Raw genomic sequence first — 144,179 nt, forward strand, 5'->3', positions numbered from 1 at the left:
TTCTGCACAGATGGCTGGGAGGCTCCCAGGTTGCCCCACTGCCATTTGGAAGTCTCATGTCTGATATACAGACACCTGTAGGGACTTCCAAGTGATTTCTCATGCCAAAGTGTCTTCTTTCACTTGGGGGCCCTGCTAAGAGTCTGGGTGGGCTCAAAGGAGATAGAAGGTCTACTGTCCTCTTTGGGGATTAGAGCTCTAAGCTTTTCTGAGGATCTGGGTAATCTAGAAGTTTAAGATGAGTCCAGGTGAACTGCATATCTGTAATCCAGTGTTGGGAGGCAGAGGCAAGAGGACTGTCAGGAGTTCAAGACCTGTATGGGCGACACAGTAAGTTCCAGGCCAGCCTAGGTGTATATGAAAGTACAGGCCAGTTAGGACTACACGGCAAGATCCTGTCTTGAAAGAAAAGTAGAACATTAGGATGAAGCACAGGAAGTCAGCCATTAATCACAGAATCTCAGGCCACATTCGTGAGACTGTGACACAAATGTCCCAGCAATAAGAGCTGTGTTCATGTGTGTGCGCACACGTGTGCCTGCACGGTCCTGCTACCCCCAGACATTAGGCAGCAGTCAATATAAATCCAATTGGGCATAATGACCGGCTTTCTCTCCCACTCAGAGATGGTGACAGTGATTTCTCAGACGCCTTTTAGTTACAGACAAGTTTCTGAACAACATAATTGGGTTTGGTCGTGCAGCCTGCCATGCCGGACTATTGATTGTTTGTAACCATCTCCTGCCCTGAAGATGTCTGGTGTGTGGTCGGCATAGCAAGCGGGTGGTGAAGACAGGCAGCTCCGGGCGAGGAGCCGTGGGAGCTGCTCTGGGCACGGGGAAGGGGGGGGGTAATAAGGGGGGAGTTGCTCTAAGCAGGGGGGTGGGGGGTGGGGGTGGGGTGGAAGCTTCTCTGGGCATGAGGGGTGGGGTGGGGTGGGAGCTGCTCTGAGCAGGGGGGTGGGGGATGGGGGTGGGGTGGGAGCTGCTCTGAGGGGGGCAGGGGGTGATGTGGGAGCCGCTCTGAGCTGGGAGAATGTGGGGGAGAGGGTGCGTGAGAGCCCCTCTGAGCGGGTTTTAGGGGTATGGGAGATGCTCTGAGCAGAGCAGGGGCGAAGTGGGAGCCTCTCTGGGGGGTGGGGGGTGGGGACTTGGGAGTCTAGGCCTAGGAGAGACGGGAGGCTGACATCTACGTTCCAGAGGCACCAATGGTGAAAGAGTGGTTAGGCCATTTGGGGCCCAGGAGTCAGAGCACTGTGTTCACTGGGACCCAGAACTCTTCTTTCTGGATCTGCATTTCTGTGGTCAAAAATAACGATGGAAACTTATAACTTTGTCTAGTGGAAGTTTACTGTGAATCACAAAAACAAGCCGTGGGGAACTTTCTAGAATCCACATCTTAAAAAAAAAAAATTAAAAAGAGCACAAAGTGTGGTTCAGTTGTAGAGCATTTGCCCAACACGGGCGAAGTAGTAGGTTCAAACCTGAGCATTTTGAGGAAAAAAAAACAAAAACCAAGACCAAAAAACAAAAAGAAGCTGCTGAAACTAGTTTTAATAATATTTTGCTTAACTCAACATTGTTTAAGCACGAGTAACATAAAAAAAGTTGAATTGTTTTACAATTCTTTTACTAAGTTATTGAAGTCTGGCATGTCATTCTTATTCCTGGTGCACCTCGAGCTACCCTCTTGTATGTCAAGGGCTTCTTGGTCACAGGGCCAAGCTGTTCCTGTTCTGGCCTGAGCAGGTATGCCAAGCCTATACACAGGTTCTCCGTGTCTCAGGGTTTCACCAGCTTGCCCAAGCTGAATCTGTGTGTGTCTGCTCTGTGGGCACCACAGCCTGCAATCTCAGGAGAGGCTCAGCAAGTAGGCCCCGTTTCCTCTGCCTTCAGGGAACAAGGCTGGTCTGGTGGAGGTTGGCGAAGATAGGAAAAGTGTGTCCAGATGCCCTATGGTAAGCCGTGCCAGCTGCCGCCTGCTTTAGTGCAACAGACCCAGGCAGGACTGTGATGTTGTTGAGTTTTGCAGTTGAGCTGGACTCTAGAGTCAGGAATAGGATTTGTAAGGGGGGAGGGGAGGAAGAAAATCACAAGAATGAGGATTGTTCCTGGGTGTCAGGGGTCCAGTCTAATAGAGCCCAGATTATGTATCAGGATTGGGTGCACACAGGTAATATCAAAATCCAGCTAGACGAATTTACATGGGATATCAGGAAGCCGTACCGGGCTCTCAAACTGGAGTCCACTGTAGGAAATGTACAGGGTTCCTGCATCTCCAATGGGTTAGAGACAGCAGCTGTGTTTAGGCTGGTGGTACAGGAAGAGGTGACCTAGATGGAGGAAAAGGAGGAGCCATACAGTATGGCAGACACTGGGGTGGCTGCTGTTACCCTTTCTTTGACAAGGAAACTATGAACAGGAGATGGCATCCAGGACCTTGCCTCAGGCAGTGCTCCTGTGACCAAGGGCAGGAAGACATCCTGGGAAGGCAGTCAGCTCATCCCTGACCCAGAGTCAGGAAGCATGAGGTGGGCAGGGCAAGGCTGCCGGCACCTGCGACCAGCAGAAAGAGGGTTGGTAGGCTGCTCCACTGTGCAGGATCGTAATAAACACAACTGGCAATTCTGGGAGCCTCAGCTGCTGATGGGGGTTCTTGTCCACAGCAGCAGGGTAGGAGATGTTTTCTAAGACCAAACAAAGCCAAGTGAGGGTGGAAAGCAGGAGATGGAGTAGATTTGGCAGCCTCTGAGAGAGGAGGGGCCAGTGGGGCCAGCAATCCAGTGAGTCAGCCTCAAATGGCAAATGCCCTGCCTAAGCGAATAGAGAACTTGAGTCATGAGTGACATTTAGAATTCTTACTCTGTCCCTGGTACCCTATGGCCCTGGGAACAGAGCTGTGAACAGGACAAGGGAGATCAGGACCCCACTGAGCGGGGTGAAGGGTGGGGAACCTGAACATTACGTTGGCTTAGTAGTTTTTGGATGTGTCAACACAGCTTAGGACACATGCAGAGAGGGCAGGGAACATTTCACAGGGAATAAATACATGTCCACCATTTTCTTTCGACCTATCTGTGTCTTAATCTAGGGCAGAAGTGATAAGGGTGGGTTCGTTTGGCAAGGAGGAAATAAGACTGACACCACCGGAAGCCACAATGGCGTGAAAAAAGGTCCAGGAGTGGAGAAAAGCACAGGGTGCAGAAATAGATGCCCAGGAGTGAGAACACCGTAAGCAGAGAACAAGAGCCTGCAAGCCTAAGGCGTAGGTGGGGAGTGGGGCGTGGGGTGAGGTGGAGGGTAGGGGGTGGATGCAGGAAGTGACAGAGGCTGGCAGGCCGGAGTTCCTCATGCTAGGATTCTGGGGTTTGTACAGACACCTGAAGCTTTGTGAGAACCCAAGGAGCTTATCAGAGTTGAGCAGGGACAGGTGACAGATTAAGATGGGCAGTGGACAGGCCTGGAGTTCTAACACTGTCCCAAGTGAAGCCATTGAGAGGGTTTAGGCAGTGATGTCACCACCAGAGGTCGTGCTGTTCTTTGACTGGGTAAGCATGGGTGGTTGACACAGGGAGGACTGTGGCAGCTTCTGGAGAGCAGAGGAGAGAGCAAACAGCCCAAGGGATGTTGTGTGGCCCCTCACAGATCTCAATTCCAGCAAATATCCTCAGACAGGTTAGCGATGCTATAAAAGTCACCGAACCTGGAGACCTGGGTTTGCAGATAATGCTGCACGAAGCGGGTGGATTCAGTGATTGGATTATTAAGTTACAGCATCTGTGACTTAATTTCATTGGCCGTCAGCGAGGCATCTGTCAAGCAAATTGACATTTGCTTTGCCAGTCTCTCTTAAAGTCAGAACAATTGATTTGGTTACATTTTATACACAAGATTTGCTTTCCCTGGGTAAAGGCCTCAGAAAAGCAAAAGGACATGAATACACTCTTTAACGTTTTAAGTCTCCTTATTTGTACTAAACAGCTGTTACAGAGTTGGTATCATAAAACAAAGCAAGAAACAACAAAATATCCTCTTATTAAATGGAACAGAACCTGGCTGAGACCGGCTGGTACCTTGGAAGAAAAGTGAAGTTGGCTATTGTCAGAAGTAAATAAACTCTTCTAAGCTAAGGAAGTTGATGCTATTGTTTCTTTTGACATCTGTGGATCTTTTGTTCGGATATTCTATGGTTGTTGAGAACCAATTCCTAGAAGGGGTTCTATGAGCTCCACACATGCTTCATACATGCAAGATAAATAAAATATAAAGAAATTATTAAAAGAATGTCTCCTGGAGTCAGCATACCATTGACATACTTTTAAAAGTAGTTTCTATTGTTAAGTTATATGGCGACTGAGTTACATAAGATATTTTCACACAAGTATTTAATGTGTTTTGAACAGTTTTTTCCCCACAATATATATTTCCTTTCCATTCCTTTCCTCTCATTAGTGGAGGAGGAATCCCTTTGTCTTCCTAGACAGTTTGACCTCTACCTGGGCCCAGGTGGCTTCTATACTCAGGGAGATGCTATCTGTAACCATAACTGCATGGTGGAAGGCTGGGGAAAGCCTACAATCCTTAGAGCATCTAGCATAACCAAATTGTACAGCCAGGGAGTTTGATGTGCTGGTCAGAAAGCACTTGCCACACAAGAGTGAACACTTGAATTTGGATCTTTAGAACCCATGTAACCAGCAGCATACAATGGCTAATACCTGTAAACTCAGCATGCAACAGCAAGAGACAGCTGGATCCTGGAGGCTCATGAACCAGCTAGGCTGGCCTCTGGTCAAAACTCCAGGCTTGTAAGGGACTTTGTCCCAAATGAGAGTAGAAGGTCCCTGATGACTGGTTGACACTTTAGGTTGTTTTCTTGTCTCCTCAAATGTGCTATCTACACATTTCCCCATACCTACACATGTACCCATACACACACATGTACCCATACCCATGCCTACACATGTGCCCATATCCACACATGTACTCATACCCACACATGTACTCATACCCACACATGTACCCATACCCACACATGTGCCCATGCCCATTCATACACTCTCACTTACACATATACCCATATCTGCACCCATACCTACATGTGCACCTGTACACAGACATATACCTATGTATACACACATACATTCATACCTATACATGTACCCATATCCACACAGTAACCCACATCTACACATGCACACGCCAGAGAAACATAGCCACCTCCCAGTCCATAATATTCTCCTTTAATTTTTATTCTTCTCTCATATACTATATTCCAACTGCAGTTCCCCCTCCTTCCCCAGCCCCCCTCTCCCCCTCCTATCTTCCCCAGACCCACCCTTCTGCCTCCTCTTAGAAAAGAGCAGGCCTCCCAGAGATATCAACCAAACATGGCCTATTAAGCTGCAGTAAGACTAGGGACCTACTATCACATCAAGAGGAGGCAACCCAGTAGGAGGAACAGGGTCCCACAAGCATATCAGGGAGAGAGAGAGAGAGAGAAAGAGAGAGAGAGAGAGAGAGAGAGAGAGAGAGAGAGAGAGAGAGAGAGAGAGAATGAGAGAGAGAATGAGAGAGAGAGAGAGCCCCTACTTGAACTATTAGGAATCCCACAAGAACACTAGGTTACTCAGCCATAACATATTTGGCGAGGACCTAGGTCAGACCCCTACAGGCTCTCTGTTGCCTGCAAGCTCCCATGAGAGTCCTAGCCAGTTTGATTGTCTCTTTCTTCAGATTGTCCTTTCTCTCTTCAGACAGCTGCCTAGTGTAGAACTTTCCAGATAATGACAGAATATCTATTCTAAACCGTGAAGGTTTATAAAGGAAAGAAAGAAAAGAAAAAACTCTACCCGAGTCGTTTGCCTTTGGAGGTACAGACCTGATTTAGCATGTGGTCCTTCTCACTGGTCTGGCTTGACCCCTCGAGGCCTGTCTGCCCCTTCCAGATTTCCCCCTCTGTTTCCTGTGCTTAGCACCTCCCACTCCAACATAACACCCTTCAGGGTATCCAGAGTCAGCGGATACTCTGAATGCTTTTGGTGGAAGCATTGTGGGCCGTCTTCACAGACAGACAGCTGAGTGCACCACCTGCCTCAGTTCCAAGCCCACCATGACCAAGGCCTGCTTCTTCATTTGCGTTCATTCCTTCTCACACTCAAGGCTCTTACCCTGCTGCCCCTCCTACACAGACAGGCTCCTGTGAGCTTGATCCATCTGTGCAATGGTACCTGGTGTGTGTCACAAGTGCCCGCCTGCCCGGAGACTCTGGGGGCGGCTCCCACTGGCCTCCTCTGCCCAACAGGTAAGAACTTGCTACTTCCTCTTCCTCCATACTCAAGAATAAACTGCAGCAGAGATGTGTGAGTCCAGCACATCATTTCTCCTGGCTTCTCAGTGAGAAGAGTTCCCAAGAGTTCCCTCTTTTGCAAAGGCCACATCCCCAAATCTATGCCTTTCCCTCAAACTGACCCAGAATAAATTCTCCCTCCCTTAAGCTATCAGTGCTTGGTCACGAGGATAAGAAAAGAAGTGAATAGGAAAGCAATATGCTCTGTGTACAGTCTTTTCTTCTCCATGTGTGCCTATGGTAAAGTTTAATTTTTCTATAAATTAATCATAGTAAGATATTAACAACATTAACTCATGAGAAATAGATCCATTAAGACAAATAACATCATACACCATCTCGAAAACATCCTATTACAGGTTCGCGTCCTTCTTATGACGATGGTAGATGCTGCTGCAGGGGACAGGCTGGTGGCTTCTCTGTGGCATATTTGAAACCCCAGAAACTCTGCTCTTGGGGGCCATTAAATGCACACACTATGAGGCTGCTTCTGTCCATTTGATGGCTGACATGCCTATTATGTGACTGACCATCTGGTGGACAGTGTACGCACATAAACACGCTGGGCAAAAGATGACTCAGACCTCTGGCTAGATGAGACTCCACCAACCTGCGGGAAATGGTGGACAGTTGAAAACTTATGAGTTGCTTATTTCTGGAAATTTCCACGGAACTTTTCTTATCAGACCACAGTTGGGTGCTGATAATTAAAACCCCACAGAAGAGGCTTGCATTTGGAGGGATCCCTGCATGTAAATTAAAATGAGCTCAGCTCTCCATTCACACACACACACACACACACACACACACACACACACACCACAATGTCCCCTGTGGTAGCCTGAACATAAAATGCTCCCCTGGCCCCCAGGCTCATGCATGTGAACCCTTGGTCTTTAGGTGGTAACATTGTTTTGGGAAGTTGTGAAACTTTGAGGAGCTAGAGCCTGTCTGGTATATAGTGGGTCCATGGGAGCCTGCCTTGAGGTTTTGTGGTGCTGTGCCCTGAGTTCACAGGAAACCCAGAGGAGCCCAAGAATTGCAAAGCCCGCTGCAACTCACAAAACAGTCTTTTATTTTCAAGTTCTAACTCAGTTCACCCACCTAGCACTCACTGCGTGGATGCTGGCAAGCTACCCTGAGTCCAGAAAACATGGGGTTTATTTACAGTATAGTTAGGAATAGTGTGAATGTTCACAGAAAAGGGGAGTAGAGGGTGGAATAGTACTGACGTGGGAGTGTGGGGTAATGGGTAAGGACTAATTTTATGGCCAGTCATAACTGTCTGTGACCTGACCTCTGTTTACCTTTTTTTCCAAGGTTTCCCTTGAGCTTATTTCTCTAAGGTCTCAAGGACAGGCACCTGGAGTTTGGCTGCTTCTCAGCAGGAGTATTGAGTGCCATGCTAACTCGGGGGAGGGGGAGGGAGGATGGGAGCCTCTGGCAGGGGAACGCAGGCGCAAACTGTCTGTACAACACTGAAGTCTCTCTAGTATTAGTAATTCAGGGGCTACAACATTCCCCTCTTCTTTTGGTGACTCTAGAGGCCAATCTTGGACTCTTTACATTCCTGTGTTAACTGGTATTGGGATATTATCAATATCAGTGACAGTGACAATAGCAGAAAAACAATTAGGGGTCTTAAGGTGGATATGAGGGTGGATAATCAAGAGGAGAAGTTAAACTAAGACTTGAACCAGCCTTGACTCTGTTCTCTCTCTCTCTTGTTTGGTTAACCCTTCTCTCACCTTGGCCACTAAATCTTTACTCCCAGAATGGTCTCCAGTATGTGTTTCCCAATGTTCCACACCCCCAGGCAGCATAGAAGAAATGGTTGGCCCCCTAACACTGATGGGCCTGTTGCTGGCTTTTCTAATCTTGGGGGTTTTTTGAAGGACACTTTTTAACTTTGGGTGTCTGCACCCTAAGCCCCACCCTCCAAGGCCACTTCTGGGTCTCGGTTTAGATTTATAAGTCCCTTGTCCCCCACATTCAGGCAATCCTTCCCCCTGTGTCTCCAGGCAGTGACGCCCCAGAAGTCAAGGCACACTAAATCACAGAGATCAAAGTCAGGGTCCAGCTACCAGATACAACTTGGGTAGGTACTTCTGGGGTACCTACATTATATAGGGCACTAAGTTTAGGCCAAAATTCCAGGTGGGGAACCATAAGATTGTGAAAAGTCACTCTGGGGGGATTGAGAGTCAGGGTCAAGCAAATAAATGGGTGTCCCATGCAGGATCTCAAAAGGGGTCAGGTTAAAATGGTAGGGGGTGTTTAGGGTCAAGGGGAGGGGCACCAACCAGTCCGAGCCAGTTTCTAAGATCAATTTAGTCAAGGTCTCTTGTAGGGGTTCTGTTTATTTCTTTTACCAGCCCTGAGTTCTGGGGACGGTATGCACAATGGGGCTTTTAATTAATCCCCAATATCTGCCAATACCTGACTTACCTTAAGAGACAAAAGCAGGACCATTGTTTAATCTAATTACCTTGGGCACTCTGAACCCCTGGAAAAAAATTTTCTAATATCTTCTTAGCTACCACTGTAGCTGTTTTTTGTTTGGTAGGGAATGTCTCAACTCATCTTCCCTTTCACAGATGACCATTGTTGGGGAGTTGGACTACAGACTGTAAGTTATCATAACAAATTCCCTTACTAGATAGAGACTATCCTAAGTTCTCTGACTCTAGAGAACCCTGACTAATACAGAATGAAAAGGGTTATTTTTGGATCTCTGTCCAGAGGAACGGAGTCCAACATGATAGGGAAGGTGGTAGGAGCATGGGGTGTCTATTCACATTGCATCCATAGACGGGAAGACAAGAGATGACCATTGACATTTGCCTTCTACTTACTCAGGATGTCATTGTCATTGACAGTACCATCCAAGCTCAGGGTAGGGCTTTCTGGGGGTGAAATGTCTCTAAACGCCCTTCTCGACTCTCTCAGAGGTGTGCTTCCCAGGCGACACTAAGTTCATCAAGGTTCACAATGAAGCTTTGTCTTTGCCATCATAGCTCGACTTCTTGTCACCTTGATACCAGATCCATCAATTTTAAAATCATGACACCCTACCTCTTGTCTTCTGAGGTTCATATGCATATAATAATAATAATAATAACAACACATTTGGTTCTTCTGCAAATCTCTAAATTGTGTTGGTTTGAATACACTTGGCCCAGGGAATGCACTATTAAAAGGTGTTATCTTATTTGAGTAGGAATGGCCTTGTTGGAGTAGGTGTGGTCTTGTTGGAGGAAGTGTGTCACTATGGGGGTGGGCTTTGAGACCTTCCTCCTGTCTGCCTGGAAGCCAGTCTTCCCCTAGCAGCCTTCAGACGAAGATGTAGAACTCTCAGCTCCTCCTGCACCATGTCAGTCTGGACATTGCCATGCTCCTGCCTTGATGATAGTGGACTGAACCTCTGAACCTGTTAGCCAGCCCCAATTACATGTTGTCCTTATTAGAGTTGCCTTGGTCATGGTGTCTCTTCATGGCAATGGTAACCCTGACTAACACAAAAGTCTTAACAGTCCTAGCATTGTTCAAAAGCCCAAACCCCAAATCTCTTTTAAAACTCAAGGAAAATATTGGGGGCCCTACAAAATTACAAACAAGATGAGATGACTTAGTGTGTAAACACACTTGCTGCCAAGCCTAATGACCTATCTCCAGAACACACATGGAAGAAGGAGAAAACAGAATTCCACAAATTGGCCTCTGTCCTTCACATGTACACTGTGGCTGCATGTGTATCTCTACATATACACTAACTAACTAACTAACTAACTAACTAACCAAATAAATAAATAAACAAACAAATAACTGACTAAATGCAATGTGAAAAAAAATTCTGGGCATGGTGGTACATGCCTTTAATACCAGCACTTGGGAGGCAGAAACAAATAGATCTTTAGGCCAGATTTGTCTATGTAATAAGTTCCAGGCCAGACAGAGCTAGAGGAAGACCCTGCCTGCCTTAGAAAAAAATTATAAAAACAAGTTACATACTTCCAATCTACAATGGCACAGAATAAGCATTTCTATCCCACCAGAGATGAATGGGACATGGGAAGGAAATATTGGCCTTTTCACCCAAAGCAGGACAAGTTGTCTGATGTAGTTGCCACCATGCCTTCCCCACCACGGTGAACTGAATCCTTCTGAACTGTGAGCCAAAAGTGTCCAGTTGTCTCTAAAGCAAACACTAAACCCCATGGCTCCATGAACAATATCCTGGGCACTTGTTGACATCATCTGGGCTCTGATAGCCTTGGGCAGTCCCTCCTTTCTATCTCTGTCTCCTGCAGCACATGAAACTTCTGTCTTAAGCCAGATCAACTCCATGTTTGCAGTTTTCCTTGGTGGACATTGTCTGGACATCTTCAACATCCAGCAATCCCCATCACAACTTAGACTTTGTGTCCTTTCAAGGGCTCCTTGCAGGCTACACATTGCCTTCCACAATGCTACCTTGTATGACACTGTTAGATTATGCTGCTGGTTCAGGGTGCTACCTGGCCCTTCTATCACAGCCATATAGACTCTGTGTGCCTGAAGAAGCCATTTTGCAATGGCTAAAGATGGGAAAGCACCCACCTAAGTGGTCATTTTGGAACTGGAAACTCTTTGGTCTTGGCCCTTTCTTTTGAAATTAACTCCCTTGTTTATAAGTTGGAGCTTTGGTGGGGGTTCCTGCCTTCAAGGTACCTCTCCTGTTATCCCAGTGAGGAACTCTGGGTCAATCTCTAACTTAGAGCTATTTCTCTGAGCCCTCATCACCAGTGACTTCAAATTCAGTCACACTCCTTTCCTTGTTAGGCTTCACATTTCTGGGTCTTTCTGTTCCATTTGCCCTCCTCTCCCAGTGAAATCTAGATAAAAGCAAGGAGTAGTAACCATAAAAACTTAGCCCATTATGATAGAATTTGGCCTCAGTCAATTCCTTAGGACATGGGAAGAATATCTTCATATTCTTTGCCAGAATATAACATGAATGTTCCCTAGTCTCTTGTCTAATAGAATCATTGTTCTCTCAAAAAGCTCCCGAGTCTCACCATCACTTTTCTGCATTTCTTTCAGTGTTCTGGTCTTCTGGGCTCCCACCAGAATGGACCCTTAAGTTCTGCTTACAGGATTCTAGGACTTTACTGGTCTGAAATTCCAAACTCTTTCCTGTTCTTCCTGCAAAGGGTTTCAAAAGCTTACCACATCATCCTTGTTTAGAACAGAAATAACCCCACTTCTGATACCAATTTGCTGATACCAATCAGCATTTGCTTTCCCAAGACTGTGGTAAAACACCTGACAAAAGCGACTTCAGGAAGGAAGGGTTGTCTAGGCTCACAGTTAAAAAGTCACACATACAGGCCATCATGGTGAAAAGGTGTGGTGGCAGGAGCAAGTAGCGACTGGTCTAGGTCATGGTGTGTCCACAGACAGGGAATAGAAACAGATGAATGCTGATGTTTTGTTCACTTTCCTTTTTAAATTTAGCTTATGGCTCCAACCTGTGGGTTAGCATCAATCACACTGAGGCCAGATCATCCCTTCTTAGTTAAAAATCCCCTGGAAACCTCACTTACACATCAAAATGTGCCATGGATATACCTAAGTAATTGATGATGAGGATTAACCACAAGAAGGGAAAGCAGACCCTGACTAGAACAGGAAGAGGCCATGGAGACTTGATGAATCAGACAAGTCAGGGCTTCCCCAGCTCCTCAGCTTCCAATGCCTGGCCTCTGATATATGAAGAGTCTCCACACCACCTTACATTTCCATGTGTTCTCTGTTTTAAAATTTGTCTGAGATCAGCTTTACTCAATTGAGAACATAGGGTGCTCCTTTGCCATCTTTCCTCTCAACTTTCCACTGTCTCCCCTGGATAAAATAGAGTTACTCCCCCCTCAATCTAACTTTGACAATCTTACTATCAATGTGCTCTAAGTCATAAAAGAACTATGGACATTAAACAAAAAAGGACAATCTTGGTGTCTTGTTAATCAAGACAGTGCATGTTATTTATTTAATTATTGCCATGGCTTTATTTTGTTTTGTTTTTGAGGTAGAATCTCACAAATTGGCATGGGTTGTCATTGAACTCTTGATCCTCTGTGTCAGTATCCCAAAGTCCTGGGAGTTCAGAGGTGCACCACCACACATGCCTAAATTCATATTATATACAGGCTGTCACTGATAATCAATAACCACTAATAATTATAATAACACCTTTCTGAAGGGAACTGATATGTTTACACCCTTATGGCCATAAGAATAAAAATTAAAGTTACTGCACTATTCATATATTTCAGTTCACATAATAGATGAGGAGGTAAACAAAGGAATTAAATTTCAGAAACATCAAAGTAGGATACAATTTTGTTGGGAGCTAAGCAAGACTGCTTTGAAGTTGTAAAGCATCTACTACCTTAGATTCCCTTGTTACTGTGACAAAGCACTCTCACAAAGGCAACTTAAGGCTTACCCTCACACTGTGGGGAAGTCAAGACAGACGTTGAATCAACTGTCACATGACATCCTCAGTTAAAAAAGAGCAATGGATCCAGGATCCCCAACATAGGGAATGGTGCCACCCACATTGGGTGAATATTCTCACCTCAGTTAACATAATCAAGACAATCCTTACACACATGCCAATAAGGCCAGCCTAATTTACATCTTTTATTGTGATTCCTTTTGGAGTAATTTTACATTTTCTCAAGCTTACAAAAGTAACCAGCACAGGATACAATGTAAAATGTTTAACTGCTAAAGAGAAACATGTTTGCTTTTCTAAAACCTTTTGAGTGGGTTTTGCACTTTTGTAATATTTATATTCCACTGGATACATTTAAAAATCAGCATGATAGTTTTATATATACATGCTAATATTTATAATATATCTTGAAATATTTTTATTTGTGATTACAGAAACCATTTAAGATACTGTTTTTAGAATGGATAAAACAACTTTATTTTTAAAAGGATTTACTTGGGGTTCCTTTGGCGAGAACTCAGCAGCTAAGAGCACTTGGTTCAGTTCCCAGCACCTACATGGTGGCTCACTTTCCAGGAAATCAGAGGCTATACTCCTGGCCACCTATAGTACCACAGGTGTGTGTGGCACACATATGTAGACAAAACACTCATACACAGAAAAACAAACATTTTAAATATTTAAACACAGATATGGGGATTTCAGAAGAGTTAGAAACCCCCACGTAGGTGGAGCTCTGAGGGTCTGGTGTGCTCCCTGGAGCCACATCTCTCCAGTTCACTGGGCTGGAGTTTTGTGTTGTTTCTTGTGCCTCCTCCCCCATTGTGAAGTGGCTACTAGTTATAAATACTTGAATGGGAAGATGTGGTCCCCTCTACTCATTAATGTTTCACGAGCACCCACCATGGTGCTGATTGGAGTTGGTAGCACTCAACTGGTTAAATGGATACTTGGGCTCTCCCCATGTGTTCCATACTCTGTGTTCAGACTAATTCTTTCTGCTATCCATTAGGAGGTCCAATTTTTCAGAGCCGGGAGAAGCCAAGTGAGGAAAGCCTGTATAACTCTTCAGAGCACAGTAATCTAGGAAATATCAGACTGGGGTTCCTGCGTCTGGCAAGAATGCTTACATGTCATAAATCACTGATTCTGTGGCTCAAGTCAGAGCCTTTGGGTTCGGAAACTCCAAAGCCAAGGGGCTAGGGCGCCAGCCCATGAATTCCATCTCTCCACAGCCACCTTAGTTTTCTGCCATCTGCTTTCTCCTCCTGAGTGGGTCCCTCTCCCTCCCTGTTTAATATTTAAGTTACACACATTCTGAGATATCAGAGACCCGTGTCACTGACCTACTTTTCCCATCCACACATCTTTTATCATGGGGGGAGGGTAACGGTGGGAAGCGCAGGGGGTCTCTCTCTAAAGAGAAGAGAATCAGAGAGAGCTGGGAGGAGCACACACCACAAGGCTGCTCCTAGCAGGCTCCTGCTGACAACAGGCGAGCATTAATAAAACAAGGCCAGACCCCTCTGCTGAGAGCCTGCGACAGTAACAGGGATGTTAAGTGGCTAAGAACACAGCTCTGACCCCTCTGACCCTATAGAAGGGCCTCAGAAAGCACTCCTCCGTGTGTGTGTGTGTGTGTGTGTGTGTGTGTGTGTGTGTGTGTCTACTGTCTATCACAGAAACATTCCTAATGGAAGATATTGTGCAGAGAAAGTCGGTTGCTCAGGTGTTCTGCCTCTTAACCAACTCATTCACACCCCAGACATAGTACAGAGGGCAGAAAGCTCCTTTAACAAGGCTTCATGGACACTTTGACACACACACACACACACACACACACACACACACACACACACACACACACGCTCTGTGCAGCAGAGTCAATCCCAAGCAGGATGCTCTCAACTCTGAGAGTCTTCACTCCCCCCTTCTGTTTCATCGTTGTCTCCTTTCACCTGTTTTCTTTCTCACCTGAAGGTGCCCAGAGCTTTAACCTCCCTGCTGCATTCTGACCCTGGATCAGTCTATATAGAGTGGGAAAAGGGAGTGAGGTGAGATGCAAGTGTCTGCCCTGGTTCCCAACGTTTTCCTGGGGCACACCCTACAGCCTTCATTCATGTCTTCTTGGGCCACTTTATGAACATGGCAGCTCAGAGGCCCACACAATTTCTTCTGAGCATTCTGGCCAGCCTGAGCATAGAAGAAAGCAACATTGCCTGCACACCTTGGCCTTGATTATCTTCAGGACCTTTGACTCCTTGTCCTGGGCTCCTGTGGCTGTGTTCTAGAGCCCCTGCGGCTTCCTTCTCAACTCCCCCTCCCCTCCTCCACTGCAGACGTCCCCAGAATCTGATAGGGTGGGCTCGTGACCGCAGCCCCAGCTGCGGCCCAGAGGCAGCTCTGGGTGGGCGGAGGCCAGTATCCTAGCTCCCCCCTCTCCGCCCCCTCTCAGCGCTGTCCGTGACGTCAGAGCCGGACTGGGTAAACTGAGCAGGGCTCTGGGGCGCTGGAGCATAGGAGACCTGGAGCAGCGGGGACGGACGCACGGACTGGGACCCGGGCAGTGTGGAGATATAACCCTGCAGGCAGTCGCAGGCGAGCCGAAGGTACGCGAGGTTGGGGAGGACAGAGAACCCTCGGGGATCCTCCACGGCAGCGGGCAGACTCCGGGGATCCCGGGACTCAGGGTGCGGCTGGGAAGGGCAGCGCCCCCGGGTACCCAGGTCTGGTCCCCGACGGCAATAGAGGCGTGCTCGCTCGTTGTGACTCTGAGACGCTATCCCAGTGCCTGAGGGGAGCGAGACACTCCCTGTCGTTCCCGGCTACCGCTGGTGGACGAAACTCCTTGTGCTCCGGGTGGCGCGGGACCCCTGACCGTCCCAGGCACTGATCGCACCTGCTCCCACAGCGAAGCAAAGCTATGGCCCTGAGCGATCTGGTGCTGCTGCGATGGCTGCGGGACAGCCGCCACTCGCGCAAGCTGATCCTGTTCATCGTGTTCCTCGCGCTGCTGCTAGACAACATGCTGCTCACCGTCGTAGGTACGTATGGCTCGGGAGTGCCAGCAACTAGCACTTCGTCCTTAGCACCTAGCACAGGTCCTCAGGAGCCCGTCCCTGGCACTGGGTCCCCAACACCTTGTCCTCATCATCTACAGCCCAGGTGACAGCATCCCCTGCCCAGCCCCAGGACCATGTACCTCCTCCCAGGAAGCCTGTCCTCCGCACCCCATCTCACTTTATCTGAGCAGCTCTGTCTGCCCAAAAAGTTGAAGAACGTGCTGTGTAGAGAACAAAACAAAAACCCATTCTTGAACACAAGCCCTCCTCGCCCCAACTCCTGGGAGCTGCAACTTGTGGGTTTGTTTTCCCTGGAGGTCAGGTCAGACCCTGTGACATCCGATAAGGCCCAGAAGTTGTGTTTCCTCCTGATAACTGAACTGCCTGCTTCCCTTTGTCCACTTGCACTGAGATGAAAAAGATTTCTGTCAAAATGAACCAGTGTGCTAAGCTGCTGCTGTCCCTTAGGACGTTCAGTGGCCAAACAGTTGGTAGACGGCTGAATGAGCAAGTCGCCATCTACCCCTGAGGTAAAGCACCCTACATCTAAGAGTATTTGTTCTAAGAGTATTTTTGTGATGGAACGGGGGGACTCAGGGACAGCACAAATCTCCCAAAATGACAGGTTAGACCAGATGGTTCAAAACCAGGCCTTTTAATCCTTCAAGCTGAAAGGTATTCCACATGTTCTTTTTGAAAACCAATTTTCAGTGAACAACAAAAAATATATTGGTTTTCCTCAGACCCCCAAACGTTGAGTCACTTGCCCCTCCTCACTTGCAGAGTCTGAGAGCATCTTACTGATGTCTTCAGCTCTGGAGAGTCAGCTGGGGGTCCCAGTTGTCCTTCATGTTTCTCATGTGCCCAAGCTTCTATAACATTACCACTTTGCTTTGCTGTGGTAGAAGTCTACGGGATCCTCGAGGAGTGCTGTAAAATCTGCAGGTCAACATAGAGTTGCTTGGTTGAGAACGTCCAGGTTATCATCGGCTGCGAGGGTTGGATTTTTTTTTCTCCACAGTATATAATGAAACTTAGACGTTCGTTTCCTTGCTTTATCCATTTAGAAGTCAGTTGAGCCTCTCTGACCCCTGGTCAGCACTGACTTACTTCAGTCAGTGTTTTGCCTTCTATCATATTTCTCTGAGGGAATGCTATAATGAGAAACCCTGTAAATGACAGACATCTCTGTGGCCAGTCACGTGGGCACAGCTGCTTACCTCGTGGGCATGGTGGGACCCTTGGCGTCCTCTCTCTCTCTCTCTCTCTCTCTCTCTCTCTCTCTCTCTCTCTCACACACACACACACACACACACACACACACACACACACACACAAAGCAGTGTGAAACTGTTGCAGCATGTTTCATCTTCTGGGTTTCATTTGGCTTTTCACACAACCTCACTTTTGATGGCTTTTGCCAGAGAAGATTCTGATGTGCCTCTTCTCTCCCTGCCCTTGTCCCTAGTTCCCATCATTCCCAGCTACCTGTACAGCATTAAGCACGAGAAAAATACTACGGAAATCCAGACTGCCAGGCCAGCGCTCACAGCCTCCACTTCCGAAAGCTTCCACAGCATCTTCTCTTACTATAACAACTCTACTGTGTTCACGGGGAATGCCACGGGGGGCCTCCCAGGAGGGGAGTCACCCAAGGCTACCACCACACAGCACACTGTGACCAACACGACTGTCCCTCCCGACTGCCCCAGTGAAGACAAAGACCTTCTAAATGAGAATGTGCAAGTTGGGCTGCTGTTTGCCTCCAAAGCCACTGTCCAGCTCCTCACCAACCCATTCATAGGACTTCTAACCAACAGGTAGGCTGTGTGCCTCAGATGGAGCGTCCACACCCCTGTATCCTGCTGCTTGCTCATCAGTCAGAGTGTGTGGAGAATTGGTGGGCAGTTGGCCAGGGAAACCCATCACTTGAGTCGGATGTCTTCATCCTCCGTAACAGAATCCCATATTTACTCCATCTGTCCTTCCCTCTGTTGCCTTAAATGTCTAAGATAGGAAACGTGACGGAAGGAGGGAAAAAGCATAGGTTCTTCTAAACGTGTGGTTTATAAGTACATTGGCAACGGTCGCTCTTGGGTAGCAGAAGCTCTTCAGTGATCCCAGCCATCAAGGTTGGATGGCTTTCCACCTCTGCTATTGCTTAGAGAAAATTAAGGTTAGGGCTGGGGCTGTGTGTGTGTGTGTGTGTGTGTGTGTGTGTGTGTGTGTACATGTGTGCACGCATGCGTGCCTGGCATATATGAAGAAGCCCTGGGTTCCAATGCTACATAAACTGGGCACTCTTGACAATAATCTCAGCACTCAGAAGAGAGAGGCAGGAAGATAAATTCCAGGTCATCTTTGCTATACAGCAAGTTTAAAGCCAGCCTGGGCTACATGTGATCCTATCCCCAAACAAAACAAAACAAAACAAAAAGCACAAACAAACACACAACAAACAAGAAAAAGAAAGCTGAAAGCTAAGACGCGTTGTTTTAGGATTATTAGTGCGGTGAAGGACCTAACAGCTGCCCAGGTGGAATGTGAGAGAGACCGGTGACCCTGCTGTGTGGATCGAACTCGGAGCTGATGTGAAGATTCAGGGCTAGAACCTCTCCCCAATGTTGGTCACTCCATTTTTTCTACATGCTCCATGGGAAAAGAATGGAGACTGTTGTCTGAGAACCCAAGAGGCTGACGTTAGTTTTGAGTTAACCTGGAGGCTATGAATTGCTTGGCATCTTTGTCTCTATTGCTGGCAGCTATCCCGCACGGCCTGGGTCTGCCTTGTGCTTGGAGACTCTAAGCCCAGAGTACTGGGCTTATGGGCAATTCCTGAAGATGTCAGCCGGGATGAGTGAGAGCTAGTGGAGTTAGGTCGTAATTCCATCACTGAGGCGGCTGATCCAGGAGGAGATGAAGACAAGTCTAGGATACAGGTAAATAGTAGTCTAGCCTGAGCTACATATGCAAGATTCTGTCTCTTTTTTAAAATAGTAGACAAGGGGGTGGCCATCATTTCAGGACCATAGCTGTAACACAGACCAGAAAAGGCAAGGACAAGAGCTTGGAGAATGAGGTGATGCTAAGAGCAGGGAGAGGTCACAACGTGAAGCTACAAGGTCCCCAGGGCTAGACCAGAGACAACTGGGTGTGACTATGGAGCCAGTGAGTTATTTCGGATCCCAGAGGCACAATGAAGAGTTTGAGAGCCGAGCAGTATGGATCAGGAGTGGTCAGATCGTTCGTGGGATACTTTGCAAGTGGAAAATGTGGGCCCAGTGCTGAAATGTTACAAAACCTCAAAGATATCAACTGTAGCACAGAACTAAATAAAGCCCAGAGAGGGAGGAACCCCGTGCTTCTTTCTGGTTCAGGGTCTGTGCACTAAGGAGCCCCGGGGCGACCTCAGAGCAATCAGGGAGGGTATGGCAAGTCTTACCACTGGGTGCAAATGTCTCCCCTCAGCACCAGCTGTGCTTGGGCATGTAGGCTGCTGCTGCTCTGCTCACAGGGTGGCACAGGGCACTCCCTCCCTGTGGGTTGGGTGCTGCCACTGAGCCTGTGTTAACAACCCTGGCTTCAGACAGTCCTCCTGTCTTCTGAGCAGTACCGCATGGCTTCCATACAAAGCATGGTAAGCAAATGAACCTGGCATGGCTGATTGTGCACCCACAGAGAAGCCCCATTATGGAGGTGACACTGCTGCTTCTCTGTTCTCCAGCACAAAACCAAACAGAGCTCAGGAGTCAAAGGCTTGCTTCTTTTCTTTTTCAAGACTGAGAGCACTTCTTTAAATGCATCTGGTATAATTACAGAAAAAAAAGGCTCAGGGTTTTGTGCTCTGACAGAGCAAACAGCTCGAATGCTATATGGGAAAATTGAGGACATTATCGTAATAATGCCCTGCCAATCACTTGGGCGGGAATGTGACTAGTCACTGGGTAGTACTTAGCCAACTTGCTGAAATGAGGCGAATATTCCAGTCCTCCAAATGGGAGCTACAGACAAGTCGCTCTTTCAAAATCGCAATCTTGTTCTTATGTTTTACTTACATCTCTGAGAAGCAGCTTGTTAAAGTCGGTGAGACCTTTGCCTCTTAAAAATCCCCTAGAGCCGTACAGCTGAGGCTCCTTAGGTTTGTGTCTCAGACTTTCTCCCAAGGAAAACCCTAATTTTGCTTTGGGGTTTGTGAACTGTAGCCTATAATCTTAGGGTGAGCCATCCAGTTTGAAATTGAGCTAGAACAAAGCCCCTGTTTAGCCTTAGCTATGCATTAAATTTAAAAAGTGATTATTTATTTATTTATTTATTTATTTATTTATTGTTTCTGGTGTTGCCTGGGAACACAGAAATGCAAACGTTTTTAATATTGACAAACGCAGAACAATCAGGTGAACTCTGTTTTCCTTTCAAAATGACTGTGGTTTGTACATTTTTTTTGAGAACTGTTTAAGCTCAGGAGGTGCAGATTTAGAGACTTGCTGTTCCTCGGGTCACTCACAGGCTCTGCTCTCCTCCATGGTTCTGATGGAGACTAACAAAGAGGGACAAGTTCATTCGGTGGCTCCCCCACTCTCCCTGGAAGGCACTGCAGTTTTGATGTAATTTGTTCAGATTTCAGTTACCAGCAAGAGGAATGAGTCACATTTTCAGTATCGTAAACAAATGTGTCTAAGCCTGCATTTTAATATTGACAGACATGTTTCTGACTAAATGTCATGCGTAACTCACATTTTGTATTGTGAGCATGCACGCCTAAATGGCACTGAACGTTGGCTCCTGGATTCCTGGTGAGAAGGCCATAAGAACAGTCTGTAGACTTTATCAGAACCCTTTGTGGCACTCCTAGGAGTTTAGAGTTAAAGAGGGTTACAGCACACCAGGAAACAGTACTCACACACAACCATGGCGTGAACAGCTTGCTGGTCAGACACAGACAGATTGCATTTCTAAGATGTCCTGTTTCCCCCTCCTATTCTTTCCCACTGGCTATGATACAGTTTCTAGTTTTAGCTACTAAAAAGAAACAACAAGGGTATACAATTGTTACTCTTAATCGGTAAAGGCACATTTTTAAAATCTGTGGGTGGAGAACTTAAATACTAAGACAGCCTGAGCCTTTCCCACCTAGACCTTCCCAGTCTCTTTTCAGCTTCCAGTGTGAGATGGTCCAGGCTTAGATATTCCAAAAGATGTGGGGGTTCTCTCCACCCTGGCTGGTAGGAGCCCTCCTCTCTAATACCTACCTGTGTTAAAGATGGACCCACTGTGAGTCCAGATAACCACATTGCACAGAGTCCACTCACACTTCTGTATTCAAGACTAAAATGTTGGGAGCACAGTGGCTTTTGTGTGCTGAGACAAGCTAACAGGCTGCTTGGCTGCTGCTTGAAGTCATGGGATACTGTCTCATACTGAATTTTGAGAACACTTTAGGGTGACCATTTTGGGCAAGGCTTGGGTAAACTTTTTTATTCTCATTTTATTTATACTCGGCCTACTGTATATTCACTGCCACCTTGTGATAGGATGGTAAAGGAAAAATGCTCCATTTTGGAACATGCACATGGTTTTGCATATCCAGTAACATTGTCTAACATCTCAGGGGCTTGGTCCATTTCTTTCATGGATGTTCATCTGGTTTATTTTATAATTCCAGTTGAAATGTTCAGTCCATAGTAGTAGCTATGTGTCAAGGGAGACAGCAGGATTCTGAGAGTGAGTTCTGTCGTTGTTTGCACTAAGTGACTTCTACACATGTATGTATGTAAATGCTCTATACAGACAAACGTTATGAAAACATCATTACCTTTTTTCCTCTCACAAATCAGGAAAGGTATGCTCTTTGTCTGCTTTTCCATCTCTCTCCTTCCCTCTCCTTTCACACGAGAAGGTTTAAGTTCAGATGCTAAGCATGAGTAGTCCTCAGTCCAAGCGTAGCTGGTCTGTCTTCACATGTTCAGCATCCGCTTTAAATAGTACTTGCATCTTTAGAACCAAAAGCTGTTTCAAGCCAGCAGATGGCCTGGGAGCAGCAGCCCCGTGCCTGGGAGGGGCTCCCTTCACTTCCTTCTTAGCCTGTCATTGTCTGGGTGGTCTGCTTTTTATCAAGCTAGTGTCAAAGGCTTAATTTATTCCCATAGTTACCTAGTATATTTGAAAAGCAGTTGTTTTTCCTCCCAGATCTTAGCTAACCCCGAATGACAAGCAGGAAGCCACAGGGCATGAATGCTTTCTGAAATCTTTTCCTTTAGCTTCAGCCCCTTGGTCTGAAGTAGGCTTTGTAGAAAGCACTGACCTTTTCAGCTCATCTGCAGACAGGGAAACCAGCTGTTTGGGACAGGGATCTCCCATCCTAGACATCACTGGTGCGGGGAGGGAGGAGGGCAATGATCTCACAGTGGGCTTCTCACACGGAAAGCAGAAGGAACCAGGAGTTAGAGCATGCTCCTGTGAGCATGGGGACTCACACATAGGCAGGTCTGCTGTTCACACAGGTCCTTGTACACATGTAGCCCAAACTCCAGCTGACTCAAGGGCTGGACTTAAGGATTTCATTTCATTTCCTAAATACTGAACAAACTTCCTGTTATAGCTGAGTGAATTTGAGATATTCCTGTTTCTTGACATTAATTTCCTGTTGTACCTTTTAGGGGTGTGCAGAGATTATTATAAGGGAGGCTGAGCCACTGCTGGTGACAGATCGAGCTCTACAGCATCCGGTTTATATCTTATTCTTATTTATATCTGTCTTCTCTTGTCATTTACAGTGACTGAGGGGGGCTGTGCTATCATCTCAGCAAGCCAAGAAGAGGGCCTGTGTTAGTTTTTCTGGTAAAAAAAGGATTTAGTAGCATGACAGAACATGTAACAATTGTCAGACAGATGTGCCCGTTAGGTTTGTTTTTTTTGTTTTTTGTTTGTTTGTTTGTTTGTTTGTTTGTTTTTTGGTCAATTGGATACAAACTAGAGTTACCTAGGAAAAGGGAACGTAGGTAGAATTGTCTCCGTCAGAACAATCTGTGATCATCTCTGCGGGGGGGTATTTTCTTGATAAGTGATTAATATGGGAGGGCCCAGCTCATGTTGGGTCAGCATTGCTACCTCTGGTGCTTTTGGACACGAAAGCAGGCTGAGCAAGCCATGGACAGCAAGTCAGTAAGCCATATTCCTCCGTGGTTTCTGTCTCTACTCCTGCTTGAGTTCCTGCCCTGACTTCCCTCCGTGATGGACGATTATTGAGACCTGTGAGCCAAATGAACCCTTTCCTCCCCAAGCTGCTTTTCATCATGGTGTCACGAGGCACTAGAAAGCAAGCCGGGGCATTGATGTTTCTCTGCTCTCTGGCTCCAGGATCACATCCATTGTTCTAAATGTTTTCTGAGGGAATCAATATATGATTTTTAGCGACATTCAAATTGGATTAATTGTTCCCTGGTGCTGTGTAGAGGATGACTGTGGTGTGGCATAGCTCACTAGGGGTTGATAGTGGGCCATTTGGATATAGGCTTGCTGAATCAGATCTAGTCCTGCTAGCAATGCTTTAATTGAGATGGCATTGTGTTGAGACAAGAGAGCAAACTCAGCCAATTATGACTCATGTCCATTTAAGAGAGTCCCTGTCCATTTAAGAGACAACGTGGGGAAGGAGGAAGGCTCTTGTGCCACCTCCTCTGCTCAGTGACATGAGTACAGAACAGCTCTTCTCCTGAGGCTGGGTGTGGTGTGTATACAGAGAAGAGCTAAGAGAGTCTGAGGGTGGAGGCCCACAGGGTGCTTATTCAGTCATTCAATCTTCTTTAACTGAGCACCAGGAAAGGATGTTGGCAAGGTGACTGCATGGACACTCTGCCAGAAGCTTGGCCAATACAAAGTGTGGAGCACATGTATTTTGGGCAAGGAGAGGAGAGCACCCCAGCTCAGGTGTGTGTGCAACTTTTGGAGTGTACAACTGGCTTTAGTGGTTTAGGGTCTCCAGTTTGACCATTCTGTCATCCACTCACTACTTTGCTAAAATCCCAATGGGATTTTAAATAGACAGTAGCTGCAGTGTTGCTAGAAACAAACAAACATAACATCATAATAGCTTCAAGCTTGGTGAAAAGACCAAGGTATAGGCACAAGACCCTGAGTGAGGTTTGTAATGAGACCCTGTATCCTTCATCCAGTCAGCCATTAAGATCCATTGTCTCTAGGACAGCAGTGAGGTTGTCAGCAGCATGGACTGGGTGCAGACACTACCCCCTGTTGTCCCAGCTGGGCGAGAGCTGCCCAGACGCTTACTCAGAAGGGGTTGGGATTTTTATTTTTAAGATTTACTTATTTATTATATATAAGTACACTGTAGCTGTCTTCAGACACACCAGAAGAGGACATTTGATCTCATTGCAGATGGTTATGAGCCACCAGTGTAGTTGCTGGGATTTGAACTCAGGACCTTCAGAAGAACAGTCAGTGCTCTTAACCGCTGAGCCATCTCTCCAGCCTGAGGGGTTGGGATTCTTGACTTGGACACAGAAAGGAACTTCAGAATGAGCTGGTATAAATCGACATAGATTCAAGCTTAATAGAAAGAGAGATAGTCAGAAGAGATAAGATACGCCTAAGCGGGGGTGATATGTTGGTTCCTTGGGTACCCTGGCTAGGATGAGAGCTGAGAGGGCAAAAGCTCACTAGTGTTGCATAGGAAGGTAAGATGTTTATACTGGGGAAAAAAATCTTCTCGCCTTTTGTGTGTGTATGAGGTTCCCAGACAATGTGAGGCTTATGTCTGGAAAAGGAGTAAGACCAACGCTGCTTTCCAATTCTTGTTTGAGATTCCCTTATATAAAAAGAGCATTTTCTCTATGTAAGCAACCTTCAGGGCAAACATTAATCGTGGTGGAATTGACTCTTAGCTGGTGAGAGACTTTAACTGGATTCTGCCATTAAAGGTTCCTTTCCCATCTTACTTTTCTGTAATCTCCCTTGTCCTACTAACTTACCTTGGTAAGCCCACCACATCAATGTAGGCCTGTTTCCTAGCTTCTCTGAGCCAGTGTTGGCAACCCAAGAAGTATGTTTATAAGTCAGCTACTTGAGGAATGTACTGAGAACCTCAGGCCACCAGATTTCTGGTTCCCTGGGTACAGTCACCAGCAGAAGTATCTCACACAATCCCATACCCTGAAAGGTGACCTGGGTGACTGGATAGATGGCAGACTAGTGTGATATCACTAGTGGTCTAATAGCTACAGAACAAGCTGTTGTGTTTTCTCAAGTTTTGTCTTGAAACTACCAAGGGCTTCTACTGTAGTCAGCAGAGGGAACACAGATGTCTTAAATGGTTGCAGGGATGCTCATGGGGGCTCAAGGTCTCCATAAAAGGCAGGTCAGCTCTAGGAGCTCACTCACAGAACACCTTAGCAGAGATGCTGAACATTAAGTTTTGTGAGAGACTGTCTCAAGGGAATACAGCAGAAAATATTAGAACAGGACACCTGACATCTTCCTCTGGGCCCTCTGTGGCTACACACACACACACACACACACACACACACACACACACACACACAAATTGCACACACACACATACTACATACCAACACACATATACATGCACATATGGGCACAAATTACACAAACACACAGATATCACACACACACACAAATCACAGGCACATACACACACAGAGATCAAACACACATACACACATAAATCACAGACATACATACACACACAAATCATACACATATACATATAAACCACACACATACACACACACACAAATCACACAGTCTATGACAAAAGAACTGTTAGTAAGTTTTCACTTAAAACCACATCTATAAATTCTGGCTACGCAATGATGTGGTCAGATTTACAAGGAAAAGCCCTGGCCTGGAGGACATAGCTCAAGTGCAGTTAGCTCAATGCTATTTGACAAGTCACTTTTTCATGTCTTAATTTCCCCATCTGGGAACTGAGGAGGTGGTCGACTGCTCTTAGGAATTTATGGAGCTAGCTGTGTGGCTGCTCATGGTGCTGGGTATAAAACCTTCAAATGAAGGTGCTCATGAGACACTTTGGGTGTCGGTCTAGACTAGATGAGCCCTTCCATGTAGTCCTGGACTTGGCATGCTTGGCTTTCTTCTTTCTAGGATTCATTTGGTTCCTCTCCAGGTTTCTGGAATTTTAGGCTGGAGGGAGAAGAGGCCTGAGAGGCTGTGAGCTTTTCTAGGTTGGGAGAACTAGACATAGGACAATAGCTTAGGTAGGGTTGGCTTTACCTCCAGGGAAGAGATGTGTGGATGCTGCTGTCATGCTCCAATGCCAACACGGCAGAGGGAAGAAGAAAATGGAGCAGAATGAAGGAGGAGAGGCTGGAGAGATGGCTCAGTCAGTTGCCTTGTGAACATGAAGACCTGTGTTTGGTCCCTAGCATCTATGTAAAAACACTTGGCCTGGTGACTTACCACTACAGTCCCACGGTTGAGGAGGCGGATCCTGGAGGACTCCTGGGGCTTGCTGGTCAGCCAGTTTAGCCTACTTGGTGAGCTCCTGGGAAGTAGGAGATACTTCAAAGGAGGTAGATGATATTCTCATGGATGACACCAAAGGGAGGCTTCTGACCTATGCCCCCCACCCCACCCCCACACACAAGGGAGCAAATGAAGCATTTGAAGCATCCCCCTTTTTTTTTTCAGGTCCCCTGGTAGACAGTTAGTTACATATGGATACCTTTATATACTCAGGTTCAAGGTGTAGCCTTTGTCTCTCTTTGGAGACCAAAGGAGACTTTCCTGGGGTTGGAGGGGGGAGGGCAGGGCGGGGAGGGTAGGCATCTAACCAGACACATGCCTTCCTGATACAACATGGCCTGGTGCCAGAATCCTCAGTAGACACAAAGCAACTTGGACTTAGACTTTTGGTAGAAGGCACAAGGCCTTCTAGTGTGGTCAACAGGAAGAATGGCTTTAACATTTTGATTTCTAACACATCTTAGATGCGGTGCTGCTATGTTTCTTGCCCGGTGACTCACTTGATGGCCTTTTATCAAAGCTATGTAAACTGCAATTGTCCCTTTGGGGAACTTCTAGCAAATACTACACTAATGATAATAACAATGATGGTAGAAATGGGGTTTTTGTCTTTTAGATATGTTTGGGGTCACTTGCCAATATTGTGCTAACATTTATTCCAGAGAAATTTCCATTCAGAGTGGCAGCCCATAAGTGTATTCATACTCTAAGACAGTCAAACACAAAAAGGTCACGTAGGAAGCCCTGAGTATATGAATTTTCAGACAAGTCGACAGAACACTTATCCAGCTGATCCCAAATGGATCACGGCTGGAGAATCAATATAAAGCCTTACAAAAACAGCCGAGTCTGGCCGTCACCAGACTCTCTTTGTGTTTGTGTCTTTCAGAATTGGCTATCCAATTCCCATGTTTGCTGGATTCTGCATTATGTTTATCTCAACAGTTAGTAAGTATCTGCTATTTGCCCTCTGCATGCAGGTCTCGGAAGGAGCCCTGTCTCCAGTCAGCTGGGAATCAGACTAAATCTGGGGGAGGAGAGGATGTACTGGCAATTGTATGGGAAAGGGGGGGGGTGCTTCATGGATCACCCTATAACCTCAAGTATAGATACACTCATGAGTTTAAGGGAGGGTTCCAGAATCACACACTGTTGGGACATCCCTGTCCTGTAGGCAGGGGCATGACCTTGATATGAGGGCCTGGGCCTGCTCTCTTGGCAGTGTTTGCCTTCTCCAGCAGCTATGCCTTCCTGCTGATCGCCAGGTCCCTGCAGGGAATCGGCTCCTCTTGCTCATCTGTGGCTGGTAGGCATGAAAACATCAGTGGGTGGGGAGCCCAGCTGGGGACTTATGTGTACTGATGCAGGGACCAGAGGTAGATGGGGGCGGAGGGAGGTTTTTGCAGACTGTGCTCATCTTCCTATTGGGTTCATACTTGGCCTCATACTTCAGGAAGATAGCTCGCCTGCTTGGGGTCTGAGGGAGGATGTTCTTAGTACTCTCCAGAGCGTGGGCACTAACTGGATCTTCTGTTTAGGGATGGGCATGCTGGCCAGCGTGTACACAGATGATGAAGAGAGGGGTAACGCCATGGGGATTGCTCTGGGGGGCCTGGCCATGGGGGTCTTAGGTATGTACTAGCCACTGTGCAGGTGAGACCCATTTGGGTTCCAATGATCCTTGCTCATTGGTCCTGGCCACACTGAGCCCACATTCCTATGGACAGACATCCAGCCCTCCTCTCTGTGTTTTTTTGTCCCCATGGAGCTTTTGGGAAATGGTGGTCAGAGTCCTAGAATCCCCTGCAGGAAGGATCTGGTCTCCAAACTTCCTAGGCTCCAATGTCAAACACAGGATTGGGTAGGACAGTCTGTCAAATCTCTTCCTCTAAAAATTCTGAGTTACAGTAGTCAAGCTTCTAGCCTTCTATATCTGCCGTGACACCTGTCCCGGTTGACATCCCAGGCCAGGGGACATGTACTTTCCTTGAAGGAGAGAGACCTGGGCCTTTTCCTTTGTTCTGGAACCAGTGGTTCCCATGTCTGCTGGTAGCTGGATCTGTAGACCCTCCTGCACAGAACGCAGCTCTTTGGCTACCTCTGTTGCTTCAGGCCTTTGGCCTTTGAGGATGCTTTTATGTGCTCTTCGCATTGCTTAGTTGAAAACATTCCTGGGGAGAAGCTCGGCATATTAAGCTGAATCTAGGGTGGGCACCCCAGATCTTTTAGGGAACAAAGCATAAGAATCAAATGATGGTTCTCCGGTGGGGAGAGGTTACCCATCTACCAAGGCTGTCTTGCGAATCTTCCTCTTCCTGTAGTGGGACCCCCCTTTGGAAGTGTGCTCTATGAGTTTGTGGGGAAGACAGCTCCTTTCCTGGTGCTTGCTGCCTTGGTGCTCTTGGATGGAGGTAAGTGACCATGGCCTTGACCTCTGTAATGGCACGTGTTCCGGCCACATCTGCTTTCCAAGAAGGGTCATCTGTGTTTCCTCCTTGTAGCTATTCAGCTCTTTGTGCTCCAGCCATCCCGAGTGCAGCCAGAAGTAAGCAGCTGGGAGTGGGAGATGAGGGCTCAAGACTGGCCCAGGTAACTCTTTCTAACCCCTGTTTTTGCATGACAGAGTCAGAAGGGGACACCTCTTACGACCTTGCTGAAGGACCCATACATTCTCATCGCTGCAGGTAGGGCCCTTGATTTCTTGAAGTTAAGGGTAGTTCTAAGGGGATAGATGGAAATACATGGTCAGAGACATGGGATGTCCTGCATCATTCTCTCTTGTTTCTTGGTTTCTTGCCTGTGTGTTAAAGGCCATCACTACTTGGCCTTGAACTTTCTGGAAGGGCTTGCTAGCCTCACTTCAGGTGTCTCAGGTGGGTGTTTAGCCTGTAGGAGTAGGGACTGAGAACTGAGTCCCAAAGGGCATCTCTGCTTGCAGAGCAAGAAGTTGTGACTTTCGGCTTGGGGTCTGGATGGACTAAAAGAAAACTCTGGGGTTCTGTGGCTCTGTCCCAGAGGAGGCAGTTCACTTCCCTGCTGGGCCTCAGCCTCTTTTCCCAGTGCCTAGTTACAAGGCTGAGAGTAGCTCTGGTGCCAGGGAGAGAAAGGGCCGGGCTGCCTGTCATGGGTACAAGCCTACAGTGTATCTCAACCCTGGAGAAGCAGATTTATCTAAGCAGGGCTCCCAGACTACAGGAAAGCTGTAAAAAGTATTTGAGACAACTGGGCCTCGTCTTATGTACATTTATATTCAGCCTTTTCAACGCTCCAAGTTGGGGCTGCTGTTATAGCTCAGTGGATAGAGCCTGTCTACTGCACACAAGACCTGGGTTTGTTCCCCAACACTGCATAGACTGGGATTGATGATGCACACCTGTAACCCCAGTATAAGGTCATCCTTGGCCATGTAGGAAAAACCAGCCTAGGCTACACAACACTGCGCCAATAAAAAAATAAAATAAAATAAAACAATCAGTCAAAGCTCTGGGCTATTCTTATTGAATCCTTCTGCTGTGGGATTTAGCCAGGGCAGCACACAGGCTAAGGTCTGGGAAGCTAGTACCCCAACCTCTTCATGCACTGGGCTCTACAGGTGCAAGGAACAGTCTAGAGCCAAGGTGGAAATAGGGGCGTGGGAGGACGGGGTTGTAACTCCTTGAACTTTGAGTACATGGGCAGTGTAGCCTAGGCCCTTCCTGCTTCTTGGAACCTCAGTGATGAGAAGACAATCAAAGATATACCCGATGCTATTAGACCAGCCACAGTTTCTGTGTTGCTGGTGGTGGCAGAGGGAGTTAACAGTGAGGCAAATGGGAAGAAGAGTCCAATCATTCATATGTTCTGCTGTTAAATGTCACCAGGAGTAAAGCGCGCACACTGTCATCATCATGATTGCACAGTTTTCTTCGAATTTGTTCTAGCAAATTGCAGGCTCCACAGAGCGTAGCACAGGAAGCTCCCAGAATGGTGGAGGCTCTCTATTTACAAAGAGCTTGGTTAGCAGATCAACGATGAAGACTTGTATGAATGCTCTATATGCACATGGCTAGAAAAACACCCACCCCCAGCACGTTTGTACACAGTGCACCGTGACACCTTAGGAATCATGAAAAAAAATATCCATCCATTGTGCAGTAAAACTCACTTATAAGAGCTTCAGGGTGTCCTGTGTTGCGTGTGGTCTGCTAGTTGCCTGGCTGCTGGCTGCCTCATGCAGCCTTCTTCACTAGTGAATTGGAATGCGTTCTTTTCATTTGTAAGGTGGGTGGGTTTAAGCCAAAAGAGCTTGATGGGTCCCTCCAGTTACAGACTGGGTGGCTTGGGACTGGTCTTGTATAAAACTAAAGTAAGACTTCTCACCGTCCTCTTGGCTCACTGTTTAGCTTCTATCCGATGGGAGTGGGTCTCTGAGCTGAGGCACGTGGGGTCTGTGTTTCAAGTGACCACAGACACTCAGTATGAAGGCGCAAGCACACTAACACTCTTTCTCTCACACAGGCTCCATCTGCTTTGCAAACATGGGGATAGCCATGCTGGAGCCCGCCCTGCCCATCTGGATGATGGAGACCATGTGTTCCCGAAAGTGGCAGCTGGGTAAGGACTAGGGTGGGTCCCATCTGTGCGCCTGCCCTGCAAAACCACCCACAGCAAGGAGATGAAGTGACCACTTCTGTTTGCCTCTTCATGGAGTCCGTGCCTGGAGTGGACACCTAGTTGGTTTCAGCCCCAGGTTTTCTTTTGTTTTTTAATCATTCCAAACAGATGCTTCAAGTGAAAGGGGAAAGTACAGTTAGGTATTGAGGAGGGAGAGGAAATACATTAATCTTGTTACAAGGCATTGTTAGAATAGTTATAGTTCGTTGTTATTGTTAGCCTCTTTGTGTCTGCTTTATAAACTATACATTATCATAGGTACATGTGTATAGCTTGGTACTATCTCCTGCCTCAGACGTCTACTGAGATCTCGGAATGTATCTTCCACAGTTACCGGGAGACTCGCAGTGACATGCTTCAGTGGGATGGCATTCATGATCAATATTACTGTGACTGTGAATATTGCCCCCGAGCTGAACTCTGTGTTGAACGATGATTGATTATCTTTTTCCCTTGAGTTAGTCACTGCCTTGTGTTTCTCTTTTCTGTTTTCTGTGTAGCGTCTATGCATATATTCCTCGGGTCTCTGGCAGAGATGAGTGACACTCCCAGGGTGTACGCACATCTATCATCTGAACAGAGTTTTCTGGGGTTTTGCTCACTGTGGACATTTGTCCTAACTCTCCAGTCTAAACACGGCACAGTCTAGGTCGCATGGGGACTTCCCTCCCCCATCATCTTGGCATCTTCTTTGACTCCCTTTCTTTGCCCTTCTTCCCTGTGCAGATATTTGAACACGTGTGTGTGTGTGTGTGTGTGTGTGTGTGTGTGTGTGTGTGTGTGTGAAGAAGGCTAGAGGTCAGTGCCATGGAGATAAAGCATCTCACTGAGCTCAGAGCTCATCGAGTCAGTTAGGCTGGCTCCACTTTCCCAGTGCTAGGATTACAGGTGCAACCCACCAAGCCCAGCTTTTTATGTGGATCTTGGTGATTGAGTTCAGCCCTCACGCTTGTGCACCAAGCACCCTATGGCTTGATCCATGACCGCATCCCAGTGATATGTATTTTTAAGCAGTCCCTATTGAAGGATGTGATAGTACATTTTGCCACTGATCCGTATCAAAGAATGTGCATGCCTCTCCCTCGTGTTTGGACAGTTATCTGTAGAGCGCCTTCCCAAAGTCAAGGCACTCTTTTCATACCTGGTAGTTTGTTTGTTTGAGTAACATAGGTACCAGAATCAAATAGATAAGAATGGAACCTCTTTTTATAGATTTAATTTTTAGTGTGTGTGTGTGTGTGTGTGTGTGTGTGTGTGTGTGTGAGAGAGAGAGAGAGAGAGAGAGAGAGAGAGAGAGAGAGAGAATTCTCACTAAGTAACCCACACTGGCCTCAAATTCTTGATCCTCTTGCTGATTACCAGGATCATAGCAATGTACCACATGTGGCTAGTGAGAAGTCCCAGCTGATATCCCCTATTATTTTTAATTGGATTGTTTACCCTTTCCTTACCGATTAAGTGTTCTTTGTATATCTCCTATGAGAAATTTTGCAAATAGTGCCCCCACTTTGCTGTGTCCTTTTAATTTATGGATGATGCTTCATCTCTCAGAACATTTAAAATGATGCTTGTCAGATGTCATTATCTAGCTCAGAGAGGTGGTTTCTTTGCCAAGACCATTTAGAAATTAAATAGCCAGTTTTCCTTGAATGAATTTATGTTTTTTTTTTACCCCCCTTAGAATGTTAGGTTTGCATGGAATTAATTTTGTTCTAATTTTCAGAAGGAGATGTGATTTTTTTTAAAATTTTTTTCTGTGTGGCCAGCCATCATCCCAGGGCCATGTCTCTAGAGGTGTCTCTCCATTTCTCTCTGAATGGCCATGTGTTCTTGGGCCCGTGTCTGTATTCTCTCTTCTCTTTCACAGATCTGCCATTGTCCCTGTGTCATGACCCCCCTCTTGGATCACTGTCCATTTAGAGTGTTCTGGAAAGCTAGTCCCCATCCAAATACAGTTTATTTAAGAATTTATTATCTGTCTTAGAGATTTATTTTCATAATTCCCTCAACTAACATGCGTAACCTCATATGGAGATGCTTACTTCAGATTTCATTATACTGAGGCTGCGTGCATGCATGCATGTGCACACACACACATACACACACACACCATAGTGCTCTTGAGAAGGTTATAGGACAACTTACCCCCTCCCACCATGTAGGTTTGCGGGATCAAACTTAGGTCATAAGGCTTGGCAGCGTGTGCCTTTAGCCACTGAGCCGTCTCTCCAGTACTTGGTTCTGTCTTGGGTGGGCATTTTCTGTGTACCCAGCCTTTCTTCAGGTACCTTTATTGCCTGTCAGACATCCATCGCTCAACCCAAGCCTACCCTTATCCTTGCTTTGCTTGCTTCAGGAGACTTGTCTCAACAGAGTACCGGCTCCTTCAAGTTCTGTACTGATTGCTTGTGTCTGTCCATCAAGCAGTCCCTAAAAGTCTTCAAACAACTAGGGTAAGGGTAGGGAGGGACTCCTAGCAGGTGAGGGGTTTCATTTAGGAAAAGGTGACCTGGATTCTGCTCATGATAATGGTGGCATAGCCTTGTGAATATACTGAAAACCACCCAACCGGAAACACAAGAGAGACAATGCCTGTTTTTAGTAGAGGAAAGACTCTTGGAGCTAAACTGTGTTTCTTACATAGAAGCTGTAGTTCTGACCTTCCTGGTCAGGACAGAAGAGGAAGTCCAAGGGAGCTTCCAGGCTCCTAGAGAAAGCCACTGCTAGGTGTTCTTTTTCCCACTCAGTAGTGAACAGGCAAAAGATAGTGACACTCTTGTCTTGTGTGGAGAATAAAGCTGACCCTTTTGGGAGATTCCGGCTTCTCCTTCCCTTTGGTCCTTGGCAGCCTGCATCTCAGGTGTTCTCAGGACCATTTATCCACTTGGGGATTGCATGGTTTTGTTGAATACCACGCATTTCCTTCCTGGCTCAGCCAGGAAGCTTTCCGGCATTGTCAGTGTCTCCACTTATCTGGCTTATGACCCTAATTGAATGTGTCCTGGCCATGTGCTGGGCACTTAGGCTGCTCTGCTCATGTCCTCTCCAGACAGAGCCCGAGGCTTTCTTTTTAAAAACTCTTTAAGGTCAGCCAGGAGCCCCAGGGCCACATGAGATAGAGCTCACGCTCCCTTGATGTCAGCGAAAGATCATTTCCTGCAGGCTTGTCATTTGCCTAGTGTTTAGCTGGCCCACACTGTACATTTCTGCCTGAGGCTTCGCCTGCCATTCACGTCAAAGGTAGATTTGTCTGTCTGGAGGGAATTTAATTTTACCTCTTGCCTCAGCTTCAGTGTGAGAGAAAACATCCTTTTAGTGGTCTCCATAGCTCCTGCAACTACTATGACCTTGAACAAAGGTACCAGGGATGAGCAGTGTGGAGCATATTATGTCTTGAGCCAGTGACCCTTGTCCTGGTGCTGCCTCAGAAATCTGGCCTCTGGTGGTCAAGGATCTGTGCTGTCATTTTTGGAGAAAGACTGTGTCTTAGTTAGGGTTTCATTGCTGTGAAGGGACACCCTGAGCAAGGTAACTCTTATAAAAGAAAACATTTAATTGAGACTGGCTTATAGTTTCAGTGGTTTAGTACATTGTCATCATAGCAGGAAGCATGGCAGCATTCAGGAAGGCATGGTGCTGGAGAAGGAGCTGAGAGTTCTACATCTTGATCTGAAGGCAACCAGGGGAGACTACCTATTCCGCACTGGATGGAGCTTAAGCATAGGACCTCAAAGTCTACTTCCCACAGTGACATGCTTCCTCTAACAAGGCCACACCTATTCCAACAAGGTCACACCTCCCAATGTGTTACTCCCTGGGCCAAGCGTATTCAAACCACCACAGACTGGAAATCAGAGTCAAGCAGTCCTATTAGCTATGAGAGTAACATGTGATTGCTTTCATGAAAAGGCTTTGGCTGTCACTTTAGGGGAGGAAGAGATGGCAGATGCTCCTGTTTCAGAGGCATCGGTCTGAGTCTGTTTCCAGCACCTCCTCTATCACACATTGAACAGGTCTTGAGTTGGAGCTGTTGAGGAGTCTGTCTGTTGTGTCCTTTTCACATCAAATTCAAAGGCAAATGATTCTCTTGGACAGCTTGGTGCTGAGGAACAGAGTTCAGGGTGAGGCCTGTAACCCCCAAAGGGAAACAGGCCCTGGTTAACAGCCTCAGACAAGGCTGGAAGCCATATTTTCCTGCTGGTTATTCTGGCATATCTGTTTTGAATATGATGTGATGATACAGAAGGGAGGGAGGGACATGGATGGGTTGGCCAGGCAGGGAGCCTGGGAGCCCATCCAGTCCTAGTCAGTTGTGACTTCATAGGAGATCCTGTGCTAGCCTGGTGAAAAGACACAGAACACATGGATTGCTGACTGCTGGTGGCTTTCAGATGCCAGGACTTGAGCCAGCAGGCTTCTCTTAGGTCAGGGAAACAAGGGCCTACTGTTTCACTCTGTCAGGGAAACAAGGGCCTACTGTTTCACTCTAGTTCCAGGATCAGCCATTAGGAGCAATCAGACAAGGATCACCTGAGGCCCAGAAGAATCTCACTCTTGGCTACTGGCTCCTCAGGCCAAATGTCCAGCATCAACTTCCTTGGTGCCTCATGATAGCACAAGCCTTTCCCTGCTGGGCTGCTCAGGGCTGAGGAGGGATAGTCCCTTTGGTGGATTTTCTGGTGTGACAGGAGATGGGAGCATGTGAGGACTCCTGTCAGAGTAACATGCATGACATTGGATGCTGTGTATGAGCCAGGTGAAACCGGTACTTTCCACTCAGGTCAGGAGAGTCCTAGAATGAATTATTGTCATTTTTGCTGAGGATAGAAATTTGTGAGGTATAAAGTCAGCTGCCACCTGTGACGTCCCTGTGGAATCCTGTTTTTGAGGAACAATGGTCTCTCCAGATGCCTAGAGCAGATTGGCCTTTAACTTACTGAGCTGCTCCTTCCCTTGCATTCAGAGTGTTCAGATTACAGGCATTTGCTATCACATCCACCTAGAACCCTTTTCTTTTGATGATCAGTCATGCTTTGGGGCACCTTGTGCCTGACACAACATAGCTAGGCTATGGGAAAACTGAGATAGGTCCTGCTTGCTGGGTACTTATTGTATGCAGTGTGGAGAAGGCCAGCAGGTCAGGGCAGAGATGAGGACATGGGACTTGCATGGAGCTATGTCCCTGAAATCAGTCTGGAAAGGCTGTTCTCAGCCATATGATAAATTTTGCCATCTGAGACTCACATCCACCCAGAGTGTACAAAAAGAGAGCAATGGCTTTTCATGGTGCTTTAAAAGGACTTGAAACTTGTTACGTTTATCTAGCAAGTTTTAAGTTCAAGCAAACCCTTGGTTCATTCTTTCTAATCTGATGCATTTTTGCTTGAAAATCATGATGCAGTCTGCCAATGTAGAGGCCTTGCTCCCATGGGAAACAAGGTCACCGAGTTTCTCAGTCCTGTGTGAGACTGGCACCCTCTTTCAAGTTGAGAAGGTAAAGCTGCTCACTGGCTTTTGAGGAGTCTGTGCATGTCCCACTTGGGGGTTCTAGATTGAGGCAGGATATGTTAGAATCCTGTGATTCCAGCCGGGCCCTCTGAGATATCTTCTTTGACTGGCGTCATCCATCAAGGGCTGTCTGAGGGCCAAGGTCAAGTGGATTATTTGGTTGACTGGTTCAGTCAGCAATGATATATATACATGAGGGTTTGGGTTTTGCTCTTTAACATTTAACATCTCATCTTAATGAAATAATACTCAAAATTTTCATGTAGAAATTTGTTTCATCTTTTCTACAGAGTATCTCCTCTAACATCGGGACTGCAGTCTTTCAGGGCAGTGATGTGTTAGGTAGCAGCTACCTTGTCATATGGGATGTGGTCCTCAGTCCATATAGGACATTCCTTTCAGTTTTGTTTCTCAGACCCTGAGGCCATACGTCAGTGGCTGTTTGTTCTGCTGCTATTTTTCTCACAGTTAGCATTTATATCTCCATGGCCCTTGGTTCCAACTGATCCTGAGGCAAAGTCAATATAGTTTCTATTTCCAAGTCCAACCTGGTATGCAGAGTGGGGGCCAGGATTTAATACTGTCTGCTTTGAAGAGTATGACCAGCTGCAGGTTCAGGGTTCTCGCTCGGAACAGTATCTTTTATTCTCAGCAAGCCACATCACAAATCAAACACCATCTGATTCTTCCCTCCAACAACACCATGGTGACAGTACCCAGGCAACCTGGTGTTGTCCTGGGCACATGGCTGTCAGTAAATGTTTGCTAGATTAGATTATAGTGAATGACTGTTTGCTAGGTGTGATAGGAATAATCCCAGCTAGTTCTGGCACGGTTCTCTTTTGCGTTTTGATCACAGAACCCATTAACCTGAGATTCCTAGTATGTTAGAGGCTAGGGTTCTGACAGCTTCTCATGTGGTTTACTGGCTTAGTGTCTCATTCTTAAAAAGACATCACCATGCTCGCCTATTCCAGCACTTGTTGCATACATGGAGATGGTTGGGAAACAACATGGCTCTTAATATTTAAGAGCAAAGTTTGGAATTAAGTCTAGTATATCTAATTTCAAGGAAAAAGTACTGAAATTATGAAATTGAAAAATAGTCTCTTGTCAAGAGATCATCCCAGTGACAGGCAATGGAGCTTAGACAGATCCCTGTGTATACATTTAGCTTGCCTTGATGGGCCTTTTGTTCAGTGCTGGCCATGTTCAAGCAACTTCTGTCCTTGCCAGCTGAAAATGGTTCCTACTGCATTGTCTCCTCTTGGAGAGACATTAATTCCTAGATATGAGGTATCTGTCAGTCATAGTTTTACAATGAAAATTGAGCAAGTAGTTTTTGTTTGTTTGTTTGTTTTGTTCTTTTAGAAAGGAAGATGCTCATAGTTAACTGAGAAAAGCAGGGTGTGGAGCCATAGGTATAATGCAGTCCTGCTTGTGTGACAGAGCCTTGTGTGGAGACATACACCTGTGTAAAGTTACAAGAAAAAGTAACTGCAAGCCTTGGATAGTTCCAATGGCCTTCTTTTAGTCCCAGTTTCCCCTAATTCTTTCTTTCAATGACCGTACCTGTGTGTCAAAAATTGCAGAAGGGATGGGGACACATATGTAAATGCCCAGACCATATGGGTGACCATCCCTAGGCTCCCATGGCTGGGGATTGTCTCTCTAGGTCCATGTGTAATGGTGTCATCAGACTCAGATGGAAGTGAGATGCAGCCACTGATAGAGAAATGCTTTCCATTTCTGGAGCATCTAGGCAGCTTTCTGGGATGAATAAGCCATGGAGGGCACAGACTGAAACCGGATATTAGCAGCTTGGGTGCAGGCCCCAGACTTCCTTTCATCTTCTTGAATCAGCACCGTGGTGTCCGTGATTATTAGTTTTCCTGGCGTGTGACTCCCACAGCACTGATAAGGTGTCCTTTTCATAAATCCACAGGCGTTGCCTTCCTGCCAGCGAGCATCTCTTATCTCATTGGAACCAATATTTTTGGGATACTTGCACACAAAATGGGAAGGTAGGATTAAATAAAAGCATCCAATTATTATGAGAATGATCTGGGTCTTTGAAGAAACTCAGTGTTTCTGTCTTAGCTATTACAAGTAACTGTTGTGATTTTCATTGAAGATGCATCTTGGGACACACAGTGTAAGTATTCGTTTACTGATGAGCCCTTTCTTTGATAGGTGGCTGTGTGCTCTTCTGGGAATGATAGTTGTTGGGATCAGCATTTTATGTGTGAGTAAAAGATTGCACCTGACAGGCGGTTGTGGGGTGGGAGTGTGGGGACTGAAGCTCTTATCTTGGGTGAGACTCACCAGGTCACATTTTACAACAGTTTGAGTTTCTTAATAATTCGGTTTTATTGTGTCTTTCATTTTACTCCACTTTTAAAAAGTCAATTTAAACATTTCTGGGAAGACTACAGTGGGTATATTACTTAATATTAGGTCAGATGCTATTTAAGATATTTTATTATGTAGTTTAACAAGTTTATTTTCTCACTATTATCTTATTTTTTAAAGTTTTATTTTTTTAAAATTTTTTTTCCTTAAGGCCTCATTATATAACTCAGGCTGTCCTAGAACTCACAACAATTCTCTTTGCCTCATTCTTGCAAGTGCTGAGGCATGGCTGATGAAACATTACAGTGTCTTAAATACTTAATGGTAACTACCCCTAACAACAACATGTTACCCCAGGACAAACATTGTTTAGTGGCCAATGTCTCCTCAGATATGGCTATTGAAGCTGAGGGTGGATGAAGCAGTCTTTACAGGAAGCCATGCAATTAAGTTCACACAGCAGCCAGAGTTTACATCTCAGGCTTTAGCAGACATTTATTGACTGGTTGCCCTGGACATCGAACCCAGAGTCTCGTGCATGGTAGGCAAGTACTTGCCACTGAACTACACCCTCAATCAAGGCTTTGGCTTCTTTTAAAGATTAGAGTGGCACCCCCTTCCTTTCTCTGCTCCCATTTCTTTCAAAGGGGAATGGGTCCACTAGGCCCAGATAAGAGGTATTTTAAGACTTTTCCCAGGATGATTTATTCAAGTCTGCATCTTTTATTTTAGCACATTAACTTCCTCTTACAGATTCCTTTTGCAAAAAATATCTACGGACTCATCGCTCCCAACTTTGGAGTTGGTTTTGCCATTGGTAAGTCACTTGGGCCTTGGGCCTCAATCTGGAACTGCCTTCTCTCTAGTGGAGATTCTCTTCGTGAAGAGTGAACAGACGGTAGGTAGGCACAGAGCCTGGATTTCCAGAAGCTGCTGTGGAGGCTGCCATGAGAATAGCTCAAGAAGACCCCATAGTCCAAGTCCATGAAGATGCTTGCTGGAAATCAGGTGGCTACACTGTCATGCTCTGGCAAACATAGCTTCCTCATATGTAGCACATTTGATTGAATTCAAACTTGAGAGCAGGCCTTCCCAAATGAGACTGGGGACAGACTTCCCACGCTTTGTTTTGGTTGAGTCTCTGTTTTTGTTTTTTTATGAGGCTTGGTAAAGAACATGCAGGTGGGTGATCTACCATGCTATGCACTTGTGCCCTGAAGGAACTTTTCACAGGTCAAGGAATACAAAACATTAGAGGAAGTCTGTACTGATGGTATGCTTTTGTTTCTCACTTATAAATCCTGATTGATCACGAGAGAAGTAAAGGCCAAATCCATTACACCATATTGCCAGGAATTTAGTCTTTGAGTAGGATAGCAGAGAGAATGCATGGAATATTTTCTGACCCTCCAGAGGAGGTTAGGTGGTCCTGGCATCTTAGGTCTCCTCATGGACCTTTACAATACCAGTTCTGTGTAATTCTCTCTTCAACTCTTGGATTAATATCCAACTCTTATGTTTTGCATCTATTCTTTCTCTATAGAAGGCTGCACAAATCAGATGATCAGCCAATACAAGAGGGAGAGGGAGGGGAGAGGGAGAGGGAGGGGAGGGGGAGAGGGAGGGGGAGAGGGAGAGGGAGAGGGAGAGGGAGGGGGAGGGGGAGAGGGAGAGGGGGAGAGGGAGGAGGAGAGGGAGAGAGAGCACGCTATTTCTCTTATTCACCTGTTGCTGTGTGCCAACAGGTATCAGTTTACTGTGTTCAGTCACCAAACCCACTTTCCAATCACCCCTTTTAGACAGAGGGAAACAGTACTCAGTCACGACCATGCCCATTCAGTTAGGATTTGCACCCAGAATTCTGAGCACATGTGCTCTCTCTGGTCTTTTCTTTCCTAGTCAAGAGACCACAGCTTGTCATGCTGGTCTTAGTTGTCAGTTTTGTTACTAATGAGCCATGCTCTTCAAGTTTTAGTTTTCTGAGCAGGAGTAGGCTCACACTCACCCTTCTTTTGAATTCTAATACTCTGGCCTTCTTGGGCACTTTTCTGCTTGGTAACTCTCATGGTCTATAGCCTGGTGTTGGGATGAGTGGGAAAGAGGTTGGCTGAGCTATGTGTGTGTGTGTGCTAAGTGACAAAAGAAGAGCAATCAAGTAAATAGTGGATCAAGCAGGCATCAGCTAGTAGGCCAGGTTCCAGCGGCCTGTAATCTACTAGATCTGAAGAGCCGTGGGTGAGCTGCCAGAAGACTGGGTACCATCCTGTTCCCTTACCTCAAAGATATGACAAGGTGAGGCCAGGTGACCAACAAATGGTAGCCTAACAAGGACTCAAGAATTTTGAATTCCAGTCCTGTCTGAACCCTTCTGCTGACTATCCACAATGAAAGGTTTGTTGTCGGGAGTCTTGTCATGGAAAAGCATGTGAAAAGGACAAAGGGAAAGAGCTGGCAATGTACTGAGTTTAGGACACAGTCGATGACATCTAGCCTGCTTCTGGCTCATACCACTTTTCCATACACTGATCCTTGACTATTCACAGGGATGGTGGACTCCTCCATGATGCCTATCATGGGCTACCTGGTGGACCTGCGGCACGTGTCTGTCTATGGGAGTGTGTATGCCATTGCAGATGTAGCCTTCTGCATGGGGTATGCTATCGGTAAGAATACTGGCTTTCAGGAAAACCTTTACTTTAATGTGGTACAGATAAAACCTCCTAGAAATACAGAAATCTTTACATTTTCTGGCAATAAGATGTTTGGAGAAAGGGCTGATTTTCTGTTTCCCCAAAGGTCCCTCTGCTGGTGGTGCTATTGCAAAGGCAATTGGCTTTCCTTGGCTCATGACAATTATTGGGATAATTGATATTGTTTTTGCTCCACTCTGCTTTTTTCTTCGAAGTCCACCTGCTAAGGAAGAAAAAATGGTAAGAAAGCCTCTATTTTTTTTTCAATCATTTCTCCATGGCCATCTGGATAGTTTCTGCATAGTTCAATTCTAAAATAATTTCTGCTCTTCAATAGAAACCTCTAAACAGAAGCAGCAATATCTCCTTCTTAGTTACTGACACAAGACAGTAACCTCTTTTATTATTGTTACTTACTCAGCCATTTCTTTCAAGCCTCATGTTTATAAATTTGAAGAATAAAACTAGTCTTGTACATATTGTATAAATCTCGGCAATCAAAGAGAACCCTAGAACAATTCAATCTAATTGTCTATGGTCCTGGAAGGTTGTCCTGACTCCCACAATATGGTGCCAGTGACTTCTAGCCTCACTTTATTCAGTGATAGTTGCTGTCTTGGTCCTACAGACATAAAATTCTAGAAATACTTTTAAGGGTCTTTATGAAAGATCATACTTACACCCTGGGGCATGCATGTGAGCAAATGGAACTATTTATTTTCATGATTAGAAGCACAGTCATAGACAAGCTATAACGAATAAAGTGTTTTTTTTTTTTTTGAACAAGTTCAAATTGTTGGCTCTAAATTTGAAGTGAGAGCTGTATGAGACTTGTGCCCTTTCTACGGTGTTTACCTTATTCAACAAAAGAGCTCACTGCTGCTGCTCACAGTCTGTCCTGGTAGCAGTGCCCCAGACTAAAAGATCAGATGCTGATATTGTTCAGTTGAAAGGAAACAGTCTGGACTGGGGCTGAAGGAGAGCTCCTGGGACATGGTAGTCTTGTGTTCAGGGACAGATCTAAGAGCTTCTTTGTTACGTTCTTTTGGAATAGATCAGAAGTGATTTCTGTTGGGTTTTCCCTCTTCCGATAAATGGGGATTGTGTGTGCCAGGCAAAGCGCTCTACTATCATTTCATTTCTAGCCCTCTTTTTACCTTTAAAAATGTTTTCTTTTGAAACAAGTTCTCATTAAGTTGCCCAGGTTGACCTTGAATTTACTCTGTAAGAGACCAGACAGGCCTTGAAGTTAGGATCTTCCTCCTTCGGCCTCAGAAGCAGCTGGCATTACAGGCGTGTGCCACAAGCCCAGCACAATGGTGCTTTCTGAAATTGAACAGGTTTTGACACCTTTATCATTTTTTTTGAACTACTCTTTGGTGGGTTTCCCCTAGAGTGAATTTAAAAACAGAACCAAAATTTGGATTGTATAACTTATGTTTGTCTGAGGCTTTTCACATTCACCTATCCATTTACTGTAATTTAGAAACACATTCGTCTCTGGCCACTGACTTCGTGTGCTGAACTATACAAGATAATGACTAGAGACTTCAGGGTTTCTCATGGCTGGGCTCCTAGGAAAGGAGGCACCTGCCCTTCCTTCTCTGAATTCCTACTTCAGCCTGGTTGTGTGCATCACAGCTGCACTACTGTTTGGTTGACCTGAGTGCATATCCTTCAGAGGCAGATAGAAGACTCAGCACAGCACTGGAAAGCTGTTCTTCTGTGGCCGTATTATCAATAATTTGATTAAGGCTGAATGAAGGTTATTCACAAACCTTTTTGACTAAAGAAATTGAATTACCAGTAAATGTTTCTGTCACCCAGGAGATCATTATAAACTCTTAGGGATGGTGAAGGTCTGGCATGGGCCTGGGGCCAGCTACATTGTCTCCCCACAGAGGACTATGCAATTCTCAGTTTTCTTCATTGCACTGGGAAATGATAATACTGCACAATACTGTGAGAGATAAAAGAGAGTCCAGGCAGTCACCCAGTGAGTTAGTCACCTACACATCCTTCCTGCTTTATCTAAAATACTGGACTATTCTGTCTACCCAGCAGCTCTCAAGCATTTAAGGCAAGAGATTACTTTTGCTAACAAGTCTCTGCTGGGTGGGCATTGCTGATGTTAGTGGCTGTTGTGTTATCTATCTTCTGGTTGGCAGCATCAGGTAGTAGAGGAAATGAAAGAAGTCAGAGACTAGCTGAGAAGATAGATGGTGGAGAGGGGAAGCCATCTAGTCAGCTGCCACAGTGTTTTAAAAGATGAGATGATGGTAGAAAAACCAGTCTTTCTTCTTCATGTAAGCCATTGCTTTAGTTCATTAAAAACAAAACAAAAACAAATAAACAAAATAATGAAGGAAGTGGAGGAAATGACCCTGGAAGGCAAAGAATGACAGGTTTTCAGAAAGCCGCTTCACTATAAAATGTCACAATCCTTAAACAGTGCCTGTTGAGATAAATTAGTAAATCTTGAGATGTGCATTTCTCTGCCTATCATTGGATGCCCATAATTGGAGAAATGCCATTTAGCTGGCACAGTGGTAACATCGGAGGTGGCACTCAGCAGCTGATGCCTGTTTATTGTGCAAGCAGAACGGAGATGTGGGTGAAGCCGATAGTCTCTAATGATAAAGGTGCGTTTGGCAGGATGTGTGCCGTAAGGAAGGATCAGCACACACCCGGGAAACCCCACAACATGCAAGTGCTGAGGTGGGGCTTAATCAGCCCTCATACACAGGAGACATGAGGGACAGCAAAGAATTCTTTCATTGAGTCATTCCTGGTGACAGGGTTCTCATGCTGCTGTGTAAAGGAGAGTGGCCTATGTTTTCTGGAGTATGAGTCACAGCTGGTAGTGAACTGCTGGTGACCTGTGCAATAAGTCATGGCTGCCTGTGAACTGCGTGTGAGCACTACAGCTTTCCTTCCAGTCAGGTTTCTTTTTAAAATAATGTTACTGAGAGAGGCAAAGGAAACATTTTTAGTGGAAGGCATATCGACACTACCATTTGAGGAGCAATGCTCCCTAAAACAATGACATAGCTAGCACCCTGGCCTCTCAAAACTCCCAGGTGAGAACACAAGAATTCTAAGATAGGTTTTGCTTTTTAAAGGTTTAAATAATTAATTTTTTTTTAAAGCTAGGGCATGCCTTTTGGTCTTATTCTTTAAGTTTCTGTTGCCAAGGAAGGAAAGGAGGTGATCTGTGGATAGCAGACTCCTGTAAATGTGGCTATATAAAGTCCTTCTAGCTTAGACTCCAGTTCAGTGATAAGTCAATAGAAAAAAGTACTTGCCACAGGAGGATGCATGTTCAGATGCCCAGCACCCATGTAAAGGTCAAGCAGGTGTGGCTCTCCACCTATAATCTCAGCAAGGAAGGAAGAGACAGAGGATTCCTGCAGTAAGCTGGCTGGCTATACTAGCCAAATTGGTAAGCTCTGGATTCAAGGGAGACCCTTCCTCAATATATAAAGTATTGGTCAACCTCTGGCCTGCACATGTACACACACACACACACACACACACACACACACACACACACACACATACACGTGCATGTATACCACGTCATCACACATAAAATACAATACAAAGGACTCTTATTCTTGGGTGCCATGGACTGGGTAAAGATGGAGCAGCTATTAACAGATGTGTATGCATGAGGTGTACATTATAATCTACTTGTAGACACGTGTCCCTTTTCTGGGTAATTACATAGTGGGTTGCTGGGTTTGTTTTTTTTTTTTTTCTAGTTATGTTAAAAAGAGCAGAGCTTTTCTACTAGGACGCATGTCTTCTCACATTTGAGATTGTTGAGCCTACTAAGAGCATTTACTGTCTCACTAACCCAGCACTGAATTTTTTTTTTTTTTTCCTTTTCGATGTCATTTGATCTGGCGTTTTACTACCCTGGAGACCCCAGGTTTGTTCTGTGTATGGTGATGGGAACTAGGTATTTAGCAGGGGACTGGCTTTGACTTTGGTGCCAGTTGCTCCTCTATCCAGGCCTGCTCTACAGCCCTACATAGAGTGCTAGCATAAATTCCCTGCCTGCTACGTGGGCCATTGAATACTTCCATGCACGTGCCTTACCTGCTCAGTGCTGTGTGCCTCTCTTTTCAAGGCACACCATCTGACCTACTTAACCATTTATAACTTTTTTTTTTTTTGGTAAGTAAAACTACCACCCAGTAAAGCTTTTGGGAGATCCCTGCAAGGCAAAGTTTCTTTACCCATTATGCTATCTCCCTAATCCCCGTGTAGCTTTTAAAGACAGGGTCTCACTCTAGATTGCTGGACTCAAACTCTGAGACGTATCTGCCTTTCCATCCTGAGTGCTAACATGAAAGGTGTGCCCTATCACACACAACAATTCTCAGAACAGTTTTTATCTAGTCCACATTCTATGTCCAGTCCAGCAGTTAAGATTAGCTATAGAAGTGTAATAGTGGAAGAATGGAGAGATGCCCTTCAAAGTGGCCGTGCTGCCTGTGGGCCAAGTTCAGGTCAAGGATCATGCCTTTTCCTGGTTTTGGTGGTGCTTTCCAACTGCTGTCTCTATTGCCTCCTAACATGAACTCTGGTAGCTGTTAGTCTAGTGTGTTTTACCTACTGCTCTCCATAATCTATGATTTGCCTATTCAAACCTGTCTTCAAACTGTCCCATCTTTCAGGGTTCACCTAAAGCTCTCATTTTATCTGTAGACTTTTGCTAACCCTCAACCTCAACTGAGTCTTCCACCTGTGGCCCTGAGGGGACATGACCATACCTTTGGAGTATGTCAGCTGATGGCTGCTATAATCTTAATATATTGTAACTAAGGCAGTGTTTCTGGAAGTTGTTGATAGCACTGTTGCTGTGAAGGTAGTTACCTGGGATTTCATTTTTAATCAGCTCTACTCTACCCCCAGCCCATCTCCCCAGTGTTCTCTGGGCACATTTCCTTAAGAATCACTAATCTGGGGAGATTACCTTTCTGCTTCAATGGCTAAATCTTTGTATAACGCAGGGAGAATGGTTCAGGTGTATAATCTGTTGCCTCAACTATTTTAATAATCAAATCTTTTAAGTACAACTATCAATTCACTCAGTACGCAGCATAATTGGAAAGGGAGTTTGAGATGACTGTCTGACTTGGGTCACTGTCCTTATCTTGTGCCACACAGCAGATCATTTGAGAATCTCTTGGGAAATGATAAAAGGGTTGAACACTGACTGAGTCTTATCACATATGGAGGACTAGAGCTGAGAATAACTAGCAGACATCAAGACAGACTGCCACAGGCAGTATTAGAACATTTTAATCTGCTCAGATTTGCAGACTGCACAGAAAGAAAGAAAAAACTTGCTGGGAATGGTTTCTTATGAAGGAGGGAAACTGCCCAGACACACCAGATAATTTGGCTTGCACATGCCTCCCACTGCACTTCTCCAGCTGCTCTGGGCTGTGTAAAAAGTGCAGTCTGTCCTGAGGCTGCCTGGGTTTCTTCCTCTGCACGTAATGCACACGGTTAACTCTCTGTACTCGCCAGTTCTAGCTCTGTAGACTCAACCACTGAATCCAAACTAAAAGCTATTTTGTACAGTTCTTTATCATTCCCTAGCTACAGTGCACATTTCTATTATGTTCAGTACTGCAAGTGATCTAAAGCTGATTTGAAATAAACACAGATATATGTTCTATGCAGATAGACTATTCTACATAAAGGACTTAACCATCCGCAGATTTCGGTGGCCAGGGTATATAGCCCTTGGTCAAGTTCTTTTTAAATTTTTATTTCCCTACACGTCTGTGTTAGTCAGGTTCCTTAGAACTGGAGTTACAGACACTTGTGAGCTGCTATGTGAATCTGGGTCCACTGGAAGGGGAGCCAAAGCTCTTAACCACCAACCCAGATCCCCAGCTCTCCTTGATCAAGTTCTTTAAGCCTCTACCCATTCTCAACTTCTCATCTAGACTCATTGTGAAAGCTAAAGCTTTAGTCTCTGAAATGAAAGCATCATTTTTTTCTTTTTTTATTTTGCAGTCACACTTAGTTTTGGTTTAATTTTCAAAAATAGAAAGGGCAGAGGAACTTTATTGTACATTTGTGCTATAAAGTAGGATCTAAAAAGGGAGATATCGAAATATCACATTTGTAAGCAGAATGTGGTCTTAACATATTGTAAAATAGTCTGGCTCTCACCAGAGCAAGGTCCATGACTGGAACTAGTGAAGTGGATCCCTATACTTCCAACAAGAGCTCTCTTCAAACATCATTAAGTTCCCTGTTGTGGCAGTCTATAAAGTGGAAATTGGATGTAATGAGGTCCACAGGCCCTCCCCATACAAAATTTTCAGTTTAACTTTTCTAAAACCTAACCTACCTTTGAGTCAAAAAACTCAATTTCTATCTCCAACAGGTACAAGGAAAACATTCTAGATGTTTTACTTCTTGCCTGAAACTCTCCACTGCGTGGAGGACCACAGACCTTCAGGGTCAAGACATTCGATGGCTTCGAATGACTATTATACAGCTTTCAGAACAGTAATCCTTAACAGTAGGTTAAAACCTCTTTATCTTTATAAAACAAGAAGTTAATGTACTTGCATTTTGCTTCCAGGCTATCCTCATGGACCACAACTGCCCCATTAAGACAAAGATGTACACTCAGAATAATGTCCAGCCGTACCCCGTCGGTGATGATGAAGAATCTGAGAGTGACTGAGCCCCTCTAACGTTGCCCAATGTTTAACTGTGTACATGTGTCTCCAGTGAGATGACTTAAGAGCTGTCTTAGTCACGCCATCCATTGCTGGCATAGAGTAAAACAACCAAAGGTGATACTTTCTTTTTCATGGTTATGATCGACTGCCAACAGCCTTATAAAGAAAAAGCAACTTTTCTAGGGGTTTGTATAAATAGTGTTGAAAACTTTATTTTATGTATTTGATTTTATTAATATTATACAATATATTTTGACGAAATAGGTATACTGTAAATGTATAAATATTTGAATCCAAATTAAATATAATTTTTTAACTTACATTCATCAACACTTGGACAAAAAAAATCTTATTTTTTTTTTTCTGAATACTGGTAATGAGTGTTTAAAGCACACATTATCTGAGATTCTCCAACAAAAAACTAGCAGTCTGAGAAACAGAATCGTGTAAGACAATGCATTGTATACCAACACTGAATGTGTTGTTATTTAACTTGAAACTAATACCAATGTATTTATGAGTTAAAAGCTAGTCATCTTAAATACAAAGGACAAGAAACTTTATCAGCCATCTTTCAGACTTATTCATAAACCTTTGCTGGCATTAGTTTTCTGTTATAACCACTCACCTGGAAAGAGGTGGTTGTAAATGGTTTTCTGTGTCATATCATTGGCAGCAGTAATTAAAGCCAACAAGGGGTAAAAAGTGAATGTTCTGAAAGCAGAGGAAAGAACCCAAATGCTGCTTTCTTTTATATATTCTTGATGGTCTTACTGGGTGAAAATAAAACTCTGCACTTTAAACAGTCAAGGTTGAATATGTTAAGGTTTATCAATCCAGTTCATGTTCTGGAACAGTAAACAAGGCTATCATCAAGCTGTTATAATGTGAAAAAAAAATCACATCTCTCACCTGCTTGCAGGTCATCCAAGTGTTTTTCTAGAGATGTTAATTTTGAGTTGCTGTTATTTTTTAGACTCCTAAAAGTTGTTTATATCAATGTAGAAATGAATTTCAAGCAAAGATGAAGAAATAAAATTGTTCACGGCTAACACGATTATGTTAAGAAAGATAATAGAGTGGTTAGGACACCTCCCCTTTCTGAAGCAGGAAAAAAACAATCTACAAATGATATGTGTTATTGTATCATCTTGTGTGCTGGGTAGAATAACTTTTCTAAGCATGACAACACTGATATGTCTTTTCAGTGTGCCAGTTAATGCTGTTAGTGAACTCTATCTACAATTGCTTTGTATGAGACTACAATCTTCCGGAATGCAAACACAGTATAGAATTTGTCTCAAATAGTATCTGTCAAAAAACTGTTTTAAAAAAACTGTCAGTTTTGTTAAGCTTAATTGTTTGTGTGACCTTGGACATTGAGAACTTTAGGATGACAACCCCTCAAATCTTATTGGCTATCCACATTCTTCAGAAAAGTGGCAAATATTTCTTTTGTTTTATGAAGCTTTCTGTGGGACCCTGGTGATGTGAAGTCTGGTGTGTTTAAGGGACAATTGGGTTCCCACTCTTAAGCCATTGGACAGTCATGGGTCTGCAACTCTGAAAGATGGCTGCTCTTACATGGCTAAAAGGGCAGGGCTTAACCTTCTCCAGGATGCCTTGTGATGTGATGTGAGAGAGGCCTTGTAGTTGTCCTTACCCACAATACCATATACAATAACTGATTCCTGTCATTTCTGCTTTTGAGGCTTCAGTTTCAGTAAAAACGATCAGCAAAGGCATGCCTGTTACTGCTCTCCAAAGAAAAAAGAAAAATTGCAGAACTATTTGGAGAGGAAAGGATAAGTTGTTTATGAGGGGAAAGGAAAGACATTTATATGACTAATCTCCTGGGTACACAAGACCGAAAATAGCGTTTAAAAGAGACTGTGCATGTACCAGAACAAAGAACTTACAGCTCTCTGAAGATTTATTTTTATTTTTAAAGTAGAGATGGCTTTTGTTTGTACTTGGTAATTCAGACACAAAAATCTTAGTGAGGTAGTAATGAATACTCAACTTCCTTTTGACTGCTAACTGTATCTGTGCTGGTTGCACTTTAGTTAGATTACTTAATAAATCTTCTTGAACACTGTGCTGTGCCTGGCTGTATTCTTTTATAAACCATTTCATCAACATTGTTGCCGGGATAAAATACACAGACACTGTTTTGGCTGTAAGTATTTAATTAAAAAGCATTCTCTGTGTTTGCAGGCATCAGGCAAGTCACTCCAGGCTAGGGTAAACCATCCTCTTTGGCTTCCCACTGCTTCCTTTAAATGAAATATAGACTTGTTATACCCTATCAGTGTGGAAAAACAGTAAAGTTGCCCTGGACTTTAACTCAAATGAATTGCTCTAATTGCTGTGAACAGGTAATTTTCTGATGAAGAGAATGGTAATTCCTAGCTATATGACGACAGAACAGGCTCTGAAAGACCTAGAAATAAGGATCATTTTGAAGGTGGTACACATTGTAGTTTCCAGGATTAGAGACCTGGTTTACTCAGACCTTAAGGAACATTAAGGGATCAGAAAGGATGAAGGTAACCCCCCTTTCCACCCTTGTTTGCCTTTTGAGGGGAGGGTAAGGAAAGCTGTCACTTCAATTTAAATATTAAAGTAATACTTTTTTTTTTTTTAAATTGAAGCGATTTAAAAACTTTAGGGGACTTAAAAATTAAACTCCACTATCTTACTTATTAGAACCAAATATGTTTAAAATGTCTTTATAGGGTTTTTTTTTGTTTTTTTGTTTGTTTGTTTTTTTAAGGTAGATTTTACTCTCAAAGTTTTAGCCTGTTCTTAGAATGAGAAAGTATCTACACAGTAAGTTCTAGTGTTACTGAACGAAGTCTGGTGCTAAGAAATATAGTAAAACTTGGCATGGTGGTGCATGCCTTTAACCCCAGCACTCCAGAGGAGAGGCAGACAGATCTCTACTGAGTTTGAAGCCAAAGAGACTCTGTCTCAAAAAAGCAACACGATAAATAAAAAAAAAAAAAAAAAAAAAAACAAATAAATGATTGCAAAATAATACTAAAATGTTATTCATTTTGTCTAACTCAGCCATTCAACTTAAAAACAATGAAGAGCGTACACTTCAAATAGTTTAATTTTTCTTCTTTTCTGAGACAGGTCTACATATTTGTTTAGTAAAAGTGGATCGTTAGCTTGTCTGCATGGCCAGATTATACCAGGTAATAATGCCAGAGAACCAATCACCTGTTTTTAGATGTCATCAAATGAAGATATTCTTATTTTCCGTGGTAGTCTTTATTATTATTTTAGCTATTGATAACATAGCATGGCAGCAAGATTACATGAGTAATGTAATATAACACAATCTCTTAAATTGAAGCCTTATCCCTTACTATGCTTGAGGGTATTGGAGCTCCCAACTGTGATGCCTGTACTGTCTCTCCCAATAGAAAAATATTGCACTACATTAAAGGTATATTTTACAAACATGATTAGCAGCACTGTTGAGCTTTCCATGATTGTGGTTCTACAGAGATAAATACTTTAAAGCATGAGTAGATTCTTAGAACTAAAGCTTTGCATTATTTCTACAGCTCTTCCAAATGCATCAGTGCAGGAGCATGCTTGGGCACCACTAAAACTTCCATAGTTTGATCCATCAACACACCAGCCAGTTACAGCCATACCACCTTCAGGGTAGCAATGGCAAGTTATTGTTTACAAGATGAAACACGGCTATACATTGGGCAGATTGTTTCAAGTGTAAAATGGAGGAACACTTTAGCTTCTGGGATTTATTGTGGGAAGTCCTTCTATTGTGGTGTTCTTTTAAACTGTGAGCATGCTTAAATAAACAGTAAAAGAGTGGGGGTGAGGTTACACAGATGTAGCCTTGCTATAAACTTGACAAAGGTAGGTCTGTGCCCCAATATTTCACTTAATAATGTGAGAGTTAGCTATTGAGTTTATGACTGGAGTAACTTTTCTATACTCAGAAATGTTTTCTTGTGTAAGGAATACCTCTTATTTTTACAGCATTTACTCTTCAAAGCGCCTTTGCAGTGATGTTCCTGTCCTCCTCACAACAGTCCTGTGAGAAGTGTAAGGACCTTTGGAGCTGGGGAAGCTGCAGAACCCTTTGTAACCTGCCTGTGGCTATACAGCTCACTAAGGAGCTTGACCTGAAACTCCTGTTGGGAGTTTGGGCTACAGCCTGGGCAAGCCTTTTTACTATTATACTATTCATTTTTCTGCAGCCAAAGAGCTATTCCATATATTTTTTAATTTAGTTGGTTTATGTGTTATCATAGAAGTTACCTGTAAAGGGGGAAAACACTTTTCTATTCTATAGGTATAACAAGCTTAGACTTTTAAGATATATCAATAGGGGTTAAGTTCATATATTTCTCTCAGTTGTTCATTACCAGCATCCACTAGATGGGCCCAATAGCATAGCAGGCCTTCATTTTTGTCATAGCAGGCCTTCATTTAGTGAACTATGCATACTGTCTATTTTTAGTTTTCTTTACAATGAATAAAGATGGTCTGAACTACTAAAGTATTCAGAATGACCGACAGTCCTTTAAGGCCACAAGACACCAGATGATGTAGTAAACATAGTCTGTATAATTGCTCTCCACATCATACAAACAAAGCCAGTTATCAATACAGTCATTTTCAGAATAAGTCCTGTGCGATTGTAAATGTCCTTGCATATGCTTTATGTCCTATGAGAGAACCACAGATGAAGTCATCATGAGTGTCCGTAATTTCCACTTAAAAGGAAAGCATCAACATTTGAAAGATATTTCAAAATCCTACTGTAATGAAATCTTATTATCCTGCCTACAAAATTCTTGACCAACTGGACTTTGCACTTATTCTCTATTCAATGCAACCTCTCCTAGTTAATCACTGTAATTTTACTACATTTCAACTGCATAAAAGCTTTAAAAATATCGCAGAAGCGTAAGAAGCAAGCAATATATGTAAAAAAAATTATATAAGCATAACAGATTAAAGCTGTAGGGTCTGCTTTCATTTACATTTGGCAACAACAATAAAAGCAAAATAAAATTAAACAAAAATCCCCCAAGCCCCGTATAACAAAAACATCAAGGAAGTACAGCTGACAAACCACAAAACGTAGAAGGAAGAAGACTCAAACCTGTTCCCTCAATGATTATTGTCAATTTAGGCATGCAAGAAATTTGCTGTTATAACCGTGATGAAAATGAAAGAAAATATTTCAGGAATCTAGACAGGATCTTATTTAACACTAATTAAAAAACCAGGAGGAAAGAAAAAAAAAATGACAGTGAGACATCACACATACACAAACACAAAGTTGGCTTACATAATTAGAAAAGGTTAAAAATAAATTAATAAAACCCAATTCCCAGTATAAATCCAAAAAAGCCAAAGCTATAAGCACAACCCGAAACAACCAATTTGATGAGCTGGTCATGTTTTAGCTGGAAACTACCTTTTCTTTCTCATACAAGCAAGTAACTATAGAAGCAGGCCAAAGTGTACCATGAGAGAACCGAACGTGGCTGTACCCATGGCACTTCAGATACGTCTTGTCCCCTCCATCCATGTGAAAGTTGAAATAGCTTATTGATTACACTGACTCAGATGGGCCGAACAAGTCATCGGAAATGTTGCTGAATGGCTGAGAGTCTATCAACTGGCTTATCTCACTATCGAGGTCTTCTTCTGTATCATCTGCGTACTTGTTCATCTTTTTCGAGTGCTGGTCTAAAGACAGATTTTCTAGGGTTTCAATATCTTCGATTCCCGCTCTGTAGTGGATCATCAGAAGTGTCAGAGCTTGTAGTCTTTCTCCCGATTTAGCTAAAGCAGCAGAAAGAACTGACTTTTTCCTTGTATCATTTGTTTCCTTTTCTTCTCTAACAAGGGAATTGTTGTGTTCCAGCTCCTGATCAATTTCATTCTGTAGCTTATCCAACATGAACTCCAGCTTCTGGATCCTCTCTTCTGTCGGCAAGCCTCTGTACAGATCACGACCAATTTCCTTTACTGCAATGAAAACACTGTCATCCAGCCCTCCTTCCTTTCTCATTAACTTTATTCCTGCACTGTTTCCTCGTTTGGAAGGACTGTTTGAACCACAGACCTCTGTGTCACTGCCTTCATTGTCTGACGTATTGGGTGTGTGTTTTGGTGAAGGTTCTACAAGATCTGTTCCTGGTTCAGAAAGGCGAGTTTTAGAGACTTGACGCAGATTTAGTAAACGAGAGCTCGTATTAATGATGTGCCTTGTCAACCCTGTTGTTTTATTGACTGACTTGTTAGCTTCTATCTCAACACGAGGAGGAAGGCCCAAGAGTGGGTCCTGTCCTTCCAGCCTGAGGTTTTTCAGGGTCCGGTCTATTCGCCTCTCAGTTGCTCCACAAAGAGGTGTCTCAGCTAGACACTTTTCCTGACATTTTTTATGACAAACATAAGCACAGAACATACACTGGGAAGCAGCTTTTGTCCAAACTTTTTTCTTACAGTAATCACACCAAGTTGGGTTCTGGAACTGAGTATCTTGGAAACTATGTTTATTTTCTGACAAACTCATCTGTCCCACAAAATGCTCTTCTTTAGGGAGTGTAGAAACCTCCTCAACCAAATGGAGTTCTTTTTCTTTCTCTACATTAGGAACTATGTGGTGGTCTGGTTCTCCTTCCTTCAAATACTTGAAATGAATAGTAATGTCACCAAAACAAAATTTGTCATTAAAGCCCTTTTGCATACTCAGATTACGTAGTGCAGTTCTAGTGACCATGGCCTTAGGTGTAGGGGGTTCCAGTCTGAACTTTGTAAGGTATTCCATGTTTGATGTAGCTAGACATCCTAAAGCCACTTCCTCAAGTTTTAAACTAACATGCCCCAAACAGATGAGACCTCCTAACTTGAAAGGATCCCTGCACCACAGTGCGATGTTCAGGTACCTATGGCAGGCTTCTATGTCAAACACACAGGACGCTCTGGTTCTTGACCACTTTCCCACCTTGTTGCGATATAGAACCTCTGAGGATTCCCACATCTGAGGGTCATCTGAAGAGTCTTTAGTAGGAGCAGAACTTTCTGAAGGAAGATCTTTCACTCCTTCCTGCTTCGCTGAAGACTGCTTACCTGCTGCCACATCTTCTCCTTGATCCACACTCTTCACTTGCTTCTCGGCAGGTTTATCTGCAGGAGGAGGAGGGAGCAGCACCTTGTCTGGCTTTTCTGGGGCTTCCGGGTCTGCTTGGGCTGAGGTGTCAGTGGGAGGCAGAGGCACTCTCCCCTGTGGTCGCGGTGGCACAGGTGGTTTGAAAGTGGGTCCTTGGGGTTTGGACACTTGTGCTGCTTCTGTGGTCTCTGAAGTTTTTAGAGTTGATGGTTTATTTCCTTCTTTGGATGGAAGTTTTTGTGGTGGTGGGTGGATTCCTGAAATTAATTTACGATTTAAAACCGGGGATATAGCGCCAAGGGGTTTAATAGAAAGTGTTGTTGGAGTACGTTTGGGACTGTGACTCAACGGCTGTGTCTCCTCTTTCAACTCTGTCTGTACTCTGACATCACTCGCCAAGTCTTCGAATTCAGAATCTAGGTCTCTGTTTTCAGTGTCCGCTGACAGCCCAGCAGCGTCCTCTTCGTAGGCTGCCTGGCAGGAGCTGGACAAGAAGCTTTCTTCCAACTGGCCCAGGCTGTCTTGGCTGCTCTGCCCAGCCGGCCTCTGGTAGTACACCAGCACGCGGTCCCCAGCCTGCTTGATGAGCTTCAGCACCTGCAGGGTCGATGTGATTTTCACACCTGGTTTAAGATTCAAAGGGGGAAGCACGTAAACTACAGCAATACTCGGTTACTGTGACTACCTCACGATTACTTCATAACAAGAGCAATAGGGAGCTTCAAAAATGACTTTATTTAAATTTCAAATTAATCAGCACATGGCACTCTGGAAATACTGTTATCTTTGTGATACAAACCCCTGAGCAGCTTCTAATTTCTAATGGCTTCCCAGTCCCTCTTGACATAAACAACCTCATGTCCAGCTGAACTATGGACGAGAGCAGAGTAAGGCCTAATTAAACAGGTTTACTTACTCTGAATGATGGAAAGCTGACATTTTACTGAAGGAAGTTCTCAAATAAGTCCAGTGCTGGCAAGCAAATGATTTAAATTTAGAAACCAATGTCAGACCATTTCTCAGATCCTGTTTATTAGCCATAAATGATCAACCATTTTAAGAAGGAAAAGTATAAAAGGTAAGTTGCTTTAAAGTTACAAGTTGACTACAATACACATTGTCTTGTCCCGACTATAAATCAACTTGCTACCTCCTAATGCAAACCTGGAGACTGCTGACTCCCCTGTTCCCACAGGTGTCGATCCTAACTCAGAGTTCTGCTCCTCTGGTCTTTGATGTTCTGCTCTTCCTCCTGACCACTGGTCTTTAAGTTAAGTCACAAGTACCTTTAACTATCTCCCATCAGACCTTTGCAGCTTGGATATCCATGTGATCACATTTTCCAGTTTCAGCTCAAAACATCAGTGGAATTCTGAGCTTCTTCACAGGGATCTTCCTGACTCACGTAGCTTAATAACTTCTACTGCTTCTGTCTGAGAGCACTATGTCCCAGGAGCACGTAGCATGCCATACGCACAGACGAAGCATCATTTACTGAGCTCATCCCAACCCCACCTCTGTCGTTTGTGCTGTGGGAAACCTCCCTCATCTCAGGTGCTCTGGAGGTGGTCACTGTACCAGCATTTGCTGGAATCTGGATTTTTCTTTCAGATTATTTCAAACATGCTCAGAGATCAAGAAAACAGTAAAATTAATTCTATTATTGAAACTGAATATATTTTGCCAATCTTCTTTCTACTACTACTACTACCAATCTCCTATTACTAAGACTTTTGTAAATCCAAATGAGCTACAATTTATTTTAGAAATACCTATGAACATTGGGCAAAGTTTATTTCAAGAAATGAGTTACTAAAAGTATATTGTAGGACTTGAATTTGTGTCCCAGAGTTGGGACAAGGGATATATTTATGTATATAGGAGGAGGGGCACTAGGAAACAAAGTTTTCTGTGGTGCTGAGAAGACAGCTTCAGCAGTTAGGAGCACTGCTTCTCTTTCAGAGGATGGGATTCTACTCCTAGCATCCACATAGTGGCTCATAATCCTCTGTACCTCCTGTCCCAGGAAAGGCTTCTTCTTCTGGCTTCTGCAGACACTGCATGCATGCATGCATGTGGTGCACGCACACTCATGGAAATAAAACATGTATACTCATTAAATAAAGTTTTTCTATTATATTTGAAACTTGTGTACAATATCTGACTTTTTAATCAATAAAACTTCTTAGTACCTTTATGAACACTGGATACCTTGAAAAGGTTAACTTTTGCTTTTTTCTCTGTAAAGATTTGTATGATTTGGACTTTTATTTATTTGGGGTAATAGGTATTTGCTACTTGTATAATTGAAAACAGAACTTAAAAGGCATATTTTGGACTGAGCGCGGGGTCCCCAATGGAGGGGTTGGAGAAGGGACTGAAGGAGCAGAGGGAGTTTGCAGCCCCCTGGGGGAGCAACGATGTTAATCAGCCAGACCCCCTGGAGCTCCCAGGAACTGGACCACCAACCAAAAAGTACACATGGAGGGACCCATGGCTCTGACCACATATGTGGCAGAGGATGGCCTTGTTGGACATCAGTGGGAGGAGAGGCCCTTGGGTCTGAGGGTGTTCGATGCCCCAGTGTAGGGAATGCCAGTGTGGGAAGACGGGAGTGGGTTGGTGGGGGAGCACCCTCATAGAGGTAGGGAGAGGGGGGATGGGATTGGGGGGTTTCTAAAGGGGTGACCTGAAAAGGGGAAAACATTTGAAATGTAAACAAAAAAAACCCAATTAAAAAAAGAAAAATTAAAACGATAATATAATAATAATAAAAAATAACCTATAGATAAGGCCAAAACAGGATATGTACTAAGGCAAAACCATTGATACTGAACCATGGTTTTGGGTGAGGGAGACGAACTTTTTAATATTTCTATACAGAGGTGTGTGATGGATGAGGTTTACTTTAAGTCCTCTTCTGTCCATGAACCAGGAAAACTAGCATGACTTAGGGAGCTTGTTAGAAATGCAAGTTCTTGCCCGGTGGTGTGGTCTACAGAGTGTGTTCTGGGGGCGGCTAGGGCTACACAGAGGCATCCTGCCTTGATAAAACCAAAACCAAACAAACAAATAAATAAAGCGAACTCTTAGATTTCACCCCAGTTTTTCTGAATCAGAATGACTTTTGAGCATTATTATTGCAGGTGACTATGGAATAAATGGTCCTGTATATACCACAATCAGAGATTTCCACATGAAAATGCTAATTTAACTCCAAGTGCTTAACTAAATCATTTTCATTATCTTAATGTCAAGATGGATTTGAATCAAAAGCAGAGTCTGACATATTGAGTGATAATTCCTTTTTGCTTCACCTTATTGTCTTAGCTGTAAAAGAACACACAATACTCTTCTGAAAAGATTAAGCTAAATTATAGCCATTTTTATATGCTCAAAGCCTACACCAGGTGGGCCAGGTACTATGAAATATGAAAAGGGCTTGGATTACTTCTGTGCTGTTGTGTACATTTGAGTCCGCTATTATGTATATACACTCAAGCAGATAACTCATTTTTATTTTTATTATTTACAACCATCTAGCTGACAGGAAGGTATACAGTATTTACCATAGAGATTTGGGTTGCATTCTGAATAATAGCATCCTGACAAACCACAGGCCTTTCCCATAACATGGAGTCTCAGAATAGGGTTAGGTGTATCCTCCCTCTCAGGTAAGGAATATTCATTTCTCTCCTGTTCAATTCTAGTACTACAACACGATGAGAGAAGTCATGTGGTAATGGACATACAGGAAGACATTATTATCTGGCTCTTAATTTTGTATTTAATAATACATAGAGGAGAAGGTGGGAAGGGAAAGGAAATGAGAAAATTTTAGTGAAGTGGTTTAAAGATGAAATTATGTTTAAACATCAGGACTAAACTGGCTCTTGTTTTTTACAAGCATGCTAAGGCCTCTTTTGCAATTTTCTTTATAATGAAGATTTTTCCATTATAAAACTAACAGATGCTTGTTTCAAAAATAGGGAGACGAGAGAAAAAAAAACCTCTCCAGCCAATTTTGTAGTTTCTCTGTACACGTAAGTTATACTATACAGTGTGTAATTACCTCCAATAGCAATGAGCCGATCTCCCCGTTGAAGATCTGCCATCGCAGCAGGTGAGTTTGGGGCCACAGTTTCGATTATGACATGCCCAGCATACCCATCAGTTGACTGAACAAGACGAAGTGTAAGTCCGACACTTTGTAAATTCCCTTTTATTAATTCAACCTTTGATAAAGGATTAAAAAGAAAGAAAACATTGAGATAAAAGTAATACAGATAAGAGTATCACAGTCGTGACTTTTAAATCATTGTGACTATAATTACAGATAAGTGACAGATTAAGACATTACTAACAAATATAAATATACTTTCAGATTATGATGACTTAAATGTGGTCATAAAAAAAAACAATAAAAAAAGGTGGTCTGCCTATGCTCCCGTGTATGGCCTCATACCCACATGCATGCAGGCAACACCAACTGGACCACATGTGTTCTTACAAGGAAGAGGAACAGGAGATAATAATGGAATAACGAGAGGAACGTGTTCTGGGGGCAGTCTGGCTGAGTAGCTATTGGCTGCTGGGGGAAGAGAGAGTTATTTTTCTCTGGGTGTGTGGCCATCATTGGTAGTCTGCCCATACTCCACGGGATAGCCCGATACCCACACATTCATGTAAGCACTGATTGGAATTATTAAAAATTAGAAAAGATGACATGAAACTGGGAGAGAGGATGTGTTGAGGAGGGTCTGGGAAAATTGGAGGAGGGAGTGGGGAGAGAATGTGATCAAAAGACATGGTACAAGTATAAAATTCTCAAAGAATAAAAGTCTATCATAAAGAAGAGAACATGAAGATGTGAGAGATAAGGGAGTATGAAGGTCACTGGTCCTGGGGGAAGTGGGAGAGAGGGTCAAAATATACACATCAAATATAAAAATTATACATACATGTATGAAACTGCCAAACAATAAACAAAAATATTCTAAAAACATGAAACACAATGTATTCAATGTTTTTAAAGGGATCATACCTATAATAGAAATTCTGGAAATTAAAGAAACAAAATCAAAAGAAAAACACTTCCAATCATACGATCTAGAACTACTGTTAGAATTTACATTTGCTTATACTTTATTACAAAATTATAAATTGAGGGGGCTGAAAGATGATTCATTGGTTAAGAGCACTGACAGCTCTTCCAGAGGTCCTGAGTATAGTTCCCACCAAACACATGGTGGTTCACAACCATCTGTAATGGGATCTGATACCCTCTTCTGGTGTGTCTGAAAACAGCTACAGTGTACTCACATACATATACAATAAAATCTTTTTTAAAAATTAAGAATTGAGCCAGAATTTGCATTTGTTTATACTTTAATATAAAATTGACACTTGTATCAAAGCTGAGACATGGTAAATATAATCATATACTGTGAATGGATCTTGACTGTTGCTTTTCTCAAATTCAGCAGGAATAGTCCATGTCATTAGATGGGCTTTGGAACATTATTTTATTTAATGTGTATGTGTACACTGTAGGTATTCTCTGAACCATGTAGGTTCTGGGATCAAACCTGGGTTGTTGGGTTTTAGTCACAGATCCATCTTGTCAGCCTTAGTTTTAGAAATCTTGACCTCTCAATTATAAGCCAGAGCTTGAAGATAAATATTTAATATACTAATGATAACTGTCTAGTCCCTGATATCCAGAAATAAATTACCCATGGAGGTTTCAAAGACCTGTCATTATAGTTTAACCTATTTACAAATTTTTATGTTTTTGTCTCAATGATAGTGATAATCTGTCTCCTCTCCCCTAACCTCCCTTTAGAGTCTCATTCATTCATTCTCTCTTTCACACACACATACACACACACACACACACACACACACACACACACACACACACCATGCTAACATGCCATAGTGCTTAAATGGGTAGATCTGTATAGGGTCAAGAATGAATTCTAAGTTCTCTCACATGAACTCTACAGGTAAATATCTTCCTTACGGCAGTGATGCGTACCTATTTAGCAGCTAACTTCTAATGAACAGGAGAAAACCCACCAAATTTTGATTATTCTCCCAAGCCCCAAGAGTTACGACATATTGAAAAAAAAAGTTTTTGAAGGACACTTGTTAGTTGGAATACTATTGTACTCAGTGGGGTTTGAATTTCTGGCTCTACATATTAGTTTTACCAAACTTTTTTTTCCTTCCTTCCTTCCCTCCCTCCCTCCCTCCGGCAGGGTCTCAACTATATAGCCCTGGCTACCCAGGAACTCACTATGTAAACCAAGCTAACCTCAAACTTACAGAGATCTCCCTGCTTCTGCTTCCAGTGCTGGGACTAAATGCATATGCTGGTACATTTGGTTTGTAGGATTTATTTATAAAGAGAATACATTAGTTCTTATTTGTTACAACCAAAAAAATGCCTGGAACAGAATATTTATGAAGAAAATGGGTCTACTTAGATGTTTGGGGGTTCACTGATATGGCACAGGTCAGCTCTCCTGAGGATCTCATAATAAGTAGCCTTGCTTACTACCGTGCTAACAGTATAAGAGAAAGCACACAGCATTGCAGGAAGCCAGAGGGACGCAGCTGGGCTCCTCATAACTGTCTTAGAAAGCTCTAGGGGTCCTATGAGAGCTACTTTAACTTTTCTGAGAATAGCTCTGTGACCCAAGGACTTCCCTCAAGGCTCCACTTGCTTAAAGGTTCTATCATCTTCTATTCTATATTGCCAAACTGGGACACGTTTCTAACATTAACCTTTAGGAGAAACAAACCATATCCAAGTCACAGAGAAGTCGCACTATCATAGGACACTGGGTTGTTGTCATGACTAAATGAAACTGGGCATAAATGTCAAACATAAATCAGGCACCTCCATAATTTTTCCTCAGAAAGACTTTCTTTTGGATGAAAAATAAGGCCTCTCAAAACAGAATACTAGCTTGGCAATCAGATAACTTAGTTTCTAAAGTAACTGAATGGTAAATTAGGACTGCATCTTTCAGTTACAGAGACAGCAGAGGCATAGAAATATAAAAATTTCATTATATAAATACAAATGACGTAAGATATCTAAGTAATAAAAAATGGCCTTCTGCTTAGATTCAAAAGGATGTTAAAATAATTCCATCTGAAAAAAATCAATATACTTAAGTTATCTTCTCTTTAAATTTGATTAAAGCCTTTGTTAATCTGAAACAAATTTAAATTTTATACAATCATTCTAGTGCAATAAAAAGGTAAGAAAAGTAGGCAAAGGCTGGGGTTGTTATGGAAACAATAGCACAGAATACTCTCATCCTTTTAAATTCTTGTTAAAGAAAAACAGCTCTTAATCAGAGTCACCAAATTAACCTTCACCTTTACATAGTAACAATATACTTCTGCAAAGTGATTCATATATTACAAAGTCTATGGGGGAGTCTTAGGGAAAGCTATTTTAAAATATACTTTTCTAAAAATAACCTTTTATCTTGAAATAATTTCAGTAGTAACAGAAGAAGAGTTGCAATTTTTTCCTACTTATCCTGAGCCACATTTCCTGACTAGAGTTTCAGCACATTTACTTTTCTCTTGCATTTTTTTTCCTGAATCATCTGAAAATACGACACAGACATGATACCCCTTTTCACTAGCTACCTAAGTATTCCCTAACAAGGGCATTCTCTCAAATAAACCATCCTCCTTATTATAGTAAACCTGCTTATCTGCTTATGTAAGAGTAACCACTTGGTTCTCTTATTTTTTTGTTTGCTTGTTAATTTTTTTGTTTTGTTTTTTGAGAGAGGGTTTCTCTCTGTAGTCCTAGCTTACCCTGGAACTTACTTTGTATAGCAGGCTATCTTTGAACTCAGATATCTACCTGGCTCTGCCTACTGAATGCTGGAATTTAAAGGTAATGGCCACCATACCCTGCTTGGCTTTCTCATCTTTAAAAATAGTTTTTAAAATTTAAACTCATGTTTAAATTTTTATCAATATTTTGTCTGTATATATGTATGTGAGCAATTTATACATCTGCTGCCCCCAGAAAGCAGAACAGGGTGTGTTACATATATACCTGGAACTGGAAATGGAGTTATGGATAGTTTTAAGCCATCATATAGCTATCAGGTGCTGGGAACTGAACCCAGGTTCTCTCCAAGAATAGCAAGTACTCTTAACCACTGTGTCATCATGGCCCAAGAAACTATTTTATTTGCCCTCCTTACCTTGTTATAGGAAGATTTTGAAGGCATGGGCCAAGGGGCTAAGGCAGATGTGTATTCCATACCTTTGCCTACTTTTCTTACTTTTTATTTCACTAGATTGGGTGTATAAAATTTAAATTTGTTTCAGATCAAAGCATTAATAAAGGCTTTAATCAAATTTAAAAAGAAAACTTCGTGTACCGATTATGCAGATGGAGTTATTTTACAGCCTTTGATCTAAGGAGACCACTGTTTATTTCTCTTCTCTAGTAGTTGAAGTGAAGTGCTCAGCATCACACAACTAGAGTGGAAGAATGTGGACTTGAACCCAGGCACACTGGATACCATCAGTGCAGATGATATAACACATGGTGGCTCACAGCCATCTATAATGAGATCTAGCGTTCTCTTCTGGCCTGCAGGCATACATGCAGACAGAAATCTGTATGCTGTATACATAATAAATAAATATTTTTAAAAAGTTTTATTCTAAAACCCTCCATAGTTTCTACTGTCTTGAAAGTAATAACTACATTTCTCAGATTCTATGTAAAGCTTTTACTCTTGTTTTGAATAATTTTCCTGCATTCTCTCAGTGAACTTGGACAGATCATTCTAGCCACTCAGTACACTCAGATACCCTTCCTGTGGGGTCTTACACTATGTCTTCCACTCTGAAATGTTCTCTGTGCTCTCTCAAAACCCTAAGTACACTGTGATGTTTCCTCCATTTGTCACCTCTTTAACACATTATTTTCTCGCTTTCCCCAAGAACGCCACGCCTTTCCTTTATCAGAAGCTCACGGTACTTTTGCTCTGAAGCTCCGACATGTTCAGAGCTACTAATAGCAATACATGATGCACACAGAAATGCTGACCTCTTTCTCTTGACAGACCACACCTCATATTGTTTCTTAGTGTCCTAGACTACTTTGATTTAAAGTAAATAATATTTTAACACAAATTCTTACTCGTTCCCAGAATTTCATAACCATACCAGAGTATAAAAATCTGAGACAAAGAATCTCATCCCTTATTTTTAACTAAGATGAACTTTTTAAGAGTGAAAATATTATATAGAATTTACTATTTGAGCTGAAATGCATTTGCCTTATTTAAGAAACCAATTATAAAATATTACATATGGTTAAAATTTCATTGAGTCCCTACTGTATTCTCAAATGTTATCAAGCTGAACTAAAGCAAAGTTTTCATAAAAGACTGACATTTCCAAAACAAAGCTTTGTTTGCTTTAATCTTTCTCTTCCTTTTGATGAGATTAAGACTGCAAATGGCAAATGGTTAAATAGGCACACCAAAACTCCACCTGCCAGGCATGTGGCCTTAAGTAAACACACCAAAATGCCAAGTCCTAAGGCACCTGGCCTAATGTATTTAAAAGTCAAATGTTTTTACTTAAAATTACAGTTTTTCAGAAAGCCCTTTTAAATCATTTGTGGGGACTGTCAGTAATATGTAGAGAAATCTGGAAATGTAGATTTTTTTATTCATTATTATCCAACAAGGCTTCTAAAATTGTCCAAAACTAAAAACAAAATGAAGATAGTTCAATTTTAAATCACATCAAGTCATTTATTTCAGTTATGCTGAATTACACTCATGAGGCATTCTTTTGTTTTTAGTCCTGCCAGAAAGAAAGTACATGACTGGGAACTACAATTGTAAACTAAGATTCTCACACTGAAGAAACAGCTCTTTATATAAGCAATGTTGATTAATAAATCTAATTTGGTAGACTTCCTCATCCTAAGTATTTTTATTTCCTTAAAAGAGATGGGATATATTCAAGGGAAGGAAAAAGGAAATCAAGGCCTGACTAAAAGTCATGCTGAAACCACGGCAGTCTGGGAGAAAAATCGGTAAGGTACTTGGAGATTGATGTCTAGATAGTTAGACTTAGTCTTCCCAGAATATGCAGAGCCAAACCTATCCAGGTACTTACTGTAACAGAAGGTTCTGCTGCAGACACTAGGGATCAAGTTGTACAATTATACAAATATAACTAATACTCCAGCTGTGACAAGTACTTAACACGCGAGTCTGTGTCAGTTAGGGAAGGTCCCCAGAAGTGATTATGGTAGGTAGGTGACATTGCTGTGGCAAGTGAAAATTCTTAAATATGTGAAACCAAGAGCAAAAGGGAGTAACTTGTGGGTAAGAGAAAAACTGAATTCCAGGATAAAACCCAGATACCAGCAAAAGTAAGAGGACACTATCAACCTCAGACTGAAGGATAGACATATGTGGTGGAAACTGGAATGGTGGTTTGTCCTGTGAGAAGAGTGGGCCAAGAAGGATAAACCAGCTGCCAGGAGGAAGAATACCCTGGTTTCTCTAGTTCACTCTTATTTCCCATGAGTGTTTCACATCCATCAAGTACAGCGGAAAGCTACTGACACTGAGAACTTGAAACAACAGGGAACTCTCCAGGAATGGAACAGGAAAGAAGTCCATGAATATATCTGAACAAGGGCAGACAAGCTAAGACCTGGCACAAGCAGAACTCTGGAGAACATAGATGTACATGGAGAAACAAGCTGGGTTAGCACATGCCCAGTCTTCAAGAAAGAACTTTAGGACAATTTGGGAAGGATATACAGTTACCGGAGATGTATAGTACAGAATAAGGCCAGTAAGCAGCAGTGACTGCTAGTGTGACTAAAGCTCAGAGTGGGAGGGAATATGAAGGGACCAGGCTTACCAGGTCACTTTCCTGGCCATACTAAACGGCCTGTCCTTATCTTTGGAGCAATAAGGAATTACTCAGGGATTTAATCAAGCATCAGGGCATGATAATTTTTGCCAATCAGACCCTAAAGGAAAGCCTCCTCTTTCCTTCCAGAACATTCAGCCACTGAATTGCAATAGTCTAAGAAACTTATTAATACTTGTGTAGCTGGCAGCAACAGACTTCTCAAGCTTTCTGTCACTGCTACCCACCAGTGGTGTGCGACTTCTCTCCTCAGGGGCAGACTGAGTTTCCTATCCAGCAGGACCTATCGCTTACCTCACCATCTTGTCAGTTGGTAACACTAACATTTTACCTTTATATGGCTACTTCACGGGGGAAGAGTTGTGGCAAGAGTAGCAACTGCAGAAAGCAGCATCAAGATTAGCCTACAAAAGAAGTCAGTGGCAGGATGGCAGGAAACATTTCCCCATCTGGGCTACATGCAAGAAACACAGTAGGCATAAAAGCAGCCTAGGACTGACAAATGCTAGAGAAGACAGTAGTGAGTAACATACAGAGGGCCCTCAGACTGTTGGCCCAGTGCTTTGGGTATATGCTCATTCGTGTCCCAGCTCATTAGCACACACTCACTTCAGGAGTGCCTCCTTTACTGCCTCTATTTCTACTAACTTAAAAAAAAAAAAGCTATCAAACAAGTTTGTTTTCTTGTCAACTAGCCATATAAAATCCATTTACAATTCTATTCTCCAGTTGGTAAAGTGTTGACTGTGAAAACATGGGGGAATCTGAGAATTTGACACCCACTGCCCACATTAAAAAACAAAACCAACAACAACAACAAAAGCCCCACCACACCTGGGCATGGTGGCACATACTTTGTAACTCCTGTGCTGGAGACAGAGACAAGATCTCTGGAACCCAATGCTCATTGGCTCATTTAGCCTACTACTCAGTGAGTTCCAGGCCAGTGAGATCTCATCTGAACAAAAAGAAGGTTTTTGTTTTTGTTTTCTAGAATAATAAGAGTTTTTTTCCTAGCCCTGGAATAATAATGGAGGTTGGCCTTTAGCCTCCACAAGCATATGTACATGCATGCGTGCGTGTACACACACACAAACACACACACAGAATCTCTCATATTATATAACTCAATTCTGCCAATGTAATTTGCCTTCCTAGAATTATTAAATTCACAAAATTTCACTTTATTGGTTGTTGACACTTTTGTTGACATTTTTAACACCTGGTAAAATTATTCTCCCTTGACAGCTACCCGTGACATATGCTAGGTTCTAAAATAATAATTCAAAATTTAAAAAGTCTTACTAACCTTTGCTATAAAATATTAAATCTGTCTAATCTCATATATTTGAAGATAAAATAAAGAAAACTGAAAAGGCCAGCAGCAATGGCAAGTTATAAGCAACTCAAAGTGAAGCCAAAATTTACCCAGACAAAACAATAATCTCCTTCTTAAATTATATATCTTGGTATAAACTCTAAAACTGGTTATTTCATTTCCTGGAGAAACTACTTCAAATTGATTGAAAATGTAAACTTAAAGTTGGTACAGGAATTACAAGCAGGAAGAAAGAAAAAGGGAGAGGGGGAGGGAAGGAACGAAGAGGGGGGAGAGAGAGAGAGAGAGAGAGAGAGAGAGAGAGAGAGAGAGAGAGAGAGAGATTGTGCTCTATCTGCCTACCTACCTTGGCCTAGAGAGATAGCTAATTGGCTAACTACACAAGCATAAGGTTTTGACCTTTGTTTCCCAGCATCCACACAAATGCTGGCTGGGAGTGAGAGCACACAACTATAATCCCAGCCACTTGGGAGGCAGAGGCAGAGGCAGGCAGATCTCTATGAGTTCAAACCAGCCTGGTCTATATTAACAGGTTCCAGGCTAGCCAGGGTAACACAGTGAAACTGTCTCAAGGAAAAAAAAAAAAAAAAAAAAAAAAAAAAAAAAGAAGCAACTTAAATAAATGGTGGGCATGGCAATGCTAGTCTCTAAACCCAGTGCCAGGGGCGGGAGGTGGGGCAGGATGGAACCTAGAGATCCAAGTCCCTTAGAGTCCCTGGCCCGCTAGCATAGCCAAAATATGAACTCAAGGTTCAATAAGATTCCCTGTCTCAAAACATAAGGTAGTGGGTGCCAGAGAAAGGCACCTCATATTGAGAGACATATGGAGGAATTCGTAACCTTCTCCTACCACATTCACGATCTTTAACAACTCTTGTGTCTGTCATAACCCAGCTCTGTGAATCAGCCAATCCTCCTCTATCAGTTTAACTTCATTTCTATTTCCCACTCAGGGAAAAATTATTCCATTTCTTCCAAGAAAATCTTTGCTACCCATTTTTAAATTGAAGGATGCACTGAATAGTCAGTAAGGTCTAAGAGCATCCTTTTATAACTTTCATTTTGCTTTCTTCAGAGTAGCAGCTGTCAAGCTCCAGGGACAGCTCCCCACTTTTCAGGGTTACTGACAGCTGCTGCTTCTTTACCCAGTCTTCTACCGAGCATACTTCTAGCTGACACGAGTCCCACAGGAACAGAATCCGTCTGTCTTGAACTGTTTCTCCAGCATCAGAACTTGAGCCCAGCAAAAGCAGCTCTAGATAAAATCCTGCTGAGTGAGTAAGCACAGTGGATGCACACACAGCATCTGAAGCACGCAGGAAAACTAATTCCTTCCAGGGGCTGGGGTGATAGCTCAGTCATAAAGTGTTTGCCTTTTCAGCATGAGGAACCTAAGTTAGACTTTCTAGAACCCATTTTTTTAAATTTTGTTTTGTAAGCATGGTAGTTCTAGAAAGGAGAAAAGACAGGTGGATTTCTGGGCTGGCTGGCCAGCCCATCTAACCTACTTAGTGAGCTCCAGGCCAGTCAGAGACCATGAGAAAGAAACAAAGGTAGATGTTGTCTAAGGAATTACACAGAGCCCTGGCTTTTACATGTGGGCTCACACATGTGCACCTGCACACATGAACAAGTTATAACCTTTGATTCCTTCACTGAAACAACACTGACATTTTGAAAAGCAAGCAGAACAGACTGCTTCTTATGCAGTGTGTTCATTACCAGTTCCAGGTGATCTACTTTGTTACTGATGCTGCTTAGCAAAAAAGAAAATAACTTACTTATGACCAACAATATATCTAGAAATACAGAAATACTAATAAAGGCATACTTATAGAATAAATCTTACATAAATGCAAAACTATGCATTTTACCGTCTTAATAGAACTCCTTTGTTTTTCTTCCCAAACACCACTGCTCAGCTCAAGTGTGCAATGAACATTTGTTTCTCTGTCATAGGATCCAAAAATGAATAACCTGCAGAAAAAAACAGAACAGGAAGGGTACTATACCAATTATATGCAATAAATATTTCCTTCCTGATAATCATAAGGAGAAGTAAACACATTACATTTTAATAGCAATAACAAAAAGAAACATTTGTTACACCCTCTAGTGGAAAAGCCAAGAAAGGCTCAAGTTAAAGGTTTCCTTGGCAGCTGATTTTTCAGTAGCCAAGTTAAATAAACTGAAACATATACTCATGAGGTAAAACAATTGGCCAAATTATCTCTATACAGTAGTAATCAAGAAGGAGATTTTTCAAAATACTGTTGGATTTAAAACCAAAACAAGTTGCACAGTGATGCATATAAGTATATCATTTCTGTAAAATGTAATATGGAGGATACCGCCATCGAATATGACCACACATATTGACTTCACCACCTAAGTGAGCCTAGTTAAATTTTTACTTTCCTAATATGTTTCCCTCTCAGGAAACTGTAGAAAAAAAAAAAACAGCATTAAGGAAGAACTAGTTTTAAAATTAGAAGACAATATACATAAAGTACTTATTAGCAGAGTGGTAAACAAAACAGATGTTCATTATTTATTACTTCTTTCCTTTAAAAATGTGTATGAATGTTTTGCCTGTATGTCTGTCTGTGTACCACGTGCATGTCTGGTGCCAAGAGGGCATCAGACCATCTGGAAGTATAGTTATCGATAGTTGTGGGTGTTGGGAAATCAACAGGGCCCCCTGGAAGGACAGACAGTAGTACTCTTAACCATTGAGCCATCTCTCTAGACTGTCTTTCCTTATGTTGAAAACAACCATTAACAGAATAAAAGAAACACTTAATCCATGTTTAATATTCAGTTCTATAAAGGACACCGGGTCTAATGCTGAGATGACATAAAAATTCTTATATTGAAGAAAAGAAAGGGCATTGTCCATGCGTCCAACTTCTATATTATCCACCCTCACAATGAGACTGAAACCTGCCAGTTCGTCTCTAGAGTGAGCAGAGGAAAACTTTAGCATTTACTAGCATACTAGGTGTTACTCTACTACTTTACCACTACTTAAAGAGCACAGGTAGCAACAAAATAATAAAAGGAGAATGGAAAAATGCACCATGGAAATTTGAGAAAATTATGTCCTAAGTTTGAAGACACTGATCCCCAGATCATATTCACATCTTACGAACTGGGACCATAAACTGAGAATCCTGAATAATTTATGAGGGTAGAGAAAGAAAGTTCCTAAATTTAAATATTAAAGAATCTTTAAAAAAGGCTTTAAACTTAGTGCCTAATAACTATCACCAAAAAGAAGACAGGTTAAACAGATTAAGAAAATCTCTAACTTTAAAATGCTGTTTTTAGAAGAGTAAGAATTCTCATTCACTAAAACACTGCTGCCCTCATCTGCTCAGGGACTGAACTGCCTCAGGCTTCCCCAGCAAGCAGAGAAACTGTACCAGCTGGAGACCCAGACTCTAGGCAGTACTATTGATCAGATCAAGAGTCAAAAACCAGATTTCTTCCTGAAATCATTCTACATTTTTCATAGTGACTTCAAAATGTTTTTAAAATAACACAATGTATAACAAAAAAATTAAGTCAAAACAGTCACATTATTAAATGTGAGATATTGGGCGGGGGGGAGAACCGACAAAACTAAGTCTTGCCCTAGACTAAATTGTACTTTATTATGACAGAAAGTGTAGACTTATAAAATTAGACCAACAAAAAGCTGGCCTCTAGCTTAGTGGCAGAGTACTTGTCTAACTGGTACAGGTCCTGAGATAGGTCCCAGCACAGAGATAAAACAAACAAAACCCCCAAAAGAATTAATTATTTTTATATTTCAAAGGGTACCATCACATAAATGAAACATTTCTCAGAATGAAAAAAATATTTTCAAATGTATTTGATAGAAGCCAAATATTTAGAAGGAAGAAAAAGTTATAATATAACAAAAAACATAAAATAACACAATTTTAAAATAGGCAAAAGGAGACAGGCTGGAGAGATGGGTCAGAAATCAAGACCATTTACTGTTCTTGCAGAAGACCTGGGTTTGGTTCCCAACACTCAGACACTTAAAACTATTTATAACTCCAATTGCAAAGGATCAAGTCTTCTCTGACTTTCCTGGGCACCATATGCACACGGTTGCACTTGTTATTAACCATGAAACTAATACAAACCCAAACCACTTCAAGCCCATTCACTAGGCTGTCTACAATCTTTAAAAAGAAAAGGGTTAAAGAGAAACTGGGGTGTCATGCATTACTATTAAAATGTAAAATGGTACAGTCACTTTGGAGAATAGTTTGTCAGTTGCCTAAAAAGTTAAAATATGAAGTATATCTTAGCAATTCTGCTCCAGCGGAGTATTATTTGACAACACTATGAAGTATTTACTAGAACATTCTGTAATATGGGTGAAATATAAAAGCTTGCTGTGCCGGGTGGTGGTGGCGCACGGCCTTGGGAGGCAGAGGCAGGCGGATTTCTGAGTCTGGTCTACAGAGTTCCAAGACAGCCAGGACTATACAGAGAAACCCTGTCTCAAAACAAACAAACAAACAAACAAACAAACAAACAAAAACTTGCTAAGTCAAAAAAGTCAGTCACAAATGAACACATTAATTCCACTCACATTAAATTTTTAGAATAAGTAAATGTATAGACAAGCGGGCAGAATCATTATAGGAGGCTATTGTTTTGAACTGAGTTCCTTTACTGAACCCTAAAAGAACAGACTATTAAACCAAAATGGAGTCACCCCTGTTAAATGCCACATCATTCAGGCTAGAGAGATAGACCATAGGAAGTTGCTTGCTACACAAGCACAAGAATTTTGAGTTTAGATTCTCATGACTCACATAAAAAGTCAGGGGTGAAGGCATGTGCCTATATCACTAGTGCTGGGGTGGGAGAAGGGGATACAGGTGGAGCTTCGGGGCTCACTGGCTCTATATGAATTGATGAGCTCCAGGTTAAATAAGTTGAAGTAATAGAGGAAAACACCCAACATCTACCCTCCCCTCCCCACCTCACCCCTTTACACAATGTCACATAATCAATTTGAAACTTGAAGGAAATAAATGCCCAAACAGACCAATCTGTCCTGAAAACAGATTTCAACCTATCTCTACCAGCATAATAAGCAAATCCATTCTGCTTTAATGTTTACAGAAGAGTAACCTGGAGTTGAAGAAATGGTTCACGGGTTAACAAACAGTACTTGATGCCTTTCCAGAGGACCCAAGTTCATTTTCCAGCACCCATATCAAATAACTCCAGCTCCAGGGGGATCTATCACACTCTTTGGGCCTTCATGAAATACCAACTCTTTTGTCTCTCCTCTACCCTCTCCTTCCTACCTTCCTTCCTCTTCCCTCTCTCCCTCCCTCCTTCACACACACACACACACACACACACACACACACACACACACACAGAGAGAGAGAGAGAGAGAGAGAGAAGAAACAACAACAACAACAAAAATGTAACCTGATGTTAACTCATCAGCTTTTTTCAGTATTGCTGTCTGATCCAATTTTATAAACCCCACTGTTTGGCTAATGTTTGGTGGGCATGCTCATGCATTTTATAGAACAGGGGTTAATGAATTGAAAGTTAAAGCTAACTGGATCTATAACTACATTTGGCATACTTCTGTTTTCTGACAAGTGTTACTTGGAATTAGGAAAGAGTAAAACTAGAGGAGAATGAAGATGGACTACATAATGAGGTTATGGGAGAATGAGTAGATATATACAGCTGCTGGGGGTGGGGGCATGGGAGAACCTCTAGAAAGTCCCAGAGATCTGGGATGGGGGAGCCTCCCAGGACTCAATGTGAGTGACCTTAGCCAAAATGCCCAACATTAGGGAGATGGAACTTGAAGAGACCACCTCCAGTAGTCAGACAGGACCAGTACCCTTAGTAGAGAGATGGGGACACCAACCCACCTACAAAACTGTCCACCCAAAACTGCTCTTGTCTAAAAGAAATGCAGGGACAAAAATGGGCAGAGACTGAACAAATGGCCAACTAGTGACCGACCCAACTTAGGATCCATCCCATGGGTGGGCACCAATTCTTGATACTATTCCTGATACCATATTGTACTTACAGACAGGAACCTGATATGGCTGTCCTCTGAGAGGCTCTACCAGCAGTTGACTAAGACAGATGCAGATACTTAGAGCCAACCATTAGACTTAAGTTGGGGACCCCTATGGAAGAGTTGGGGAAAGGATCAAAAGAACTGAAGAGGATGACAACCCCATAGGAAGACCAACAATGTCAACTAAGATGTGTCCATTAGTATTGAGACAAGATAAATTTCAATGAAATATAAAGTGATCTTTATCTGATATAGATAAGACTAATTTAAAAGTACAGAACAAAATAAATGTCATAGACAAATCATTAAAATATTGAAAGATATTACCATAAGCATTTAATATCATTCATAAAAATAAAAATTTTAACCATAAAAGGTGCTATTTTTTCCTATTTATTAGTCTTGGAAGAGTCACAAACACAAAATAGAATTTTAACACTTAAACCAGCACCTCTTATAAATGGACTTTGAAATTCTATGAGTAGGCTTCCATGAGGAACTAAATAAACATTTTACCATAAATATATATATAATACTATCTGTGGTGGTTTGATAATGTTTGGCCCATGGGAAGTGGCACTACTAGGAGGTGTAGCCTTGTTAGAGGAAGTGTGTAACTGTGGAGGCGGGGCCTTGAGGTCTCATTTACATGCTCAGGTATGACCTAGAACCTCTTCCTGGTTGCCTGCTGAAGAAGACAAGTCTAGTCCTGGCTACCTTCAGAGTAAGATGTAGAACTCTTGGCTCCTCCAGTGCCATGTCTGCCTGCATGACATCATGCTTCTCACCTTGATGATAATGGACAGAAGCACTGAAACTGTAAGCCAGCCCCAATTAAATGTAAGCCTTTATAAGAGTTGCCTTTCATGGTCAAGGTGTCTGTTCACAGTAGTGGAAATCCTAAGACACTATCCAAAGAATAAATTGTTTCTCCTTTATATATTTTTTGAAGATAAATGGGCTCATATTTATGTATACATTTACTTATTTCATAAACTTTATTATAAAAAAAAACATTTGCATGGGGCAGTGGTGGTGCACACCTTTAATCCCAGCACTTGGAAGGCAGAGACAGGCGGATTTCTGAGTTCAAGGCCAGCCTGGTCTACAGAGTGAGTTCCAGGACAGCCAGGGCTGCACAAAGAAACCCTGTCTCAAAAAAAAAAAAAAAAAAAGAGCACACATCCTTTCTACTAAATTTTTATCTTAGAAATGGTTTCCCATAACACGTGAAACAAAAACCAGGTAATACAATTTTAAAAGACTTTACTCACATAATTAATAAAAAGTAAAACAGGCAACTACTGGTTGTGGGAAGCTGTCAAAGAGTGGCAGCATGGCTTGACTCTAAAACTCCCCATAAAAGCAGAAAATGCAACCAGGAAACAGCAGCAAACGCATCAGCAGCTACAGCAAAACCAACGAGCACTTTATGTGAGAGTGCTGCAGTGGCTATAAACCAGGTACAAAGAATGTGAGAACATCTTACAAACAATGAGAGTCAAGCCTGACATGATTAATCTTTAAAACTTGCTAGCTTTTGTTTTTCAAGTCTATGAGCACTGTAATGGCTATTCTTGGTTGTTAACTTAACTACAACTGGAATGAACTGCAATCCAGAATGGAGGGAACACCTGTGATCCAGATCCTGAGACTGGAAAATACAGGCATAACACATGCTTTTGATTCAGATCTTAAGGCACAGTGGCCATGAAAAATTTAGGCTCAGACAAGGTAGTACACACCTTTAATCCCAAGAGACTGGGGAAAGCATATCTTTAAATTCAATGCTAGCCTGGGACAGAACATGTTCTAAATCCAGGCGTGGTGGTACACACCTTTAACCTGGGCCATACCTTCTGCTGGAGGTCTAAATAAGGACAGCGGAAAAAGGACGGGTTCATTCTTCACCCGATTGCACTTACTTGCCAGCACATCTGTTGGAGCCTACTTCTTCAGGATTCCAGCTTATACATAAGATCAGCTGAAATACCTAGTCTTGTGGAACTGAGCAACTACTAGATTCTTAGACTTCCCATTCACAGCCATTGTTGGGCTAGTTGGACTGTAGACTCTAAGTTATACCAATATAGAGAGACATTCGATAAGTTCTGTGACTCTAGAGAATCCTGACTAATACAAGCACCATCCAACCTGACTCTAGTTCAGGACTATGGCTGCAGAAAAATAGTGGCACAGAGTAAGCCAGCAGAGAGAACTGATAAACACAGCACTTACAGCATACCTTCAAGCTTGGACAGTGCCAGGAGAATTGCAAGTGACTCTAAGTCTTTGTACTATGTTTTTGTGTTTATATAATAATAAAGCAAGCCTGCAACTATATGAAATCTATTACCAAACTAAACAAATGAATCAAAGTGTTGATGCTGTTGAGATTCATGAAGTATAAAACGGGGGAAAAGTCAAGGAAAGGAACAATTTCATGAGGACAGACTAGAACTGGACATACCAGAGAACCCATGGCTTGCAAGTTCTTCATATTTATGTGTTACATTTACATATGGGCACTACACCATGGTGCACTGTACCCTCAAACTGTGAGTCGGGTATTCTATCAGAGCACCAGGAAACTAATTCAGAAAACTGGTACCAAGAAATGGGGCTGTTGCTCTGATAAACTTGACTATGAGGTTCACAGGCCTTTGTAACTGGCTTATAGAAGGAATGTGGAGGAGTTTGAAACACTGGGTTAGAAAAACATTAGAACTCAATAAGCAGAGTAAAATGGGCCATTCTGATAGGAATCTGGAAGACCAGAATACTGAGAAAAATGTAGACATAGAAGCCCAGATCACCTTTTTCCCCTGCCGCCGCCGACTTGCGCGGAGGCGGAAGCTCGGGTGCGTTCAAGATTCGGCGTCACCCGTGATTCACCGCCATGGCCGAGGAAGGCATAGCTGCTGGAGGTGTAATGGACGTCAACACTGCTCTACAAGAGGTGCTGAAGACCGCCCTCATCCACGATGGCCTAGCACGTGGCATACGCGAAGCTGCCAAAGCCTTAGACAAGCGCCAAGCCCATCTGTGTGTGCTCGCATCCAACTGTGATGAGCCCATGTATGTCAAGCTGGTGGAGGCACTTTGTGCTGAGCACCAAATCAACCTGATAAAGGTTGATGACAACAAGAAACTAGGGGAATGGGTAGGCCTCTGTAAAATCGATCGAGAGGGCAAACCACGGAAGGTGGTTGGTTGCAGTTGCGTAGTGGTTAAGGACTATGGCAAAGAATCTCAGGCCAAGGATGTCATCGAGGAATACTTCAAGTGCAAGAAATAAATAAATTTTGGCTGAAAAAAAAAAAAAAAGAAGCCCAGATCACAAGGTTTCAGAAGAGAGCAAGGATGCTGCTATCAGTGAGCAGGCTAGAGGCCGTGTGTCTTAGGATCTAGTAAAGAGTGAGGCTGCATTCTGAGAACCTGAGCCAGGCTGAATTAAAAAGTAATGGAATATTTTGTTTGGTAGAAGAGATGTCATCACAGAAGAACATTCAGTTTGTGTCATGGCTATTGCTTTCTGCTCTCATCCAAGTTTACATTTAAGAAAAAAAAGGAAAAAGTGAAGCAAAACATAAAAAAAACCCACACAATTTAGTAAAGAAGACAGCAAGTAAATGTAAAGTTATAGACAAGGCGGGTTAATACCAGCTGTAACTAGCTATTACTAGCACCATTAAAGAGAGACATTGCCCTAAACTGGGACAAGAGGAAAGGTATCCATCCATCAAAGGCTCTGTCAGTGTAGTTAATGTGAAAAGAATTTAAGGGGATATACAGCTAACGGGGTTCTCTACTTAAGGAACTGTTTTCCCCAATCAGACACAAAGGCAGTTGAACTGTGGTCTAAGGGGACCAGGCTTCATCCCAGGGAAATATAAAACCTGACAGTGTGTGATCCACAGGAAAGTTGCAAGATTAAGGAAGGTGGGGAAGTATAAAACTTATACCATGGTGACTTGCAGAGGCCAGACAATGTGTGGCAGTTAGAGTATCTGCCAAGAGGACACTGCCTGAAGATATGAAGGGGAAGCCTAAATTGTACATTCCAGGAAGTTGGAAATGCCAGAGCCACATGTCATCTGCTGAGAAAAGCTGCAGACAAGGAGTAGACCTGGCCCAAGAGAGAAACTATATGTGTACGGGGATCAGAACTCAAAGGATGGAGCTACCTAAGCCTTTTGGAGCCCAGACAGAATAAGAGATGATCTGACCAAAGCAAGAAATGCCCAGCATATGTTTAGCGCCTGAGACTTGGTGAATTTGTGTGGGATTTTCATATTTTCTATCTTCTTGTGTGCTGCACACATGTGAGCACACAGGTGCTTAGACTCAGGAACATGAATGTGAAAGGCTAGAGGATGATATGGATACGTCCTGTATTGTTCTTTTTTAAAACAAACAAACCCACAAACCAGACTCTTATTGAACCTGAAGCTCAGTCTCAGCTGAGCCAAGGAGTCTGCAGACGGTCAGGATTTGCTTGTCTTCGCCTTGCGATGCTGGGTTTTAAGTTCATGAAGCCATACTCAACTTTTGCGTGGTTGCTGAGGATTAAAACTCACATCTTTTTGCTTGATTAGCAATCACTCAGAAGAGAATTTGACTTTGCACATCTAAACAGTGTTCCAAGTGTTAAAGACTAGTGGGACTTTGAAGTTGGACTGAATACATTTGCAGGAAACTATGTAGGTCAGAAGTGGAAAATTATAGCTTAAAAGTGTACTTGAATGACAAGCTGACAAGTAGATTTTGATGATTAATCTTTTTGACTGTTAGACTGGACAGGATTTAGAATCATCATGGAAACAAACCTCTGGCCACACCTATTCGTGAGTTCCTAGGTTAGGTTAACTGATAAGGAAAATCCCACCCTAAATATGGGTAGCACCAACCAACAGGTCAAGGGTTCTGTTCTTCTCTCTGCATGCTCTTCCTACTGATGCAATGTAACTATTACTAACTTCACACGCCCATTGCATGCCATGCTTCCTCACTGAAATGGGTGTACTCTCAAACTGGGAACCAAAATCCCCCCTTCCTTCCCGAAGTTGCTTCTGTCAGGCATCCTACCACAGCAGCAAGAAAGGTAAGTGATACAGACAGTAGGGTACTGTAATTGCTGGGAAAACTAGCAGTCATGAGGCTACAATTACAAGAAATAAGTGGGAGAAAGGGAGATGACTTGGGGTTGAGTGTGTCAACACCTGTGGATTTCTATGTATTATATTTAACACTGAAAACAAAACAAAATAAGAACTTTTAAAGATGTATTTTTAGATCCCTATAAAACAAAACAGCACCCTAAAAGCTGCTGAGAAAATACAATCTGACTCAATGAAGACGTGATCTGAATCACCAGCATCACCCACCTACAGTGAGCACAGACTACCCTGGATCTACTGCATCACAGACTGCCCTGTGTACTGCATCACAGACTACCCTGTGTACTGCATCACAGACTGCCCTGCGTACTGCATCACAGACTACCCTGTGTACTGCATCACAGACTGCCCTGCGTACTGCATCACAGACTGCCCTGTGTACTGCATCACAGACTGCCCTGCGTACTGCATCACAGACTGCCCTGTGTACTGCATCACAGACTGCCCTGTGTTCTGCTTTGCAGCACAGAACCTAGTTAACAAAACTTTATGGCCCCCACTTTACTGGTCATATTCTTAATTTGTTGATAAAATCAGCCCCTCAATATATCCATTACAACACCCAAGTCTTTCACATAACATGATAAATCCCTCTTAGAATTTAGAGCCAAAACCATTTTCTAGTCAACATGTATACTTTATCAGAAAATAATATGAACCTTAGAAAAATGATGACTATGTTTATGATGATAAACATATTTTGTCAATTAAGAAATAAGTTAAATTTAAAAAATTAGTGTAAACTAAGAAATTCACTAAGTTTTATTTGGTGTGGAAAAATTGATCTCTACAGAGTTGTTTGAGTTATTTATCTTCTTACTATAACTACACTTGAGTTTTACAACCAACCATCTGTGACTCTGGCTCCATAGGGATTGGATGTTCTCTTCTGACTTCTGCAGGTACCAGGCACACACATGGTGCACACACATATTGCAAGCAAAACACTCATACACATAAAAAATAAATATATCTAAACAAGTTATTTATTTCATTGGGAAAATACACTCTCAAAATCTTTTAACAGTTTGATTTTAAAAAAAACCTTCATGCATGCTTTTAAATCTGAAATTACTTCAAAATAACAGCAAAAATGTTTAAGATCTATTCACACACAACTTTTTCATTATTTCAAAATGAACAGTTTTTTTAAAATCGATAGGCAGTTGTGAGCTGCCTGACAAGAGTGCTGGAAACAAATCTCAGGAGCTGGAAAAGAACAAAGTCCTCGGCTCCACAGCCGTCTCTTCCTTCAGTCCTAACTTTTGTTTTGGTTTTCAACTTGATGCAAGGTCCGATTTCTAAAAGCTTAGCAACATTTATAAAAATACTAAGCTACAACTATAACAGTAAATTATTTTTAAAGTATCATTCAAAAGTAGGGGTGTGTGTGTGTGTGTGTGTGTGTGTGTGTGTGTGTGTACTACAACTCCAGCAAACCTCAGCTCATCACAGCAAGCCAATTTAGAACTTTACCTATGTTCAAATGGTCTACAGAAACTTTTAATTGCCTTTCATTCTTTTAAGACTGTTGAATATTCTATTCACTACAAACTTTCTCATACCACTAAATAATTATGGCGAAAACTATCTTGAAAGGTGTTAGACCTTTGTATTATTTCCAAAACGTAAAATTATCATTTTCTGGGCCTTCTATAAAGGGCACTTTTATTGTTCTTCTCTTTTTACCCTTCTGGTGTCACTCTGTCTAAATACCTAGCCTCGTACCTACTGTATCTGTTTTATTATACACAATGGTTCCTTTTATGATATAACAGCATATTTGGTCTCCTTTTTTTTTTCCAATAAGACTCTTGTCAAGACTTTCTGACAAAATAAACCTTAGCTATTAGTTACCATAAGACTTAAGAAAATGAATTAGAAAAATCCGTATATTCATAGTTATCTATTTGCAAAGACTCAAATGTATTAGGTACAAAATATAACCCTACTACTCAAGTACTTATCTATATCATGAGTTAGGAATAAAAATGAAAAGTTATAAGTAGTCAGTGGTATAATCAACTGTCACGGAGAAGTGAGTCTAAGGACAGTGTACTGTATTTAGAACTCAAAGCAGTTATTAAGGAAGTAGTGTGAGTACTAGGACAGGCTGATTCCAAAAAGCAGGAGACAGTGTGGGCCAAGAAAGCAGGCGGAGCTTGTCCTTTAAGATGTCTAGGCAGAAAAGTGGCAGGCTGTAGTCCAAATCCAGGCAACTGCCTATTTTATATGGGCTATCAATAATTCTACATTTTTAAGTGGTTAAAAAAATAATCAAAATACCACTTCATCACACATAAAACTTAACTGAAAGTGACCAAGTTCCAGGTCAAAGCCAAGCTGGTTCATTTACGCACTGCCTGTGACTCTGTAGTACACACCAGAGATGAGGAGGCATGGCAGACAGCAGGGGAAGTTACCATGTCCGTATTTGCTACCTGGCTTTTTGGAGGATATCTTGTCAAACCCTCTCTTAGGAAGGCCAGTGTCGCTGACACACTATTATGAGTTACAGGCTGAACAGAAGGGAGTGAAAAAGAAGATGGATAAACAGACACTCATAGGTCAGTGGAAGATCTGGATGCCGTCCTGGGAGCAAAAGGGAAGGGACTAAGATTTAAGAAGTAGAGTGACGGCTAAATTGCCTTTTAAAGGTCATTCTGCCTGTTAAGTTAGGCAAGAAATGAACAGTGTGAACTACAGTGGTAAAATATTGAGCCTAGGAAAGACCACTTCCAAACAGTGTTCATAGTCTGATTTAGTCACTTAATGAGCATTTTTAATAATCATAACTCAAAAAACTACTATGCTAGGAATGCTCTCCAATAGGCAAAGTTAAGATAAAATGTCAGCACAGCACTATTCATCTAAAAAGTTGGGAATTATTGCAAAAATAAATGCTTTCAAGTGACTTTCTAAATATGATTTATTTTTGCAAACTGGAAAAGACTGCTTTCATTAAATTTATGTATAAAGTATTTATAGGTAAAAATAATATAACATAAACTAACAGAGCAGAATAAACATAAACAGTCCTTAATATATTTCTATCATACTTTCTTGGCCACATAAGTAAAGAGAAAACAAAGAACATACCTGCTACATTCTAACAATGTAACTTTAAGCCGGCCTTCAGTAAGTGCCCATTGTTGAATATGGATAAGTTCTTCATCTTCTTCAAATCCTTGCAAGGCTTGGTATGGAAAAAACGGCTTAAACCTGATAAAAGTAAAGATAAGTCTAAATTTCTGAATAATAATCATAGTTTAAACTGAATATCTACCTGTTTAACAAAAGACTCAAAACATTTATTAATGTGTTTTAATATGTGAAGCTTAGCACAACTGGAAGGTAATTACTGACAAGCCCAGGACACTTAGAATACAGAAAAGGGAAACCCAGAGGATCCAGAAGGCCCTCAGCTTTGGATGCAGACAGATTCTTTGGACCAGATGAGAAGCATCTCCTACAGTATCTGATCAAAATTTAGAAAGGACTGTCAGTGGACACAAAATGATAGTGATTAGTAAACAATAATGATAATAACACAAACAGCAGCAAAGATAACTACTGAGGCTATTATTTGTTAGCAATGGGAATTAAGAAATCTCATATAAAGCAATTCCCATTGCTAACAAATAATCAGTAGTTAACTTTACTGCTGTTTCAAAGTTCTCACGTGAGGAGACAGTAGAAGGACAAGAATTGAGAGAGAAAGTGTTTATTTAAGGGGTGGAGGACAGGGAGCTGGGAGAGGGTAAATCAAAACTAAGCATATATGAAAATGTCATTTAAAAAATCCTGTCTCAAAAACAAACAAAGCAGATATAAGCACTGGGGTAGGAAAAACCAGATTCCAAGAATTACTATACTGCATTAACTTGAAATGTGTTCTTTCTACCCAAAAAAATTACAAAAATTCAAACAAACATGAAAATATGATCCACACAGCATGAAAATGATGATAATAACAATAATAATAAAAACCAAACTGCTCTTGAGAGTGAACAGACTATAGATGTCATCAATTTAAAGCAGTGATATATTGGAAAAAGGCAAAAAGATGATAAGAAAAGATATTAGTTAAATCACCTATCTTATAAAGTTAAACAGTAGATAACATTAGAGTCAATATTAAAAATAGTTGTTACACTACTCAGCAACATGGAAGCAACACCATAATTAAGCATACAGTTAACACTTACCTTGTATGATAACTTACTTTCTATAGTAACTATATGAATGGATAGGTATATAATTAGCACTCATTGTATATAGGTGAGGAAACTGAGACACAAATCAGTTAAATAACTTACTCAAGGGAAATGCACACAGCGAGAAAGTAGTAGAGCCAAGATCTAGAAGTCTAGCTGTAGAACCTATGGCCTTAACCTTAGAAGCTACTAAAAAGAGAAACTGTTACAAATGGTCACTCCTACACCTTGAGACTTGGGGCAGCCAAGTAATTTTCATAAAACCTTTCTGTTTATGCTGTAGCCCAATGGTAAAAGTAAGTCATGGGTTAAATTCTCAGCACCTAATTAAACCCTTCTGTTTAATTTTTAATTTTTATGCATTAACTTAAATGAAGATAGGAGCAAATGCAATAGGATGTAAAAACTGCTGGAATAGACTTAATTAGAAAATCTCTATTAATTCTAAAAAGACAATCAGTCTACGACTCAACAATCCTAGCCCAAGCAGTATCGAATAGAAATGTACATCATGAAAAGATAAGTGTAAAATCATTCACAACAGCACTAAGCAATTGTCCATCATTATCCTACTAAGGCGTACTTGTACAGTGGAATAGTATACAGAAAATAAAATGAAAAAACTACAGCCATATGCATAAACACTTAATCAAAATAGCTAGGCCAAAAAAAAAAGCACACATAATATGATTCAATAAAGTTGAGAAATAGGACAAAAAGTGCGAAAGATCAGAAATCAGGAAAATAGTTACTTTTAGGCCAAGCAGAATGAATAGATGCCATATGACAGGTTTCTCTCTGTGTGTGCACTTACTTGTGTGTTCTGCTGTGCAGGTACACATATGTGTGGACGTCAGAGAATCCTTGGGTGTCATCCTCAGTGATTATCCACCTCCTCTGAGGGAGTGTCTCCTATCACCTTGAAGTTACTAAGTATGCTTCCCTGGCTGGACAGACCCAAAGGTCCTCCTGTCCCGCCTCGTGTTCCCAGCCCCGAGAGCACAAGCACACCATCGTCCCCAGCATTGCTATGTGCATTTAGGGGAACTGAATTCAGGCCCCCATTCTGCTTTTACAACTGTTCATCTTGTCAATATTCAGAGCTAAACTGTTACAATTACAAACTTTTCATGTAGTGAGTTAAATCTTCAATTAATGTTTAAGGACAAGAAACAAGTTTGGTTTTTAAATGTGTGTTACGTTAGTATATTAAGTATATATTAAAATGTATAATTAAAATTTTACACCTACAGAAGAAGCTAAACCTCCTCATATTGGATGACAGCATCTTCTGTAACGTTAAAATATGTTTTTACTTTAAGATGTCTTTTCAAGATTGTTCTGTGAAACACCCTGAATGCCAGCTGGTGACATCTCCATCACATGGCAGCAGGAAAACTGTTTGCAAACACTGTGATCCTTAGAAAAGGGTTTACTACAAACCCAGTATAAAAATATGCTGAGGTCTAGAGCTACTCGACTTTAATCAGCTTGTGAGTTCTTTTCTGGATGATAAATTTACTAGAGTTTTTAGCCCAGTAAAAGGCAAACTAACAATTAGTTTTTAAAAGGACACAGCCCTTTAATACAGAGCAAGAATTCTACCTCTAGAAATATACAGGCAAGGTAGATGGAGGATTTGCCAAAGAGGCAAAGTATTAGGAAAAGAACACAAAATTTAAAGCAACATAAATAGGTAGCACTCTCAACTCCATTATGTAAAAAAAAAAAATTATAATTTCAGTCAGGTTTTTCATCCCCTGTTTCTTATTTAAAAGTCAGGTAGGTTGTATTCTTTGTGAAATGAAGTTTTGTTTTGTTTTTGTTTCTTTTTTTTAATGCTACCACTTTCTAAACTGCAAGGTATCATAAATGTTACCTGCTAAAGATAGAATTCTTCAAGTGTTTATGTCACCTCTGAAGTACCTGTCCTCACTGTTTAAAAGTATGTTCCATATTTATAAAGGACACATGGTCTGTCTTCTACACCCATATACTGAGATCTCAGTGCATGACTGTAAGAAAGCACACTTTAAAAGCAACATTTTCTTACTAAGTGATAACCAAAAATACTATGAACACTATCAGTCAACAAACAGGAGAGATGTTAAAACCTTAAACATTATCTGTGGTAACCTCCTTGTTTTCTCAGGGAAGCAAAGGCACTGAGAAATAAAATGGCCTGCCTACACAACTAGCTCATTAGAACTATTATCACAACAACTAGGCCTGTCCCACTTCTTATCCAGCTAGCATTTATGTGGGAGGCATTGTTCTAGGAGCTTTGTCTATATTATTAACTTATTTAACTCTTAAATACATGTGACAGCATTTCTTCCTTTTATTTTTAACTGGTTAAAAACATAGCATGTATTATGTGTAACACTCAATTCAAAGAGTATCATGAAGATAACAAAAACACTTCCAAATACAACATTATATGTGAATGTACAAATATCCTATAATATAAAGGAGAAAATTAGAAACTAAAGAGGACAGAGATACAGCCAATAAAAGCAGAGTCTCACTCACACCCAAGGCTAGTTCTTTCAAAATAAAGCTGTATTTGAACCTGAAGATCTTGCCCACCTTAGGTGGCATTGGCAAAAGCTGTTAGACTAGTGTGTTAACAAAATAATATGCACTCTACCTTTAACATACTCTTAGGATAGGTATCTGGGAAGTAGAGGGTAAGAATCAAGAAGGAACAAAAGACAAGGAGAAAACAAGATATAACTCAGATATCTTTTATTGGGATTAATGATCTCATGTCAGCTTCATTCGAAAGAAGAATAGTTCTCTACTCATAGCTGGCCCCTACTCCTTGCTAATACATTCTATATCCATTTTAATGCTCATAATTTCTTCCTTTATAGAACTCTGAATTCCTTTGCTCAGATTTTCTATGATTTCCCCATGACTTTCTGGTTTTCGTTTTTTGGTTTTTGGTTTTGTTTTTTTTTTAATAAGGCAATTTAAAGTAGTATTGTTTACTTGGTCTCAGACTTTGGCTTTAATACTTATTAGGTTTGAGACCATTCAGGCTTCAGCTTTTGAGAGGCCCAGTTTCATTTGAAAAGACAGCAATAGTGTCCATCTTGTACAAGTGTTTTAAGAATTAGATGAGTAGTTTTCATAAAGCATGTGACACAGGGATATAATCTAGAAATACTTCATATCAAGCTCTGTGTACGTGTATTAAGGCTGTCCTTCTGTAGACATGTCAAAGAGCAAACCTCCTCTTCCTCCTCCTCCTCCCCTTCCCCCTCCTCCTCCTCCTCCACAATGAAACATTTCAGAACCCCCACTGACTCAAATTTTACATTTATGGCTAGTTCTCTTCCCACAACTTTAGAATTCAGGTGGCCTTGAGTTCAGTGCCTATAACTGTTTTAAAACTGTACCTTGCATGGTGTGTATCAATTAGCAATTACAAGATCAATATCCCTCCCCATTTTAGTATTCCTAGCCATTAAAATTTAAAACTTCTGTAAATCACACTATATGTTCACATGTATCCTTGATTCTGGCAACTCATAACAATGCATGGAACTTAATAAGCCTCATTATAGGTGGAGATTAAAGATGAGACACTCAAATATCTTGTTTGCTATTGCACGATAAATGGCAAAGTCAAAACTGCATCAGATCCATTCTCATTCCCGTATGTCTTGCATCATCAACATGGACTAACAGTTCTAAATAGCAACTGAAAACAATGTCTATATCCAATATTCATTAAAGGTGACTCAGAAAGAACAAACAAGAACAGTTCCTTTATATATATATAGTGAAGATAAACATTAGGTTAAACTAGTGGTTTGCACTCTGTTCTTGGGATCTCACATGTGTTTTTCAATTACTGAGGACTCCAAAGAACTGTTGTTTCTAGGGATGTCCATTAATATTCCCCATGAGAAATTAAGCTTACATTCCATTAGCTGTCAGTAATGACATCATAACTTATCATGTGACTTCTTGAAAACGCCACTGTAAAGAACTAAATGGGAAAGGCAAATTACATTTTTATACTTTATATTACTATGAGTATAATTTTGAATTGATAGGGTACCCTTATAAAGATCTGAGAGAGCCAGTCAAAAGGGTGCCTCAATTACATTTTAGAATGAGTTAAAGATTTTCTCTTGTGTGTTAAGAATTTGTATACAGGTATACATGACTGGGGAGACCTGAGGTCAATGCTAGGTGTCTTCTATCAAATTCCACCTTACTTTTTTAATCATTTAATTTTATTTTATGTGTATGGGTATTTTGTCTTCATGTTGGTCTATACATCATGTACAAGCCTAATGCCTGCAGAGGCCAGCGAGGGATCCACTGGAACTAGAGTTATAGTCAGTTGTGAGCTGCTATGAGGGTGCTGAGAATCAAACCCAGGTCCTCTGGGAAAACAGACAACGTTCTTAACTGCTGAACCATCTCTCTAGTCCTTCCAGCTTATCTTTTCAGACAGTGTCTCTCGCTCACTAGGTGTGGAACTCACTGATTCAGTAAGATTAACTAGCCAAAGAGCTCGAAAGATGCACCTTTTCTTGTCCTGTCCACACATCCCATGACCAGGACTAGAATTACAGGTACTTGAATCCCATGTTCAGCTTTTGCGTGGATGCGGGAGATCCCAACTTAGGTCCGCATGCTTGCTCTAGACAGGTACTTAACCTAGGCACATTGTTTCTCACTATTAGATTTAAAAAAACAAAACAAAACAAAACAAAACAAAACAAAACAAAACCACTTCCAAAAGGGGACTATTTTGATTTAGTCCTTTACCACAAATTATTTCTGGACTGTACAGTACCCCTGACAAAGTATTAAATTTTATTGAATAAAGTGTTCTTGTGCACTGGGGGAGAGAAAACAACCTAAGGTAAAACTATCACCTCCCAACTGTGGAAAAGGCAGGAACCATAATGTACGACGATGGCAGTTCTGTGTGGCCACATCAAGACAGAAAACAAGCTATACTCCACAGGAAGGCAGAGAGACTTGAATAGAACAAGGAGGAAGAAATTATACTTGAAGGTTATAACTGTCTAGCTTTTTAATTGTTCTCTCTCAAGTAAAAGCAAAATATTTTCTGAAGTATAAATGATTTTAATATTACCTATACCTCTATGTCTGTTTAAAATAATCACATTCAAGTAGTAAGCAATTAAATACTACTTGTAAGATTAGTGACTCTGTCTATCCTTTGAGAAATCTACACAAAATCTATTCTAAGAGAAGATTTACTCTACAGAACAGGGAAGCAACTGCTAAATCATATATTCATATAATTCTTTTTCTCTCTCAACCTTAAAAATCTAGATTTTCTTTTATTTGGTCTTAGAAACTATAAGCAGCATGATTTGTCCTATATAACCTAAAGCAGAACACAAACTCCGATCTGCTAATGCCACTATTTCAGAGACGGGCTTAAGTTACTTTTCAAGAAAAACCTTAAGAACACAGGTATTTCCTAAGTTCCAACAATTATTACCAGAGTCTGGTTCAATAACTTCTCATAACCTCCAAGAATCTCAGAATTGAGTTCAAATCCTAACTCTAAAATTATTAAACAGTTCAAGTTTTTAGGAATTTACTCAGTTGTTTATTCAGATTTTAAAGTGGTATTTAGATATTTTTTAGTAAGTAATTTACTTTTTAAAAAGGCTATAACGTAGATATACTGTGCTTAGTAAAGTTTATTACAAACTAAGATCATCACATTTTTTTCTCTTTATTCATCTCTAAATATTCTTAACTTTTTGTTATTTTGTCTTTTTTTTTTTCCCCAGAGCTGAGGACCAAACCCAGGGCCTTGCACTCTACCACTGAGCTAAATCCCCAACCCCAATATTCTGAACTTTATACTCTTTAGCACATCAACATTAGTAAACAGAAGGAAACGTTTTACTGCAAATATTTAGCTTAATTCCTCCATGTCAAAAGTTTGCTACTGTGGCCTGTTTAAAAGCCAAAAAGTTGCCAGGCAGTGGTAAAGCATGCACTCTGGAGATAGAAATAGGCAGATCTCACTGAGGTCAAGGCTAGCCTGATCTATAGAATTTCAGGACAGCTAGGGCTACAGACAAACCCTGTCTCAAAAAAAAAAAAAAAAAGATGAATACACAAACAAACTTTCCAAATATTGACATGCTAAATTTGTATCTGTCAAAAACAGTTAAGAACAAGAGACTTTCAGTGCCTTCTAAAAATAATTTTCATACAACCGTATAAGAATACCTTACTCTAGCAAATTACAGAGAACTGAAAGACCTGAATGAGTTATTTACATTACCAAATGACTAAGGTAAGACTATATGTAGTCAGCAACTATAATCATCCTACAGGGAATGGGAGAGAGAAACAGCTCATTGTGTAAAACACTTGCCAGGCAAGGGACTCAAGTCTGGTTCCCCAGCAGTCATGGAAAGCCAGATGCAGTAGCACCTGTCTATAATCCCATGTTCCTATGGTGAGCTGGGAGCTACAGATAAAAGAATCCTTGAAAGCTTGAAGGCCAGTTAGCTTGGCAAATAAGAGACTATCTCTAAACAAAGTGGAAGGTGAAGAATAGTCTAGGTATTGTCCTCTGACCTCCAAAACACACACTCACACACACACACAGGGGGTAGATGAATTTAGAAAACAGTTGTAAAAAAAAATCAGCATATAGTAAACACTAGATGTATAATTTTCTAGATACTTATATCTACATGCATAAATTGTCTAAGAACAGAGCACAAGTTAATTTTCAAGATAGAGATTCCTGGTCCTTACTACTGTGCATGCTCTCGCTCCCTCGTTTTCAGCTACTAAGCAGAAAAGATCAGCTCATTCATGCTCCCTATGGTTTGCTTGTTTTATTGAGATATGGTCTCAAAAAAAAAAAAAGAGAGAGAGAGAGATATGGTCTCATGTGGCAAAGACTCAATACATAGCTGAGGATGGACGCCTCCCTCCTCCTCCTCCTCTTCCTCCTCCTCCTCCATCTCCCAAGTACTAGGATTGTAAATGTGTAAGACAGAGTTACTACTACTACAAAAAAACTTTCCAGCAAAAACTGTAGTCACATAACTGTGTAGAGATAAATTACAGATTTGACCCTAGGAGCAGCATCCTTCCTTAATATCATTCCTAAGTCACAACTGCCTGTTTAACTGGTAATGATCTTAGCAATGACAAAGTAAATATATAAAATACTTGTGGTGGCTTCAATGAGAATGGACCCCTTAGGCTCATATTTTGAATACTTGAATTCCAGTTAGTAGAACTGTCTGGGAAAGATTGGGAAGTGTGATCTTGTTGGAGTAAATGTGTTCTTGGGTCGTGTGGTTGTATATCTGGTTATGCATCAACCAATATGTGAGCTCTCAGCTACTGTTTGCCAAGATGGTCATGGACTCTAACCCTCTAAAACTATAAGTCTTTGGACATGGTGTTTTATCATAGCAATAGAAAAGTAATGAGATCAGTACTTAATGCAAAAGAATAAAGCCTCCTGGCTTATTTTTACTACAGTAGCCACAGTATTTTTAAGTATACAACAAGAAGAACTAATTTTGTTGGGGAGAGAGAGGTTGTCCAGCTCTGTCACTAAAGCAAATCAGAGCCCAGCTATTTCAGTATCCCACTCACCATACAATCAGCATCACCCTTCCCACATGAAGAATTTATGGTGCCCAATGTGCTGACTACAGAATAAAGAGAAGTATGTTCTAAAACACTCTGCTGATTTTGCAAAAATTGACAATTATACACTAGACTAATGAAAATATATTTTATTGTTATTCAATATTGACTTTTTTAGGATGTAAAATTAAAAACCAAGGCTTTTGGAATGTAAAGAAGGCTGCAAAAGCACTCACATTTGGCTTTTCATTGTGTGGAAAAGAGGAACTAGTACCCAATACAGGGGCAAGGATTGACATCAAAGTCTTTGTAAGGGACTGCTATCTGCAGGGAGAGGAGTCACACATCTCTAGAGACTAAAGTATTTGTTTTTAAATTATCAGTCAACAATAATCTTTAACCATTAAGGAAAAAAAAAGCAAGTTAGAGCTGAAACAATTGCTCAGTCAGTAAAGTGCTTGTTCAAGCATGGGGAAATGAGTTCGATCCCCTAGAACCACATATAAGAGACCCTGGGCCTGTGATCCTGAGGCTAGGGGGCAGAGACAGGACAGCCCCCAGAGCCGGCTGGCCAGCCAGTCTATCTGAATCTGCAAGCTTCAAGTTCAGTAAGAGAACCTGTCTCTAAAAATAAAGTGGGGAGCAACTGAGTCAGAAACCCAACACCAAATTCTGGACTGCATATGCACAGGCATATGAGCGCACATGTGCATGCACATATAGACACATATACACTCCTCAAAAGGGAAGGGGGGGCTAAACATACTCCATATACTCTGTTTAAGAAATCTAAAGAAAGCTGGGCGTGGTGGCATACGCCTTTAATCCCAGCACTTGGGAGGCAGAGGCAGGGAGATTTCTGAGTTCGAGGACAGCCTGGTCTACAGAGTGAGTTCCAGGATAGCCAGGGCTACACAGAGAAACCCTGTCTTGAAAAAACAAACAAACAAAAACAAAAAACAAAACAAAAAAACAAAAAGAAATCCAAAGAAAAACAGATAATAATCAAGAGTGAAGTGTAATTAATCTGTTTTTCCTTTTGTGGTCATCACAGGACTGTGAGCCACCAAAATGTAGTTTAGTCCCTTTGTGACTTCTGACCAAGGCAAGAACCACAAACAGCATTTCAATGTGCCTTCTTACATTCTAGGAGAGATCATGTCTTCCCCTCTTCCAAAGAGCTGAGACAGATGTGTAATGTTCAACCTATGTCCAGTAGAAAGGATGATGAAGTTCAGGTTGTCTGAGGAAATTACAAAGGCCAGGGTTATAGGAAGAGTATGTCATCTACATGAGCAAACACAGCAAGAAAAGGCTAATGGCATAACTGTCCATGTGAGCATCCACCCCAGCAATGCAGTCATCACCAGGCTAAAGCTGGATAAGGAGATCCTGGAGAGGAAAGCCAAGTCTTAAATAAGCAGGAAAGAAGAAGGGCAAACACAAGGAAACAACTGAGGAGATGCAGTTGTAGTAGAATCTCATTAAAGACTACTTAATTTTTTTTATAAAGAGATAAAGAGGAAGTTGGATCCACACATACTGTTGGGAGAGATATCTTGTTACTTGCAAATGTATCTGTGGGTCACAGCTCTACTGCACTTTGTTATTAAGGAGAAGAATGGAGGGAGTAGGAGAGGGCAGGTGCAGAGAGGAAAGTGGAGAAAGAACCGAGAGGCATCTATTCAGTGTACATAATGACTGCACGTGCTTGACCATTTACGTAAACTCCAAAATAACACTGGGAATAGCAGGAATAGATTTTTAACTACTCAACACTATTTGAATACCAGTAAAAGACTGGCAAAATACTGTAAAAAAAAATTCAGCATTTACTCAATGAGTCTGGTGGAAGGAAGTTAATGATATCATTATTTGTGTTGAAGGGTAGAAACTTGGACTTCAGATATCAATGTTGAACTATTATTGCATCAGATGCCTCAAAAAAGCTAGAGAAATCTCACCAAGAGAGAAGAGAGAGACAGAGAGACAAAGAAACAGGGGGAGGGGAGGGGGAGGGGAGGGGGAGAGGGGAAAGAGAACAGAAGTTTGCTTAGAAATGTCTGAGTCATACATTCTTGGGCACATTATAAGAAGTATGCTAGACTATGAAGTGTCTGCTCTGTGCTAGCTTGTTAGTGTTAGTTGAATTTATAGCAACAAAACTGTCTTCTGTCAGTGTTTACTTTCCAGCCTGATGTCTAAAAACCCTATGTATGTTCCAAGGTAACTAATTAATTTCATGAAATTAAACAAAAATCTGTTTTTCTATTTTTCTGTAGAAATTATCCACAGTCCCCATTGCCTTTCCATAAAACAAAACTCAAAAGACCCTTTAAGAAGTTGAGAAACATTGTTTTTGTTTTGTTTTGTTTTGTTTTGTTTGTTGTTTTTTTGGTTTGGGGTAGGCAAGAATCATGTGAGTTTTGTCTTTGTTTTTCCAGGGTAAAGATCTGAAGAAGGCCAGGAAGTTAAGAGTTCAGTATTTTCAGGTGCAGAGAGTTTAATCATCTTCTTTTAAAATTCAAAAACACAAAAACAATTGAAGCTTACACACCTAAAAGCATCTAACCCACATAGCCCTCTGAACGTGGAGTAATGATTGTTTATTGCTACTGAAATAGCATCGAACTTTGGGATTCCTGAATTTTTCCTATTATTTATTTATTGTTTACTGTTTATTTAGGACTCTGAGAAAGCCACCAATCCCTTCTAAGCCTGAGTTTCTGTATCCATAAAAAGCAAGATGTCTCTCTTGCTTGTGAGAGAGACAGCAAGTGTGTGGACTGCTTAGAGTGCCTGCCAGACACCCATAGGAAAGTTATTTTACTATCCAGCTCATCTTATAAACTGCTAGTAATAGTTTACATCAGTATTAAATGTTGGGTCAGGATACTCCTCCAACATGAACATGATACACTTTATTTCAGGAATAAACTCTGGTTCTCTGAGATAGCCAATACATATATACATTATTGATTAAAGCCTAGCTTCTTCCTCATACACATCTACCCTCAGATGTCTAAAGCAGTTTATCAATGCATTTCAATAGCAATAGCATCTTCAGGAAAACCCGAGAACACTTACTTCTAGCTTTACTTTTTGCAGTGGTTTTATGGAATTGAGTAGTACCCAACCCTATATATAGTGTTTTCCCTAGACACTATATAACAATAAGTAATCATGTGATTGCTTAAGCAGAGATATTGATCTATTCGTGTTCCTCACAAACTGAAGTCTTAAGTATATCCACATGCCACTATTATTAATTTGATTATTTGTTTGCCCTAGAAAACAAATAGCATGAAAGCATTTATTTCTTAGGACTATTTTTATCACTGGCATACCCAGCAAAGAACTAGATATATGCAGTATGCAATCAGCACTTACTGAAAAATATATGACTTTCTAAAACGACTTTGTGATTCATCTCTGAGAAAATGATCTTGAAATTCCATTTACAAAAAGACATGAAAACATATTTCCTCTGAGCCGTAATGTAAGAAAAAAAAGCACTGCAGATGAAAATTAGCTATTATATTACATCATTACTTCAGGATGGCTAGAATAAACACTAATATTGTTTCTAGTATCTTGAAGTATGAATGGTTAGATATATTTCCTAGTAATATTAGTAAATAAAGCTAACCATTACTATATTCATTTTAAGAAATTTTAGAATAATACACAAATTCCATTGTTTCTAGTATCTTGAAGTATGAAAGGTTCGTTACATTTTCTAGTGATATTAGTAAGTAAAGCAAACTATTACTATAGCCACTAAGGAATGTTAGTAGCCACCTTAAAGACAACATACTATTTTAAGGTTATCTACGTACACACAAAAAAAGTATGAAAGAGTAAGTATGATACATCACACCACCAGAAAAGTTTGTCAGTTTCTTTGTGAATTTACTTTGGAAGTTTCTAAGAGAGAAGGGATTACTTAAAATCATCTTTGCCTCAAACAATCAGGGGGAAAATTTATATGTAACTGACATTGAGAACAAATGCTCTTCCTCATCTCATTAGACCAAGAAATAAATTATGTATATACTACATTATAAAGTAGGAGGCTTTACAGACCAAGCCTAATTTAGTTCTTAGAAATCAATGGTGTGTACATTAATATAATGGTGTTATTGTTCTGTCCCTCAACCTTAGCAGGATAGATAATATAGTACAGTCTTCTTTGTTTTCGAGTCACTGAGAATATGTAAAAATTCCTACAAATATATTTCAGAGTGTTTACAGTAATAAAAAGACAGGACAAAACAATTACAGTAAAAACTAATGCTCAAAAGATATTCTATACCCATGAATAACTATGATTTCCTCACATATTCCATATTCAATAAGCTCAAATACAATGCCAATCAAGTGACCATTTCCTCTTTTGTAGCCAAGAAATGTTTAATTACTGACCAAATCCACTCAAGCAAACCATTTTCCAATCTCAAACAAAAGGCAGACCCTGCTGTTTTCAACTACCACTCAACAAGCCAAGTGAAATATTTCAAGATTCTTGTTTATAATTTTGTGGCAGAATGACTTTTTAAAATTCAACACTATAGACTCTATTATATTTGCTCAATGGCAGTTTTTAAAAAAAAAATAAAGCTTAAAACAAGTAAAACAATTACCAGCCATTAAGCCATCAGCAACCACTCTAGGCCTCAAATGTGTGACTCCGAGCCAATCAGGACCAGCTCAGTGAGGAACTATGAAGTACAGAATGAGCCTTACACAGCTTTACCCAGGGCTGCCACTGCAGGTTTTTTTGCTTGTTGTTATGTGGAATGCATGTATATGGAAATAAAAATCAGAAGCCGAGAGTTGACTTCAAGTAAAATCTCTCACCTTTTAGCACTGGGAAATCAGTACAGTACAGGACAAGCAAACTGATTTTGTCCTTCCCATGACAACACCACCCTAAAACAGGGGAAGTTGTTGTTGAAATACCCTTTTACAGGAGTCACCTAAGACCACCAGAAAACACAGATATTTGCATTACAATTCATAACAGTAGCAAAATTACACTTATGAATTAGCAATGAAAATAATTTTATGGTTGGGGTCACCACAACACGAGGAACTGTATTAAAAGGTCACAGCCTTAGGAAGTTGAGAACCACTGTTCTAAAAGCAGATACATTAATAAGAATCTCAAATATGTGACTCCTAAACCCAAGCTATCTCTGCCCTGCCACCCTACAACTACTAACCCAGACTTCACAGTGAAGAGAGACTCTCCATGTGCTAGAGATTAGTGATAAAGACTCATTTGGAAGTGTTAAAAATATTTCTACTTTATGCACAATTTTTAAGTACACACTTTAAGGGGAAAAAAGATTAAAACAATGAAGGGGCTGAATAAAGAAACTCCTAACTTCAATACAACAGAGAACATAGTTTCAGCATATTACAATTCATTTTTTTAAAATCCAGTGTTTTGTAAACAGCTGCTTTACTTGGTAAATTTAAGCATCTATCATGAGTCCTTAGGAAGCCTAACTATTTCTAGGTCACAGCCTAGGACCTGGCTAGTTGTAAAAGGCTACTTCGTTTTAGCAATATGACAAAGGAAAACAGGAACTTAGAGAGAGGGGACAACAGTGTTCACCAACAAGACAATTGTTACATAATGATTAAAGCAGCAAAGAGCCCAGAGACTTAGTATAATTTTCTTTTACTATTTTAGCTCTTACTAAGAAGATTAGATGTTCAAATGGATAAACACAATCTGGAGGACTAAAAAAGAAATGTTGAATAGTGTCACACCCAAAGCTTTAGCCTGACAAAAAGCTTTAAAAAATCCTCTTGAAGTTTCCAGGTTAAGTCAGGAAGTTTTATCTCTACAGTTCACTCAGAGTTCTAGGTTAATTTGGACTGTTATAATACTTTGAAAAAAAAAAAAACCATTTAAGAACCAGAAAAAGTTGGGGATGGAAGCACTGTGGTGAAGCTCAGTATTCGGACTGTTTCATCCCCAGTACCATGGGTCACAGTGATGTCAACAATTATCAGGATCAAAGAAGACAACCTCTCCCATTTCCTAGTCTTTTCTGCTTTAGGAACATTTTATATATATATGTGTGTGTGTGTATATATATATATATATACACTAATAATCAAGATAATTAAATGTAGTCATTCTAATGTACTTAAGAGACTTCATTCTGGATTTGGGGTTAAAGGTTTGGGTTGTGTAAAATGTTATTTTTAATTCTAAAAGCTTAAGAAACTTTTTTTGTGTAGTTTTCTTCATCCAATCAGAATAATTTATAAGTTTTTTGCAAACAGGAAAGCAAAAAATTTAAACCAATAAGCATTAACTGGTGGATAATTCCCAGTCCAAAAATAAAAAAGTGAAGTTGAAATAAATTCCTTTAGTTACAAAAAATTAAAAAGGTAGCCTCAATTTTTCACCACTTGACTGCTTGTATGACTTAAGGAGGTTATTTAACTACCATGTGCTTCATTCCTTCAACAATAAAACGGGATTAATACTAGCTACTTTCTCTCTGTGAGAATGATGATATGTCTGAGAGAAGCTATAAAATCCATTCTCTTACCTGAAGTCAGGCCCACACTGTCACTAGTGTAGCAAACCTCTGGAGAAGTGCTGGGCAAACAACACAAGCTATCACTTCCTCAGCCAGTGCTCCCATCCCCACATTTCTAGTTCCGTTTACCAACCCAATAGCAGCTTTCTAGTAATTTCAACCTTCCATCAACTCCACCTGGGTCTAAATGTTATTAAGTAGATAATAATCAATTCTTACTGAACTCTAAACTTTATGAAGGTGAAGGCAATATTTATTTCTGATCAGTATTGAATCCTGAGCACTGAGAAAAGTAAGGAGGATAAAACTACATATTGAGTGATGTACTCTGCAGTGGTTTCTGACTGATCAAGAGTTGTGATTATCAAACTTTGTAACAACTTTTGTTTATGACTTTCTAAGCAACACACTGCTATAAATACATCACTGCTTAAAACCTACAACTCATAATGCAGCCATGTAAAAACAGGTTTCATAAACTACATCTCCTTTACAGAACCAGAAATCCTGCATAGCATATGACCAGTTCACCATCCCCTACAAATCCATGGAAATATGTGCTCCACACAACAGTTCTCTCACCACCCAAAGTTTAAACTGTTGTTTATTCTCAATAAAACATAACTAGTGAAGTACAAGCTCCACAAAGCAAAAATCCATCCCAAATCTACACTACTCCTGCATTATATTGTGCCACAGACTTTGGGGTCTTCAATCTCCACTAAAGAGCAGTAGTAATGTAAGGCAATACTAGACTCATATTTCAGATTAAACAACAAAACCTAAAATGTTCTATGTACTGAACACAAAGTTAAAGGAGGATAGAAAGAGAAGTTGAAGATTTGGTCGTTTTAAAAGAAACAGGAGCCTTTCTACTGCACCAAGCCTTCCAAGTCCCACCTATGAAACCTCTAATCCTCCAAATACTCATTTCCCCTTCCACTTCCAATTCATCAAAAGAAAACTCATGCATTAACTAATCAGAAGTGCATCACATAAAGCCAGATACAGAGGAACTTTAAAAAACTTCAAATCACTGTCTTTAAAATATTACCCACAAGGTGACTTGGAGTATTGGGTTAAGGAACAGCCACCGGGAGTAGACACCTGAGAAGTCTGGGTCTGTTTGTGGTGAGGAGCCTACTTCCCAAGGGCAGATGACAGTTACCCCAAATTCACAGAGAAGACCACCTGGCACCGGACTCAACTCCTCCAAATCACATCCCTCTACAACAACCCGTGCCTCTGCCCGGAGAGCTGCCAAGGCCCGTGCCACACAGAAACACCCGGGATGTGAGCACGCCCTTCAGGTCTGCAATGTGCCCAGGAACAACTTTTCCACGTGGTGCAGGAGATGCTGCAAAGGCAGACACAGCCGCTGCCTTCCGGTTGCAACAACCACACACAAGTGTGTCTCAACAGACCCAGGAGAGGCACTCACTGACTGGCCAGGGACAAGGCGCTCAGGCCTCCAGCTCCCTGTGCTGCCTTGGCAGCACGGGAAGTGCCCACTACCCGCCTTTCTTTGCTTGGGGGCCTCAGTCCAGGTGGAAGCAAACTGCAGGCCAGGGTCGTGCTGGGAATCTGCCTTGGCCCTTCCCTGGCTAACCTCCCCCGGGTAGCCTCGGCTCCCCTGACCCTCCTCTCACCTGATCTTGTAACTGGGCAGGGTGTGCTTGCGCTTGATGATCTTCTTGAGCTGGTTGACGATGATGGAGGTGAGCTGGGGCATGGGCCGCCCCTCGAACTGGGAGCGCACCTCGAAGTCAATCAGCGGGTCCTCCACGAAGGAGAAGAACCAGTGGGTGAAGGGCACGCGGGTGAGGACGAAGCGCAGCCTCCCCACCACGCGAGACAGCTTCACGAACAGGTAGGCGGACTTGCCAAACACCAGGTCCACGTCGATGGCCAGGTGGAAACCGCCGTTGTACTCCACCTCCGCTTCAAAGGCCAGCTCCTCCGGGCAGGTGGCGGGCAGCGCGTCCCCGTCGGGGTCGTCGGGCTCGCCGGTGCCCGAGGCCACCACGGGCCGCACCAGCCGGATGGTCTTGATGAAGGGCACCGTGTCGCCCAGGAACACGTCGCGCAGACTCAGCCCCTCCAGCAGGCGGCCGGCCGTCTTGGTCTGCAGCAGCTCCTCGAACTCCACCTTGATCTTCTTGGTGACCCAGCGGCGGGCGAGCGCGGTGTCCCGCAGCTCCCGGAACAGGAACAGGATGGTGGCGTTGAGGAAGTAGCAGGTCTCCAGCGTCGGCGGGGCCGGGCTGTCGGGGGTCGGGGTCGAGCTGGCGCCGGCCTCGGAGGAGCAAGCAGCGAGCTCCTCGGCGCCGCCGCCATAAAGGTACTCCCTGAGGGGCAGGCCCGGCACCGGCTTAAGGTAGCGGAAGCCGTCGCCCGCGCGGGCCGCTTCGTCCGCCCGCGGCTCGGGCTGTCTGCGGTAGAGTAGCAGGAACTGTGCGAGCAGCGTGAGGAACGAGCCCAGCACGGCCGACGCCAGGATCAGGAGCAGCAGCCCCATCCCGCCGCCCCCGCCGCAACCCTCGGCCTGCTCCCGCGCTCTCCGCGCCGCCCTCCTCCTCACGCCGTCGCCCCCGCCGCCTCCATCTTGAGGACATCGGTCGCGGATGAGCGGCTCCCTGGGCCCGAACCGAGCGTCCGCAGTCCGACGCTGCCTGGCGGCGCCTTAGCCCGCCGCGGCCCCGCGCCTCCTCAGACGCTCCCCCGGGGGCGGCCCGAGCGGCGGACCGGCGGCGGGCGAGGGCGGGAACGGCGCCTCCCCACAGAGCCTGCGCTCATTGGGCGAGCGGCGCGTGACGTCAGAGCGTGCGCGCCCCCGGCGCCGGGCGCCCCGGCGCGCTTGGACGCGGGTCCTTTCCCACCTCTCGGCGCGCTTCCAGCGCCGCTCCCCCCACGCCCCTGCATTCCTGCCGCCGGCGGCGCGGCGATCCGTGCGTCCGTCGTCTCCGGAGGGCGCGAGATAACGGAAGGAGACCTGGATAAGTCGGGCTGACGGGGCCCGGCGCGGCCGTCCGTTATTCCGCGCCCATCCCCCGCGGCGGCCGTGGGTCCTGCCGGATACCTCTGTGGCGACCGCCCAGCATCCCTCAGTGTGTTGCTGCCTCCCCTGCAGGGCAGCGCCGCAGAGAGCCTGAGCACAGGCGGTTGGGACACTGCCCGAGCCGGCCAGAGGACAGACTGCATCAGGGATTGCCATCGCTAGCCCGCACAGACCGGCAGACCTGCATCCGCAGAGAATGGGCCCCGAGAAGGGACCAAGCGGAACCGCGAGAAGGGGACTAACTTTCCTACCTTGGGGATTTCAATTTAAGTGAGAAAGAAGTTTATTTGAGGTCTGGGAGGAGTGGGTGAGCTGAGTGAATTTGCCAGCATATTGGAAGGTGTCTTAGCGACTCCATTCAGATTGTTCACGCCCCCCTCCTCCCTTCTTTCCTCTCTGAGGGCATTATCCGGAGTCCATCCCTCAGGCCATTACTTTTAGTGCCTACCAATTTCACAGAATAACCCGTGGTACCCGTGGCATAGTAAAGAAATTGCTTAGGGGTCACATCGTGGGATCCTAAGTCCTTGGTTTCTACTTGGCATAATAACACGGAGGATGCTGGAGGTTTTTTTTGGGGGGGGGGGTTGTTTGTTTGTTTGTTTTTCGAGACAGGGTTTCTCTGTGTAGCCCTGGCTGTCCTGGAATTCACTGTGTAGACCATGCTGGCCTCGAACTCAGAAATCCACCTGCCTCTGCCTCCCAAGTGCTGAGATTAAAGGCGTATGCCGCCACCGCTCAGCTTAGCTTTTTGGTTTTGAAAATAAAAAATAATAAAAATTTAAAAAGCCGATCAGGGATCAGGTCCCAGTTGCTCCATAAAGGAGAGTTGGAGATGCAGAGACTGGGAAAAGTGGAAGATTTTGCAGAGGGTACCAATAGAGCCAGAAGCCTTTGTGTTCCCTGGCAACGGTGTTTCCTCTGGTGCTTTCTGACTACTCAGTTGTTACATCACAGTTTTTATCTGTCCTCACCGACACAACTTGTCTAGTCCTAGGGAGGTCAGGTATTCCGCTACTAAAACCCTCGTGGATTCAGGCTGGCTCTTGAGACATCAGTACAGGGATCCTTTCTAGTCTTGACTGGGTGATTGGAGCCTTAAACCAGAGTTCTGACCCAGCTGAGCCAAGTATAGAACTTTGGAAGCAAATTGATAATGTAATGAAATCTTATCAACCAGATTGACTGAGAAACACCTAGGGAGGCCTAAATGTGTGTCTGGGAGTGTCTTTGAGGGCATTTGCCCAAATGATTTAGGGCCTGAGGACTGGCTTAAGGAATGGATGTTTTATGGGTTCATAATATGATGATGGCATTATTGGAAGGTTGTGAAAGCAGGGAGGGAGGACCTGGCTGGAAGAAGCGGGTCAGTAGGGCAGTGTCCTTGGGGATAGGTCCCAGCCTCTTCCTACACTCTTCTGGATTTCTGTTGGTTGGGAGGGATTGAGCTTACCTCTGCTTTGCCACGCCCTCCCTGACTTGATGGATTGACACCTCTGAAACCATAAGCTAAAAATCAATCCTCCTTTTAGTTTGCTTATATCTGGTCTTTGTCACAAACTTAGAAAAATAATACAGTAGCAAAACTCAGGGCAAAGCAGAAACAAGTTTAGAATGTGTGGTAAGAAATGATACATTGAATCATTTTGTGAACTGTGAAGATAAAATCCAACATACACCTATAACAAATGAGCAGAACAGAGTCCCTGCCCTCGGGTATGCCAGGCCCAGGCAGACAGTCACACAGGTAACTAGAGATAAGAAAGACACTGCTCTAGCAGAGGCATACTGGAGATGCTACAGTAACAGAGTCTTCTAGTTCAGGGGCAGAGAGCAGAAACTGCCTGTGGCTAACATCACTGCCATGTGATTCCTGGTAATGACAGTGGACTATCTCTCTGATCTCAGCTGCAAGATGTTCCTTTCAGGCTTGCATAGAACCCTAGGCTGAGAGGATTATTTCTGCCTCATCTACCATTGTACTTACCTTGCTATCTTGTCAACTGTACACGTCTGCTCTTAGTTTCTATGCCTCCCCCTCCTCCAACCCCTGGACTCAGACAAAGAGCTTAGACAGCATCAGCTCTGGACCCAAATCTACAGAGCCCTACATCTGTGGCCCTCTAGCTCAATCTTAGATGTTAGAAGGCAACCCTTGATTGGCCACACTAAATCAATCATTTGTGCCCCTGGGCTTGCCAATGCAGAGTAAAGCAACTTCTCTCATGAGGGATTAAGAAAATAATGGTTTGCAGGGTGTAATGGCTGAACCTTTAATCTCAACACTCAGGAGGCAGAGTCAGGAAGAGCTCTGTGAGTTCAAGGCTATCCTATTCTACAAATTGAGTTCCAGAACATCCATGCTCTGTTACACAAAGAAACCCTGTCTCAACCCACCCACCCCAAAAGAAAAGGAAAACAATGAGCCATTGTAGTTTGATAGGAAATGAAAAATGGATCCTCTCTCAGGAATATGGGGGCTCTGGGGCAAATAGAATTCTTTTGGTACTTGAAGGAGCTTTCTTATCAGAAAGAAGCAAAAACTCCCATGTTGAAAATGCAGTGTAATTTAGGGAAATTGTGGCAGGATGACTGGAAGAGGGTGGAATGAATAAGAGCTGGGGCTGGCCAAATTGAAAGAAGACAAATGCCAGGTGGGAAAATGATGTGAACTGAGTTAGGGAGTGATGGAGCATCAGGAAGAGGGCCAGTTCTATTTTGCCAACCTATGATATTGAAAGGGTTTTAAGCAAGAGCATAACACATTGCCTTTCATCCCCCATCAACAAAATGTTCACACCAGAGCAATCCAACCACCATCTCCTGCTCCGCTCTGTTTCTGTACACTAATTGTCCTTACACACATTACAGCCTTCATCATATCTCTTCCCACACTTTTCTCCATTATCCTAGTCAGCATCTCTTTTTCCACCGAGTGCCCTCAAATCTTGACCAGGCTCTCACCTCTCACTGTCTTTTTTTCCCACCATGTTCAAGGGTGGACATAGTCTTTCAGAGAAGAAAAAGAGGCCTGTTAGCTAACCCAACCCCATGTTTCTTTTGTAAGAAGGAACCAAATTTTGAATAGAGGTCAAATAAAGTTTAAGTTCCCAAGATTTCCCTGGGTAACCGATATCCTTCCTAGTTGGCAAGTTGAGACATGAATGCCGATCAAGTCATCCTGCCATAGTTGAATAACCTAGCAAATAGGTACAGGATAAATGTACCACAAAGACATGTTCTAAAGGAAGTCCCCCACCCCCAAATCCTGATTGGTGGGATAACTTGGCACAAATGTTTGTGGTTTGCAAGCTTAAAAGCTCTAACATTTGGACTCAAGGTGGCAGTTCTGCTCCCAAGTCTGTTCGGTGGCCCTGATAGATCTTTTTGTTATGTGCTTAAATACAAAGATGAGTGTTTAAAGACAAAGACAGCTCCCCAGTCTGTGTTGTTGTCCCTGACTGGTCAGTTTTTGCTGCCTGGTTCAAATAAAGATCTTGCTTTGCTGGACTCTTGTGACGGCTTGGCTTGTTTTGGATTATTCGGACCCTAATACTTCCCTGGCAACAACTCATTGATAGTACCCTCTCTTCTGTGGCAACAAGTCACACTAAAAATATAGATGGAGGACAGACAGATGCTCAGTTGTTAACATCTTAACCTTGCAAGCATGAGGACCCCCAGAGCACAGATTAGAAAAAAATAATTGGCTGTGGTGGGTACATGCTTGTGATCCCAGCCCCGAGGAGATAGACATCAGATCCCTGGGGCTCACTAGACCGTTCGCCTAACCTACTTGGCCAGCTTCAGCCCAGTAAAAGATCTTGTCTCAAAAAATACAAGGTATAAGGCCAGTGAGAAGGCTCATATGGAAGGAATTAAGCTGTTTTTTTTGTTGTTTTGTTTTGTTGGGTTTTTTTTAATGTTTTTTTTTATTTTTAATTTTTCAAGAACTATCTCTCTGTAGCCCTGGCTGTCCTAGAACTCACTCTGTAGACCAGGCTGCCCTCAAACTCCTGCCTGCCACTGCCTCCTGAATACTGGTATTAGAGTCATGAGCCACCACCAACCCACGTGACTGGCATGAGAGAATTGACTCCCAGGTCTGACAAGCTGTCTTCTGACCTCTATAACACTCCTGCTGCAGCATCTACGCCTACACACACACACACACACACACACACAAATGGTTTTGGAAAACTTTAGCTAGTGTTCCTGAGGAATGAAAATTGAGGTGTCCTTGGGCCTCCATATATATGTACCCATATGTGCACCTGTATGTAGATGAACGTACCCATGTACTACATACACCCTCACCTCACTCAATACAGCACACAAAACAGTAAAGCAAAAGTATGCTTGTCCTGTAGCTCCTGCTCTTGCCGGTCCATCTCCTTACCTTCAGCACTTACAGGACTTCCTCCACGCTTACAACACACAAGAAAACCCCAAAGACCGCCCACCTTCCACTCTCCAACTTCCTTCTTTGCCTCTCTTACCTACAGTTAAGTCTTTTTAAAGGACCAGACAGTTCACTCCAACTGCAGCTTCCCTTCTTCTCTTCATCCACTATGGTTCCCCTTGCATCTGAACAGGAACCCCCATGTGCTAGCCAGTTTTTACACAATCCACAATCGCCAAGGCGGAAGAGTCTCAGTGAGCAATTATCTAGATCAGGTTGCCCTGTGGGTATGTTGTGAGAGGTGGTGGGGGGGGGGTGTGGAGTGGAGAGGAAGTATTTCTTAATTATTGATGTAAGAAGTCTCAGCCCACTGTGTGAAGTACATGTCCCTGGTTTGGGGCCCTGGACTATAAAAGTTGGGGTTTCTCTAAGCCACTCTTGTTCTGGAGACCTTTATATTTATTAAAAGCTTCAGGCACTATAGCAGGGCAGATACTCAGCTATTCTAACCCGACAATGCTGGCCTACTACTTCCCAGCCACATGGCCTGTTACCTGCCATCTTAGTCTTGCCCTGGCACCGCCTCCTCAATCCATGTCCTGATGGTAACTCCATGGTCCCCACCTGAGACCCTCTCCCTCCCCCTCTCTCCCTCCCAACCCCCAGCACCCAAGTCTTTCTTTTTCCTCTCCTGCACAGCTATCGGCTGTTTAGCCCTTTATTTAATCAGTCTGAAGGTGATGGAGAACAATGTTTTACCAAATAACGAGTCAGGAGATACTCCATAATAACGGTGATGCCGAAGTCTGACTGCAACCAGACTTCTGGGTACAGAAACCAGCATTTGAATACACACCACACGAAAACATTCTCCAGCACTGAACTGTATGACTATTCAGATTCGACTGAGCAGCAGCGAGCTAGAAAGCAGGGGATCCGTTTATTCTCTTAGCTCTTGACAGAGATGTGATGGGACCAGTTCCTGCCCTGCCTGGATTTTCTCAAAATGACAGACTGTGATTTGGAATTTTAAGCCAAACCGACCCTTCTTCCCCTGAAATGTTTTTCGTCAGGGTGGTTTTTTTTCATAGCAACAGAGATGAAACTGGGACACCCCGCCTCCAGAAACCCATTCTTGGCGACTCCTTTGTAGCTGCTCCCGTCAGAGTTCTGAGGACCCTCTGACAGAATGGATCATTCCCCTTTTCCCGAACTCCTTCCTTCCCAAGACAAGACAGTGCAGAACACCCAGGTCAGACTTCAGGCACTTTCTCTACTTGGTTATTAGCAAGAGAAACTGCCCATTGAAAAGTTATTGAACATTTCTGTGGCTATAGATCGTAACAGAAAGCAGTCTTTCCTTCACAGAGTCCTGAATGTGAGGTGTCCAACTTTCCAGTATGCTCTGAGGATTTCTTGGAGTAAGCTTTTCAGTGGTAAAATTAAAAAAAAAAAATTCTGGGCAAACTAGGATAAGTTTGTCACCCTCAATAGTTGTATGGATGGAAAGACAGGTGACGTGGTTCCCCCATCCTTGGGGACCACAGGATGCTTCAAGGAGGAACAGGATGGATTGTTTCCTCTTTCCTAGAGGAAATGAAAAGCTGCTTCTGATAATATACTTTAAAGAGTCTAACAATAGCACTAAATTCTGTCTGGTTTGCACTTTAGCTTCTGAACTACCCACGTTCCAAATTTCTTTCATTTGAGGCTGCAGACTCTCATTACTGTTTAGAAGTGGAAATGATTACTAAGTTATGAGATTTCTAGAGTCAACTTCAGAGTCGTCTACCTTGGACACCTCTAATAGATCCTCTTTAAACAGGCAAGGGCTTCCTACTTAGAAGGGGGAACAATATAATCAAGGGAAGTAGAGGGTGGGAGGAAGGAAGGAGGGGGAGGGGGAAAAGAGGGGCAAAATCAGGTATGGGAGGAGATGTACAGAGGGGCAGGAAATTGAACAGAGGTGTGTAGCAATGGGATGTGGGGAACTGAGGGTAGCAACCAGAAAGTCCCAGACGCCAGAAAAGCAAGAGCCTCCCAGGGGGATAAATTAGCTGAAACACCCCACACAAGGGAGGGAGAACCTGTAGAGACCATATCCAGAGATTGGGCATGGGACCCCGAGTAGGGATGGGGCCACCCACTCATTTCCAGAATTTTAACCCAGAATTGCTCCTGTCTAAAGGAAATACAGGGACAAAGAGTGGAGCAGAGACTGAAGGAAATGCCATCCAGAGACTTCCCTACCTGAGAATCCATCCCATATGTAGATACCAAACCCAGACACTATTGTGGATGCCAAGAAGTACTTGCTGTCAGGAACCGGATACAGCTGTCTCCTGAGAGGCTCTGCCAGAGCCTGACCGATACAGATGTCGATGCTCACAGCCAACCACTGGACTGAGCACAGGGACCCCCAATGGAGGAGTTAGGGGGAGGACTGAAGGAGCTGAAAGGGCCTTATCTGGCATCAACAGGAGGGGAGGCCCTTGGTCCTGTGAAGGCTTGATGTCAAGTGTAGAGGAATGCTAGAGTGGGGGAGCAACCTCATCAACCTATAGAAGCAGGGTAAGGAGTAAGGGGTTTGCAGAGGGGAAACAGGGAAAGGGGATAACATTTGAAATGTGAACAAAGAAAATATCCAATTTAAAACAAAAAACAAAAAAACAGATAAGGGCTTAACTAGCTTTTGTCTTCAACCAATCACCAAGCAGGTCCACTTCTGTCCGTGCCCTGAAGCTACACCAATCTAGGCCATTCCATCTTGCCCCCAAATTCTGACTGACTCGCCTAATCTGCCCAGTCACCTCCAATGTTCCTCTCATCCTTTCCAGCTTTGTTGCCAAGTAAAAGTGTGCTTTTGAAATCTCACTCCCAACAGAATGCAGCTTGCATAACTGGTCAGGTAGAAGTTGATTGGAGACACCTTCACACACAAGGAAGCACTTAAAGGCCATTCCTACAAGGATTAGCAACACTGTTGTTTTTTAGGGGTCTCTTTTGTTTGCTTGCTTGTTTGTTTGTTTGTTTGTTTTGAGGCAGGGTGCCTCTGTTGACAGCCCTGAGTGTCCTGGACTGCTTTGTAGACCAGATCCGCCTGCCTCTGCCTCCTGAGTGTTCTTTGCAGGAGTCTTTGAGGGACCTTACCTGAGATATCCTTCCAACTCCAGGGCATACCTGGCTCTTGTAAGTTTCTTGTGACTGTGGGTCACTTTGTTCCCTGTCCTTTTCCATCTCCAAGTAGTCTTGCAGATCTCACTCTTGTTAGGTAAAAGCCATCGGACTTGATAGGCCTTCAACATCTGACTTCTTCTATTTGGTCTAGGGTCTCTCATTTCTGTAGTAACTATTTAATCTGACTGTTATTGGTTATTGTTATTGTTAGCACAGGAAGCAATGGTTATTGGTAGAATATAATAAATAGGCTATGGCAATGTTCTAATAAAGTATAACTTACCAAATATAGGCTGTGTGTTGGATGTGGTTAGAGAAAGGCCTGAACTCTTATCCCCATATGCATGTCCAGCCTCACTCACCTCCTCTCGGAATCTTCAAGCTCCAAACCCCAGGCTCTCCAGTCCCTCAGCTAGCGTGATCTCCCAACGTGAGTGCAGGTAACCCTAACTGAATCCCCAGAACACTGTTCCTGCCATGTTCTCACAATCCTTCCTTGGCTTCTGCAACCCAGCCAGTTCCCCTAAAGAGCACATCCCCAGCCCTCTCTTCCTCTCCTTTACAGCATTCATCACAGCCCCCTGAGCCTTTGCATTAGTTTGTCACCTCCTGCTACACAATAAGCTCCCAGCATGTAGTGCTACCTGCAGGGTGGTAGCTCAGCTTGACTTGAGGGAAGGGAGGAAGGGAGGAAGGAAGGAAGGAAGGAAGGAAGGAAGGGAGGGAGGGAGGGAGGGAGGGAGGGAGGGAGGGAGGAGGGAAGGGAGGGAGGGAGGAAGGAAAGAAGGGAGGAAAGAAGGAAGGAAGGGAAGGAAGGAAGGAAGGGAGGGAGGAAAAAAGGAAGGAAGGGAAGGAAGGAAGGAAGGGAGGGAGGGAGGGAGGGAGGGAGGGAGGAAAGAAAGAAGGGAGAGAGGGAGGGAGGGAGGGAGGGAAGAAGGACTAAGGGAAAGAAGGAGGCAGAATAGAAAGGACAAAGTGACATCTGTCCCTTTGCCTGTTTAAAAAAAAAAAAAAAAACTGAGGTAACTGACTGTCCAAGAGCAGCAACAGCAATGTTCGTTTTCCCTGCGTGCCCATCGTGGACGTAAAGAGAAAACAAAGGATTGCATAAACTGTCACCTTAGCCTTGCCTTGTGCGATACTTCAGTTTGGCACCTGGGCAGTGTTCTTTGGAGGTGAGAACAGATCTCTGGTCACACTGTGGGTAAGGGCAGGGTGTGGGCACCTCCTTACAGCAGTTTTTCCAGCCCCATGACCTCAAACACCTCTCCATAATCAGAGTTCCCCATTGAGGTGACTACTGAGGTTGTCTTTCCCCAGGGCCCTTGCACAAAGATAGTTTTTTATCTGGTCAGAACCAGATCTCAGACTTGCTAGTTATACAACCTGGGGCAGGTTACAGAGCTGCTCAAGGCTCAGTTTCCTCCATATCAAGTAGGGTAGTGGCATGAGGCTCTTGGGAGAGTTTGATAACACAGAGAAGGAGCTTAACACGTAGCCTGGCAAGTGTCAACTGTCGACAGGATGGTTATTGTTAACTAGGTTTTTAGGAACAGAACAATCAGGTAGTTTGATTAAAGCACTGGGCTTCACATTTAACGTGTGTAGGGTTAGAGTTGTTTCCTCTGCCTGCTATATTTTATGTGTCTGAATGTTTTAGAGTTTATAAATCACATTGTTAAGCTCGTGTTCATGGATTGTGTGCACATGTGTGTGGAGGCCAGAGGACAACGTCAGGCTTTGTTCCTCATGCTTTTGTGTTTGTCTGAGACAGGGTTTTTCTGTGTGGCTGTGACTGTCCTGGAACTCACTGTGTAGACCAGGCTGGCCTCGAACTCAGAGTTCCACCTGCCTCTGTTTGAATAAAGTTGTGGGTTCTAGTTCAACTTAAAATGTTTAGTTTATTTTTATATTTTTAGCAATTAGTATGTGTGTGTGTGTTTGTGTGTGTGCATGCTTGTGTGTGTGCGTGTGTGTGTGTGTGTGTGTGTGCATGTGTGTGTGCATGCTCAGTGCACACATCCACCACATGTGTGTGAGTGGGCATGGTCTCCATGACTCACTGTGGTAGTTTGAGGACAACTTTGTGAAGTTAAGTTTTTCCTTTCCTTTTCAACATGGGCTCTGGGGATCAAACTCAAGTCACCAGGTGTCAAGTGCCTTTACCACCTGCTGAGCCATCTTGAAACCCTTTTCTTTTTTTTAATTATTATTATTATTTTTTTTATTTATTTATTTACTTTATGTGTATGTGTATACTTTCGCTGTCTTCAGACACAGGAAGAGGTCATCAGACCCCATGACAGATGGTTGTGAGCCACCATGTGGTTGCTGGGAATTGAACTCAGGACCTCTGTAAGGGCAGTCATTGCTCTTAACCACTGAGCCATCTTTCCAGCCCCTTGGGGCGTATTTCTTAAGTTTCTGACAGTGGAGTAAAATATAACACTTAGGAGACCAGGTGAAGGAGGGTTGCAAGTTTGCAGTCAATTCGGACTATGCGATAAGATTTAGTCTCCAGAAAAAGGGAAAAAAATGTCATTTCTAGCATATATTTTCTTCATTTAATTGCCAATTTAAATAACCAGTATTGTGCTGTGCTTAGACTTATCTATATTAAATAAAATGGATTTTTAAAATAGCATTGTATCTATTTCTTAGCTGCTCACATGTTCCTCTTGTGGATATGCTAATTCCTAAGCACATTAGGAACCCCGAAAAGAACACACATAAAGTGGGAAAATTCTGAGAATTACATGGAATAATACTGGACCTTACTAAAATCTGCCTGGCTCTGGGAGGAACTGACATGTTGTTTAGTTTGTCTCTCTTCTCCCTAAGGGTGCCTAATTTCCGGTCCCTGTGTTCTCTCACAGATCCAGCTGTGACAGTAGCAGGACTAACCATTTCTGGAGTTTGTGTCTGGTGGACAAGATGAGGGAGTTCCCCTAGGGTCCTGAGCAGTGTGCATCCAAGAATGGATGCCAATGTTAGGAGGTATTGAGAGAGAAGTATTGTCACAATCGCTAGTGTGTGCAAATGTGTGTGCACATATGTGAAAGAGAGGGAGACAGAGGCAGAGAGACAGATTGTGGAGTCCCAGAGCATGAGTGAAATCCCTCTTCTCTTCTCCTGCCTGAGGAAACCTACAAAGGAACTCCCCAGCAAGTCAGGGTAGCCACGGAGGTGTCTACTTGCATTGTAAGCAAACACTACTGAGCCTCCAAGACTCCCTGGGATGAGCAGAGCCTTTGAGGCAATATGGAGGTGAAGAGTTGAGCACCTCTTGCTTCCCCTCGCTCCTGCCACTGGCCACAACACACACCCAGGCGAGATGTTTCAGCAGTTGAGCAGCTCCAGCTGACTCCGCACTCGATGTACTCTTGCTAAGCAGTCCAGCCACACTTGATAAGCAGAAAAGCGCTTGGCGGAGAAGCACTTGAGTCCTTAACTTCCTGACCTATTGATAACTGTTTCAGATGGGTGCCTTAACAAGCAACTTAATAACACACATTAAACCAAACTAATAGAAAAATTCTGTCCTCCAGAAAATTCCATCTGTGTGTGTGTGTGTGTGTGTGTGTGTGTGTGTGTGTCCGTGAACGTACTCCTCCCACATGTCAGGAGAGTGTGTGTGGACCTAGAGGACTTTGGGTGTTACTCCTGGCCTTCCACCTTGTTTGAGGCGAGTCACTTACTGCTCACTGCTGAGTATATCAGGTTGCCTGGTCTGTAAGCTTCTGGGGATGCTCGTACCTCCACCTCCCGTCTCTTTATAGTAGTCGTGGTATCACAGCAGACACACACTGAGGAATCCAGTCTTTCTTTTTGGTTCTGGTGATTTTAACTGAGTTTGTCACACGTGTATGGAAAGCACTTTGCCCATTGAGCTTCCTCCCTTATCCAGCAATTATATTTTCTTGAGACTAAGTCTTTCACTGAGACCTGGAGATCACCTACTAGGCTAAGGCAGCCCTAGGAATCCATCTGGCTCTGGCTCCCCTGCCCTGGAGTTACCACACACACACACACACACACACACACACACACACTCATTGGGAATTGAACTCAGGTTCTCATGCTTGCACAGCAAGCACTTTACCAACTGACTATCTCCTACCCGAAACTTTTCTATTAAAGTCAAAGGAAAAAAATCAGTAAGATAGACAACTCATAAATACCTGTGAAGAGCCTATTAAAAATAAAGAAACATTTGCATGACAGAAGTTTAAACTCTCATTTTAGAAAAAAATGGAGTAAGTATGGAATAGAATTTATTTTACAGAGAAGGAAACATATGCAGAGTGGCTTTGTGGCTTGCATAAGTCACACAGCTGAATGGTGGGAGGAGTGTCCCAATGCCCTGTCCACCTGTGTGCAGACACCGGCCTTGCCCTCAAGTCGGCACATCAGTTCCTTATTCCCTTGTATCTCACTTTCGAAGGAATATGATAATCAACATTATCAAACTCTCCCTGGGACCACTGGTCAGTCAACTTTCCCCTGCCCGTTCTTCAAGTTCACCCTAAGAGACAAAATAAATTGTATTAACTCCATATGAACAGTTAATAAGCATGCATGGTGGAGCCAGGCCAGAAGACATCATAAAGAAATGTTTGCTGACCTACTTCTCAGGCTGAGTAAAAAAAAAAAAAAAAAAAAAAAAAACCTACTGCTAAACTTCAGAGAACCTCTAATTACAAAGTGCTGCCTTGTTTCATCTCTTCCAGACCAGCATACCTTGCAGGGTTGCTTCGAGTTAAAAAAACAAAACAAAACAAAACAAACAAAAAAAAAGTACCCAAAGGTCTAGAGTTCTAAGTTGAGAAAATGTGCTGTGGTGTTGCAAACATATTAAAAGCAGCTTTGTTTTGCCAATATCTTCCTTATGGATGAGATTTCTAAACAGTTTTGTTGAGACTTCTTTTATGTACCATAAAACTCACCCATTTAACGTGTATAGTTCATTAGTATTTAATATATTCAGAGTTGTATCCCCACAGTCTAAATTTAGAAACACATTTAACACCCTAAAAAGAAACCCAGATACATTGTCACTTCTTAGTTTCTCCCAACCCAGAAAGTGCTTTGTAACTTTCTGTCTTCATTTCTGAATCTGGATGCTTCCTATAAAATACACCGTCTATGTGGTTGTTTGTGACTGTCTTCTCAGGTTTGGCTCAGTGTCTTCAAAGTTTACTATGTTGTATATGTATCAGATTCCTTTTATAGCCCAATATACTCTACCATATGTAAATATATGATTTGTTTATGCTTTCACTGAAGGAGAATTAGGTTCATGAGACTAATCTTTACCTAGGAATCTTATGACCATTTATTTTTAAAATACAGAGTAAAAGATGTCATTATCCCTGTCCCACTGATTCCTTTTACTATGTGAGAGAGAGAGAGAGAGAGAGAGAAACAGAAAGATGGACACAGAGATAGACAGAAAGACAGACACACACAGAGACAAAGAAAGAGACAGAGACACACAGATAGAGACAGACAGATAGTCAGAGACAGAAAGACAGACACACATACACAGAAAGAGAGAGAGAAAGAGAGGAGAGAGAGAGAGAGAGATAGAGGCAAGTAGTTTCCCGATGAAGCTATCTCCTCGTTCCCTGTCTTTGAGGAGGCTATGCCCCACTCAGGCACTCTGACTGCCTCTCCTGTAGATCTGATCTTCCTGTGTGAGCGTCTGCTCTTATCTCTGTCACTCTCTTGTTTGCTAATATGCTTGTCACTTCAACTCGATTGTGCTCCTCAGGACAGGGCCAATAAACTTATCTGCTCTAAGCCCTGTACATTCAACCTGGGACACAGAAGACTGTATCTCAAAACAAATAAACAAGCAAAGAAAAAAAAATAGTGTTGCATGTATAATCTGGGCACTTTGGAATATCTTTCCTGTAGAAGATACACTCAAATTTTCTAAGCATAATCATAAAAGGCACTTTGGCAGGTAAATTTTCTTTTACAAACTTAAGAGAAGAATCGGTGACCATTGGCAGGCATTGGTTTGTCAAAAACAGCCTCATGGAGCTTGGTACGTGCATATTTAAAAGAAATCTATACCATGACCTGAATTTCTGGAATGTTTGGATTCATTGAACAGATAGACCCATATTTGTTAAAACTCTTTCCCTGTATCTCTATAGGAATCTACCTAACCTATGCATCCCCCAGATGGTTTCGGCATCCTCTACACAAAGCCATTCTCCTGAAGCCACACTGGGCTCTTTATGCCCTCCACTACCTCTAGGTCAATCACTGAAAATACTTGAGGGTACCAGAGGTTTTACCCACACTGTCTCTCTTTCTGGCTTAGACCAAAATATCTTTGGGCTAAAAAGAGACCTGGCCCTGGCCTGAGAAGATCGATCCTGCCGGGTTTAAATCAGGTGCCTTTTTATAGGCATCCCCACCATCAGCGTGGGTGTAATTACGAGTGTCCCCAGGCTGGTGGATGTTGGGGCTTGTCCACAAAATTGCTTAGCAAGGCAGACTTTTCTTGTCCATGTTTTTCAGCTGACCTCAAAAATCCATGGCAGTGAGTGACACCCAGGGGGTCCTTTCCTGTCTGTCTTTTAGACAAAGGGCAATTATGCAATTGCTACCACACTTTATGCACATTTGGTTCGTTTTAATGAACACACTTCCAGTGGCAGGTGAAAGTTAGGCGTCTTCTGCTTGCTTTGCAAAGGACCTTCAGAGGCTATTAAAAAGCCACCACAATTGGCTTTGTCTCAGAGTTCAGAGATCATACACTAAGCTTGTATGAATAGCGCTTAGTCTGAGAAAAACAATAGCTCCTTTCTCTCTACTCTAGCCATACACTTTTCTTGTCTTTTTTAAAGACCGTGTTTCATATATCCTACTCTGGCCTCAAGCTTGCTGTTGCTGATGATAGCTATGAACTCCTGAGTCTCTCTGCCCTACCTCCAGAGTGTTAGTGATAGGATAGGAGCCTTCCCTCAGTGACTATCTGAACCAGTGGCAAATACTGATATGGAACAGCTACAAGCCAAGGGACCCTGGAGCCAACCAATGGTGAAGGGTGCAGAGAAGGAGTTCCCCTAGAGGCTTGGGAGGGGCCCTGACTGCTGACACCTTGACTTCAAAGTTTCTGTTGTCCTGAGCAGTGTAGTTGATAGCAATTGGTTTTGACAGCTACAAGAAAGTCATGTAGAGAGAAGACAAAAATGTGGCCAATATTTTGAAATAACGAAATAATGAAAAGGAGAAGAGGTTCATTTGCTTATGGGTGGGGAGGGATCTCAGTCCATCACAGCAGGTAAAGACAGGACAATGGTGCCCATGGCAGCAGGAGCTCAAGGAGGCAGCTGCTCACATCATAGAGCGACAGGAAGCAAAGTTCAGCAGAATTAGGGCCAGTCCTATAACCAAAGGCCTGCTTTTGGTCCCACCAGCTATGTCCCATCTCCTAAAGGCTCCCCAGCCCCAAGAATAGAACTGAGATCTGGGAGGAGAGCAAGTATTCAAAACATGAGCGGTTTCAGAACACAACAAGTTCTTCGGGAGGAGGCCTGGACGGTGAGGGAAAGGCTGTGATGGTTGATGATTATCAACTTGACAGAATTTAGGATCACTCATAAGGCAAGCTTATGGATATACCCGTGATAGAGTATCTAGTTTAGGATAACTGAGGCGGGAAGACCTATAATTAGTGCAGGTAGCACATTTCTCTGTTGAGCACCACATTTCTCTGAGCACCAGCGGTCATCTCTCTCCAACCCTGGACTGCTCTAATCCTTTCTGTTGCTGTAATAAAACATCCTGACCGAAAGCAATCTAGGGAAGCAAAGGATTGTTTAATGCATGCTTCCAGGGCACAGATCATCAGTGAGGAAAGTTGGGCAGGAATTCAAGCAGGAACTGGAAGACAGGCCTGTTAGTTGTCCTACACAATGTTACCTCTAACCAGAAAACTAACTCAAAGCCAATAAAGTATAGTAGGAACCATGGAAGGATACAGCTGGATGGTTCATGCTTGGCTAGCTTTCTGATACAGCCCAGGGCCTACCTGCTGTGGGCTCTGTAAAATAACAAGTTACGTGTTTTTATTCTGAAAGGGAGCATGATCTGAAGTTATTTTTGTAGGGGTATTTTATCACAGCTACAGTAAAGCTAATTTAGTGTGGTTCTCTCTCCCCAACACCCGACCGCCCTCCTTTTGTTATTCTCCCTCCAGCGAGCTGCTTCTCTACAGTTCCCCGTTTAGCCCAACCTTCAAGGTACCGACCTACCTTCACTCATTACTTCCAGGGCCTCGCGAATCATCATAAGTCTCTCTAGCTTTATTCCAGCTTTCAGAGAGGAAAGGAGGAGAGAGAGGAAGAGGAGGAAAGAGACAGAGAGGAAGGAAGAGGGAGACAGGGAGAAGCTAATCTGCTGGTTGGTTTGGGAACAACTAACTACAGGAGGAACAAGTTCTCGTGTCTGAAGGTTTGGTACTGGGTGTTGGGATTGGGGAGACTCTAGATATCCCTGGTTTCTTCTTGAATGCTAAAGATGGTTCTAAAAGGCAGCCGGCTAGCTGCTTAGCTCCCTCTAGTCTCCAGCTTGAAAGGGGAGGAAGAATTTAACCTTCTTGAATCTTCTAATTTTGAATTAGCTAAAGTCCTCAGCTTTCTCACCTCTGTCTACTTAAGTCCTTCTCTTTGCTGTAACACTATCCTATCACAGACCGGGACAGGTAAAGAGCGGCAGACAGGGTTCCATTTTGATTCTCTTCCTGCTTGAAGCATGAAGTTAATTGGTTGGAAAACAAACAGTATTGACTGTTACCTATGCCATCTTCTTCCAGGAACAACTCATGTGTGCACTATCGATGTAACGTTTGCCTTGTTCTTTTAGGACTTAGATTTTAGTACAATCGCTCCTTCATTATTTTTCACATTCATTATTTTTCTCTTTCATTATTGTTTTCCCTCAGCTTCTTGTGGGCCAGGGGCCTTGAGATACTGGAAATTTAAAAGTCTTTACCTTTGACTGTGATGTTTTCGATTAATAAAGCTTCAAAACAAATAGAAATACAGGCCAGTTGTGGCTGTGACACAACAGGAGGATAGGGAGGGGTCCTCTATTTCTCAGTGTTCGTTCACCAGCCAAGGAGAATCTGCTGAGCATGTACCAAGCACTAGGCAGGGGGGTAGCAAGTGAGGGTCATAGAGATGAGTCAGCTGTACATCGTGTTTCCCACATGGAGCTTATAACTGTAGACGAGGCAAGGAGAGAGGAGAGGAAATCACATAAATGAATGAATAATTGCAAGCTATAAACGGTCACGGCAGACAGGAGTCTGGGCAAGATAGAGCAAATATCACAGACAACAGGCCCAAGGGCAAGAAGGCTTCTCAAAGAAGGCACAATTGCCCAAGATCTGAAGGGTGAGTGGGTGTTTTACTGGGTGAAGAAGGTGGGAGTTGGGAAGGAGATGTCCCAGTCAAAGGAACACTGTGTGCAGATATTCATTATGTCATTCAGGCAGACGGTCATACTACGTAAGAACATGCCCCTGAAGACCCATGGAGTTGTGAAGAATGGGACAGCAGACAGTTGGTTCTACAGGTAGAAGAGGCTTGAGGGTCTCCACCTGCCACTAATCACATGTAGATCCTTCTAGAAGGTTTGAAGAGGTACTGAAATCCTGGGACCAGCAATGTCCCAAGAGCTCTCTCTGATCAGCCTTATCGGTGTATGAAGAGACTGTCTAAAGTCATACAACTGGAAAGTGGTACATTTTTCTCAGAAAGAAAAGTAATTCTCCTATCATTTTATCTTGTCATTGAGGATGTAGGTGGGACTTTGTACACAGGGAGATGTGCCCCTGAGATTTCCCCACTTGTCTTCTGTCCATCTGAAACCCACGCTGAATCCTGCCAGTCATCCCAGAAAGCCATCTGAGGGAAAACATTTGTCACACAGGCACAGGAATCAATGTGGAAAAGGCAGAGAACAAGAGTAGGAGACTGTTGACATTTCCCCAGGATACCATCTTGGCCAATTGGAATGAACCACTCTTTCTCCTGTGTTCAGGGAGCCAAGGGGCTCATGTCTCCATCTGATGTGTGACCTTTCCTAGGAAGATGAGAACACATGCCTATCTGCCCCTTACAAGACGCTGATGACCAAGCAAACAAATGACTCCACCCAAGTCTAGCTCAGAGAACTGAGTTTCTCTCGGTTACAGGGCACAAGGGTAACTCGAGGGCAGGTGTGTCACCTTAAGACCCACTGCAACATCCTAGTTGATGACTCACAAAATTACACCAGTGAAGCTCCTTGTTCAACTTGCAGACAGCTGCACTGAAGGTGGTCATCCTCCTGCCTGTCCATTTGCCACTTTTACTTATAGTTAAGTCTTACGGATGGGCTTCTTGAGTCTTATAACCTTCTGAACACCCTGAGCCTTGTGGGTCTTTAGCTTTCAAGGTCTTATGAGCCCTTCTTCTCCCTCGAGGAGGGGACGTTTCAATCTGGAGGAAATATCCATTCAACTCCATCACAACCTGCTTATCTAAACACTAGCTTCCTGTCTGCCTCCCCAACAGGCACTGGGTTCTTTTTTTGTTTGTTTGGTTTTTTGTTTTGGTTTTTCGAGACAGGGTTTCTCTGTGTAGCCCTGGCTGTCCTGGAACTCACTTTGTAGACCAGGCTGGCCTCGAACTCAGAAATCCTCCTGCCTCTGCCTCCCGAGTGCTGGGATTAAAGGCGTGCACCACCACGCCCGGCACGGCACTGGGTTCTTTAGGGACCTGTGTTATTCAGTTCATTTCATGCCTAGCTGGCTTGCACATCTCAAGAATCCAATAAATACTTATCAAAGTAATAAACATATAGATCTTTTATGGTGTATATGTGTGGTGTATGCACATTTTCATGTGTGTACTGATGTATGTGCAACCACGTGTGGAGGTCAGAAGTTGATGTCAGGTGTCCTCCTCTCTAGCTCTCCTCCACCTTTGTCTTTGAGACAGTCTGTCACTGATCCAGAGCTTACTGATTTGACTAGACTAGCTGGCCAGTGGTTTCTGGAGAGCACCTATGTTCACTCCTCTGCCCCCACATTCCCTGTCCCTGCTCAACCTGGAGTTTCATATGAAAGCTAAAACACTTGGTTTTGGTTTTGTTTTTTGTTTTTTGTTTTTTTTTTTACATGTGCATTATAGGGGATCTGGTTCTGGTTCTGGTTGTTTTTTTGTTTGTTTGTTTTTGTTTTTGTTTTTGTTTTTTTGAGACAGGCTTTCATTATGTTGCCCTGGCTGTCCTGGAATTCACCATGTAGACCAGGCTGGCTTGAAATTCACAGAGATCTGCCTGCCTTTCCCTCCTAAGGGCTGGTATCACCCATACCTTGCCTAAAGATGCAAAAGCCAGCATTCCTTAGGAACGGAAGAAGCCAGTTCCTCTCTATCAAAGGAACCATTCCTCTTACCATTGTTGAAAAGGACAAATAACTGTGAGTGGTGGCTATTCGCATACTGAAGTGCTTGCTGGCCACTGGGATCCCTCAGTACCAGTACCTAGCTCTCTTCACTCCTCCACACCCCTAAGGTCTCCAGCCCACTGGCTTCTCTCCTTGCACTCAGCCTTTTAACCCTATTTCCACCACTCTTTGTCTTTTACCTCACTCTTCTCACCTTCATCTTTTGCTTTCCAGGTTTGATTCCTGACTAGGGGACAAGAGGCTGAGGTGCATATATTACATAGCAAAGCAGACCAGGCCTCCAAGTTCTCCCAGTATCCCTCAGTCCTACCTGGCACACCCTGTCCCCAACCCTGAACTTTCCAGTCCAGGGGCTGGGCTGCCCTTCCCCCAGAGGCTCTTCCCTATATAATCCAAACATTTTGCGCTCCCTCTCTCTCTCCCTCTCCCTCCTTCCCTCCCACCCTCTCTCTTCCCCTCTTTCTCTCCCCATCTCCACATGGTGAGTTCTCTGGCTTTGGTCTTTGGGGCCAGTGAACCCGTCCAAGAGGGACCCTTCCAGGGTGGGTGGGGCGGGAAGGGAAGCAGAGGTTGGGATGTAAAAATAATAATGAATTAAAAATAGAGCAGCTCCCCAATAAATATGCACTTAATATAATCTAATCTGGTTTGAACTGGCTCATTTCTCTGGCAGATAACTACCATCACTACCCTCCTCTCTGCTCCTTGGCCAGGTCTGGTCTGCTGGCCACGTTCAGTAACTACTTCCTTCTCTTTGCTCTGGACTCTCCCAAATGCCTCTGGCAGTTCTCGTATACTGGAGACAAACCTTTTAAACAGACAGTCAGTGTATACAGCCATTATAAATGTCTCCATGCTGATATTCTGGAACTTACACGTGACACTATTTCATTCTTAATGTTATTCCTTTGGGAAGAACACAGCACTGAGGGGGGCAGCATTCAGACCTCCCCAAGAGAGTTATTTCAGTGAAACAGTCTCCAATTACCATTCTCTCTGTACATAAGAGCAGAGAGAATGCCCTTTCATTAAAGGAGGGCTTGACTTTGACCACTGGAACCAACCCTTGTAGGTTTGGATCTTGGTTCCTCTTCTCTTCTTCCTCTCCCTCCTCCTCCTCTCCCTCCTCCTCATTATTATTATTGCTATTATTGTTAACATCTAGAAAACAAGGTAGCCAAACTTTCAGCAAATGGAGATGAGATCCTCTATCTCCTCCTTGAATAATGAATCCTGTCATTAAGAGAGCTCCAGGGTGGGAGAGAGTGAGTGACAGCTAGCCAGAGCGGCCAGTAGCATTTTGATAAACAAACATCATATTTATCCGAGTGGCCCCCACGTGCTTTCCTGCCTGTAAGTGCATGAAGTCCTCCCTAGGATTGGATATAGTTTTCTCTGCTTGAGATAAATCTTAAGGGCCATTAAAAGAAAAAAAAATAATGTTTGTACTCCGATCCCTAGTTACCTAGACTAATTTACTGCACTAGGAGGTCTTGTGGTTGTTAATAATATACAAATACAAATCAAGGGAAGACATTGTCTCTGTTAATTGACTTTTTTGATGCTAATCTAAGACGCACTGGCTTTTCATGTTGCCCAGCAGCTATTTATGCCAAGTTGGAACAAGTGACTTCGAAGAGAACAAAAAAGCATTGGAGCTGGGTCTTGAAACCACCACTGGGATTTAAGACACACCCCATATTCCTTTGGCTCTCTTTATAACTGTGGAGACAAAGGTCACAAAGAAAGGAGATAAGGAGAGACTCAGCCATTGGCAGAATAACCCAAAGGAAATCTCAGGGAAGGCTATGCTTGGGATGCCAGGCTCCCTGTCCCAGAACGGCTCTAACAAGGTTCCTTAGAAACAATATCCTTAGATTCTATACTGAGTCCAATTAGGAGCTACACTTACTCATCTTAAGAAAGGAAATATGTATTCAGGTAAAGTGGGACACACCTTTAATCTCAGCACCCTGGAGGAGGAGGAAGGCAGATCACTGTGAGTTCCAGGCCAGTCTCATTTACATATAAGTTCAAGGCCACATAGAGAGACTCTATCTCAACAAGCAAGCCAGCAAACAAACAACAACAAAAATAAACGCATCCCTTAAACATTGTCTACCGACATCTCGAGTTTGACCCTACTCGGTATCCTCCATCTCTGCCTACAGAGAAAGCCTCGGGCTTCTGTCATTTCAGTAACAATGAATGGTAGAGTCCGGTGAAGGGCTTTCTCCGGCCAGCCCTGGCAGTCGAGGGGAATTGATTGGGACTCTTCTCCACTCGCTCTCCCCTGTAACCGAACAAGTCTGGGGCCTGAAGATCAATGTTTGTGATTGATTTGTACACTGCAACCTTTCAGGCTTTGGCCAACCTTTCCTTCCTCTGGCGATCCTCAGGCCGTGTGAATAACCTTTGACTCTTCCCCGAAGATCTCAATCAAAATCCCTCAGGGACTGTGCAAAGAGACGAAGGCTGCAGGGTCCCCCACGTAGCCTGTTTCAAAGCTTCTGGTCTCAGTTGTTAAGTTTCAAGACATTCTTTTTCCCAAAGCCTGGAATTTAGACAAAAGCCAGCCTTCCCTTGGGGGGTCTTGGGAAGAGAGTTCCTGCTTATGAATTAAAAGTAGTTATTCTTTTGGCCACTTGGAACAGATGGGGCATAGCACTCCTGAGATGACCCCTGGGGTGGTGTGGGAAGGGAAGAAATTCACCCTTTTTTCCCCTCCCCACCAGCCCTAGTCCTGCAGCAGATGGAAGGGCTGGTCCTGGGGTCAGGAGTGCAGGAGAGCTGTCCTGCCTCTGCCTCTCACCTGGTGCAGCACTCAGGAGAGCAAGCCCTGCACCTCACCTGGGCAGCACAATGGAGCTGGCCCTGCTAGTGTGGGCACAGGTGAGTCAGTCCAAAGGGCATGAGAGCAGGAAGGAGAGCTGGCTCTGCTCCTTGCTGGCTGTGCATCTGATGAGCAGTGCTGGAGAACTTGCCCTGATAGTGTGGGTGCGGGAGAGCTCGCCCAGCTCAGTTAACACCCAGGCCAAGATCCAGGGCTTCGAGTTGACCCAACCAAACGTCTACCCCATCTATGAACTGCTTGAGCAAGGGAAGGAGGCAGTTCTACAGATCCGAAGCTGCAGGATCTCATGACAACAACAGGATATCTGAGAGGAGTCCCAGTGAGGGCCCAGTATTGATCATGGAGCAGAAGCCAGAGGCCTCGAACCAGACCAATGACTCATTGTAATGAACATCTGCAAGTAAAGAAGTGTGGACAAAGGGTACACTGTGGGACACACTGGGACACACTGCAGCTTCCACAATGAGATTTTTTTCCTTCTTTCGGTGGGAGGGGGCCAGGGTGAGTATGAAGGGAAAGGAAGAAGAGTGGAATCTGGGTGCATGATGTGAAATTCACAAAGAGTCAGTAAAAAGTTTAAAGAAAAAATAGTCATAAAAAATAAAAATAATAATAGTCATAATGGGAGGGAGAGGTAGGCAGATCTCTGTGAGTTTGAGACCAGCCTGTTGTACACAAAGGGAGTTCCAGGACAGCCAGGGCTATACAGAGAACACTGTCTCAAAAAACAAACAAACAAAGCCGGGCATGGTGGTGCACGCCTTTAATCCCAGCATTCGAGAGGCAGAGGCAGGTGGATTTCTGAGTTCGAGGCCAGCCTGGTCTACAGAGTGAGTTCCAGGATCCGTCAGGACTATACAGAGAAACCCTGTCTGGGGGGGGGGAACACTGAAAAACAAACAAACAAACAAAAAGGAGTCATTCTCCTTATCTTCTGCAGAAGGGTCATGTGGCTTTTCCATTAACCTAAGCCTGTGATACCTACTAAAATACCAAGGTCTACGCTAGCCTCTAGGGTCCTCAGTCTCTACTCACAAGTCCCTGTTACAGAGTCATCTGGCCGGCATGCCCCACCCTCACCTTAAACTTCCCCAGCCCCTGAACTTCACTGCCCTTGCCCCAGATTTTCTTCTCTTTTTCTTTTTTTTGGTTTTTTGAGACAGGGTTTCTCTGTGCAGCCCTGGCTGTCCTGGAACTCTCTCTGTAGACCAGGCTGGCCTCAAACTCAGAAGTCCTCCTGCTTCTGCCTCCCAAGTGCTGGGATTAAAGGCGTTTGCCATCACTGCCCAGCCTGCCCCAGCTTTTCTGATTCTTTATAGCTCAGCCATTTTGCTTCCTATGTCTTCTCTCCTCTCCTCTCACGGCCAGGTTCAATCTACTGGTCCAGTTAAGTCTAGACTCTTCTGGATGTCTTTGGCTGTGCTTTCCCTCCTCAAACACCTTCCTGGTCTTGTCCTCATTTCCATTCCTCAGGATCTTCCCAGTGTTTAAATTTTTTTGCTTCTTTCCAAAATGTTTCTCTCCCTCCCCAACCCCCTTTCACGCCTCCCCTCTCCAGGCTCTTCACTGACTGGAGATCAAACTCAGGGCCTCAGGTACTGCAGGCAAGTGTTCCACCTTAGAGTTACAGCCCAGGCCCCAAGGTTCTCTTTAACTGCTTTGCCTCTGGGACTTTTCCTCTGTGACTCATGGCCCTTGAAGTCCTCTTCCTTCCTACCTGCCTTTCTGTGTGGAAAGAGTAAGAGAATCCAGATATGATACATTCCTAGAACTCCAGTACTTCAAGGGTCTTGACATCACGGTCAGTGTCAGCTACAAAACCAGCTTGGCCTACGTGAAACCTGGTCTTACTAAATAAGTAAATAAATAAAATAAGAGAAGGGGACCCTAGACCCAGAAGGTGAGGCTCAAATTTTATTTTATATTCTGTGAAATGGAGATGGTGGTGAGAGGTGATCAATGGCAAGTTAGTAAATGTGAATTCTAAGGCAGTGTTTTCCACTACAGTCTGTGAGCTCAGCTTACTAGGCTGTGCCCACCAGTACTTGAGCGAAGGAGAATAAAACAGAATAGAAAAGCATAAGTACACATTGCGCAGAGCAGGAGGGCTTAGCTGCAAAACTCTCCTATGTGCCTCACATACGAACGTGGATAAACAGTTGTCCCCGCTAGCAATGGCAGCCTGAAAGGACTTTCTGCCGTGGGTCATAGAAAACCACAGCATAGAAAATGGGTCCAAAAGTCTTTCTCTGAGAATGGATAGGTTAAAGTGTTTATCATGAACATTTATTTTCAGCGTCAAGACTGTGATCTCTGAAACTTAGTAAGGTTCCCCCAAACTCTTATTCTGAAAAGTTCACAGACCTCAGGTGAGTGGGTGGGTGGGTGGGTGGGTGATGGCCATGACATCACACCATAGACAGCCTGGGGACTAACATTTTTATTAGACTCATGTAATACTTTAGAAAAAATTTAAAAATAAATCCTGTTATTTGTAAATGAGAAAATTGTGTGTGTGTGTGTGTGTGTGTGTGTGTGTGTGTTGGGGGGAGTCTAGATGTTTAACTTCTTTCCAGGATTTGGAGATCTGACCACACACATGGCAGTCGAGAGCCTCTAGTTGACCTCTATCCTTATTCATCTGCTGCCTCAGTGTTAGAGACTGCTGCTTTGTGCCCTGGACCGCCCACCACCTGACTGTACCTGCCCTTGGGGGTTAGAGATGAGGTGGCACAGATTCAGTGACTCCAGGAGCAGGTGAGAACACCTCAGCAAACAAAAGACAATCCTCAGGGATGCCACTTATACCCTCCACCTGTGTCCCATCAGTTCCAAGTAAGCACATCTTCCAAGCAACAGTTCCCGATTGCCTGGCATTGTCTGCCTCACCAATCTTTAGGTTTTCAAAGAGTCTTCAATTAGGACCTCATGAGGAAGTTGCCCCTGTGGCTGTGGGCCCCCTGATGTTTAATACAGAGGCAGTCGCCTGCTTCTTCAGTGAGGCCTGCTGTTTATCCTACAAGAGACCACTGAAACTCAGTTACCCACTCCTTGACCTAGAGACCTTCCCCACCAAACACCATTTTGTTTCAAAGAGCTACAAAGCTGGACTGTCCTCATGAGTTCCTATGACGTAAGCACTCAGTTGTTAGTAGAGGCAAGAGACCAAGGTCATAGGGGTCACCTGTGACAAAGGTGAGAAATGAGCCAAGGTCTCTATGCCTTTGGATCCGAACCAACAGTATCTAAGGAGGAAATAAAGGCTGTGTGAGGAAATAGACTCGATTTGCTTGAAAGGTCATTACAAACTCCAACTCTCCTCCTCTGATCTCAGGACAGATGTTTACTGGGCAAAGGTGAAATTCCATCCTGAGTGGTTCCCTATTGCCTTTCTTTCACAGAATTTGAATGCGTCTATTCTCTGTTATTTCTCCCATGTCCTTGACTGCCCAGAGTAACTTCTATGGATGGAAAACACTAGGCCAAAGGAACTCACTGGAGTAGGCATTTGGAAAAGACTCATCTTCTATTTGTTTCTACAATAGTTGAAGATTAGAAAAAATAGCATGTGTGCATTTTGGGTCTATAATGGCTGTAAGCAATGCCAGCATCAGTAGCTTACACATGGCATCCTGACTGTTTCAGACAGAGGTGTAGGTACCTCTGATGGGGCTTTCTCCAGGGAGATGGGGAGCCAGCTGTGAGCCAGGAGCTATGCTCACTGTCTTTGATTATTTTAATTATAGAACAAAGAAGCAAGCCTTTGCATAGGGCTGGGGATATAGCTCAGTTGATAAAGTGCTTACCCTGAATGCAATCTGCATGAAACAGGTATGGTGGCCACCCTTGTAATCCTAGCACTCAGGAGATAAAGTCAAGAAAGGTCATCCTCGGTTATATAAGCTCAAAGATCAGAGTGAGTGTCTTAGTTTCTTTTCTATTGCTATGCTAAGATACCATAAACAAGGCCACTTAAAGAAGAAACATTTATTGGGTCTTACAGTTCCAGACAGTGAGTCCACCACCATGGTAGCAAGGAGCAGGGCAGCAAGCAGGCCAGCGTGGTGCTGGAACATTAGCTGAGAGCTTACATCCTGATCCACAAGCCCAAGCAAAGCAAGAGAACTAACTGGGAATGTGTCAGTCAACCCCCACCCCCACCCCCACCCCCAGTGACACTTCCTTCAACAAGGCCACACCTCCTAATCCTTCCCAAACAGTTCTAACAACTGGGGACCAAGCATTCAGATTCACGAACCTATGAGGGCCATTCTCATTTAAACCACCACATTGGGTGATTAAGACCCTATCTTAAAAAACAAATGAACAGTACTTACACATACTAAAAAATAGTCAAGCAAGGAAGAAGAGCTAGCATAATGAACCTTCATGTGGCTATTACTCACAGTCAACAAGGCTTTGCTGGGATACATCCTTCCTCCTTTGTGAATACTCTATATACAGAAAAGTGCATCTACCTGAGGAGACTAGAGTGATGACTTTTAAAAATACTTATTATGTCAAAATAATTTAAAATTTAAAAAGCTACAAAAATAATACAAAGAATTCTCATATCTTTTAGACTAAAACTCCCCCCCAAAAAAATGTTAACATTTTTAACCACACTTGTTATCTTGTATTTTATAGACACATCATTGTAATTTTTTTTTCTAAGCCCACAGGGCTATTATTATTCTGGACGCTTTGTAGGTCAATGACTTCTGAGAAAGGTTTTCATTCAAATTGACTTGAGTTATAGAATACCTTCCAAACTCTAGAAAATAAGTGTTCTGGTGCTGTTTGCCAAAGGCAATCGTTGTTCTTCCTTATTTTTATCACCATAGATTAGTCTTGCCTACTCTTGAACTTGGTGTAAACGGAACTATCCCCTACTTTATTTTTTGCTGAATTATTTCAAAGCAAATCCCAGATTTTAGATTTCTTTCATCTCTGTCTATCCTGTACGGCTAAAAGTTATGTGCATTTTCTTACATAACCGTGGTTTTGTGATTACATAAGTTCTTCTTAATGGGGTAACTCCTTCTTACAGAGGAGCGCACCAGCTCAGGGAAGGGGAACTACTCGCCTAAGATCACCCAGGAAGAATCTTGAGAGAGCAGGCAGTTGTCCAGGGGGCCTGCAGAGCTGTGTGGTCTGTTTATTGTTCCTGACTCTGTGGGGGTTCCCAATGCAGGCTCCCAGCAGGGTTTCCCCTGCTGAGGAACAGGAAAGACCCCATTTAGTCTGACCTTTTTTTCCCTTTGTCTCCTTGTGGGTGCTCTCTGCTGCACCCCTTGGAGTGTTCAGTCAAACGTTTGGGATGAAGGCTGCCTGATGCTTCCGGATTGCCTTTCTACAACAGAAGAAAGGCCACCTTCAATTCTCAGTGGTCAAACAGATGGAGATCTGCAGAGCAGTTTTCTGAAGACTGCCGGGTGCTTTGCTTTCAGCTTGATCTAGACTTCAGAAGCCTGCTGAGACAATGCATCTGCACTCAGATATGGCAGACTCAGTTAATATTTCAGATCATATTTGCAGATGAGTTCTAATAATACAGAAGTCCTATGTTTGAACAAAAGAAGAGGAAAGTAAAACCTCCAACTGGGCTGCTTCTGGGGAAGACAGAAAGAAAAAAAAAAAAAAAAAAGAGTGGATTTCTCCTCGGAAGCCCAGCCTCCTTAGCATAGACCTCTCCGGGAACCATTAACTTTCAAGATTCGTCAATCCCGACTGACTATGGTTCTCTTGTCTCATGAATTGTAAGGGCCATGTAGCTGCTAGATAACTCAAAGACTTAAGTGTACTCACAAATCAACCTTATACCTGTCCCAGAGGACAGTGGCTCGTTGCTAAAACAGCACTGGACAAGGTTGTTTGGAAGGGAATGGATTTTCAGTAAAATATAAAATTCTCTAGATACTTAGAAATAACTTTTCTGTTCAGCATGATGGGTCTTTTGGCTACTCCAAGGTTAGCAGTTTTTCTTTCTAAACAAAGAGCTAAACGGGAGGGCCTCAGGCTGGGTGTCGGGGTAGGCGGATGGCTCAGCCCTCAAAGTGCTTGCTTTGTAAGCACAAGGACCTGAGCTTGGTGCCTAGAACTCATGTTCAGTTTAAGAGGGGGCAGTGTGGTGAGATGTGTAATCCTGGAACTGGGGAAGGAGGGACAGACAGATTCCCTGGAGCTAGCCTGGGCAGCAAGATTCAGGTCAATTGGAGGTCTTGTCTTAAGGAACTAAGTGGACACCTTAAGAAGGCCACTGGGTTGTCCTCTGACCTCCACATGCATGCAGCTGTACCCATGTGTATTCATGTCCTCTCTTCCACAAAGAGAGGACTGTGGGGACTAATCCATGTGGGAGAGGGGACACTGGGGTAGGGGTAAAGAGGAAGATGGTTGAGGCTCTAGCCCTAAAGACACAAGATTTCATTGTATCCCATTGCTCCCAACACAAGGCAGGAACTGTCCCCCAACTTCACAAATGACAAACATGAAATTCAAACAATGTCTGAATCACTTCTCAAGGTCACCAGGTAGAGGCAGAACTGTGTCTCTTACCATTCCAAATCTCCTAGTGTCTTGACTGTGACTCAGCTGCAAGATGTCCCTACTTTGGCCTCACAGCCCTCTCCCTTGTAGCCACTAGGATTTTGCCTTCAGTAAAGGCAAGATGGACTTACCTGTCCCTGGTAGAAGAGCCAGCAATGCATCCTCCTTGGCCCACCTAGGCCCGCCTAACACCAAAAAGACAGAAGGTGTCTCTGGTCCCTCAGAAAGGACTCACGATACCCCATAGCATGATGGCATCCATAGACACAGGGACTGAGAAAACTGGAGAGTGGCCTTTATATTGCATTTCATTTCACAAACACAGTGAAAACAAATCCTGCTAATAGGATTGCAGAGTCTACAGGCCTAGGCAAGTGATTCTAAGGAAATAGAATGTCTCTCAACACACCTGGAGATTGACTGCAGGGCCGAGACAATGACAGACACCCAGGAATTAATCAGGAGAGCTGCCTGTCGCTAAAGAGAGGAGTGGAGGCAGAGCACGAGGCTTCTGTTTTGGGGCCTGATTCTTCTGTGGTTTCATGGCTCTCAAGAAGGAGGAAGTGTCTAGGCAGCTCTCCATGATTTTCAACCACACCAGACTTTCCCCACGGAGGGGTTTTGTGCAGGTGTCCTCGCTGTGGCCCTGTGTGATTCCCTAGAGGAGGCACGGTGTCCTCTGGTCCCAAGGAGTTCTTTCTTTCTAATCTTGGCCTGGTCTGCCAGCAGCTCTAACAGAGCCAGGCTTAATATTATTCTCTGGATGCTCCGGTGATTTGCCACCCTGGGTCTCACATCTTTTACTTTTGCCATAGCCTTACTGTGGTAAGGAAGCTGGGACTGAGCAAGCTGGGGATCGATGGGGCTTGACAGATGCTTTGAGGGAAAGAGGGTAGTCTAGGCTGCCTGTGCCACATCACTTGTGTGGCTCACAAACTCTGGATCTTTCAGGTCCCCACATTTCTGTGCAAAGAGATCTGCTATAGGGAGCCAACCAGAGATGACCACTCAGTTATACCTAACTGAAAGTTTGTCTTCCATCCAGCTAGGACTACACTCAGATATTCGGGATCCCAAGCTGAGTGTTTAGGTAGGATAAAGGGTTTTTGAAGACAAATACTACATTCTTGGTATCTCTCTTGGCAGCTGCAGGGGTTGTTTTTGTGCAAGCAAGCAGTTTAACAGAAGCTAAGGTAAGTTAGCTGTAGCATCTAGGAACTTCGGGTTCCTAGAGTTGGGTAATTTTTCATGGGTTTCTCCATCAAGGAGAACAAGTTCTAGTTAAACCTGAAATGGCTTCAGCAATAGCATAAGATGGAGGAGCCTCCACACTGTCTTGCCCTGTCACAGATCCACAGGTATAAAATCCTCAGGAGACAACCAGAGTCATCATGAATTTGCCTTTGACTTTGCAGCCTGTGTTAAGATGGGGTTTTCTGGAACATTCCATGTTTGTACAGAATTTCCCTTCCCTTTGGGTAGTTGCTATAAGCCCTAACTCTCTCATTCCCTCCCTGTCCTGGCTCTAGGGAACCCTTCTCTGGTGACATCCTCACACCCTGCTCTGTTTGCCCCTTGGAATAGCAAGTAAACGCTGCTCATCTGCCACCAGCATCTACTTTAAAACTTTTAAATTTACTTTTATACGTGTGGTTGTTCTGTTTGCATGCTTGTCTACATACCACATGAATGTCTGCTGTCTAAAGAGGACAGAAGAGGGTGTTCAATCTCTTGGAACTGGAGTTACATACAGTTTTTAGTTGCCGTGTGGGTTCTGAGATTGAAGTGCAGGTCCTCCAGAAGAGCAGCCAGACTCTGAGCCATCTCTCCAGCTCTAGCATCTATTTCTGACCCATTTCAGTGCTATGAACACACACAGAGACAGAGCAATGCCCAATGTGAGGTACATGGGAAATGGACAACTCTTAGGAGTGATGAGTGATAGATCAACTTCTGACCTTGATATCCCATTGCAGACACACCAATCTGAGTTTCAGTCTTCTGGAGTCTCAAGACGGTCCTGGAGAACAATTGGTTTCATTTGTTTCCAGTTAAAGACCCAGCAGGAACTTATGTATGCTGCCCCTGTTGGTAGGAAGGAGTTACTGCTTCCTTAGCATCATCCCTGACTCTTCCCCACAGCAAAAGGCAGAAATAAAGGTGGAACCCAAACCTTTCAAAAGGTCCATCCCAAGCCAGTGAAAGTGGTGTGTTTGTAGGAGAACAGAGTTCTCCCTGGAGAAGTGGACAGTAGTACCTCTGCAGGAGAGATGGGCTGGGCACATGAAAGGTCGCCTTCTAGTACAGAGAAGCCCCAGTTAGGCTCTAGTCTCACAAGGTGACATCCTGGTGCCACTGGGCTTCACTCAGGGTGTGTTTGTAGTCCTGATATTTCCTCTTGCAGGCCACTATGCAACCAACCTGCCAACATTATTCACTTGTCCAAATGTCTGGGTGCAAGGAGAACAGAGGTAGGCTCACCTCTAGGTCAGCTTTGGAACGGTAGAGAAGCTGTCATTTGGAAAAGAGTTGAGTAGGAGATAGCAGGAGTGTGGGAGGCTGGTTGGTCCATTTCTACTTCACCACACAATGCTGAGAGCTCAGGAGGGTTTGTTGTTATTCATTTACGAAGAGTAAGAACCTCTTAGAATTATGAAAGTAATTAAGAGGCAGCATGGCATCCAGACAGGCAAGGATTCTGATAGTTAAATTACAACACCAGTCCTCTCTCTGGGGAGGTGCAGACATGCAGGAGCAGAAACTAGGCAGGGATATAAGACTCCATACACTCATGCGACATTAATGCTGCAGACTAGCTTGTGAGTGGGCACCTGACCAGAACTGAACCAGCTAGAGTTCTTCCCTACTGAGGTTCCAGGTTGGAGCTGTCTGGAGGTAAGAGGAGAAAGGGATGAGGTAGGAGCTTTGGCTTGGATACTGGGCTGGAGTGGAATCTCCAGGCAGAGGCAATAGGGTCCTTTGTCCCATTCCTTCCACAGCCCAGCTGCCCATCAAATTCCCAAGTTTGGGTGAGACAGCTTTCGTCTGAGCTTGTTTAAATTGCATTTGTGTTACTTCAGATCAAAGTGTGCTATGTTAGCAAGCTTTCCACTGCTGTGACACCCCCCCCCCCCCAACAACTGAAAGTTAGCCTTGGCTCAGGGTTGCAGAGGCTTCAGTCTTTGGTCCCTTGACCCCATTGTTTTGGGCTTGAAGGAGGCAGAATCATAGTGAAGAGTGCATGGTAGACTAAAGCTATTCATACTGTGGTGGCTGGAAAGGACAGGCTGGACACAGAGAACTGGGTTCCCAATGCTCCCGGGGCATACCCCAGTGACTCATCTTATTCCATCTCCAGTATCACCCCCAGCTTTCATCACATGAACTTTTGAAATGGGGACTTAAGATCCGACCACAGAGGATGGAGATATGACTCAGTGTTTAAGAGCCATTGGCTGCCCTTTCCAGAGCATCCAGGTTAGATTCCTGGTACCCAAATGAACTCACAACCATCTGTGACTGCAGTTCCAGGGGATCCAATGTCCTCTTTTTTCCTTTTCCATAGGTACTAGGCACAAAGGCAGGTGAAACTCCCATATACATTAAACAGCAACAACCAAACCATACCGTGCTGACTCTGAGAAACAAACCTTTTCTAAGCACCTGGCAGACCAGGCACTATTGCCGTCAACCTGCCTGCCTCCACCTGTTCCTTAAGAAAGACCTTTGTGGGCTGGAGAGATGGCTCAGAGGTTAAGAGCACTGACTGCAATTCTAGAGGTCCTGAGTTCAATTCCCAGCAACCACATGGTGATTCATAACCATCTGTAATGGGATCCAATGCCCTCTCCTGATGTGTCTGGAGACAGCTATAGTGTACCAATAAATAAAAATAAATAAATCTTAAAAAAAAAAGTAAAGAAAGGGAGAACAAAAGACCTTTGCTGGGGAAGGCAACGTCGTTGCAATGGGTTCAGATACTTTGTATTTAGATCACACTGAAACAAATGTGTTCAAGAACAACTTTGGGCCATTTCATAGCCACTTTGTTCTGAAGACTTCCAAGTTGCAGCCTTTGCCCTTCTGCCCTTCATCTGACTTTGGCATTCTTGTGCTGGCTTGGGGAGCACTAAGCTGGGGTGGCAGAGTAATGGGGCTTACATGGAGGAGTGTAGGCTGGGTTGGGGATAGAGGAGCACTTGGCTAGGAGTCCTGGTTTTGTCCCTTTCTAATTACAAGGTGTCAGGTAAACCACTGAGCCTGTCTGAGGGTTTATCTTCTCACCTATGAAATGGGGGGGGGGGGATACTAATGCCCAACACATGGACTTATTGGAAACAAAGTTTTAAATTCAAGTGCTATGACTGTTGCAGAGGGAAAGCAGATCACACTGACTGACAGCTCTTCAATCATCTGATTCTGTTCAATGCCATTTAATAAGTATTTGCTGAGTGGTCACCACATGCCAGTTCTGCTTGAGGATCTTGTTATTATCAGGACAGACAAGGTTTGTTCTAAGCAATAAATGTATCTATGGGACAGCAGGACATCATACAATTTAGAAAACCTTGAACTGAGAGAGTCCCAACAAAGAAAGAAAACCAGGACAGAGTGAGTGGTCTGTGTACTTGAAATGGGGACAGTCCTATAAAATGTGGGGCTCCTGGTGTCCATAAATATAATCCTAGAAACCTGATGTGTCATCTCGCCAAGCCCCAGGAGTCACAGAATTTCTAAGTATCTCTTTGCAAGCTCCATTTTGTCCAGCCCTAACAACTAGGGCCCTCATCCCAGCATCCTCATCCCTGCACCCACACCTTCATCCCCTTAACCTCATCCCTGCACCCTTATCCCAATGCCCTCATCCCAGCATCCTCATCCCTGCACCCACACCTTCATCCCCTTAACCTCATCCCTGCACTCTCATCCCTGCACCCTCATCCCAGCAGCCCCACTGTTCAGCATTTCACTCTTTTTTTTTTTTTTTTTTTTTTTGCTTTTTCGAGACAGGGTTTCTCTGTATAGCCCTGGCTGTCCTGGAGCTCACTTTGTAGACCAGGCTGGCCTCGAACTCAGAAATCCACCTGCCTCTGCCTCCCGAGTGATGGGATTAAAGGCGTGCGCCACCACGCCCAGCTGCATTTCACTCTTTACGATGCATGTTTTGTGCATTCTCATTTGGCATTCCCTGAAGCTGGTGGTGCAGGTGCATCAGCTCTGTCCCAGACAATGAAGAGTTAAGTGATTTGATTGACATAGCTGTGGCCTCAGATCCTGAATCAAGGTTTCTACATCTACACTGAGTGTGACTTTTAGAAGGGCCACATAGCTGGTGTGTTTATTTGCAAGCTCACTCACTTGAAAGCAGTGGCCCCATGTGTTCCTGAGAATCTAAGGGCAGCATCCATATAACTGTAGATACCTTGTAAACTGGCAGGGCACAATCCTGGGCTTTCTGGCCTTGGGTGGCAGGTGTGCAAATTCTGCAAAGGGAACAGCATTAGTGACTCTCACTCACCACTGCTTTCTTACATGAACAGCTGCACATTCTGGAAGAGAGATGCAAAGCTTCAAGTAGATAACTCTCTGTGACCACTGGATGTCAGCACTGACCAGTGCTTGATAACTGAAGCTCTTGGTAGGACAGGAAGAGCCCACTGCATCAGGATTTCAAGTAGATCCGAGAGGAACCTTGACCAGAGGCATAGAGCACACTAGCTATATATTCTCAACAAACAGTTGGGTTTCTCTGGCTCCATCTCTGCAAGCTACTGTCCTTTCCTCTAGCTCTTCTGGACCTGATCTTTAAAGGAATATGGGATGGTTTGAATATAACGCGTCACACAGAGGCTTGTGTATTGGAAGCTTGGTCCACAGATTATGGTGTTATTTTAGGATTTTGTGAAACACTCAGGAGGTTGACCTGGTTAGAAATAGGTCACTGGGATCTTGAAGGTTATTCCAGACTTAACTGGTTTCTCTTTCTCTACATGTTGTCTTCTGGGAGATGAAGAATCTCCTTTGCCACATGTTTCCATTGACATGGTGTTCTACCCAAACACTTGAAACTAAGCAACCAGGACTGAACTCTCTGGAATTGTGAACCAAGATGACTTTACCCCTCCTACAGCCTTTCCTCATACAGTCTGAAATTCCACATTTATTAAGATCTCGGCTGGCATATGAGCCTTGCCCTTGCCTCTCCAGGCCTCCTCTTCTGAGAGGATTTTTTTCTTTCTTTCTTTCTTTCTTTCTTTCTTTCTTTCTTTTTTTTTTTTTAGTTTTGTTTTTTAACTAGGGCAGCCTTCCAGACCAGCAATCTGGTACACACATCACAAGAGGCTCTATCTTCATCGGCTGAGACTAAGCAGTATGGTATACACGTTAACTGTGGGCTGTGGTGACAGCTTACTTAATGGTGAATTCTTCTATGACCTGGAAATGTCTCCAGGATGGACCTGGATGGCTACCTCAAACTGCCAGTGGATCACACAGTGCAATTTCCCGACAGGAGAAAGCCTTCTGTTCTCACAGCTAGTAGAAAGCCCCTCTTTTCTCTTCTGTCAGATGTTGAGATGGATTCTTGGGGGCTCTCAGAGATACCCTTCTTCAGTGCACTTTGTTTCTCTGGAGAGTTGGTCTTAGGGCATGACCTGAGCAGCCATATTATCTGGCTCCACTCAGGATGAGGGAGGTGGCAAAGCCTCAGCTTTCTTAGACAATAGGTCAGAAAGGTTAAGCTTTAGGCTGTAGATACCGACAGATTTATAGAAAGGTCAGCCAATCTTCAAAATTCACAGCCATCTTCAGGTAAATCCTTGGGTCCTAGAAAAAGGATTTCATAGCAACATACATATGATAACAGTTAAGTGGGTTAGTTTGTGAGCCAGGTAGATGAGAAGGAGACATAGGAACGAGGTCAATGGGTTGTGAAAAAGATGTAACATTACACTTCCTGTGTGTGTGTGTGTGTGTGTGTGTGTGTGTGTGTGAGAGAGAGAGAGAGAGAGAGAGAGAGAGAGAGAGCTTCTTTCTGGCCCCTAGCTTTCCCTGCCATCCTTTCCACTCAGACCTATCCCTTAAAGCCCTATTTTCATGTCTTCCACAGCTTCTAGGTTAACTTCCTACCTGCTGAGACTTCCAGTCTCTCTTGCCTGGCTGCAGTTTCCTGCCCCCAGGCCTGTTGTTGCTTTGTTTCTCACACAGACTCACACTTGCTTAGATCTCATACTGACACATTTTTACCCACTTCTGCTCATATCCTCTCCTGTCACCTAGGTCTGGTTCCCTACCCCTTTAACAAAATGGCTTTGTTACTACAGAGGACACATGATACAATGTATCTATTCAAAGTGTAGTATTTGATAGACTTCAGTTAAGTCACAGGGTCAACCTTCACTAAGTCAATTTGATTTCTTTCTTTCTTTTTGTTTTGTTTGTTTTTTAAGAAAGGGTTTGTGTAGCCCTGGCTATCCTGTGACTCACTCTGTAGACCAGAATGGCTTCAAACTCAGAGATCCACCTGTCTCTGTCTCCAGAGTGCTGGGATCAAAGGAGTGCACCACTACTGCCAGGCTAATTATTTTCAAGGTAAGGTATTTTCATGTAGTCTGTGTTGGCCTCTAATCTGTGATTCTCCAGAGTGTCATGGCTTCCTGAATGCTGGAATTACAAGTGTGTACCATCACATCTTGATAGCAAGAATGAAAGCAGCATAAATAAACTAAGAGACGAATGAACTGGATGTCAACACTGGGTTGCTAATATTAGAAAAAATTTTCTAAATTAGTATTTCCAGTCATACAGAAAGGATTAAAGAGAGATTTACTAGATAGTCATGCTCCTACCATCCAACTTGATCTAAAATTATAGAGATCCTAGAAGCCTTTTGTGAGTCTCTCTGTATGATGTTTTTCTTTTCACTGTAGCTATGAGAGGAGAGGTTTCTACTGGTTCAGAGTTTGAGGGGGTCCATTCCATAGAGATTGGGAAGGTAGAGTTCATGGTGGCAAAGCATGTGGCTGGGATGCCCCCTATCTTCAGAGACAGGAAATAGAGCCCAGCTGTAAACCCCAATGCCTGCTTACCCTCTCCAGCAAGGCTTCACCTCCTAAGGTTCCATAATCATTTTAAATAGGAGCACCACCTAGAGACCAACTGTACAAATATATGAGAGACCTCAGGGGACAGGTCACATTCAAATCATAGTACATTTTCCTGCTCAAAGGTGAGTTGTGAAAGTGATGTTTCTCATTCCAGGAATGCCTTGGTGCTGGCTATATCTGTACAAGTAAGCTCCTCTAGGTAACACCATCTGTTGTGTGCTACAAAACTGTATATAAATGAGTTGACAGGATGACAGGAGGTGGAGACATGAGGACTGACTCAAGTCTGAAGCCAGTCTGGACTACATGGTGATGAGTTCTAGGCCAGTTTAGGCTACAGAGTGAGACAGTTTCAAAAAGTAAAAAGAAAGAAAGTAAAGAAGAAACATTAGGTAGTGACATCACAATGTATCCTTTTTCTTCTTTCTTCTCTAGACACAGCCAGTATTTTTGGCAGCTCTGCTTCAGTATTCCCATGCAGCGTAAGACTGAAAATCCTTTTGCAAGGTTCAAGAAGCACAAGGAGAGAGACCCCTCTTTAACTATCTCCATTTTTTTTTAGAGATGTAGGATAGCCTAGTGGTCAAAGCTACTGGAGCCAGAGTCTATGGCTTTGGGTCTCCGGTCTGCTATCATCTGGGGAGATTTAGGTCACTTCCTTAACCTCACACCTCTTGTGTACAACACAAAGTGGTATGGCCTCATGCTTTCACAGTAGAATTCTTGCCAAAGCCTGAGTGTGGGAGCTGAAGAGATGGCTCAGTATTTAAGAGTGTTTGTGGCACAGTAATGAGGATTGGAGTTCAGATCCCAGCATCCAGGCAACCACCTTGGGTGTCCCACAAATATGTGTGGGCAGAAATGCATCTCTAGCTCCAAGGGAATCTGCCTGTCTTTTGGCCTCTGTGTACTCCTCTACATACATGCATGTATTCATATAGTCACACTCAGAAAGACTGACACACACACACACACACACACACACACGCACACACACGCACACACACACACACACAAATAGATAAAAATCTCTTAAAAATTCTTAGTGTGGGTGGGTTACAGTACAGTCGGAGTGAAGTTTGCTAAGCAGATGGCATGGAGCCCAGTTCTAGTCAATAGTATGTTGGCCTTGCCTTACAGAGAAGGCAGTTGTATAGGTCACTCACATTGGAGCAAACTGGAAGGCTGACATCTGGAGAACTAATTGTCCACTTGTTCTATGTCACCTTCTGCCCCATTTCCTGGCACCTCAGTGAAGAGGGGTCCCCCATTTTTTTCAGGCATCACTGCATTTGACCCCAGTGTCACCCTTGTCATTGCTCCCACAATATACATAGACACACCCGGAAAATGCATAGTGACCTGTGACAAGGAGCACCCCTAAGGTGTTGTAACCCTGCATATTCCAAATCCAGAGGCTACTAGCCATCTTTGGTCTCCTCAACTCCTTCTAGTCTAATTTTTTCTTGCTTGAAGTCAGGGATGGAATTTCAGGATCGAGAAAGGGCAATACCTGGGATCACCCCGTGTCAGCTACAGAAAGCCAATGAATGTGTAAGGGTGTGTCTATCTCGTCCTTCTGTGAGTTTTTGTTTGTTTGGTTTTGTTGTTGTTGTTTTTTTTTTTTTTTTTTTTTTTTTTTTTAGAACTTTTGTTGAGCAGTTAATCTGTATTTACCAGGGGTGGGAAATGGTTCTGGTGAGTAAATTCCCTTCTGTTTGAACATCAAGATCTGACTTTGGATCCCTAACACTGATGCAAAAGCTGAGTGTAAAGCTGTGTGGTGGTGGCACACATCTTTAATCCCAGTACTCGAGATATAGAGGCTGCCTGATCTGAGTTCAAGGCCAGCCTGGTCTATAGAGCCAGTTCCCAGACAGCCAGGGCCACAAAAAGAAGTCCTGTCTCAAAACAAAACAAAACAACCAACCACCATCACCAACAACAGAAATCTAGGTGTGGTTCCCTAGTGCTGAGGGATCAGAAATAGAAGCCTCACCAAAGCCCAGTGGCTATGTAGTGTGGCTAATCAGTGAGTTCTGGGTTCAGGGAGAGGCTCTTCCTCCAAAAATGATAAGCTGATGAACAATAGCAAAGACATTTGTTATCAACCTCAATATGCATTTGCACACATGTGGGTAGTATTCATATGTGTGTGTGTGCGTTTGCACACGTGCGTGTGTATGTATGTGTATATATACATATATGTGTGTGTGCGTGTGTATGTATCCATGCAGATGTATGCACTATAATACACAGAGACAGACAGACACAGACTACAAGCACACACACACACACACACACATGAACCTGGGTACAGGCATACAACCATTTCCTAAATTCCCTTTACAGTTGGATATCAAACAGACTGGGAGGTAGGGAGGCCTGGGGGTGAGCGGTGAACTTGGAGGGGTGTGTGTGTGTGTGTGTGTGTGTGTGTGTGTGTGTGCATATGTGTGCATGGGTGTGTGGTGAGCATGGAGGCAAATGATAACCCACTTGCAACTGAACACATTTTATCTTGTCTCACCATGAAGTTGGAGTTTTCATGAGGAAACCATGTTGAGGTAGAGAGAGTCTCTCCTTTATGAGAGGCCATGTGACTACTCTTGCATGTGGCTAATTTCTTCTCAATTAACCCAGGATAGTAAAACAACCTGTCATAATCGATTCCAAAATCAGATTTTGGAGAAGGACAGTGTCTGACATTTCATCTTTCTTAGGTCTTCCACTTTATTTTCCCTAAGAGTGGAAGGAAGAAGCAGCCTGTGTATATATGAACATGTTTAAAGAAGTCGAAAACCTAGGCTTTGCAAGGATGGTTTAATAGTAGGAATTTAGGCAAAACTAGTGCACTAGGCACTTTTCTTATGTATGACGGAATATCTGACGGAACAACTTAAAGAGGAAAGGTTTGGCTTCACTCACAGCTTCAGAAGCCTCTGCTCACAGCTTCAGAAGTTTTGGGCAGGGCCGGTGTGGCCAAGGTTATGAAATCAGGAGCATGTGACTGGGGCTCCTTGCATCTTGGTGGCAAGCAAGGAGCAGAGAATGTAGTCCAGGACCAGAAAGAGGTACAGCCCTCAGTGCTCCGTCAACTTGTGAGCTACTTCTGCCAGCATGGACCCATCTCCCAAAGATTCTACAACCTCCCCCAAACAGTGCTACCATCTGAGGATAGAGTGTTCAGACACGCGAGCCTGTGCAGTACATTTCAAGCAACCAGTTGGTATCACAAGACTCTTGTCAACTTTGATCAATTAGTGGTAGAAGACTAGAGTGTTGTGTTGAGAAGGATTCTGTGAGCGAGTACAACATCAGAGAGGAAGAGCTGTAATTGATTAGTGATGTCTGTCACAGCCCTCTGTGTGGAAGGGGAGAGTGGCAAAGGCAACCATTCCTGTATAAATTAGACTAAGTTTTCTCTTCATAGTATTTGATAGTTGTGAAAGAAGTTTTAATGAGAATTTTTTTTTATTTAACCATTCTGCCAACTGGGTAGATGCAGTAGGCCTAATATTTTTTCCCGTTAGTAAACTTGTCTGTTATATGTTTAGAGGTACTATACCAGGCTGTGTGAGACTCCCCAGGGATATGACCATCAGTTTCTTTTCCATTCTTACATACTGCTCCTCATGTGAGAAGTGTTCTAGTCTCTCTTCCCTTCAATATGGTTATTCTTAGTGGCTTGCTTAGCCCACAGGATGCACCTGGCATGATACTCAGGAACTTCCAGAAGGTCTTCGCTGGCTTTCAGTTTCTGCCTACATCTCCTCGAAACCTTTGCATCCTAGGAAACAACCTCTCTGGAGAGATCATATGGAGAAGACTTGAGGCTGAAGGAAGGATGCAGCTGATTCCAGCCATGAATCTCTCCCACTGAGGTCCAGCTATATGAGGAACTGTCCTAGACCTTCCTGCCCAGGTCCTTTGCCAGCTGAAACCCCATGGGTCACTGACAAAAGATGGTGTGAAACATTTTGACTCACACAATCATCAGGAGAAAAACCTGCTGTTGGGAATGACTAAGTTTGGAAGGGTTTGCCATGTAGTAATGTTATGTTAAGTAACCAGAACACTGGGTTTTGGTAGGGTTAACTAAGACCTGCTTTTGATCCATGTAGGTCAACGTCTTTTGGGAGTGATGCACACATGAACCAACAAGCCAAAATGCGGTGAAACCAAACATGCCAGATTTAATGGTGACCCAAAGGGCAGGAGATGTCCCCACCTAATAAGGACAGGGAGGCAAACTAGCAGGGGCGAGTCTGTCTTTTGACTTCAATGACTTGGGGCCCATTATATGGGACATAAAAAAAAAGTCATTTCTTTTTAAAGGAACATTTAAAATAGGAGAGGCGGCAACCTTCACCTCAAGCCTACATTAGATTTGCTCCTTCTGGCCATACCTGATAGGTCTGGTTGTGGATAAGTACTCAAGTTGAGCCAATCAAGTTTTCCTCCAATTGAACTGAGATTTAGAGGCTGTATGCCATTGAGACTGAGTCATGATGGCAGGAGCCTTCTAGTGCTGGGCTTCTCAGCTTTGGACTCTGGCACTGTGGACATTAGGGTTTGTCCATTCTTTATTGGGATGAAAAGAGTGGCCTTGTATGCTTCGAAGAATGTTACTAGCATCTCTAAGGGCTCCACCCAGTGAACACTTGCAGCATCCTACCACAGGGTGTCAGTGTTCCCTGTCTGAGGGTGGGAAATCACCTCTAATTGAGAACTACTCCTCTAGAAAGACAGAATTCCTGGGCAACCCTCTCTTGTCCTCACTGAAAGGCCATAAACTCTTCTATCTGAAAGCTGACCTAGAACCTTCAGTAATCTGAGCCAGTATCTATATCTTGCAACCCAAAGCATCCTAGAGCACATGGTTCTGAAGGTTGGGATGGAGCTGGCTACACAGTTAGGGATAGGAAGTGTTTGTGGAGCAAAACTATGGGTGCAGGAAACAGCACCTCAGAAGCAACCGTGTGGCTAGAGTTTCACACAGAAGGTGGTGGTGGGCTTCAGACTGCAAAGACCAGCCACACCTTGCAGGCCACACTAAAATTGGCAGACCCAGGGGTTGTGCCCCTGGGAAGGAGGACGATGCTTTCCACAGGTCTCTGCTTCATAGATACAAACAAAGATTGGAAGGTGCTTTTTGAATTATGCTGGACCTCAGGTGAGGACAAAGTGGGGCCTTCCACTTTGTCAGTTAGATGACAACTCACCATTGCCCACTGCACTGATGTGAATGTGTGTGTGTGGTCCTTCCAGTCAGACTGTTTCAGGGAACAGGTACATGCTGAAGAGCTCTGCATGCTTGCAAGTAGCCAGTTAGAGACCCTTTTCTCTGCCTTTCAGGCCTGGCTTGAATTCTATTCTACTAAGCTTCTATTCCTACTATTCTTGCTACTGCCCAGAAACAGATTTTTCCCTTTATCTCAAGTTGAAGTTCTGTAGGAGGTGGGCAGATTGGCTCAGATTTTGATATAGGGCAGAGTTTTGGGTCTTGGGCAGATATGAACCCTGTCTTGAGTTCTATATTCATCCCCAGGTGTGTGCGGGACAAAGCATGGTGGATCTTTGAGGAGAAAGGGTCTCGAGAAAAAACTTCCTAGCTGGTTCCACTGGAAATGTTATAGCTGAATGGTGCTGTTGGTGACAATCACAAGCTGGTCATGGACCTTGAAGTCTCAGCCTCCGACCAACTGGCCAAATCCAGTAGCCCTGGACTGGGTGCACCCAGGGGAGGGCACTTCTGAGGAACTGGCTTCCAGAAGCAAGTTCCCTTGGGAAACTCTGCAGGCAGCTTAAACCTCAAGAAAGCTACTCATTAGGATCGTGGGGAGCTGTTAATTGCCCTGTCCAGCCAAGACACAGTGTGGCCGCGCCAGCCTGCTGAACAATAATGAAGTCTGTAGAAGCTGCAGACCCAGCTCGGGCTGCCTAGGATCCCTCCTGCCTTCTCTTCATTCTCTCACCACAGACACTATGCCCCCTGCTGTCCTGCTGCCCAGAGACCCTCACTGCAGCCTTCAAACAGAACCGCTCCCCTAGGGACCCTCTCCCCTTGTCAATCATATTCTCCAAAAGAACAGGCAGGGATGCTGAAGCCCAGCAAAGGCTTGTTTAGCCGCGTTGTCAGTGTCTTCATCTCGAAGTTATGTTTACAAAGGGATAAAGATTAACCGAGAGTGATTACTCGCCCCCTCCTTAGAGAAGTAAGAAAGTTCAAGAAATTCTGTCTTGGGGATAAAGCTGTGCTTTTGGTTGTTATGGCAACAGTCCCGTTTCCCCCACCTCACCCCCACCCCCAACCCCCGTGCCTCGTAGTCCTATACTGAAGCAGGGCGATTGCAGTTTCTAGGCCGTGCAGAGAGGTAGAATGCCCATGTGAAGGGAAAGCGGAAGGTCTATAGTCTAGTTTCAGCTCCGGGACTTACTAACAGTCCTTTGGGTGTGGAAGTGGCAAACTAGTAGGTTCCAGAGACCTTTCTAGAAAGAACATCGCAGGGAAAAATAAAAAGAACCTTCAACCTTTTTGAGAGATTTGGCATGAGAAACCCATTGGCACTTGCCACATCCTGTGGGTGAAGGGGGAGTGGTGGTGAGGTAGTGGGGTGAGGAGGTGGAGGGAATGGGGGGAGGGCGCTTCCCCCCTCCCTTTTTTGAGGAAGTTAGATCAGAGGAAGCTGTCTACAGTTAACCACCAGGGGGCAGCATGTAACCTATACTCAGGCAAGGGTCTGGGATTTACAGTCGGGCGACCCAGAGGTAGAGGTTTTTCAGGGTGGCAGCTGCTGAATTATCAGTGCCAGGATGGAGAGTGCCTGTATGCCCAACTGTAATGTCTTAACTGAGACTGTGCAGGAGGTAGGCTGTCCCGTGGGATAAACACGACTGTGTTAGTACTGTTAACCTCGGTGGCCTTGCCTCGTCTCTCTGCTATCTGTTGAATTTCATGAAACCAGGACTCTCTATTAGATTGTTGGTTAACTACTAACCCACAGTCCGTTCTCTATGACCCCAAGGTTGCCATAGAGATGCTACTTTA

At 43.3% G+C, this 144,179-nt stretch overlaps 2 protein-coding genes, 1 long non-coding RNA gene and 1 pseudogene across 3 annotated transcripts in view, besides 1 other annotated feature; 3 read left to right on the top strand and 1 right to left on the bottom strand.

Moving 5' to 3' along the window:
- Window positions 1–15,315: 15,315 nt before the first annotated feature.
- On the top strand, window positions 15,316–50,450 carry Slc18a2 (solute carrier family 18 (vesicular monoamine), member 2). Its single transcript, NM_172523.3, has 16 exons — window positions 15,316–15,456; window positions 15,759–15,891; window positions 17,378–17,729; window positions 27,320–27,378; window positions 27,653–27,736; window positions 27,969–28,061; window positions 28,752–28,841; window positions 28,932–28,975; window positions 29,054–29,114; window positions 30,928–31,023; window positions 38,537–38,615; window positions 38,785–38,836; window positions 39,697–39,760; window positions 41,487–41,606; window positions 41,740–41,873; window positions 48,250–50,450. The coding sequence occupies exons 2-16, from the start codon at window positions 15,771–15,773 to the stop codon at window positions 48,352–48,354; spliced, it is 1,554 nt and encodes a 517-aa protein (NP_766111.1). The 5' UTR covers window positions 15,316–15,456; window positions 15,759–15,770; the 3' UTR covers window positions 48,355–50,450.
- Window positions 21,566–22,716: an enhancer, noted in NCBI's record as "VISTA enhancer mm447". NCBI's record gives its function as "enhancer in: midbrain (mesencephalon)[10/12]" and the evidence as "EXISTENCE:transgenic organism evidence [ECO:0001131][PMID:17130149]".
- Window positions 50,451–50,521: 71 nt separating the features above from the next.
- On the bottom strand, window positions 50,522–100,218 carry Pdzd8 (PDZ domain containing 8). Its single transcript, NM_001033222.3, has 5 exons — window positions 99,157–100,218; window positions 82,189–82,311; window positions 69,696–69,798; window positions 59,596–59,758; window positions 50,522–56,146 (listed from the first exon to the last, which is right to left on the bottom strand). The coding sequence occupies exons 1-5, from the start codon at window positions 100,023–100,025 to the stop codon at window positions 53,961–53,963; spliced, it is 3,444 nt and encodes a 1,147-aa protein (NP_001028394.2). The 5' UTR covers window positions 100,026–100,218; the 3' UTR covers window positions 50,522–53,960.
- On the top strand, window positions 76,728–77,222 carry Rps12-ps3 (ribosomal protein S12, pseudogene 3; annotated as a pseudogene).
- Window positions 100,219–143,898: 43,680 nt separating the features above from the next.
- The window catches only part of Gm33756, an 8,131-nt gene continuing 7,850 nt past the window's right edge, over window positions 143,899–144,179 (top strand). Inside the window, exons 1-2 of the long non-coding RNA XR_386849.3 lie at window positions 143,899–143,998; window positions 144,157–144,179. The exon at window positions 144,157–144,179 is cut by the window's right edge and continues 184 nt beyond it. This is a non-coding gene — a long non-coding RNA (predicted gene, 33756). The remainder of the gene's footprint in view (window positions 143,999–144,156) is intronic.

This window comes from Mus musculus, chromosome 19 (assembly GCF_000001635.26).
Source record: "Mus musculus strain C57BL/6J chromosome 19, GRCm38.p6 C57BL/6J".
Lineage (NCBI taxonomy): Eukaryota > Metazoa > Chordata > Mammalia > Rodentia > Muridae > Mus > Mus musculus.

Excerpts from the sequence above, each read along its gene's own strand:
- Slc18a2 (NM_172523.3), top strand. The coding sequence starts at position 15,771 with ATGGCCCTGAGCGATCTGGTGCTGCTGCGATGGCTGCGGGACAGCCGC. Across the intron at positions 38,837-39,696 it reads TTGGGATCAGCATTTTATGT|ATTCCTTTTGCAAAAAATAT; the intron begins GTGAGTAAAAGA and ends TTCCTCTTACAG. Across the intron at positions 41,607-41,739 it reads CTGCATGGGGTATGCTATCG|GTCCCTCTGCTGGTGGTGCT; the intron begins GTAAGAATACTG and ends GTTTCCCCAAAG.
- Pdzd8 (NM_001033222.3), bottom strand. The coding sequence starts at position 100,025 with ATGGGGCTGCTGCTCCTGATCCTGGCGTCGGCCGTGCTGGGCTCGTTC. Across the intron at positions 82,312-99,156 it reads CTGCCCAGTTACAAGATCAG|GTTTAAGCCGTTTTTTCCAT; the intron begins GTGAGAGGAGGG and ends TACTTTTATCAG. Across the intron at positions 59,759-69,695 it reads AAAGGAGTTCTATTAAGACG|GTTGAATTAATAAAAGGGAA; the intron begins GTAAAATGCATA and ends CCTTTATCAAAG.